The sequence below is a fragment of the Monodon monoceros genome, unplaced genomic scaffold (assembly GCF_005190385.1).
Source record: "Monodon monoceros isolate NGI ecotype Baffin Bay Population unplaced genomic scaffold, NGI_Narwhal_1 Super_Scaffold_21, whole genome shotgun sequence".
NCBI lineage: Eukaryota > Metazoa > Chordata > Mammalia > Artiodactyla > Monodontidae > Monodon > Monodon monoceros.
In genome coordinates this window covers 20125124-20269302 of record NW_021703778.1, presented here as the reverse complement: position 1 = coordinate 20269302, position 144179 = coordinate 20125124, and the positions used below count along the sequence as shown (strand labels likewise).

General features: G+C 46.8%; 2 protein-coding genes and 1 long non-coding RNA gene across 4 annotated transcripts; 2 read left to right on the top strand and 1 right to left on the bottom strand.

Moving 5' to 3' along the window:
• The first annotated feature begins 28168 nt into the window (after nucleotides 1–28168).
• Nucleotides 28169–48399, top strand: ECHDC3 (enoyl-CoA hydratase domain containing 3). Its single transcript, XM_029238012.1, is given in 7 exon segments — nucleotides 28169–28497; nucleotides 32473–32529; nucleotides 32531–32592; nucleotides 34215–34312; nucleotides 39188–39227; nucleotides 39230–39387; nucleotides 44592–48399. Coding segments are annotated over 7 exon segments (885 nt in total). The 5' UTR covers nucleotides 28169–28327; the 3' UTR covers nucleotides 44892–48399.
• A 697-nt stretch (nucleotides 48400–49096) lies between these two features.
• On the bottom strand, nucleotides 49097–84701 carry LOC114904284. The gene is made up of 3 exons (XR_003795920.1): nucleotides 84103–84701; nucleotides 81468–81522; nucleotides 49097–49945 (listed from the first exon to the last, which is right to left on the bottom strand). It is a non-coding gene; the product is annotated as an uncharacterized LOC114904284 (long non-coding RNA).
• Nucleotides 84702–85625: 924 nt separating this feature from the next.
• Nucleotides 85626–126326, top strand: PROSER2 (proline and serine rich 2). 2 transcript variants are annotated; one of them, XM_029238531.1, is made up of 4 exons: nucleotides 85626–85943; nucleotides 104903–105122; nucleotides 121471–121723; nucleotides 123431–126326. In XM_029238531.1, the coding sequence occupies exons 2-4, from the start codon at nucleotides 104985–104987 to the stop codon at nucleotides 124402–124404; spliced, it is 1365 nt and encodes a 454-aa protein (XP_029094364.1). In that variant the 5' UTR covers nucleotides 85626–85943; nucleotides 104903–104984; the 3' UTR covers nucleotides 124405–126326. The 2 variants fall into 2 exon arrangements, with proteins under 2 accessions (XP_029094364.1, XP_029094363.1); XM_029238530.1 differs by lacking the exons at nucleotides 85626–85943; nucleotides 104903–105122 and having other exon boundaries at nucleotides 119553–121723.
• The last annotated feature ends 17853 nt before the right edge of the window (nucleotides 126327–144179 follow it).

Below are 144179 nucleotides of genomic sequence, written 5' to 3'. Positions count from 1 at the left end.
AACGTCTATTCTCTGGTGACTCACCCCCTGCTCTGGTGCCCCATCCACCTCAGAGGACACAGGGCATGTGGCTCTGTCCCAGGGCTACACATGCCAGGCCCTGCCCAGCACGTCACTCACATTAATCAGGTACCGGCCTTTCCTTCCCTCTTCAGTGTCACCCCCTCTGGTGCATTTGGGCAGGCGTGACAGCAGAAGGAGGTAGGTTGCCCGCGCGGGGTCCAGAGCCCCCTGTCTGACCACTGCCTCTCCAGCTGGGCATTCCTCCTGCTCTGCCAGGGCCACTCCTCACCCCACTGTTGACTACAACTCAGAGGGACCCATGGCTGCAGTCCCTGCGGTGTGGTGGAGGGAGGAAAAACCCAGGAGACCCCACCTCTCTTGGTGGCCCCATCCGTTACTCCAATCTGTAAAATCACCATATTGTTTAAAAAGTTCTGTCTGTTGGGGTACTTTTGGTGGCAAGTAAGAGCCAATCTAACTCAAAGTGGTTTTAACAATAAGAACTTATTGGTTCGCATAAATGAAAAGCCCAAATGTGGAGTGGGCTTCAGGCAGGGGTTGATCCAGCAGTTCAACAATGCCACCAAAAACCCATATTTCTTTTAATTTCTTGTCCCTGTTTGTCTTCCTGGTATTGGTTTCAACCAAGGGCTCTGTCCTCTTTGGTTACAAGATGGTCACGAGCAGCTCCTGGGATAAACTGCCTCCATCCCATAGAGCAAGAAGAGAATACCTTCCCCCAACTGGATCAGAGATCCTAAGCATCCTTCTGATATGGACCACATGCCCATCTCTGAACTAATCAGTGTGCCTGGGGGTAGGGTGGGACTACCTTAGAAAACAAGGACCCATTTCTGGAGCTGGAGGGGGGTGGTAGAATAGCCACTCCACCCAAACCATGCACTGCTTTGCAAGAATTGAGCCACAGAGGCAGGCTGACATAGATGATTTGGGATCAGCTTTACCATCCACTGCATCCACAAGTTGGATGTGGATTGTGCTGAAGAGCAGAGAAAACAAAACATATTACAGCATGTGTTGCAGGTGAAATTGTATGTATGTAAAACACACCTTGACCTCTGATCCAGGGGGAAAGTCTTTAAGGAATACCCTTGTTGTAGGCAGAATTATGGCACCCCAAGAGATTCCACGCACTAATTCCTGAGATTATGAATATGCTATCTTGTCCATGAATGTGTTACCGTACATGACAAAGGGACTTTGCAGATGTGATCAGCTGACCTTAAAATAGATTATCCTGGATGATCTGGGTGGGCCCGATATAACCACATAAGCCCTTAAGATGAGGGGCAGAAGAGGAAGTCTCAGAATTGCAAAGCACAAGAATGAGTCAATGCACTCATTGACTCAACCCGCTCCAGAGACGCCCTGGACTGACAGTAAACCCAGAACAGGGACTTCCGTCCTACAGTTGCAGGGAACCAAATTCTGCCAACAATCTGAGTAAGCCTGGAAGTGGATTCACCCCCAGAGCCTCCAGATAACAGTCTTGATTCCAGCCTATGAGCCCCTAAGCAGAGGGTCCCACTGAGCCTGCCTGACTTCTGACCTGCAGGATTATGACTGGGTGTCACTACCTTTGTGGTCATTTGTCATACAGCAAGAAAACACAATGAGTACAGTGAGGAAGGTAATCGTATTAGTCAGAGTTCTCCAGAGAAACACAACCAATAGGTGATAGATAGATAGATAGACAGATATCATGAGGGATTGGCTCACTTGATGATGGAGGCTGAGAAGTCCTACAACCTGCTCTCTGCAAGCTGGAGACCCAGGAACACCCATGGTGTGGTTCCAGTTCAACCCTGAAGACCCGAGAATCAGGGGACAGATGGTGTAAGTCCTAGTCCAAGTCCAAAGGCCCAAGAACCAGAAGCCCCAATGTCCCAGGGCAGGAGCAGATGGACAGCCTAGCTCAAGGAGGGAGAGTGAACTCGCCCGTCCTCTGCCTGCTTACTCCGTTCAGACTTCAGCAGCTTGAGTGAGGCCCCCCTGCATGGGTGAAGGCGATCTTCTCTACTCAGTCTACCTATTCAAGTGCTAATCTTTTCCCCAAACACCCTTACATACACACCAGAAACAAAGTTTTACCAGCTCTCTGGTCAACCGTTGGCCCAGTCAAATTGACACATAAAATTAACCATCACAGAATTATTATTTCTCTGTTTTACAAATGAAGAAACCAAGGCACAGAGAAGTTAAGTGACTTGCAAAAGGTGGCACAACTAGGAGATGATGGTACTGGCCCCTTGAAACCAGGCAGTCTCCAGACCCTGTGCTTGTAACCATTATGCCATCCTGGTGTAACCATTATACCTCCAATTTTGGAGATGAGGGGCAGGTTTCTTTGAGGCGAGAAGTCATCAGGCAGCGGATTTCTAAAACAGGTTTTCAGAGCACACCTTGCAGATCTCACGTGCCAACACTGGGTGCTACATTTGGAGAGGCTCCATCTTCATTTCCAGAACTGACAGTCTCTGAGGTCTCTGGGATAGACTTTCTCCTTGTTGCCTTATAGCACATGTGGCTTGCAGAAATGAGTTAAATCGGATTTTGCCATCTGAAGCAGGAAGAGGATTATAATAGTAACCAGTATCCACTCTGCCCTCTCTACATACCAGCTACCCTGCCTTTTGCAAACATTTTTTCCTTCGATCCAGTCAGGGGCCCTCTGGGATGGACAAGGAAGTTTCTCAATGCAGATGTGTGTAAACTCAGCCTCAGAGAGGCCCAGGGATCAACCAGTCAATAAGCAGGAGAGCTGGGCCCCAAAGTCCCAAACCCAAGTCACACCATCCACCCACCAGTAGGAGAGGATGATGGCCATCAAAGTGGGCTTGGCAGCCTCCAGATGTGACAAGGGTGGAAAATTAAAGAGGGTGTGTGGTGACATGTGAGTGGGGCCTGGTCCTGCAGTAGAGACTTAGGAAAAGCTAGATAGAAAAGAAAGTCATTTCTTTGCAGCTTGAGGTGGTGGGTACAACACCATCATAAGCCCTCAGTAAGCGAAGTGCTGAGTTCATGGTATGAAATCTGGGAGGGTTTATGGGAAGAGGGGGCACATCACACTTATCCCAGGGGGCTGTGAAAACACAGAGTCCTGAACTCTACCCCAGTTCTATCAAATTAGAATCTGTGGGGCTGTCACTAGCACTTCCATTTTTTTGTTTTTTTTCTTTTCTTTTCTTTTCTCTTTGGCCACACCACGCAGCATGCAGGATCTTAGTTCCCCGACCGAGGATTGAACCCACATTCGCCTCATTGGAAGCTGCATTGGAAGCACAGAATCTTAAACACTGGACCACCAGGGAAGTCCTGGCAATCCAATTTTTAATAAGCCCCCAGGGAAGCCATAGGTACACTGAAGTTTAAGACTTACTGGCTGTTGGGCTTCCCTGGTGGCGCAGTGGTTAAGAATCCGCCTGCCAATGCAGGGGACACAGGTTCGAGCCCCGGGTCAGGGAAGATCCCACATGCTGCGGAGCATCAAAGCCCATGCGCCACAACTACTGAGCCTGTGCTCTAGAGCGAGCCACAACTACTGAGCCCGCACGCCTACAGCCCGTGCTCTGCAACAAGAGAAGCCACCACAGCGAGAAGCCCGCACACCACAACGAAGAGTAGCCCCCGTTCGCCACAACTAGAGAAAGCCCACGCACAGCAACAAAGACCCAACGCAGCCAAAAGTAAATAAATAAGTTAATTAATTAAAAAAAAAAAACATACTGGCTGTTATGGGTTGAATTGTATCTCCTGCAAATTCATATGTTGGAGTCCCAACTCCCAGTACCTTTCTTGGAGATAAGGTCTTCAAAGAGGTAATCAAGTCAAAACGAGGTCATTAGGGTGGGCCCTAGTCCTATGTGACTGGTGGCCTTATAAGAAAGGGAAATGTGGACACAGACACGCACATGGAAAATGATATGAAGAGACACAGAGAAGACGGCCGTGGACAAGCTAAGAAGAGAGCCTGGAAAAGACACTTCCTTCACCGCCCCCAAAAGGAACTAACCCTGCTGTTACCTTGAGCTCAGACTTGCAGGCTCCAGAACCGTGAAACCATAGCTGTCTGGTGTGTAAGCCACAGAGTATGTGGTACTTTGTGACAGAGGCCCTAGTAAATGAACACGCCGGCCCCACGGAGAAAGGGACCTTTGCAGGACGTGTATCTGCCGTGGGCCTGGGGCAGGGTGGGTGTGGGCACCCAGAATGTTCCCAGCCACAGCTCAAAGATAAGACTAGTGCTCTACTTCCCTCTAAGCAGGGAGAAAGCTTTTCACACCAAGTTCTTGCAGTGAAGAAATCTGAGAGCAGCAGCAAAGCCAGTGTCTGTTTTCTGGGACAGGGAGGAAGGATGGAACGAAGCATCTGACTCCGAGAAGCAGAAAAATGTGGAGGGGCGGGGTGGGGGAGGGGGGAGAGAGAGATTGAAAGTGGAAAAAGAGAGAAACAGGGATCCTGGGAGATCATGGTTTTCATTCCTTATTTGTTCTTAACTTCTAGGCTGGTGCTACGGAGGGCATCTTCTTTTCTGACCTGCAGGAGTTCAAAAATAGGACTGGGTTGGCATTCGGAGCACGTCTCTTACTCTGTAAAATAAATGCTCCTCTGAAAGTCTCCTGCTGGGTTCTCCCGGATTCTGGGTCACTGTTCCCACCCCAGGGTCTCCCAGAATGGGGGCTGGGCTGGCAGGAAAAGATGCCAGTCTCTCCTGGGCAGCCCTCTGGCCTGTCCAGTGTCCATCAGAGTCCTTTGTCCCCAGTAGAGCCCTTGAGGCTTCATGTCCCTGGCAATCCTGCCTTTGAAGGAAGAAAGCACGTGGGGTGAGGACACCCCTTCCAGGTTGCCCTCTGGACTCACAGCAAGGCCCTGCATGCCCCAGAGCACTTGGTAAGTAGCAGCTCTTCGATGAATGATAAAAGCACAGTGAGGCCCCAGTGACTACAGAACTCCTGACTGGGTCACCGCAGGCCTTAGGATGGTCACCATGCTGCATTTTTCTATCTCACCCTCCACAGTACTGAAGGATTTCCCTCCTAGCCTCAAAGTTCCCCTGTTTAATATGAGCTCGACTGCCCTTCTCTCTCTACCCTAAGGAAATGAGGCGCATTCCCAAGATACCACAGCACACCACAGCTGGAAGGGATCTTCAGAATCACGTTGTCCACCCCTGAATTTATTGGCAAGAAACACAAGGCTCAGCGAAGTTAGGGCACCTCTGCCAATTACTGACTGGTGGCAACCGCAGCCCGAGCCTCCCGAACCCCCTGCTAGGGATCCTTCTATAAAACCAAAGCCAAGTGCCGGTCCCACAACACACGGGAGGGTGGAAAGCAGTGTAGAGGGAGGAGTTCCCTGATTTGAGATCTGATTTGTTTTCAAAACAAGGCCTAGACGCCCAGCCCTTTCCTACTCAAGACATTTGCATAAACCGCCCTCCTGTGTAAAAGTCTTTGCACCCAGACTGCTTCCTCCCGGTCCACAGCCTTTCCTTCTTCAGGTCTTATCTTGAACGTCATTTCCCCAGAAAAGGCGCTCCAGGATTCCCCAGACCGATTAGGACCTAGAGATAAGCACCCTCACAACAGCGGGCTTTTCTCCTTTATAGTGCTTATCGGTCACCACAACCGCATTCTCAGTGGAGAGGTAGTCATTTCCTGTTTAGCTGCTACTGGCATGTAAGCTTCATATCAACCTTCTCATCCCCAGGTTTCCAGCACCTCCTACGACATCATACACACAGTGGGTGGTAGAGAGGTATATACTGACTCAATGGCTGATTTAGCAAATTAAGGACTCTGAGAAGTTCTGCAATAAAGCAGCCTATATAACTTTGCTTTCACTTAGCATTTCCCAGACCTAGTGGAGCCTGGAACCCTCTTCTTGAGAGATGGCCCTCTGAGGAGCTAGACTGTCCAGATAACAAGGGCACACCTGCGGAGACAACTGTGCCATGCTGCTGCACACAGACTGCCCCAAGTTTAAAAGGTTCTGATGCCTCCTGCAGCCCTGTCTCAGAGAGAACAGAACATGGTTTCTTTATGAGAGATAAAAAGAAATTTGACTCACGGTCCCTTCTGCCATCAGAGAAATAAATATATTGCCATCATCCCCAAGCCTTCATTCTCAGGTCAGATAGATCTTCAGAATCTAGGACTCTTGGAAATCAGAAGCACCATCATTTGGCTTCTACAGTAGTGAAGGTGCCTCTTCCCAGGAAGCAGAAAATTTTTCCGAAGAAAGTGAAATCAGCATCCACTGTGAATTCTAGTCCAGGGCAGGGCCTGACTCTCAATCAAGGTGGAGGAGAAAGGCAGATATTCCAGTCTGAAGCTTACTTTTCTGTATCAACTTGACTGGGCCAAGGGATGCTCAGATATCTGGTTATTTCTGGGTGTATCTGTGAGGGCGTTTCCAGAACAGATTAGCATTTGAATTGGTGGCCTGAGTAAAGAAGATCCCCCCTCCCCAATGCAGTGGGCTTCATCCAATCAATTGAAGTCCTGAATAGAACAAAAAGGCAAGGGAAAATTCACACTGCCCGATTGAATTGGGATTACAGTCTTCTCCTGCCCTTGGACATCAACACTCCTGGTTCTATCTCTGAGCCTTCAGACTTGGACAGGAACAACCATTGGCTTTCCTGGGTCTCCAGCTTGAAGAGAGTAAATTGTGGGACTTCTCGTCCTCTGTAATTGCATAAGCCAATCCCACATAATAAATCTTTTGATAGATAGATAGATAGATAGATCCTATTGGTTCTGTTTCTCTGGAGAACCCTGACTAATACACCAAGTGGTAACTATTGCTTGAGGAATCCAAGTACCCATTAAGGGACAACATCAAGGGTAACAGACCCTCTTGCCTGGGAAGATTCAGTTTTGCACAAGATCTAGAACACAGCAGAGGGAACGGGACTCAGTGGTGGGGCCAGCTCACATCCACGTGAAACCAGGAGCAAGAAGGGCAGACACCATGGGACTTACCTGGTGGTCCAGTCTTAAGAATCTGCCTTCCAATGCAGGGGATGTGGGTTTGATCCCTGGTCAGGGAACTAAGATCCCACATGCCGTGGGGCAACTAAGCCGCATGCTTGAGAGCCCGTGTGCCGCAACTACTAAGCCCCGTGTGCTCTGGAGCCCATGCACTGCAACTACTGAGCCCATGCGCCACAACTAGAGAGAAGCCCACATGCCACAACGAAAGACCCTGCATGCTGCTACTAAGATACCGTGTGCCACAACTGAGACCCAACACAGCCAAATAAATAAATGAATAAATACATATATTTTTTTTAAAAAGGATATGCCCTTTAAAAAAAAAAAAAGAAGGGCAGACACCAGGCAGAGGGAGAAGAATCAGAACAAATGAACATCTCCTGGCTGGAGGGCTGTGGGCATGCAGGGCAACAGCGGCTGCACCCTGGCCCTCAAGGCAACGACTTCTCATGCAGAAAGAGCAGAAGGAAACTGAAAGGACCACAGCTGAGAGAGGAGAAAGCTCATCAGAAGAGAGAGGACAAGCTAGAGTAGGTCAAGTGTAACACAAAGCTCAGAGAGAGAGACATGGAGAGAGACCTTTGGCTCCTTAAATAAAGGTGGCGTCCGGGACCATCAGGAAGAGAAGCCTAGTGCCGGCAAGGGAAGGACATTGGGGCCCTAGCAGGGGAGGATGTAGAGGAGACCAACACGGCTGGTGTCAGCCGCTCCATCTAAGAGTCTGCAGGGAAATAAGACACGTGTGGAAGCCAGTGGGGCGGCAGGTTGGGTTCAGACTATTGTAATAGCAGAAGGAACATCAGTGTTCTCCAGCCACACGATCGTGGACCCGTCATGTCTCCGTAGGCCCTGCTCTTCCAGCCAAATGCAGGATGGTGGGCGAGGGGGCCCAAAAATGAGCGTAAGCTTTATTAACAATACTGCTTAAGTCATATTTAAAATCTGAAGTTGCCTAAAAGTGTTCTCTCTATAAAGGAGAAAATAAATGCTGGGAACTGACAATGTAGATAGGCCTAGCACCTACCTGAGTATTCCATATCCAGTTCATTCAGCAAAGATTTCCTGCTGAAAGGTTTACCAGGAAGGTTTACTAGTCGAGGCTCCTGGGATACAGCACAAAAATAGGTAAAAAACAGGTGCCCCCATGAAGTTCATATTCTAGTGGTTTGTGTTACTTAGGGTTCCAAGAGGAAAGAGCTGTCACGTGGCCCAGAAGGGTGATTAGGGTTTGATCGCTAAAGGATTAGCTCAAAGGTGTGATTGGGGGCCAGGGAGAAGAGTTACAGTGGCGACCGCACAGAGGAGGGAGGGACTTCATGCCGGACTCCAGGAAGAGAGGCTCGGAGGGGCAGTGACCTCTGGCCAAGTGACCTCGTGGGAGGAGAGCCAAGCAGGCGGATAAGCCTGCTGACCTCACCTGCCTCACCCCCACCTGGAAGCCAGGGGACAGGAGAGCCTGTGGATCCGTTCATACAGGTCAGCCCCCTGCAGCAGAGAGTAGGGTAGGGAAGGCCGGGGCTGCAGGAGAGCTGTGACCAGCCCCTCACTTACCTGGCCTTCTTCCCTGTGTTTCCATTTTTGTGGATCTCAGTCCTCCTCTCCCTGCTCTTATAGGGACATCAGTCATTAGACTCAGGGCCCAACCCAAAATGCAAGATGATCTCAACCCGAGATCCATAACTTGATGACATCTGCAAAGACCCTACAAGGGTCTTTATTTCCAAGTAAGGTCACATTTGCAGGTTAGGGCTTGGACACAGCTTTTTGGGAGACATTATTCAGCCCACTACACTAGCTATGTGGCCCCAAGCAATCGCTTAATTGCTTTGAGGCTCCATTTTCTCACCTGTGAAGCATGGAACCCCAACTGGAAGGGTTGCTATAGAGGTTTAGAAAAGATCAGGGCACAGGCTACAACATGAACGACCCTGAGGACATTATGCAAAGTGAAACAAGCCAGACACAAAAGGACAAATACTGAGTGATTTCACTTATATGACGAACCAAGAGCCATCGAATTCATAGGGACAGAAAGCAGACAGTTGATAGGGGCTGGAGGGAGGGGCAAAGGAGAGTTCTTGTTTAATGGGTAGAGTTTCAGTTTTGCAAAGTGAAAAAGTTCTGGAGATCAGTTTCACAACAACACCTACGGAATTGTACCCTTAAAAATGGTGAAGATGGTAAATTGTGTTATGTGTCCTTTACCACAATGTTTAAAATGCATAAAGAAAAGATTAGGTGATCTAATCGGAACTGAACGCACTCTGTAAACTGTAAAGCGCCATGCACGAGTCGGGTTTTATGACAGGCATCTCCCCAGAGAACAGTGCCCAGTATAACCAGGTGCTTGTAAACATTCACTGACTGAGTGAATAACCTTAATGATCATCGTTGTTATTCATAGGGGGAGAAAAGGCCATTAGAGGGAGGAAAAGAAGCAGCAGGACCTTGCCCTGCTGAACAGATATGGAGCGTCTAGAAAGAGGACTCCTTGATCACCCAAAGCCATGCCAGCTGGGAGGAAAACTGTTCACTGTGTAAGAAAGTGTTGGGAGTATGGCTGATTCCTAACAGAGACCCTCTGGAATTCTGCAGTCACACCCTCTCTTCCACCCACTTTTCTGCGGGGATGAGGAATGATAATGAGGGGGCATTCTGACCTCCAAAAAGGAAAGGCAGGTGCAGGGAGAGGGGGCTGCTGTGGAACCTCACACCCACTCTGGATCACCTGGCTGCATTTTGAACCACAGCTGGAGAGAGAACCTCGGGAACATCTTAGGGAGATCTCTGAACAGAAACAACTAGAATCCAGCCTCGACTGTCTTCTCTGCATTCGGCCCCTGTCCCTTTCCAGGTACCCGGCGCTGCTCCAGCAGAATAAAAAGCACACGAGCGTCCTCCCTCCTCAAGGGAAAGCATTAACTCTCTTCAGTACCTGCTGGCCTTGCCTCAGCAGCCCATCACTTCCTCCCCACCTTGCATCCTTCCAAGGACGTACGGGACCCGCCATGCCTGTATTTTTTCACTTTGCATGGAAGTATCTCTGTCATCGAATCAGTAGAAACATCAACTTATGTTTTCTTTCCTGATGAAAAGTCCCCTTTAAAACATCACTCCATCCTTGCTTTATTTGTTTGAGAAATAGCTGCTATTTGGGGCATCCACAGACACCCAGCTGCTCTGGGAAGCCTGCTGTGGTGTAGGTGTCTGTGTTTCCGGAACACAGGGCATTATACAAAAGCCAGACGAGGCACCGCGCTGGCGTGACATCTCGAGGAGCAAACGAGACATCTGTATGAAGTCTCGGCCAGGAGTGAGTCTGTTTGTCCTCCTACCCAAATGCTAGTGGGAGGAAGGCCTGAGTGGGCCTGGCAATCCAGACAAAAGGCTGCCCACACGTTGACACACACCAACGTCCACTCACACGCCGAGAAGAATCCGCCAGGCTGCGATCACGCCTGAGGAAAAGGAAGCCTAGGAAAGTTCAACTGAGAGGATGCTATCCGGGCGGTTTGCCGTGGACCGAGGCTAGGGCACCCCACGCTGCTCCTTTACCTTCTGGATCTTCCATATACCCTCATTCAGCACTTGCGTGAGGTCACAGAATCCATTACACATCGACTGCTGGATGCAGTGGAGGGAGAACTTATAGATGCTTTCGATAAACTTTAAGATCTTGGTTGGAAAAACTTCCTACTGGGGTTTGAACTTAGGAAGGAGGAGTTTTAGGAAGTAAAGAGGCAAAACCATTGCTACCACAGTGGCCTGCGTCCCAGTACCTGAACGGCCTGGGACATTATGACGTATGGTCCGGAAAATCTGGGACGCCTTCTGGCATCTCTGTTTGGCCCCCAAAGAGAGGGGCAAAAAGGCTGGCCCTAGCCTGACACCCACCTCCAGGTCCGAGTAGGGATGTCAACTGAAGGAACAAACGTAGCCAGAAACCCAGGCTCCATCCCCCCTCCCCCAGCAAACTTGCCTTAAAATTCACCCCAGACCACAGGGTGATTACCTGGTCCCACAGTCATGGCCTGGTCTGGGGAGCCAGGATGGGTGGAGTGGAGGCTACTTGGCCCCAAATGAAGAAGTCCTTTCATAAACGGAGCTGGCATGACTGGACGTGAGGGGACAGAGGCCCCGCTGGCGCTGGGAACAAGGGGGGAACGTCTGTGCTCCAGGCACCCCCCGTCCAGCCGTCTGAGGGGCCACCTCTCTACCCGGCGTTCCCACCCCTGCCCCTCAGAGCACTGGCCCAGCGCCAGGGACCGGTAGGGGCCAAAGGAAAAGGCTTCCCAGGGCCTTGACCTAAGCACCTCCACAGCAGACATGCCCTCTCTCCTTTTTGACACAAAAGAGGCATCAAGGCCTCCGCCTGACACAGCGCGCCCAACCTCAGAGAGAGAGCGCGCAAGGAGGTGGGAAAGGATGGCCAGAAAAGGAAAAGAATGCTAAGAACTTTCATTTTCTCCCACTGATTGGGAAAGGGGTGGTTGGAACCAACAAATGGTGACTGGAGAGCAATGCTAACAGGGTGAGAGGTTGTTTTACAGGAACTACTGCTTATCCTTTGGTTGGAATGTGTGGTGTTTTTGTTGCTGTTGTATTTGTGAGTTGTTTATTCTTAGTGGGGTAGGATGTGGGGAAAGGAGAGGCTGTGAAAGCCACCAGGTTGTCCAAGATTGAAGACTCAGAAGGGGTTGGGTTTGGGCCACTGCATCCCCTTGGTGGCCACTGGGCAAGACCCTGGCCCCCCATGAGTAAGGGGTGGGCACACTCACTGCCCATCACCCTGGAAGCAGCCCAGAAGGAGGGAGGGAGAGCTGGAGAAACAGCTTCCTCCTTCGGGTCCCTTGAAGGAGAGAGCTGGGCCCAGACCAGGGGGTCGGGATTGGTTCAAGGGTAGGTTGGATTCTGCCTCACAGGCTGTGAGCATAATTCATTTATTCCACCAATATCTACTCCGCGCCCTGTGCCTGTCACCATCCCGATATTACTCTCTGTGTTATACTCTCTTAAAAATAGAGTCTTGCCAAAGTGACAACCTGACTCGAGCTGTCACTTTGGCGGAAGGGGGCAAGGGAAGAGTTCGTGCGCACCTTGGGTGGAAGGCGGAGGGAATTCCTTGTTCTAGAAACCCGCACAGGAAGAGGAGGCAACCGTGGTGGCAGTGGCTGGGACCCACCTCAGAGTCCTGCACGAGGCCCGGGGGAGGTGGGCAAGCCAGCACAGATCCTTGGAAAGGCCCAGAAATGCTCAGGGGGAAAACCTAGGGAAGAAGTTCTTCTAGAAAAGCAAGATAAAAGCACAGCCATACTGCAGTATAAGCATGAATGTGTTATGAGGCTGACCCTTTGGTGACGTTTGGGGCATACCGGTTGCGATAAAACATTCAAACATAATCTTTAAAAAATTTGCTACGCTCTGACAAAAGTTCACAAAATCAAAAACTTTCTATCAGGATCGATCACACACAACAACCACTCTTGGACCCTGTAAAATGGGAAAGGGTTCTGTACCCATGGGTGACTCAAATGATAACTCACATTGGGCCCCTTTTTACCAGTCACCTCTACTGAGGAAGTTCATCTGGGTAAGACCACACGAAGGAAAGGATGTGACAGATACCATTACAGTCAAGGCCAGATGGCTGAGAGCTCCGGGGCAAATCCAGCCACGGTCCTATTTTTTCCTGGCATATGTTCTTCTGTTTTGTTCTGTGTGTTTTAGGATCATGACCTCGAATGTGGAAGGATGTGCTTTCTATACGTTTCCATAGCATCATTTCTGTCTTCATAGCGGAAACTGATCTAGTCAATTCCAGGCGACCTGAGTCAATTCAATAACTTCCCAGTCGCTCTGGGTCAGTCACATCGGGGTTTTCCTGCTCCTGCTTCTCTCCACAGGGGAGGTCCTTAAGCCAGAAGATGTAGGGGGATAGAGAAGGGGCCACCTTCTGTCCTATGAGCCTCTGCAGAGATGTCACTTGCTTTAGTAAAGGTGACTTCTCTCCAAGGCTTGTAGCCTCCTTGGGCTTTTATAGAAAATCAAGACACAAGCCCTTTCTGTCTGAGATCCTCCCAAACTTATCTTGGTTTTTTTTATCCCATATGTTGAATTTTTTCTTAAGTTGTGCTGAAATACATGTAACATAAAATTGACTATCTTAAAGCATTTCTAAGTGTGCAGTCCAGTGGCATTAAGTACGATCATATTGTGATACCATCCATCTCCAGAACTCTTCTCATCTTGAAAAACTGAAACTTGACACCCTTTAAACAACAACTTTCCACCCACCCCCCTTCCCCCAGCCCTTGGCAACCCTCATTCTACTTTCTGTCTCTATGAATCTGACTCCTCTTGGTACCTCATGTAAGTGGAATTGTGCAGTATCTGTCTTCTAGGGACTGGCTTATTTCACTTTGCATAATGTCCTCCGTATTGTACATCCATATTGTACCATGTGTCAGGATTTTTCCTTTTTAAGTCTGAATAATATTGCACCATGTGTATACATCACATTTTGCTTATCCATTCATCTGTCAATGGACACTTGGTTTGTTACCACCTTTTGGCTATTGTGAATAATGCTGCTATGAACATGGTGTACAAATATCTCTTCAAGACTCTGCTTATCATTCTTTTGGCTGCATTCCCAGAAGTCCAACTGCTGAATCACAGGGTAGTTCTATTTTTAACTTTTTGAGGAACCGCCATACTGTTTTCCACACTGGCTGCACCAGTTTACATTCCCACCAACAGTCCACAAGGGTTCCAATTTCTCCACATCCTCAGGAACACTTTTTTTTTTTTTTTTTTTTGCGGTACGCGGGCCTCTCACTGCTGTGGCCTCTCCCATTGTGGAGCACAGGCTCCGGACACGCAGGCTCAGCGGCTGTGGCTCACGGGCCCAGCCGCTCCGCGGCATGTGGGATCTTCCCGGACCAGGGCACGAACCCGCGTCCCCTGCATCGGCAGGCGGACTCTCAACCACTGCGCCACCAGGGAAGCCCAACACTTTTTATTTTGTTTTTTTTTTTTTTAAGCAACCACCTTAATGGGTGTGAGGTGGTGCCCCCTCTCCCCGCCTCCCCGTGGTCCTATCCTGAATTTTAAAAAATTTACTTCCAGTCCCCTCAAAACTCCCCCAGGAAAAGCCCTGTCCAGGGTATCCACATCAGAGTCTCAGTCTATTCTTTGCTGTCTAGATGTTAGTTTTGTCTTTTTTTTTAATGGGAAGTGTCACGGTCACATCACTGCGATTGTCCCCAACTCTTGTTTATCTGGCAGAGCTTCCTGATGGTGGGCTGTTACCAGGATGGGTGTGTTGACTGAGAGAGAAATGCGCAATGTAAAAGTGGTGAGTTAAGTTTTGCCTGGGGACCTTAAACTGAGGACTATAGCCCTGGGGACAGCCTCTCAGACAGCTCTGAGGAACTGCTTTGAAGAGGTAGAGGAGGAGTCAGGATATGTACAAATTTTTTTGGCTGGAAATACATATAGTCGAACATACATCTTGGTAAAAGATTCCTGCTAATCACACACAAAAAAACCCCAGATACCTCAAGTTAATGATTTTAGTGCTTTTCTATATTCAGGAAGACGCAACAATCCAAGGGCATCAAAAATTTTCCTTAGATATGCATCTTAACTCTCTAGGGGCCATGTCATCAAAGCACAGAATGCTTCCCGGGTTTCTACATCCTGAAATCCTCCCAGGGCGCACTGCATTGGCTAATGGCTTGATCCTTGTAGAACTGGAATGGCAGGCAACATTCTTTTCTTTACAGGTGGGACAGGATGTTGATCCCTTCTGCCTCTCGGTGGCCAGGTGGAGCTCGAGGTGGACTGTCACCCTGAGTTGGTGGCCAGTTGCATTGCCCAGTATACTCTACAAACACGGTATTATATAGTTTTCTATGTGTGCCACAAAATGGAAACATTTAGGAAGCTCTTATGGTATAACCCTTGTTCTTTGAGTTCTTTGGGCTTTGCCTCTTCATTAAAAGTTAAACTTTTGGAAGTCTAGAATCCTTTCCCTTTAAAAACAAAACAAAAACTCAGCTCTTGCAGATGAAATGGGCCCGGGCTTTCAAGTCATGAATGATGATGACGAGTTTAAATGTTATTTGAGACTCAGTCAACAGCTAGGTTGTGTCCAGGTTATTCCATGATGTCCTTGTGTTGCAGCCCATGACTGTCCCCATGGCAATGAAAGATGAGGTCAGGGTGGGGCAACGTGGCCAAACCTCACTGACCATCTCCTCCTTTTACTCAGCCACACAGGAGAGGTGTCATCGCTCTCCCAGAGCTCTAGAAGGTGCATCTTTCAGCTCTGAGTCCCGCCTTTCAAGCCCAGAGGCTGCCTCCTTGGCCACTGTGGCCAAACTGTGATTGGCTGGTTTCCCAGTGGAAGAAAATAAAATGAGAGAAGACTCCGGGTTCCATCAAGAGAAAAGAGAAATGAGTCTCTCCACAGCAGGGTGGCATTTAGCAGGAAGGGAACTGGTTTGGGGAAGCGCCAGCCCTGATTCACTCACCCTCCACCCCGAGAAACAATCCGTGCTATTTGAGGTCAGTTGTTCATCCCTTCTGTGTCCCAGTTTCCTCTTCTGCAGAACAGGCGCTAAATCATACTACGGCATGCGCTGTGGAAATGGATGAATGATCAGGGCCTCCCGCAGAGGACGGACGCCCTAAAATGCAAGTCAGGAGCAACGATGAACACTTATCCCTGGGAAGCGAGAGAGTTTCGGTGCTGGCTGTGTAAATGTGCTTCAGAAGGGTCTGTCCTTGATGCGTGTGACAGAAGGAAGGGGCAGACTGAGCATCGTGAGTTTCTGTAATTCATAAAAAGCCTCTCTCCCTTTCATGCAAAGTTCCCTGGGATGTCTGTTAGGAAGAAAAGTAAGTACTTAGCTTGCTGGAGGCTGACTCCAAATCCTATGTGTCTGCAAGGGTCTTCACACATCTAGATTAATGCTCTTCATTCTACTGACTTAATTAAGGAATTGTGGCTAGAGCCCAGTATATCACACAGGTACGAGTGGAACTGCGGGGCTGGGCGAGAGGCTAGGGCTGTCTGCTCTGGCCTTCGGCTCCACTCTCTTACAACCCACAGTCCCAAGGCCTCTCCTCAGAACCCCTGGGGCTTCTCAAGACAGTTTGAAAAAACATCCGGACAAAGATCCCTCCTTGCTTAAACTCTACCCAGGCTCCCCTGAGCTTTTCCAGGCTTCAACTTTAGGACTTCCATCTTCATCTCTGCATTGTCCAGTTTTAGCAAGAATCCTGATAATTTGGTTTAGCTAGAATCCCCCGCCCTCCATATCTGATCATCCTCGATATCTGACCAGGATCCTCATCCTTCACCAGCCCCCAGGCAATATCTGATCACCCCGGCCTGCCCTTGGCAAGAATCCCGTTAAGATGGGTTAGCCAGCATCCCCCCGCCAACCCCTGATGTTTTTTCTTAGGAATCTTCCATCCACCAACCCACACCCACTCCTGGGCTGTAAATTCCCACTTGCTCACGCTGGACTTGGAATTGAGCCTGGTTCCGCACTCAGGTCTTTCCCCTGTTGCAATAGTCCTCAGTAAAATGTGGTTTTGCTGCTTTAACCACATTCAGTCCAGCTCTGGAGTTTCTCTAACAACCCCAATTAGCTTCATGCTACCGTTTGATAGACGAATAGACAAGTATCACTAGAACCTGGATGTCTTGATTCCAGACTCAGTTCGTTTTCTTTTATCAATACACCGGGCTGAGAATGGTGAGAGCCATTGCTAATGGGGTGATGGAAGTGGAGATGGCAGAGTCACCACGGGGAAGCGGGAAGGAGGACAGAAGGCAACAGATGGGTATGAGCAACGTTTTTACAAAAAAGAAAAAAATCAAGGGGGCATATCTTACTGCAGAAGGTCAGAGGCATTTCCTTCGTATATAAAAGACAGTGCATGGGCTTCCCTGGTGGCGCAGTGGTTGAGAGTCCGCCTGCCGATGCACGGGACGCGGGTTCATGCCCCGGTCTGGGAAGATCCCACATGCCGTGGAGCGGCTGGGCCCGTGACCCATGGCCGCTGAGCCTGTGCGTCCGGAGCCTGTGCTCCGCAACGGAAGAGGCCACAACAGTGAGAGGCCCACGTACCACAAAAAAAAAAAAAAAAAAAAAAGACAGTGCAGACAAAGGGAAAGAGATCCCTTTCCCATGAGTTGAGGACAGAGGAGAGGATGCTATGTGGGCCAGGAGGACCACACGGCCTGTGTTCCAAAGGGGTGTAACTTACTGAGATTGCCTACTTACTGAAATAAGCATTTTGTAAACTTGTTTCTTAAATCAAAGATAATGTAACCTCAAAGTTTTAACATTTGGGTCTTTCTCTGAAGTTTTTGCTAATCAACCTGTGAACTGTCTGGAATCATGGAACGATATAGTAAAGTAACAATGATTCTAAGATCTCCCTGTGCACACCCTGCCTATCCCCATCTCGGCCACATTTCCCTTCGCTGTGATGAATGCAGAGGAGGTCTTTAAAATACCCAAGAAACTGTTCAACCCACGAGGCTGGATGTACATGTACAAGGTAGGGCATCCAGTGGGTGTTTTTATCTCTGCAGAGCAAATGAACTATATCAATAGGTGATTACCAAGTCTGATCCTATAGGTCAAATACATTTTCTCTTTAAAAAACTTGAGACTAGAAGAACCATACTTCTGGAGGACAATTTTGCAACAAGTACCAGAGGCCATCAAATACATTCTTATCCTTTGATCCAGCAACTCTGCTTCTAGGAATTCATCCTAGAGAAACACCAGAGATGTGCAGAGAGATTTATGCAAAAGGTTGCTCACTGTGGTATTACTTTCATACTAAAAATTAGGAAGAATTTAAATGTCTGTCAAGAGCGATTGGTTAAATAAGTTACAGTAAAGCGGTATTATAAATAGCATGCTGCTGTTCAAGTCACTTGTAGAATATTCAGTGTCATGGAAGTATTTATCATTTATTAGGGGAAAAAGCAGGTTTTAAAATATTACACTGTATTATTCTAAGTTTATATTACACGTTACAAAATACATACATTTAGAAAAGATCTGTGACTTAGCTATAAACTGGGCCCTCTTTACTTCTTAAGATCTAGTGATAATCCGTTCAGTACCCCCTCACCAACTCCATGCGTGCGGAAGTTCAAAGAATTCCCTGAGGTTCCTGCCTTTTCCAAGGAGAAGGATGAGGAAGAAGACGCTTATGTTATCACAGCTACACTATATTGACCCAGATGTGAAACTCAGCCCCATCTGTATGCAGAGTACAGACACCCACACATAGAGAGGCATAGAGACACCCACACATAGAGAGGCAGGACAGCCCGTTTGGGAAGGTGGACGGAGCTGGAAGGTGGGCTGGAGGATGGAAAGGAGGAGTTTCTATTTCAGCTTGTAAACCACCTTATTTGTCTGTTTGTTTGTTGGCTGCACCTCGCAGCATGCAGAACTTCCCCAACCAGGGCTCGAACCCGTGCCCCCTGCATTAGAAGCGTGAAGTCTTACTTAAACACTGGCCCACCAGGGAAGTCCATAAACCACCTTAATTTTAAATTGCGCCTTTGAATTCTACCAATATATTCAGCTTATTCAAATTCAGTTTATCCAAATAAATAAACATGCAAATTAAAAACTGTAAAGTCCTTACAGTAGCACAGCATAGTGAGGAGGGATCAGGAAAGCGATGGTTTGACACATGTAAATCCAGGCATGCCGAAGTATTCTATGGCTATTGTTGTATAGACATCCCTGGATTAATTATAATTAATGCTTTGCACATTTAGACCAATAGTGAAAAAAATAAATAAATTTAGCCCAGGTGACAGAGCTCTCGGAGCCCATTTCCCACATAATGTCCCAACATTAAGAATGGAAAGAATTACATTCAAAAATAGAAATAAAATTCTGGTCCAAACAAACAAATGAAAGAGATTTGCCACCAACACGCCCATTATGAAAGAAAAAGCTAACGGTGCTCCTTTATTACGCGTATGATAGGTCTTCAAAACACCACGTATACTTTAAGAAAACAAAATCAGAAGATCTGATAGGGGATTGAAATCCCGTTGTTTATTCCTGATTTATGTTTCAGCATTTTCTTATCTAAATATCGATCTTTCCTTGACAGGAAAGAGGGTTTGAAAGGCAGCGCCTCCCATTCACACAGCCCATCTGAATCAGCTCGGGATGCCCAACAAAAGTCTAGAGACTGGGTGCTTTAAACAACAGAGACTTATTTGCTTACAGTTCTTGAGGCTGGAAGTTGGAGATCAGGGTGCCAGCATGGCCAGGTTTTGGGGGAGGGCCCTCTCCCTGGCTTGTAGACAGCCACCTTCTCACTGTGTCCAGACATGGCAGAGAGAGAGCTCTGGCCTCTCTTCTTATAAGAACACTAATCCCACCATGGGGCCCCTCCTTCATGACCTCAAGTAAACCTAAGCACCTCCAATGTCCCCATTTCCAAATACCACCCCCATTGCGGGTTAGGGCTCCAACATATGAATTTTGAGAGGGCACAATTTGTTCCATGACACAGCCCCCAGCCCTTCTTTATTTGGAGGCCCACGATATCAATATTATATCCACAGTCTGCGATCACAGGGCCCCTCATTCAGAGAAAGCAGGCGTTGTGTTTCGCCTTGTCTCTCTGACCAGATGCAATCTTTGTTTTTAATTTATTAACTCTCTTGCGTTACCCGCTAAATCGTCTCTTACATTTCTTTCCTGTCATCCACAGCTGGTCAATATGATGATCAGTGAGACAGAATTCAGAAGGGACCCCATCATCTTTAAAATAGTTTAGAAATGCAGACTCATGGATATAGAGAACAGACTTGTTATCAAGAGGTAGGGGGGTGGGGGAGGGGTGGATTGGGAGTTTGGGATTAGCAGATGCAAACTATTATATACAGGATGGATGAACAAGGTCCTACTGTATAGCACAGGGAACTATATTCAATATCCTGTGATAAACCATAATGGAAAAGAATATTTTAAAAAAAGAATGTATATACATATGTATAACTGAATCACTTTGCTCTACAGCAGAAATTAACACAACCTTGTAAATCAACAATACTTCAATTTCAAAATAAATATTAAAGAATAAATAGAAAATAGTTTAGAAACGAATCCACCGAGAGCAGTCCGTGTCGTTTCGCTTGGTTAGGGCGCCTCCATGTGTCTCTAGAGGGAACTACCATTTAAGTGCTTTGAAGAATCGTAATCACTTTGAATCAATAACCCGTAACAATTTTTTTTACCTCACTTACGCTGAAGCATCGCGCGGTGGCATTTACAGAGGTGATGAGAACATGGATCGTGCCCTCAAGAAACTCGTGGTTTCGTAGAGAAACTCAGACACGCAGAAAGAAACGTGAAAAAAAGAGGTAAAACGTGACAAATGCCTTCAGTGGTTACAGAGAAAACGCTATGAAAGCCAGAGAGCAGGCGAAATTAATTCCAGCTGGGGCTATCGTTTACGCTTCATGGCAGGTACGGCCCATTTGATACGGGCCTTGAAGACTGGGTATGATTTAGGACCAGTCCTTCATTCCTTCGTTTACGAAATATTTTAAGTAGTGGCATAATAAAACCATCAAGGCAGAAAAGTGCAGGAGCTGTGGGAAGAAGAGCGAGGAGTTTTGCATTCCTGGAGCACGGACGTGTGAAGAGTAATGATGGGAATTAAGGTCCAACAAACTTGGACTTCCCTGGGTGATACAGTGGAGCCAGAGAAGGGACGCTCGTTTATTCCTTGATCTACTCAACAGTCTTGTTCAACAGCTATCAGTGTGCCTGTCTGTGCCTGGTACACGGCGTTGGGAAAAACACACACGGGCCCAGCTCTTACAGAGCTTATAGAGGGGAGAGGTGATAAAGAAGAATTCATACATATCAATACCTGATTAAAGGTGATGATAAGGCAGATGAAGAACACGGTCCTATAAAGAATAATGAGGGGCTGGGGACTTCACTGAGTTTGGGGGTCAGAGACGTGCCCTTTGAGACAATGACCTTAGAACTGAAGGAGAGGTGGGTGGTGGCCAGGTGAAGCTTCGGGAAATGAACCTTCCATGCTTGTGTGACGGCTCTAAAGAAAAAAATGATTTTGCTGAGCTCAAGAGGCTGGAAAAGAGGCTGGAAAAAAGGCTGATGTGGTTGAAAGATAGGGGCAAGGGAGGCGGGTGGCCAGAGATGGCATAGAGGGAATGGACACTCGTCCATGCTGGCCTTACAGGTCACGGCAGTGAGCCTGCACTTTAAGTGCCAAGGAGAGTTGGGGGGAATGTGACCACACATACAGCTGAAAAACATCACTTGGGTCCAGTGTGAAGAATGCACTAGGAGTGGGTATGGGCAGGTCAGAGACACCAGTTGCAAGGCTTCTGCAATTGCCAGGTGAGACAGTGGGGACTGCACTGAGGCAGGTGTCAATGGGGATGGAGAGAAGGGCTCCAGGAAGGCTAATCTGGCTCCAGGATGGATTTCAAGGGGAAAGGCTAGAGGCAGGGAGGCCAGATTCAGAGGCCATTGCAATTGTCTTAATGGGGGTATAGGAGTGAACCACAAGAGGGAAAGGTGGTCAGGATGTAGTTTGGGGTGGGGAACCCTCAGTCTAGGGAACAAGCAAGGAGACACTCCAGGCCTTCAAGGAGACATGAAAGCTTTGAGTCTGCGTAGGAACAAAAGGAAGAAGTGTGATCGAGTGAGGGCAGAGCATGAGTTTGGACTGGGGCCTATCAGCTTTGGGAAGCAAGGATGATACCCAGTTGGAGACGTCCGGGAAGGAGTGAGAAATGAGGCCAGAAGCTGTGGGTTCATGAGAGACTGTGATTCTCTAACCTCTGACCAAGCTGTCTCACTTGGGGAACGGGAGAGATGGAGATGATGCCCTTATTTGGGGGTGGGGGGCAAGTCAAATCCTGCCACTCACTCCCCTGCTTAAACCTCCTATGGGTCCCCACCTTGCTCAGCGTGAAAAAGCCAAGGGGTTGCTGCCACCTAAATAAAAGGCCAGTATCAGCTGGCCCCGCCACCTCTCCTACCCACACTCTGCTCCCACAGCCACCACCTGGAAGCCCTCCTGCCCCAGCACCCTGCTGGGCTTTCCCCACACTTCCGGTTCTCTGCTCCAACACCATCCCATCAAAGAGGCCCTGACCCACCCCACCCTTACAATGGAATAACACCCCTCCCTCTGCTTTATCCTTCTCCAGGGTGTCCATCACCATCCGACACACTTCCCACGAATCTATTTGCCACTTCCCTCCCTAGAGCCCAAGCCCTCTGTGAGTAAAGACATAGTTGTGAGCACTGCTGTCTCCCCAGTGCCTAGAGCAATACCTGGCACGAGACGTCTTCAAGGAACGGATTATGCAAATTATTTAAATTATTCCCCCCATTTTACAGATGAGGGAACAAGGCTCAGAGGTCACTGGCTGAGGTCATCAATTAGTAATCTAATAACTACAAGAGCTAAACCTTCCCCCTCCCTCCTTCCCAGAAACCAAGTAGGAAATCACCTCCCACTTCTGGTCAAGCAAACCCCCCTCGTTCCTTCCTCCCCTCCAACACTCCCTTAACTCCCTGCTGCTGAGGCTCTCTGGAATATTCCAGCAGTAGACCACACTGCATGGTGGAATGTTCCATTTGGCTGAAGGTTAACCTGTTCCATGCCAGGATGCCCATTGCTTTTCCTTTCTTTTTAAAGTACTGACCTCATGACTTCCCTGGTGGCGCAGTGGTTAAGAATCCGCCTGCCAATGCAGGGGACACGGGTTCGAGACCTGGTCTGGGAAGATCCCACATGCTGTGGAGCAACTAAGCCCGTGCACCACAACTACTGAGCCTGCGCTCTAGAGCCTGTGAGCCACAACTACTGAGCCCATGTGCCACAACTACTGAAGCCCGCGTGCCTAGGACCCGTGCTCTGCAACAAGAGAAGCCACCGCAATGAGAAGCCCGCGCACCGCAACAAAGAGTAGCCCCCGCTCACCGCAGCTAGAGAAAGCCCGCAGCAACAAAGACCCAAAGCAGCCAAAAATAAACAAATAAATGAATTTTAAAATAAATAAGTAAATAAATAAAGTACTGACTTCCTCTTAACCTCCTCTGCTGTTGCAGGATTATAATCATGGTGAGGTGTGATGCAGCTGCAGGAGGTGGAAAAGACAGGAACCAGTGGGTTCCCGCCCCTGCGGTGCTCATTCAGAGACCACGAACAGTGTTGAGCTGCATGGCTGTCTCTGTCTTGCACCATTTAATGGATCAAACATTCAACATGCCTCTCCTGAATGACCTCTTGCCCTCCAACAGTCTATCAACTCCACTAACAGGACACTTTAACTTTGCAAACTCATTCAAAACGTTGTCCATACACACCCCTTGTCATCTGTTTGTACCACTTTTCCATATCCTTTACCTGATGTTACTGAATTCATTGGGTTTAAGGCATATGAGCAAACTCAAGAATTTGTGCTAAGTGGGGATAAAGGAAGTTCATTTCATCCATGCACCCTGCTCCCCACCCCATTTCGTTTCTAAATTAATTTTCACCCACCTTGAGGCATGGGTCTTTCTGAAGAAGTTTTAGGTTTGCAAAAGGCATTTGGATAATGACTGGTGGATTATAAATAAAATACAAAATAAAATTGGGGCATTGAACAGCATCTGCAGCTGTGTAAAACAATGAACGTGTGGGGCTTCCCTGGTGGCACAGTGGTTGAGAGTCCGCCTGCCGATGCAGGGGACATGGGTTCATGCCCCGGTCCGGGAAGATCCCACATGCCGCGGAGTGGCTGGACCCGTGAGCCATGGCCACTGAGCCTGCGCGTCCGGAGCCTGTGCTCCGCAACGGGAGAGACCACAACAGTGAGAGGTCTGCGTACCGAAAAAAAAAAAAAAAATGAACGTCTGAAACGTTCTGGTGTGTAGGCGCTTGATCCTCCTATGACTTTTCTGGGGGTGGCGGTGGTGAGGAGAAGGGACAGACGTGGGGAGAATGAGGGTGGAAAGCCAGAACAGGAGAATCAGCCGGATGCCAGAGGAATCTCTGCTGAAACTAAGCCCCCAGATCTTTCACATTGTACTCTGAACCGTGTCATTACGTGCCTGTCTTCGAAGGGCCCGAAATCAATAAAAAGAAGTTCAAAAACTGCTCCATAAGCAGCTGAAAATCTGCCTTTCACTTTTCTTTCTCTGCACCCTGAGGAGTTCTAAATCTTCCTTCATTCCAACATCAAGCCTGAGATGCCAGGCTCCCTAGAACTGTCTTTTATTCTGCATTATTTCTGCAACGTCCTGCCAAGCATCGGTGGGTCTTTAAAGAAACTGAGAAAAGGTAGCGAAGACACATCCATATGGCAAAGACATGAGGCACAGGGAAGGCGCACATAAATCAAAGCCAGAGAGAAGCCTGCTAGCAACCTGGAAATCAAATTGTGTCGGGGCTTACGTGGAAAAAGAGATTAGAAGGGCACTGAACAAGAGAGAAGAAAGACAAGCAGCCCCTACCAAAATTAATGAGAGGCAGAGGAGGCCTGGAGAAACAGCCCGAATGAAAAGACTCTCGCACTGCTTAAGGATGGATGAGCGTTTCAGCAAGCGATATCGACTCCCGCCTGGATAACGCAATGGCTGTCCATCTCCACTTCCGTCTTTGTGTGTTTCTCCACTCTCAAACCAGGGCTAGAGGCACAGAAAGATATGAGGGGAGGAAGGAGACGTGAAAGGGATGGGAGAGCAAGTGTAGGAATTTAGATGAGCATGGAAACCTCCATCGCAGCCCATCCTTCAGGTGACCCCCAGCGCCCAGTCCCAACTTTGTAACTGCTGTGCTGAGCGCGAGTGGGGCTGGCAAAGCCTCTCTGAACTAGGTTAATGGTACCTGTCTCACAAGTTATCCTGAGCTGGCATAAGTAATGCGCTAAGTGCAGGCACTGCCACAGAGTGGGCGTCTTCATAAAGAGCGACTGTTATTAAATTAAAATTTTTGTTTTTACAATTTTCAAAGTGCTTTTTTAAAAAATTGAAGTATAGTTGATTTACAATGTTGTGTTAGTTTCCGGTGTATGGCAAAGTGATTCCGTTATACACATACGTACCTATTCTTTTTCAGATTCTCTTCCCTTGTAGCTTATTACAAAATATTGAGTATAGTTCCCTATTAAATAAAGTTTAGAAGCAGGTGGAAGTTGTCTCTGAAACCTTCCATTTTCATCTGTGACGTTCACGCTCCGAGTGCCCTCCTCGTTCCTTCTCCCAAAACCCTCTACTCCAGGTCTTTCCTCTACTCCAGCTCCTAGGCTGGGAGGGAGCAGTCTCTTTATCTCTTCCCAGTCAAACCTCCCATCCTGCCAATGACACTTCATCTTGGTAAGAAGGTGGAAAAGGTCCTCCGGTGGTGGACTTTGGCCCATGATGATCACCTTGGTCAGAGTTTTTGATCCTGCATGACTCAGCCTCAGGGAACATGTTCTGTCTCTTCTGCAGCACTTGGCATGACTGGGAGGATGGACACAAATCCCAGTGTGCAAACTCGAGTGTTCTTAAGGATTTAACTTCCTTTTATTTCTCAGCTTATTTCTATTTCAAATCTCCATTCTGCCTGGTGGCAGAAACTAAGCCAATTTGGAATTCTATTCCCGATCCCTGAGTAATAAGCATTTGTTCATTTATAACACCAAGGCTCTGTGCTTGGGCAGTTGTGGCCATCATTAAGCAATCATTGCTCAAAAAGACTTGCTAAAAAAAAGAAAAAAAAAGACTTGCTTCTTCCAAACACATGGGAGGGTTGTACTTTCCTGCACATCTGAAGGTAAGTGCGGTGGTGTGACTTGCTTTGGCAAATGAATCATGAGACCAAGTGCCAGTTCATGCTTCTCCCATCCATTCCTTTTTTTTTTTAATTTTACAAATGTATTTATTTATTTTTGGCTGCATTGGGTCTTCGTTGCTGCGCGCAGGCTTTCTCTACTTGCAGCGAGCAGGGGCTACTCTTTGTTGTGGTGCGCGGGCTTCTCATTGCCGTGGCTTCTCTTGCTGTGGAGCACGGGCTCTAGGCACACGGGCTTCAGTAGTTGTGGCACGTGGGCTTAGTTGCTCCATAGCATGTGGGATCTTCCCAGACCGGGGCTCGAACCCATGTCCCCTGCAGTGGCAGGCGGATTCTTAACCACTGTACCACAAGGGAAATCCTCTCCCATCCTTTCTTTTTCCTCTGCCCCAGAGACTGGCAACTTTCCAGATAGAGGCTGCTCCACTGGGTCCCGAGGCAAAGACAGGGCTGACTCAGCACAGAGTTTTCAGCTGATCTGCAGTAGAACAGTAGTGTGAGGGAGAAATGAGGCTTGGTTTTTTGGGGCACATAGACTTGTTTTTGTTGTAGTTGTTTTTGTCACCTCAGCATATTCCAGTCTACCAGAAGGGTACAGGTGACAGCATCCACCCGAGATGTCCTCGTCCCCACCTTGTCTTCAACTTGTCAGTCCACACCTGCTGAGTCATCTCTGTTCCCCACCTCAGGGCCTCCTCAGGTCCAGACCTTTCTCAGCTGTTTCCAATCCCCTCTCAGAGGACAGGGACAAGTTTGTTGTCACAGCACCGCACTGGACCATGGGAAATTCTATGAGGTGTTTAGGTCCATCTGCCCAGACATTCCGTGCCACCCAGAGTCTCATGAGTGACCTGGAGTTCTACCAAGGAAAGGAGCAATCCTTCCCACTATTCCCACTTCTCCTCCAGGAGGCTTTGGCACACCCTTTTTCCCAAATCCCACTCTCTTCTGGCTTTTCCTGAAGCCCTACTTGCCCTATCCTTGCCCTCAAACCTGGGGGACCTTAATCTGGCCTCAGGTTAGAGGCCTTGTTCCTATTCATCAACTGCTCCCAAATCTATTATGTCTGCATGGTGTTCTTTCCAATCCCAAGGCTGGGCTTTTACAAATTGAAAGCCAGGAATTGCCCCTGTGTGTCTCAGAGTTCTGCCCCACCTGCCTGAATGGAACGAGGACCAAGGAAATGGAGTGAGTGGTGGTGTTGGTAGAGATGTCAATTGATATTTCAAAATATTATTCTGTACATAAGTGATCTGTCCAATTATGAAGCTGAGAATTAAAGGGGGCCTCACTCAAAGGAATCCAGTGTGTGACTATTTTAAGCCACTGTGCAACCTCAATGGTCCTGCCTGTAGATGCCTTTGTATAATTGTTATCCTTGCAAAATTTCTCAGTGTCAAAGCCCGAGGAGGGTCCTGGGCATGGTGTCAACCCTACAGACTGGAAGATCTTTGAGGGCCCAGACCCTTCCTTCCAAGTATCCTGCAAATCTCCAGACTTTAGGAAGTTAACGAATACAGGAAGCAGTTAACTAGCAAATGACAATGAGGATATTCTCATCACACTTCAGCTCTCAGCCGCAGGATGTGCCCTGTCTCGTGCCAGCCACTTAGATCCTGAAAAGGGCCTCCCTTTCCCTCCTTGGTGCATTGGGAAAACGCAAGATATAAACGTAGATCCCACGGGTTCTCCATAAGAGAAGACACAAAGCATTTAAAAGCCAATACCTGAGTGGGATAAAGCTCAAGTAATGACCTGGGATCACATGAGAGGCCTGGGATAGGATGGGTAGGATAAAGCAATCTGTAAAAAGGTGACGTCCCTAGCTCACATCATTCGCTACTTGCCGACACTTCATTTTTCTCCTAATCTAGGCAAACCACTATGTTCTTGGTGTTGTAACAAAAAGGAGCAAGCTACACCACTCCTCGCCTCCTTCAAACCCTTTCATCTGGCCTTGCAAGGGAAAAAACCCTCAGAGCGCGCCTGAAGGTTTAGAGTCCTTCACCCCAGAACCAACCCCTCCGCTCCTCCCGGGAAGGGCGCCAAGGACCCGGGGGCGGGGCGGCGCGGGGGAAGGGGCGGGGCGGGGGGAGGGATCAGAGGCGGTGTAGGGATATCGGGGGCGGGGCTCGGGGGTGGAGCAAGGGGGGTTGGGGCGCCAGGGGAGGGGTTACGGGGGGCGGAGCGTCGGGGCGGGGCGGCAGGGACCCGGGGGCGAGGTGGCGGGAGCGGGGCTGGGTCCGGCCTGGGAGAAGAGTCCGGTCGAAACCTGGGCCTGCGATCCCCGACTCGGTTTTGCCCGCTGCCCGGAGCGGTCGAAGCGCAGCGGCCCGGCTCGCTCCCGCGCCCCTCGGAGCGCCCAGAGCCCGCGGTCCTTGGCGTCGAGCTCAGCGGTGTCCGACCCCGGCGCGTCTCTGGCCGCCATGGCCGCCGCCGCGGGCCTGCGGGCCTTGGGGGCGAAGGGGTCGGGCTGGCTCCGGCGCGGCCCGTGGCCTCCGCTCACCGCCGGCTTCTGCAGCGGGGGACCGGCCGGGGTCGGGCGGCCGGAGCCGGGGTCGCGACCCACCAGCACGCGGCAGCGGGACGGCATCAGGTCAGCGGCCCGCGGGCGTGCGGGGCTGTTCCCAGGGAGCGTGGCCGGCGGGACCCGGGAAGAGAGAGGGGCGGAGAAGGCCGGGCCGCAGACCGCGCCACCCCACGCGGAGTACAGCGAGGCTCGGTCAGTGGTCAGCTCCGCCCGCAAGGAGCCCAGTTTATCCATCACAGCGGATCGGTCCGGCGGAGAAGTCCGACGTGGAGGGAATCCGCGGATGCTGCGTTTACAGACGTCCCTTGCCTGGGCCCAGTGGCCTTCGCGACCCTGCAGGACGCACACGGAGGATTTAAGTGGGGCTACCTGGGAGGCCTCCAGCACTGCCTTTAAACCCAGGCCAAGTCGACAGTGCAGTTGGGCTCAGCGTGGGCAGCCTTGTGGGAGGCTCCACCGCTGCTGTACCTTTGAGAAAGCCCTTCAGTAAAGGGTTCTGTGCCTCACAAACTTGACCTGGCTCCGAGGCGAGGTCAGGCATAGCCGAGCTGCTCCTTGGCCATCATCTAGCAGTGCCCACGTGAGGGCAGGTAAATAAATAGGCTAAAGGACACAGGGTACTGAGCTCTGCCCTTTGGCTCAACAAGCCTAAAACCCTTTTACAAAAACATACCAGGGCACAAACTTGAAAGTGGACGGTGGCGTGATAAAGGTAGAAGGCGCCAGCCCCATCCAGGCCTCACTCTGACGTTTGCCTGGCCAGGGCAGGAGTGCAGAGGGAGGCCTAGGTAGCGTGTCTGAGTATTTAGACCTTACAAATCAAGCTGTGAAATATGTTTTCTTCTCCTCCCCTCACAAGTAGGCCGTCATAAGACCTGGAAGGCTGTGTTTGAATTTACAATCCCCAGGCTCCTAGGAACTCCCCCAAAGCAGGGGAGAGCCTGCAGCTTTGTTCTTTCCTTCTCCATCTCTCCCTCCTGCTGCTCTGCCAGGGCCTTGGCACACAGGTCTGCAGACACCCCGTGCAGCATGCCCACAATCTGTCTAATCCTTCACCCCCTACAGACAGCCGCTCACAGCCACCCTCTGGGCCTAAGGGTTCCCACTGCAGAGCCAGGGAATTCCAGGGTTTCAGGTGACTGGGGCGGGGTGTGGAAGAGGGTGGTGATTTCCAGGTGGGCACATCCCAACTTCCCAGTGGACTCCTTGCTCACCTGGAGGGGCACCGCTAGAAGAGGGCCCGGGCAGGGGCCCTTCTTGCCCATTTTCAAGGGCACTTCTGTTTTTGCAAATCTGGCCCATTTGGCACGGCAGCCAGGCAACAGAAGATCTCATTGATTCTCCAGAGTTAAACATGAATCAGAAGAGGGGATGGTGGGAACAATCTATCATACATGCTGGGAATGGTTTAGTAGCAAGGAAGCCCGGAGGCCAGCGCTAAAGCAGAACTATGTCAGGCACTAAGTGGGTGAGCTGGAGCAGCTCACTCAAGTGTCCCTTTTCAAAGCTGCTTCTCTCGGTGACAGTACTGCTGTGTAGTGAGGGCCAGCTCAGAGTTGGGTACTGTGCTCGGCGCTACACCTTATCCCAGCCCTTACTACAGCCCACTAGGTAGATAACGCCACTTGACAGGGTTCAGAGAGGTAACAGCCTGTTCGAGCTCACATGGCCAGGAGGTAGGGTTGCCAGGAGTCAGAGAAAGGCCCATCTGCCTCCAAACTTGTCCTCACTCTTGCCGTGCCATCTCAGGGTACTTGCCACTTAGGTTTAAAAGAGATGCCAAAAAACTAGACGAGGTTAAAATCCACAGCAGTGGTGGAACTGGCCGTGAAAAACAGAAATGCTCTTTTTGGTCATGAATTCAGTCAACAGATACATGTCGAGTGTTGCCCCTGTGTGGGAATCTGGCAGTGTCTTGCCTCCTGGACCTTCTGGTGGTTTATGCCGATAGGATGGCCTTCCGACAGCTCACTGTGGCAGCTACAGGGACCATCTCTTGCCCCGTGAATGGAAAGTTTACATTTTTTAAAAATAAATTCATTTATTTTTTGGCTGCATTGGGTCTTCGTTGCTGCGCGTGGGCTTTCTCTAGTTGTGGCGAGCGGGGGCTACTCTTCGTTGTGGTGCATGGGCTTCGCATTGCGGTGGCTTGTTGCAGAGCATGGGCTCTAGGTGTGCGGGCTTCAGTAGTTGTGGCACTGAAATTGTGGCTCAGTAGTTGTGGCTTGCGGGCTCTAGAGTGCAGGCTCAGTAGTTGTGGTGCACGGGCTTAGTTGCTCCGCGGCATGTGGGATCTTCCCGGACCAGGGCTCGAACCCGTGTCCCCTGCATTGGCAGGTGGATTCTTAACCACTGTGCCACCAGGGAAGCCCTGGAAAGTTTACACTTTTATCAACTGCCCTGGTGGTGACCTCACTCTTAAAGAGATCCTCTCTCAAGAGGGGTGGTGCTAAAGCTCCAGATGCAAGACATCCCATGTTCTGAACCAAGGTAGCCACTGGGGGAATTCAGACACGTGAGATTCTGAGGAGGTATTATCCACGGGGTTTGATATCCTGTGGAATGAGGAACGGAGCCATTGGGCAATCCAGGATGGCTTTCTGAGATAAGCGAAGGGGGAGGGGCTGCTGAGGTCACTGGGGGAAGACGCCCAAGGGGCGCCTCAGTGGAGGAGTCCAGGAAGCAGGCCGGTGAACTTGTGGGTCTGGAGCTCAGAGAGAGGTTTGAAGTGGAGCAAAGACTGGGCGTGGTCAGCACAGAGGTGGTAGCTGATGCCAAGGCCACGGTGAAGTGGCCCGGGAGGAGTGTATGGAACAAGAAGAGGGCAAAAGAGGGGACTCTGAGGGTCGTGGCATTTGGGGCTGAGAAGAAGGCTAGGAGCCTGTCACGGAAGTAGAGAAGGAGCAGCAAGAGAAGCACCAGAAAAACGGGGGAGGAGAGTGTTTCCAGAAGGCGAGCAGGACCACGGCGGCCACTGGGTTTGGTTCTGGCAATCGGGAGAGTCTTGGCAGCAACAGCTTCTGTGGAGTGGCAGGCACAGAAGCCCAGTGACCCTGAGTTGACACACAGCAGTGGAAATATCAGATTCAAAAAAGAATGAGGGACTTCCCCGGTGGCACAGTGGTTAAGAATCCGCCTGCCAATGAAGGGGACACGGGTTCGAGCCCTGGTTGGGGAAGATCCCACATGCTGCGGAGTAACTAAGTGCGTGCGCCACAACTACTGAGCCTGTGCCCTAGAGCCCACGAGCCACAACGACTAAGCACATGTGCCACAACTACTGAAGCCCGTGCGCCTAGAGCCCATGCTCTGCAACGAGAAGCCACCGCAGTGAGAAGCCCGCGCACTGCAGTGAAGAGTAGCCCCCGCTCGCCTCAACTAGAGAAAGCCCACGCGCAGCAATGAAGACCCAACACAGTCAAAAATAAATAAACTTATATTAAATAAAAAACACTTATTAAAAAAAAAAGAATGAGGAAGGCAGAAAACGTGGGCGGAGATGGATGGGAAACAGATTTCACGTATCACCCCTTTCTCAAACAGGAACGATTTTGCTGAATTACAGGATGTCGCTACAGAGGAGGTGAGACAGTGTTGTCAGATACGCATATTGGCATCTGCACCTCAGCTGCCTCTTCTGTGGGGTGGGTGGGAGGAGATTTGGGGCCATATTTTCTCTCCGGACCCTGCCGCTGTCTCACAGACCTCGCAGCCACTCAGTCTGGGCGGCGATGATTTTGGAACTGCTGCGTCTTGCCCTTTCTGTGGAGGTGGCAGTAATGGTTCTGAGAGCAAACTTGGAGAAAAAGGGAAACAACTCAAGGGAAGAGAGAGAGCCCCACGTGCATCTCAGGTGGTCTCCTTGTCTTGACTTGGCTGTCACTCCCGAGAGTTGACAAACCCTCTCAATGGCCTCTGAGCGCCCACAGCTCTCTTTTCTGGGGTTTTTAAAATAGCTCCCAAATTAGAAAGGAATTGCAAGGGGTCCTTACTTGTTTTGACTTGGCACATGACCCGGTAATTATAAATTGTTCTTCGCAGGAGCGTTGTCTTAAGTGATCCAAAGAGAAGAAACGCGCTGTCACTGGCGACGCTGAGATCTCCAAAACGACATTCTTCACGAAGCCGAAAGCCAAGATCTGAAGGTCATTATTATTTCAGGTATTGGTCAGGTGTCCATCCTCAGTGTTCTGCAGAACCCAGAAGAGGTGTCTCAAAATTCTTTGGTTAACTAGGGCATTCCCTCATTTAATGGGAGAATTATTTTGAAGCTCAGAAGCTCCTAAACTTGTGTACGGTGGGAACCTTGGTGCTGACACTACTAACTGTGGAAATTATGGCAAAGATTACTGTGCAGTGAAAATATGTCTTTTCCTTTCTGTTGGATACTAAACACTGCCACTCGTGGCTATGCTGGTCTTCCCATCAAAAGCAGAGCACTGATTTCCTCGTGGACCTTATATGATGGGTTTAATCGCCAATCCTTTTGGTAGACTGCCTAGTCGGCTAGGACCAGGCTGCTAGGACACTCGATCGGTTTGTCTTTCAGTTCTTACCAGGCTCTCAACTGAGATGAGCAGTCTTCTTCAACGGTGCCAGAAAGGGTGCCATATTTTGCCCAGTTCTTTCCTTGCTCTTCTTCCAGTAAGAATATTTACCAAATTATCTGGTGATGATGGCAGTGGTATAAATAATAGCAATGTCAGTATTTTTAAAGCATCCACAGACAAGTAATATGGATGATGCTCTGTGATGCTTTTTTTTAAAAAAAATTAAGGATCAGGGCTTCCCTGGTGGCGCAGTGGTTGAGAGTCCGCCTGCCGATGCAGGGGACACGGGATCGTGCCCCGGCCCGGGAGGATCCCACATGACGCGGAGCGGCTGGGCCCGTGAGCCATGGCCGCTGAGCCTGTGCGTCCGGAGCCTGTGCTCTGCAACGGTAGAGGCCACAGCAGTGAGAGGCCCGCGTACCACACACACACACACACACACAAAAATTAAGGATCAGTGTTTCTGGAGAATGTGACCTTCTTATCGGTGGTTTAATATACATTTTCAACTGTTTTATGTGGTGAAGAGAAAAGAAATAGAGCTGTTTGAGGTTAGCAGTCGGGGGCATAACCCGGATGCAGCGAAGGCAGCTCACTTCCAGATGGCACCATTTCCTCCCTTGCTGCCTGTCAGAACCGCCAGGACAAGAGGAAATATGAAGAAGTGTTACCGGCTTATCAGTGGAATTACATTTTGTTGTGGTGGTTAATGACAACAATGACAATAAAACCACCTCCTCAGGTCCCTTGTTTATAAAATAAAGGGATTCTCTTCACACTTTGACCTTCCTGACTCCAGCCCTAGGGGTGTCCCGCTGTCTACAGGCTAAATGACAGGGGCACTGCTGAAGGCCTGGTGGATTTATGAGGCCCTGGGTCAGTTGGTATACTCAGGCCAGACCAAGTCCCAAAACAAAATTGTGGGACCAAAGGGACGACTCTGAAAAGAGTACCGTCGCCTTGGTCCCTGAGTCTTCTCCTTTTTGTAATTGTGTGTCTTCATTGGTTTCCACCAGGGACCTTTTAGAAAACAGATGCCTCACCCTGCACTGTCATCATAAAATACTGGCTGCAGCTTTTCAGGCTATCTGGAATTATTCTTATCAAAATCGGGCCATTAACTTTCTCTAAGTGTCCACAGCATCGATACGCTCGCTCCCTGAAGTTATTCACAGCCCCAGCTCTGGCTGTTTACATCTCTGTCTTTTCTTTGCTCAACTGGAAACATTGCAGCTGAGGGGCCTGTATTTTCTTCTGGGCGTGATTGAAAGGAACTGACGGATGAGCACGGCCCAGATTATCACGCTGAAGTGTTCCGAACCTGCTCTGAGGTAAGCCAGGGTGACAGTTGACTTCGCAAGCCTGAGAGTGATAACCGTATTAAATATTGAAGTAGCCTTCTAGTTTACAGATAAGGTCTTAAGCTATGAGACGTCACCACTGCAGAACTACTGAAACCTCTGTGGTCATTGGCGAACCCTTCACCCAAGCAACTATTTGGTGTAGATTTTTCAGAAGTGACCATGGTTGGCTTTTGACCTTGCCATAGGCCAAAGAAAGGAAAACATAAGCCGAGGCTCAGAGTTGCCATCTCTGCCTTAAGGGGGTATGTCTTGGTATCCATGTCTTAAGTAAGAGGTAAAGGGTAGAAATGTACATCTTTAGAGAGGAAGAACCTAAGATTATTAAAAGTTTTAAAATTTTAAACTAAAACAATTCTGTTACTGGCAAAGAGAGCATTCATAACAATAATGATTATTATTTTTTTATTTTTATTTTTTTTGCGGTACGCGGGCCTCTCACTGTTGTGGCCTCTCCCGTTGTGGAGCACAGGCTACGGACGCGCAGGCTCAGCGGCCATGGTTCACGGGCCCAGCCGCTCCGTGGCATGTGGGATCTTCCCGGACCGGGGCACAAACCCGTGTCCCCTGCATCGGCAGGCGGACTCTCAACCACTGCGCCACCAGGGAAGCCCTTAACAATAATTATTTTTAAAATTATTTTCAAACGCTTCTTTCAACTAACCTTTATAATCACTGCCTCCAAGTAGGAAAATAACCTTCTTCATTTTCACCTCCGTCTTCTGTCTCTTTAACCACATTAAGGAGGGAAATTGACAACAGATGCAGGGGAGGAAGGACAAAAGTTGGGGGTGACTTACAAATGCATCAAATCAACCCAGATAACCAAAAATATAGAATACAACTTTAACACATTGTTCATTTAATGAGCATCTATTGAGCACCTGCTATATGCATACTTGCAAGATACTGAGGGAAACAGAAGGAAAAAAGAGTTTCCAGCCGACCTGAAACTGGAAATCTAGTTGAGAAGGAAGACGTATAAAGCAGTTTCATAACCTAACCCTAAGATTACTTCACCTAATTTCTCCTTTGTACATTGACTTAGTCATTCATCTCTTTGGTTATCAATGTTTATTAATGATTCAACAAATATTTAGCTATACCTTCACTGTAGACCAGACAGAAGTGAGCATCAGAGAGGGGAAGGGGAAGGTGATTGGGATACATTCTCGTTTTCCTTGCCCTTCCAGAAACCCCTTCAGAGATCACATTACAGTTTCTCATTTCGTGGAGGGACAAACCGGAAAAGGGATTGACTTGACTTCATGGAGATGGGAGCAAGTCAGAGCCAAGACTTCAGTCTTTTGTTTCACATTAATGATGCTTATGGGACATTCCGCTGTTGTGTTTGCCAGGACTTGGTGCTTTAAAAGTTATTTTTCTACTAATCTGGTATGTTTGGTCGAAATAGAAAATCATTGTAGAGAACCAGTGGAGCCCTTCCATCCTCCCTAAAGGGCCTGTTTTGCTCACTTTTCTGTGGTATCTTCATGAACTGAGATCTGAACAGCAAAGGGCCACAGGGGAGCTGAGATTCTCCCCCGGACAAAGGCCAGATCTTCTGGAAGCTTCCACCCCACGGGTGCCTCCAACTCACTGAAAAAAGACGCCTACAGGACCTCACCCCGATGTAGTAAAATAGGACCTGAAAGTACACTGACTTCTCTAATACTTTTTCGAAGAAAATCACATTGCCCTGGATAAATCTGAACACCGTGACCTTGTGTGAGATTTCAGCTTGCAAGTGTAGTCAGCATGCAGACGGGAACAGAATGAGCGAGGTAGTTCCCCGTTCAGTTTATGCGCGAGAACGGGGATGGAAGAAAGGAAGAAATATCTGGATTGTCTCCGCACCTAAGTTCTGTAGCAGATTTGTCACAGACCACAAGCGCCGCATGATGGTTAGTTATTTACAAATCAGAAATGGGGCAAACTGAAAATGAGAAGAAACACCTGGTCAGGGAAGAGCGAACATCACCTCCCTCGGGCAGATGTGGGGGGCTTTCGCTGGAGGCCCGTCCTGGTCTTTTCTTTCGTCCCGTTCAAGTTTGAAGGTGGAAACCCTGGTCCAGGAAGAGTCTTCCCTCCTCCTCACACCCACCACTGATGTGACAAAGGGACAGGGCCACTTGCGTTGGGAACGAGCGTAGAACCCTCCATGATGCTGTTCAGTGAGGCTGGGGCAGAGTTAAATTTATGTCCCATTTTGGAGTAGGCAGGACCAAAACAAGTACTGAATTCAGGAGGCAAAATAGGAGGACTAATCATTCTTGACAATCAAGGGATTGGTTACCCAGCTGGTGTATTAGCTAGGTTCCCTCTGTCTTCCCTGAATTGCTCTCTAACTTTATTTAAAATATTTTTTAATTATAAAAGTAATAGAGGGCTTCCCTGGTGGTGCAGTGGTTGAGAGTCCGCCTGCCGATGTAGGGGACGCAGGTTCGTGCCCCAGTCCGGGAGGATCCCACATGCCGCGGAGCGGCTGGGCCCGTGAGCCATGGCCGCTGAGCCTGCGCGTCCAGAGCCTGTGCTCCGTAATGGGAGAGGCCACAGCAGTGAGAAGCCCGTGTACCGCAAAAAAAAAAAAAAAAAGTAATAGATACTTCTTATAGAAAATTTGGAAAATCTAGAAGAACAAAAGGAAGAAAAATAAATTACTGATACTACACCCATGATCATACCACCCAGAGAGAACTGTAATTAATATTTTGCTGTATTTCTTTTTCATCCTTTCCCATGTGTACCCATTTGTTTGAATGATCATACATGGGTGTGATTATACAGTATAATTGTGTAATATCATCACAGCATTGAATGCTTACTATGTGCCAGGTGATACTTTGAGAACTTTAGACATGTTAACTTACATAATCTTCCTGTTCTGTAAGGTTGTTACTATAATTATACCCATTTTACAGATGTGAAGACTGAGGGATAGGAAGAAAGTAAGTGATAGCCGGGGTGTCGGCCCCCAGCAGCCTCACTGCAGACCACCATGCTGATATTTCTCTCAGAAAATTTCATTGTAATGAGAATGTAGCTTTCCATTGCATTGGAATATATTTTAGTTTATATAGCCATTTACTTATTTTTGTATATTTATATGATTTATAGTTTTTACTATTATAAAGTAATGATTTGGTGAACATCTTGGTCCAGACAGCTTTTTGCCCTATTTCAGATTATTTCTTAGAATTCCTAGATCGAGGGTAGGATATTTTTAATGTTGGTGATCTACTGGATTGCCTAAGTATTTCCCATCAGCTTGTGTGGAATCTCAGCCCTTCCTAGACGACAGGCAGGAGACAGACTGTGCCACCCAAGTCACAGCCAACTGACTCTTCCTACCTTCAGCTGATCAGGTGACGGATGACACTCAGAGCTGAAACAGTCTTTTCTGCCTCTGCAGTCAGACCTTACATGCTCTTGTGCAGCCTGCTTGCTACTGTGTCCCCTGAGAAGCAGCGCTGCCCCTCACCCTCCCCATCCTCACGTATGTGCACGAACCCCCTGTACCCACCAGCAGTTTGGGGTGCTGGTACATATATGTGCATTCCTCTGGAGGAGGGTCATTAGCATTTACCAGATTCTCAAAAGGCGAACCCCCAATTCCTGATATCAGGAATATGATATCATATCCCTAAATATATAATTGGTCATTTTATAATAAAGCTGACAAGTACCAAATGTTCATGAACACAAAAGGTAAGTTCCTTAGGCAAAACCTTGGAATCCGTGAAGGTCGTTTTCCTTGGAGCGGCTCCGTGGGAAGCAAGGCCAGGTCCCCGCCTCCCCTCCCTCCTGCCGGGGTCGAAGGGCAAACACTTATACACTGACGTCACCATAGTAACACAATCTGTTTAGAGTGTCATGGAAAAAAATGGAGAAATTAGCCAAGTTATTTCATAAGCTGCAAAACTAAGTTAAAGTTCTGGAGATTTTGGGGGGGAGGGGTCTCACCTGAGCCAGTTTCCAGCTACCCTCTCTGTGCCAATGCATTTTGGAATTCTGTTTATTTTATTTAATTTATGTATTTATTTATTTTCCGGTATGCGGGCCTCTCACTTTTGTGGCCTCTCCTGTTGCGGAGCACAGGCTCCGGACGCGCAGGCTCAGCGGCCATGGCTCATGGGCCTAGCCGCTCATGTGGGATCCTCCCGGACCGGGGCACGAACCCATGTCCCCTGCATCGGCAGGCGGACTCTCAACCACTGCGCCACCAGGGAAGCCCTGGAATTTTGTTTATTTTGATGACAGCAGGGTGTTCCCCACCATCTTAATAGAATTGAGAGAGTATCATGGTGGTAATTGGAGAAGTAATTACTAAGGAAATTACTTCCCAGGCCCTTTCCCACCTGTTTCAGACTTTTAACACAAGAGCTCCACGCAGGCACCTTTGGGACAGAACTGCTTGTTCCCCAGAGGTCAAAGTCAGCCCTCTTCTGCAGCGGGTTGCTAGGGGAGCGGTTGAGGGGATAGCATCCTCACAGAAATCATGCTTAGGGACAGACCAGGGGCCTGGAGTCAGACAGAGGTGGCTCAGACCCCATAGCCCCCCTCGCAGATCTGGTGGCCTTAGGGGGTTACTTCCCCCGTGAGCCTTGGTGTCCTGGTTCCTTCCTTCTGGATCTCAGGAAGACCAAATCACACAGTCTGGCTCACCGTCGATATTTAATGAAAGTTATTCTCTTTGTGACTTCCCCTACCCTTTTTGTCATAGAATCTGATACACTGATAGCATATGAAAAGGGCTCTGAAAACAGTAAAGTCACATAAAATCCTGAGTGTTACTGTCGCACCTCACTCTTGGATGGAAGCGAAGCAGGTGTGTTTGCTCTTCAGGTCATGATGCTGATCCAGACCCACCCGGTCCCCATCATCGCGTGGTGAATGGCCTGGCCACTGCCGCCGGGTGTCAGCTGGTTGCCAGCTGTGACATTGCTGTGGCGAGTGACAAGTCCTCCTTTGCCATGCCGGGCGTGAACATCGGGCTCTTCTGCTCCACCCCCGGGGTGGCCTTGGGGAGAGCGGTGCTGAGAAAGGTAACTGAACTCCCTGCACCTCCTTGCTAACTGTGATCCTCCAGTGCCTGTGAGGGTGAGTTCCAGAACTTTCTTGTTGAAAGTACCGTTTGATTCAGGACATTCTGCCCAAAGCAGAGCTGGCTGAATGTACTAATGTCTCGTGTTGGGAGGTTATCCCAGTGGCTGTCAGTTTGTAAGTCACTGCTTTTCATTCTTGCCTATGTACCTCAATACAGCTGGTTAGGTTTTTAGATATGCTTTGTTTTCATAAAGGTGAACATTTTTTGCACTCCTATTTGAAATGCAATTCAGACACAGTTTTGTTGCACGGAAAGGTTGCCCATGAGCTATAATAGCATGGTGACATATGCCAGTATAAGAGGCTAGGACATTCTGTCGCTGGCTTCCTGTTTGCCAGCAATCTGTCTCATTCCAGAACGGACTGAAAGTAGCTGATACACTGAGTGTGTCAGGTTTGCAGTGGTTGCAGGAATGTCCTGTACATGGTGTGTCGAATCTGCCCCAGAAGGAGCTGCACTGCCAGAGTTGTTCTGTTGTTGCTAACCCTTGTGAAGTCCACTTTCTTCACAAAGCTTTCCTCCTTCCTCTAACGTCATAAAGAATGTTTACTGAACAGCTCTTAAGTGGAAACCGGTGGTTTCCTTGTTTTCCTTGTAAGGAAAAATACATCCTTATTCTCAACTGGAAATCTGTTTTTAAAGGGGGTGCCAGAGTCGTAGCAAGTAGGGAATCTAAATTGCTTTCTAGAATATATTAACCATTTTAGCATCAACTAGGAAAATTAGCAGTTGCTCATATGCCGGAGGCACAAAAGAAATGAGCCCCAAGGGAAATCAAGCCGCAGGACCAAGAGGTTCAGGGGAGCACACCTGCCTTTCATGCACCTCATTAGCTTTTACAGAAATGTGTGTTTGTGAGAAAATTCTGGTGACAGATACCTACAAACACATACACTTCTGAAAACCAGCTGGACATGGGCTCCACATTGGAAAAGGTGACCCTCAGAACACAACAGCTTGCTCCAGTGTCCTCAGACTCGGGGGTGTGTCTGGATCCCACCAGGATACACATTTACCTTAAATGTTATATATTAATTCAATAAATACTTCTTAAGTCCCTGCTTGGTGCCAGCACATTAAATTAAAATGCATCACAAAGTTATCGTCAGAGCTTATGAACGAAGTATCTTGTAATTGTGCAAATCAAATCTCCAGGCCTTTTGCACATTAAAGGTGGTTGCTTGGCCAACCTGCTGCTGTTCAGCTTTGACACCTAACATTCTGGAAGGTTCCATGTGAAAGCATTTGAAAACTTTAAATCAGCCCTACTTTCCAGATAAGAATCTATTCTTTCTCAAAACAAACTTTAGGACTTCCCTGGTGGCGCAGTGGTTAAGAATCTGCCTGCCAATGCAGGGGAGTGCGTTCAAGCCCTGGTCAGGGAAGATCCCACATGCCGCGGAGCAACTAAGCCCGTGTGCCATAACTACTGAGCCTGCGCTCTAGAGCCCGTGCTCTGCAACGAGAAGCCGCCATAAAGAGAAGCCCGAGCACCACAACGAAGAGTAGTCCCCGCTCGCCGCAACTAGAGAAAGGCCACGCACAGCAACGAAGACCCAACACAGACAAAAATTAAAAATAAATTCTCATTTAAAAAAAATATTAAAAACAAACTTTAAAAATCAAGGCTTATACTTGAGTCCCAGAAACTTACAAATTGATCATATGTGTCAAATTTTAAATTCGTTTTTGAGAAGAAAGAAGGAAAAAAATTTTTGTCAAAGACAGGCCTTAAATTCCCAGGAAGCCCAGTTCTCAGGACCATGTTGCATAAATCTCACCTGCGTGGCCCGCCCCAGGAGGAAAACTAGGGATTCACAAAAATCTAAAACCGACCAAAACACACCTGCCTGTCGTCAGTGCTTGGCTGCACCCACAGGGACGCATCCATACACGGGCCGCCACCTGCGTGGGTGACATGCCAGCGTTCCCGTGCACATCCGCCGGGAAGCAAAACTAGCAGGTGCCTTTGCAAAGTGGCCCAGTCGGGAAGCTCCGCTCCTTTCAACACGGCTGAGGCGGCAGGTGTGGGTCGCCAGTGCCCTCTGCTGGTCACCCTAGGGAACTGCCCAGCGTGCGGAGGACGCTGCCTTTTGTCCTGCAGAAACCGTGGCCAGGAGCCCTCGGGTTACAGCCAGACTGAGCCTGGGCGTGAATCATTTACCACGTGTGCAAAGTGTCCCCCTCCCCCAGCTTGAGTTAAATATGCATCTTCGTTGCACGTATAGACGACCTGCCTGGTGCAGCTGCTCCCTCCCGCAGTCAGAGTTGGTCTCGCCCAGCCCCTAAAGCAGTGGGTACCACGGGCAGGTGGAGCACGTGAAAGACCAGAGCCCCGGCTTCCCAAACCAGTCAGGTCTCCGCGGGAACACTTGCTTCCTCCAGTTTACCCACAGTAACTCTGCATCTGCGGGATCTGAATTCCTAATTGATTAGATCAGAGTAGAACTTGCAAGATGGAGAGGATGTTAAGTGAAAGCCTTGCTACCCAGCCCGCGTGCGGATCACCAGAGAGCCTGGGAACCGGGGGTCTCAGGCCCCCCCCCCCGACCCACCGCTTCAGAATCTGCATGTTAACGGTGACGCTGTGGCCACCACAGGCGTATGTTCAACAGCCCACCTCACGGAAGGGCTGGGGTCTCAGTGACTCACCGGAGGTCTCCCGGCTGATGAAGTTAACCCATGATCCCCTGTCAGGTCCTTCCCTTCCGGTCCTGCCGAATCGCAGCCCTAACGCTGACGCACCACCAGCTAGTTCTTCTCCTACACGTGCCTTGAGGAACCCCAGAGACCCCTCTGCTTTAAATAATCAGGGGCCTTGATACCTAAAGCCAACACTGGAGATTCATACAAATTTACAGGAGGAAGAAGCCTGTTAATAACAGGCACTGCATTTACTAGGGGCCTCCTGGGTGCCCCGCACTGTAGTATAAGTTTTACACAGCTTTCTCCAATCTTCACAATTCTGCAGGAGAATGGGAATCCTTACTCCCATTTTTTCAGATGAGGGAACAGACTCAGAGGGTTAAACTGCCCCCTTAAGTTTGTGTGGTTGGTAAGTGGGATTGGAACTTGGGGACATCAGACACCAGGGGTCAGCCTTGAAGGTCAGCCTTGGCTTCAAGTGCTTTTTGTTGCTTTTAATACAGATACTCTGGGAAGAGGAAGTATAAAATCACCACCTTGTTAGGGGGACCCTAACAAGGGTTGATAACAGAAAAGGGTGAGAGGAGGTATTTTCTTCTCTCATCTGAAGTTTCAGGGGAAACAGTAAGTAAAGATTGTGCTAATTTGCCATAAAATGGGCTTTCTTTTTCTCAGGGAATGCCACTCTATTATCTGACCCGTGTGGGTACAACCCCTATAAATCAATGTGGTGCTAAATAGCGTTACCCCACCAGGCAGGTAAGGACACTGATGCCAGAGAGGGCCATGAACTAGGCAGGACCAGGTAGGAAGCTGAAGGCAGGCCAGGAGCATGAGTGCCCGGGACAGGGGGGACTCTCATGTTCTCTTGCGCCTTCCCCAGATCGGACCCCCTGGCCTCTGCCCTTCACTGGGACTCGCTGGGTGTCTTCAGGGGCGTCTTACTTAGCAGCCCTGGATCAGCAGGACCGGTTTTTAGCTCCACATTCAAACAGGCACTTCAGACACGCTTTGCAGTGACAATGCTGTTCCTCTTCAACTATGAAATAGTCTCTGTAGCTCCTGCTGCCTCCAGCATGTCATCATGAAATTTCCAAAATTGGACAACATTGGGATTTAGTCCTCTCCCCTAACTGCAGAGGAGAAAATGGGGCCAACATCGCCTTGTCCCTGGTGGCCAACCCAGTCCACTGTGTGCTCCATCTGCACCTATGATGGCATCTGTACCCACCTTCTGGCCTCTCCTCTTCCACCAAAGCCCAATCCCCCAGTGATACGATCTAGTCTCATGATTCAAAAAACCACCTTAATCGGTGGTTCTAATCTGGGAGCAGTATTGGTGCCAGGGGCCGTTTGGCAGTGCCTTGATTGTCACAAGTTGGGACAGGGGTACTGCTGCCCGGTAGATAGAGGCCAGGGATGCCACAAACATCCTACAATGCCCAAGACCGCCCCACACAACAAAAAAATTATCTGGTCCAAAACATACAATAGCCCTGAGGCTGAAAAACCATGACCTAGCTGATGATAGCGCAAGCTAGTCCAATGATCTATAACAAACCACCCTCAACTCAGTGGCTCCAAACAATAGTAATTTGTTTAGCTCGTGAATCTGCAACTTGGACAGGGCTCAGAGAGGAAGGCTTATCTCTGCACCACAGTGTCCGTGGCCTCAGCTGGGAAGATTTGGAAGGGGAGCATGACAGCTGGGGGCAGTGGTCTGAGGGCCCGCCCGCTCCCACATCTGGCTGTTGAGGCTGCCTCTCAGCTGAGACCTCGGCTGGGCTGGTCAGGGGCGCACAGGCTGTGTCTCAGCCTCAGAGTGGCTCGGGCTTCCTCACGGCGTGGCAGCTGGGCTCCAAGGCTGAACAGCCGGAGAGAAAGAACCAGTGGAAGCCGTTGTCACCTTCTGACCTGTCCTCTGCAGGACTGTGCCATCACCTCTCCTGTACTGTGTTTGCCTCCATCCATCCACTCCTTAAATCACTCACCAGTAAATATCCTGGAGGCTGCCTACTATGTGCAAGGTACTCTTCTGGTGCTGGCGATACAGAAATAAACAGAAGAGTAAAAAAAAAAAAAAAAGTCTCTGATCTAGTGAAGTTTATGTGCCAACAAAGGAGATAATACAATAAACAAAATGAATGTGTAAAATATATAGTAAATGGTGAAAGTGCAAAGGAAGACAATGCAGCCCGAAGGGGGGATGGTGCTGGGGTGTGAGCTGTGATTTCAATAGAGTGGTGACATGTGACCTGAAGGAGATGAGGAGGGTCCCCCCCTCTCCTGGGTGCTCATGGATCCCGTCCCTGGCAGGAGTCTGGGGATGGAAGACCTCAGAGGTGATGGGGACAAGGTGTTTGAGGAGCAGGTAACTGGCCCGAGCGTCACGGTACAAACAGTCTCTGCAGAGTGAAGCAGGGCGGGTGGGGCCTGGGCGGCACTGGGTCGCAGGATGGCCGGTGCCTAAGTAACGGCCCCTGTCCCCTCCCACAGGTGGCCTTGGAGGTGCTCTTCACTGGGGAGCCCGTTTCTGCGCGGGAGGCCCTGCTCCACGGGCTGCTGAGCAGGGTGGTGCCAGAGGACGAGACCACGCAGATGGCGAAGAAGGTGGCCTCGCCGGACCAGCCCGTGCTGTCGCTGGGCAAAGCCACCCTCTACGGGCAGCTGGCTCGGGACCTCAGGACCGCCTGCCACCTCACCTCCCAGGTGATGGTGGACAACCTGGGCCTGCCGGATGCCCAGGAGGGGGTCAAGGCCTTCCTCCAGAAGAGGAAGCCCGTCTGGTCACACTGAGCAGCCTCATCAGAGGAACCGGGGGCCGTGAGCCCAGTGGGCAGCGCTCAGGGATCCCCCCCACCGGCCCCACCCGTGACCTTCTGACCCCCAGACACCACCGCTGCCTCGTGACTGTAGCAGAGCCAGCCAGCTTTTCCAGCATCAGTCACGTCTCAGTGCACGGGGTCTGGGTTACGAGTCAGCGCTCCCTGGGGAAGGGGTGACCTGGAGAGTCGGGTGCTAACATGAGCGGAAGGGCTGTGAGCACACAAGAAAGCCCATGTGTGATGCTCCTTCCCAGGACCTTAGATGAGGGGATGCCCCCCCCCCAGGGGAGAAGGTGAAGATAAAACTAAGGCGAGAAGGAAGGATTTCAGCCCGACTCTGTGACCAGAAAGGTGGAGGTGGTGCCAGTTGCCTACGACAGAAACATTGCAGATCTTCACGAGATGCTCTCCCCTCTGGAAATCTTCCTGATTCTATTGAGAAATAATCATGCCTCTGGCTTTGGGATAATCTTATGGGGTCTTTTAAAGATTACCTATTTAGAGAGACTGGTAATTTTAACTCCCCAACCAGACTGTAAGCTGGTTGAGAGAAGAAAATCAAAGAACTCTGTCTTTGATGCCTGTGCTGATGGACGTCTGGTAGGTGCCTGGTGCTTCTGTAATGAAGGTCCCTGCCACCAGGATACTGGGAACCTGGACCCTGGGCTAAACCTGAGGATAAAAGCATCAGGGAGAGAAAGGAGGGACGCAGAACACACATTGTCCCCACGAAAGATCACTTCCCCTGGAAGCATTTCCAAACTCTGCTCAGCTTCTGGTGAAGAATCCCGACTAGCCTCGAGCACTTGAGTTCCCCAAAGGTGGTTCAGGACCTAAACGTCTTACCTCCTGGCTTCTGGTCCACTTAGGCCCCGGAAGTGGCCCAGACCGCGCCTCCGCCAGCTCACACCTGGGGCTGATCACGTTTGTTAAGGGCCAGTTTTTTTTTAACCTATGATTAGAGTGGCCGTAAATGTAATTCGTACCACAGACAGAGACCCGTGAGGCTCTACCCGGTGGTTCTCATTCTAATCACGGGGGCAAGCAGCCCCTGGAAGGGAGGTCCCCTAGTGGGTTTCTATTGAGATTGGCCTTTTTTTTTTTTTTTTCTTTGCCAGAGTTTAGAAAGGTGAAAAAGAGTGTTTTCTTGGAGGGCTTCCCTGGTGGCGCAGTGGTTAAGAATCCACCTGCCAGTGCAGGGGACACAGGTTTGAGCTCTGGTCGGGGAAGATCCTACATGCCGTGGAGCAACTAAGCCCGTGCACCACAACTGCTGAACCTGCGCTCTAGAGCCTGTGAGCCACAACTACTGAAGCCCGCGCGCCTAGAGCCCGTGCTCCACAAGAGAAGCCGCTGCAATGAGAAGCCCGCGCACTGCAACGAAGAGCAGCCCCTGCTCGCCGCAACTAGAAAAAGCCCGCACGCAGCAACGAAGACCCAACGCAGACAAAAATAAATAAAATAAATTAAAAAAGAATGTTTTCTTGGAAAGGAGGAGCTTGTTACTGAGAATGTTCCTCAGAAGAAGAAAGATCATCAGAGCCACCAGTCCCTGGAGCCCAGTACACACCAGCACCCCCTGTACATCCTCATTCAGTCACCACCAGAATCCAGCAGAGCGGGGCCACCATCACCTCCAGCTTACAGATGGGTGGTGGAGACCGGGCAGAGGGAGGGTCCCAGATTCTGTCTGCTGATAAAGACGTGGGTGCCCTCCCCCCCTCCCCCCCACCGCCGGCTGCCCACCTTGTCGGGGAGCCTGGGCTGGAGGGAGGCCGACCTGAAGACCTGACCCCTGCCCCTCAGCTTTCCAGAACCCAGGGCTGGACTAAGCGCGCCCCCTGGAGGACTTTGCCGGTGCACCGGGGACGTGGGATTTGACTATTGGCAAATCACCAGTGGAGTTTTACCACGAATCTGATAAACAACTGTCTGAAATTTCAACCCAGGCTGTGAAGGACTGGCCGTCATGATCTGCTCAAAAATAATCCGCCGGTGGGGCCCCTGCGGGTTGCCCCCCGTGGGAGTTGCTGTGTGGCTGCTGATAGATCCCACAGTGAGGAGAGGGTGTTATAAACTCCGGGCTTTGGAGAAAGTTAGCGAAGCCTTCTCACACGTTCCAAGGAAAACCAAGTTGCCTTTCCAGTTTCTGGATGAGCGGCACCATAGCCTCCAACCAGGAAATCCTCTGGCCTCTAGGCTGGCTTCCCAACCTGTGAGCTGAGGTGCCTCAGGGACTCGCTATAAATCTTAATAATCGCCGGAGCAGAAAATAATCCAGAAGGAAAATCTGCTACCCAAACACCAGTGTCACATAATTCACCCCCACGGCAAATACAAATTGGGGGTGAATTTGCATCTCTGCTTCCTTCCACTGGGATATTGAATGAAAACGTTCTGATCACCACCACAGACGACTGCTTTTGGAAAGCCTCGTGTGTTCATCTTTCCCTCTGTACCATTTACTGCTCAGGGAGCTTTGCTGAGCTCAGCCCAGACCAGCAGATTCAGGGGCTAGAAAGTCAGCGAAAGGGGCCTTTGATTCTGCACGGCCTGGGGGAGAGAGCATTCCCAAGGCCGGCCTCAGCCCGCCAAAAAAACAAACATGGCGCAAATGACTAATTTTACACCAACAAATGGGGGGGCCTGCCAGGAGATTTATTGAGCCGAAACTCTTGCCAGGCAGCCCTCGGAAGGAGCTCTCTCTGCTCCCCGGTATGTGCATTGGCCACAGTTGAGCCAGCATCTATATGACTCTGAATCCCGTGCCTCTGTCACCACACCGCAGTCCTCCCAATGTACCGAAAAGATCACAGTTCCAGCCTGGAGAGACGGACGACCAATGCACTCAAAGGAAACCAATCAGAAATGGCAGAGCCAAGGCAACACAGCTTTGCTTACCGAGGGGATGCAGGAGAAGCACAGATTCAACCTCGAAGAACACCGAGTTCAAGTCCGAGGATTGCCACCATCTAGCTGTGTGACGGTGCAGGTGACGGAGCCTCTTTCAGCGCCCAGGTCCCCTTCTGGGACCCTCGTGTCCTCCCGGTTCTGACACTGCAGATTCTACAGCAATGGAAACTTGCTGTGAAACCTGAAACAGGTCGCTTTGCTCAGAGAAAATGCTCTTTTACAAAAGGAGAAGATGGGCCTCTTTCTCTAGAAGCGGTGCACAGTGAAAACACCTGATTGCATTGGAGAACGAGAACTCCATTATGGAGGCTCAGAGCCCGGGGGCCACACCTGAACCTTTTAAAAATGTCCGGCCGGGAAGCACCTACAGAGTGAAATCGGCAATCATCCTAATTTTGTCTAGGGGCCCCCTTTCCTCTCTCCGTCCTCTGAAAACCCACTGCACTAAGCTTTTCAATTGTTTTAAAATATTTGACCAATGAATGATTATTCTTCCCTGGCAGTCATCAAGAGGCCAGAGTTCAAATCAGCCTTACTGAAGCTCACCTGTTACCGTTAATAAACTTAATGAAATTTCAGTCTTGCAAGGGTTTTTCTTTCATGTTCTGGAGCCCAGAATGTATTTTTCAGGTCCCAAACAGAGGCCCCCCCCCCCCACCCCCCCCCCCCAGAAGCTGGCAGGCCATCCTGGGCCTGCAGGATGGGAGGGCCCAGCCCCCTCTGGCTCCCTGGGGGAGGGGAGGCCGCTGTCCCACAGGAAAGGGGGAGGGAAGGCTGGGGCCGGGTGAGTCCAGTGTTGTTGTGGGGTTTATGCTCCTCTGACGTCCTCGCTGATTTTCATAACGATGTTTCCTTCCAAGCTGCCTTTCCTGCCCGGGAATGTCTCAGCTCTGACCCAATTTGCAAGTATTTGTTCACAGATTTAAGAAATCTTTCCCATTTCTGTTGTATGTTTTCAATATTTACCTTACCTAACTCTGTATTGAGATGGCACTGGCCACGTTTAGAAATTTCTAGGAATCTAGAAACAGGAAAAAATGTTGATCAAAGTGGAGTGTGAAAAAAAAAAAAAAAAAGTGGAGTGTGATTTAAAGCTTATCAATGCTGCGACTGATGTCGTGGTTGCTCTGTGCCGGGCACTGTTTAAGCATTTTCTGGATGTTAATACGTGAAGCCTCATAAAGTCTCTATGCACTAGGCTTTATGAACCCCATTCTACGGAGAAGAAACTAAAACACAAAGATACTGTGACTTGCCTGTCATCACACAGCCGGTAGGGGGCAGAGCTAGGTCTGAAATCCAGGGGGTCGGGTTCTGAGCACGGACTCTATCCCAGGCCACCCTGCTGGCCCTCTTACTGGCTTTGAGGCGACAGCGACATTCCATCACTTTGTAGACACTTCTGTTGTGCAGGAAACACACTGAATTATTCTTTTTTTTTTTTTTTTTTTTTGCGGTACGCGGGCCTCTCACTGTTGTGGCCTCTCCCATTGCGGAGCACAGGCTCCGGACGCGCAGGCTCAGCGTCCGTGGCTCACGCCCAGCCGCTCCTCGGCATGTGGGATCTTCCCGGACAGGGGCACGAACCCGTGTCCCCTGCATCGGCAGGCAGACTCTCAACCACTGCGCCACCAGGGAAGCCCTGAATTATTCTTTTTAATCACAGTCTAGTGTATCACGCTCCCTGCCCCCAAACAAGAGTGTGCGTTCCTACAGGGCCACATCAGTCTCTGTTGTTTATTTCTCAGCGCCTGGACACTGCCCGGCACAGCGTAGACCTCCCATGAGACTTTCCGGGTCCAGGTGAATGCAGCCAGGGTGCAGTTTCCCCACACACCCTCACCCCGTCCTGGCTTGTGACACAGACATGAGAAATTTCTTAAAATTCTCACACCACATTTTTCTAAATCAGTTTTGCAAAGTTGAATAGCTCAGCAAAACGTGAATTAAATCCATGTTTTCTCTGTAGGTCCATGGAAGTTGATGGTGTCTCTGTGTAGGTCGGTATTCAGGAGTTACTTTGGATGAAATCAGATCCAGGGTTCCAAAAAGCCCATTTTCTTTCTTTAAAGCACAGCTGAAGCATGTTTTGGCCTCCAAATGCTTACACTTCTGGTGATAGAACAGAGAGAAAATATATGGTTGGTTGGCAAGGTGAGAAGACAGCTAATAGATTTGCTCTTGACAGACTCTATTGAAATGGTTAATATGCCTATTTAAACCAAAATTGGCTCATTTGTTACTGCTGTCAAAGTTATTATGCTGATCCTTTGATAATTATCCCTTAAGTTACCCAGTCAGTCTGTCCAGTTTTCACACATGAAGTTTCTTCAAGGCCCTAGTCCCATATCAGCAACCCCACCCGGTCCCTAAAGGATGATGGACAGTTGCCAGGGTCACTCACTGTGCCCCTCACCCCACCCAGCCCACCCACCCCAGGGACCCCTCACACCTGTCCTCCTGCCAGTCTAGTGGTGAACCGCACACACACAAGTTACCATGTTCCTGTAAAAGCAGATTTAATTTCCTTTGTTTCAGTTGCATGGATTTTTTTCCCCCAGGTCTATTTCCAAAAGAAACAGTTGAAAGGATTTTAAAACATCACTGCATGTATTTATTGAGTCTAAACTGCAGAGCGCCGTGCAAGGCACCATGCGATGGTTTTTTTAAGACAATTCCGACTCTCCAGGAACTTAGTCTAGTAGATAAGTCATGACCACGTTAAAACTCAAATACAAAATAGCTGCCATGCACGGGAGTCAGGTAGTTGGGCTGCCTCTGAGCCCACGCCCTGTGACTTGCTGTGTGATGTGGGGGCTCGTCGTCTAACCTCTTCGAGCCTCAGGTTCCTCACGGTTAGAAGGGGGATGATAGTGATACCTGGCTCCTAAGTGGTTCGAGGATTAACGTAGATGAGACTTGATGACCGCCCCCCCATGTCCCCGTGACCCACCTCCATATCATGTGCAGCTGTGGTGGGCACTTTCCACAGATAACAGCTTCCCCCGTTATGAAATGAGCTGTGTTCCCACAAAGTTCATATGCTGAACTACCCTTGTCCCCCAATGGGACTGTATCTGGAACTAGGGCCTATAAGGAGGTAGTAAGGTTAAATGAGGTCAGAAGGATGGATCCCTAATCTAGAAGGATTAGTGTCCTTATAAGCAGAAGGAGAGACACCAGGGATATTTATGCACAGAGGAAAGGCTGTCCACAAGCCAAGGAAAGAGGCCTCGGGAGAAACCAAACCTGCCCACTCCTTGACCTTGGACTTCCAGCCTCCAGAACTGGGAGAAAATACATTTGTTTTTTTTTGTTTTGTTTTTGGTTTTTTTGCGGTACGCGGGCCTCTCACTGCTGTGGCCTCTCCCGTTACGGACGGAGCACAGGCTCTGGACGCGCAGGCTCAGTGGCCATGGCTCACAGGCCCAGCCACTCCGCGGCATGGGATCTTCCCGGACCGGAGCATGAACCCATGTCCCCCGCATCGGCAGGCGGACTCTCAACCACTGTGCCACCAGGGAAGCCCAATACATTTATTTTTAAGTCCTCCAGTCCTCCAGGTGTTCTGTTACAGCAAGCAGACTAAGACCCGCCCCCAAGCACTTTGTCTCCGCCTCTGCGGTGGTGCTGGCCCTCCAGTAACGGGCTCAGCCTTCAACACAAACCCCAAAGTGGCGGGGAGGTAAGGCCTCCAGGGACACCCCTCAACACAGCAGGTGGGGTGTGTGGATAACCGCCCCGGGCCCTGGCCGTCGGTGGGAGAAGCTCTCAGGTGCGGGGCTGTGTCTTCTCAGGCGGGACCGGCAGGGCTGAGCCCACCATAGCGCTGACCTGCTCATTAACGCAAACTTCGTCAGCTTTTCTCCTTCCTGCCTCACCTGGTCCCACGCCCTCACCTGTGCTTCCTAGGATGACCTTCCAAATAAACCGCCTTCACACGGGCCCTTGATTCGGGGTCCGCCTTTGGGGAACCCAAACTGAGTCAAGGGATAGATTCACATCAGTCACTCAGGGAGCACCCCCCATCCCTCACAAAAAAGTGGAAACAAGATTTAGCCACGGAAGGCACGTTACAGTGGGGCCATCCGACCGGTTGCTAAATGAACACCACAGGAAATAAGTATTACAGGAACCAAGCGGAAGGGATCTCAGCGCCCAGTTACCTTACAAACTGTGACATCACACAGACAAGGTCTGGCTGACTAAAAAGATAACAGACCTAGCCAGCCCTGGTACTCAACGCAGGATGTTCTGACCAGAAGCTGGGGTGCCCTTCCTGGTGACATCCCCTCGAGACTGTCAGGGTGAGCAGCCCCATAAACAATCCAAGCTTTCTGGAAGTTTCCTTACCAACGTTCAGGAAAAAGGCTGAGCAAGTGCGTGGTCCCCTAACTCCCCTCCAGTGGCCCCTGGAGAAGGAATTTATGAGCTGCTGCATCTCTAGTCCCTTCCTTGGCATTTACTGGCTTTTTGATGAAGGTTAGAGCAATTTTCTGTCAACAGCTTCTCATTAGGGGCCTGGTGATGTTCTTTGGACCATTATTTTACTCGGCATCATGCCTGGTCACTGTGAGAAGAGGTTCCACTTAGAAAGCATCCGTCTTTGCAGCAGCAAAGAGCTCAGGTAATCCCACTGAAATATTCCTCCGGGCCGACAGCGCCCCGAGGCTTGTGTACTGAACTCAGACAACAAGCCAGCCTTTCGTGAACCACTCAGCTTCTGGCGTGGTGCCTCCCCATCTCTTTTTAAAGACATATTTCAGGTTTAATTCTCTGTTTCTTTTAAAAATGAATTATGGAGAACTTGTTGGTGAAATAATCACTAGGACTTACTTCTCAGAGACCACAGGTTCTCACCACGAATGACAAGTCTGCCTTGGAAAAGCCTGGAACCAGCAGGTGTTGGAGGAAGGTGTCCGGTTCCCCTGACGGACTGTTTATCTCGCCCCTGAAATGCACTGTCTGCACACGGTGATGCTTTAGGAAAGCATCTGGAGACGTCTGAGGCTCCTGTCATTCATCCATACACCCTCCTCCGCCTTCCCTACCACCGTGAATCTAGCCTGGAATGGCTCGTGGCCCAGCTTTCACAGTCCTCAGTGGATAGTTTATCAATCTTGTGTCACCTGTCCCATCCCCACTCCCCTCCGGTCCCCACCCAGACTCTTCTGAAGTGGATCCCAGAGTCACCTCCTCAGAACAGAAAGACACTGCTCTCACCCAGGAAATTCCAAGGGATTTGGGAGCTCTGTGTAGGGAACCACGGTCAAGGAGCAAATATTAGGACAAAAGATGTTCCTGGTGCGCTCATCACTCAGGAAGTGACAAGGGTCTCAGGAGCCCTGCGCCAGGACCTGGGGACAGAGACCAGCATATACATGTTCTCTTATCTCACAACAACCCCTTGGATGTCTTTCCCTCCTGTTCCCAGGGATCATTTTCCAAAATAACTGCCTCCATGCAGACCTGGGGCTCAGGCTCTGCTTTCCAGGGGAAACCCAGGCTGAGATGCCAACCAGGGGAGGGGCCAAGGGAGTTCCAAGAATGCCAGCAAAGGGAGTCTCAGGGTGACCACCAGGCACCAGACCCTTGTTTTATTAGAATCTCTGGTTCTCAGCGCTTGAAGCTGCAGTTCCAAACTTCTCCAGCAGAGGGCAGTGGTAGCTTAGCTCTAGATGGACATCTCCACGGCCTAACTGTTGCCAGGTTACCTGGACTAGAAAATCACATTTGCTTTTTAGTCCTGAGAATAAAAGAAACATATTTAGCAGAGTCAATACTAGTAAAGTTAGTTAGATGTCAGTTCATCTGAGGCAGTGGAGAGGAAGAAGCTCATAAATATAATTGTTTGTTTTTCTTTTTTTTTTAAATAATAGAGTCAGCTGACCTCATGGTGTGCTATAAAGATTGCTCCCTCCATTTTTATTCCTGGGTGGTCATCAGAGGAAAGGCTCCATATCAGGGTTTCTCAGGCTCAGCACTGTGGACATTTGGGGCCAGACAATCCTTTGTTGTGGGATTGTCTGGGCATTGCAGGATGTTTAGCAGCATCCCTGGCTTCTTTCTACCCATGAGATGCCAGTATACCCTCCCCCACCCCTTGTGACAACCAAAATTGTCTCCAGATTTTGCCAAATGTCCTCAAGGGGGTGGAGGGACAAAATCACCCCAGTTAAGAACCACTGCCCTGGATGATTATCTGGGCCAGTTAGTTTATCAGCGAAACAAAGTATTGATGCTGCAAAATGAGGCCAGAACCATGTTTTCAAGCCTGCCTTGGGCTGTTAGTATCAAAGGGCAGCGTTTACTGAGAGCTTTTCGGGCCCTGGGCTAAGAGCTTCTGTTCTAGACCCAGGCCCACCTCGGAGCAGAACTCAGCACCCTCCACTCTCCCCAAATAGATTCAACTCTCAGAAAGCATTAAAGGAAAATGGGGATATTCCTGAAGATGACCTGAGGAGACAAAGACAAGCCTCTTCCTAAGACTCTTCCTTTGATGTTTCTGTCCTTGACCCCAAAATTCCTCTGCCAGGTCTGGTGGGTAGAGAGGAAAATTCTGCTGTCTTCAGCTCCAGCTCACCCTGCACCCCTCACAAAACCATTACTCCTCCAGCACACCCCATCCCAAGACTCTTATCAAAGTACCCCCCCATCAAAGAAGTTTCTTGCTAACATGGAAGATTTTTCTCCATATTTTTACACCTCCATTCACCTCATTTTTTTAGATGAGGATGCCGAGGGATTGTCCCCAAAATCATACAGCCAAAAAGTGATGGAAGCAGGACTTGGACTCCAGACAGAGAAGGAACATCTGTCAGGGCGCATGATACTTTCACGGGCTCGGAAAAGTGTTCTCGTGTTCACTTCTTTTAAAATCAGAAGAATGTCATTATAAAATATAATTTAAAATTTTTTCATGGAGGAAGAAGCGCATCAAGGCAAAAGTGCCTGGGGTCCCATAAAGTTATCCTGCACCCCGACATTGTGCTCCATTTTTGGTGAGGGTGTAACTGACACACACCTGCTTGATACAGAGCCAGTCTTGGTCCAACTAAGACTGACCTCAATACTGGGGGAAAAAGGTAAAAGTACAGGTCTTAGCTATTATGGGGTCAGTGGTATCATTTTCATGGATTCATATATTCACTCAACAAACATTTCAAATGGCCTGCTATAAATGAAAAAATTAAAATTTTAAATATTATTAAACTTTTGCTTTAAATACTATTCAATACATTAGTTCTAAGTTATGAAAAATAGAGGTTTTTTTTTTATTTGACACTAAATCCTGAGGGACCTTGATCTCATTGGATATTTTTCCAACACTAGACTTGGGGATGGGGGGGAGTCATGATCCTTCACCATTTTACTGCACCATCTCTGTGCCAACTAGAGGTGGGGTGATGTCTTAGTTTGCTTGGGCAGCCATGGACTGGGCAACTTAAACAACAGAAATTAATTTTCTTACAGTTCTGGAGGCTGGAAGTCCAAGACCATGCCAATCAAGGTGCTGGCATGGTCCCGTCCTGGTGAGGGCTCTTCTTCCTGACTTGCAGATGGCTGCCTTATCAGTGGGTCCTCACATGGCAGAGAGAGATCTCTGGTATCTCTTCCTCTTCTTATAAGGGCACCAGTCCCATTGGATCAGGGCTCCATCCTTATGACCTCGTTTAACCTCAATCACCACCTTGAAGGCCCCCATCTCCAATTCAGTCACATGAGGGGGTTTGGACTTCAACATATGAATTTGGGGGTGACAGTCCAGTCCACAGCTGGTGAGTTGGTCAAACAATTTATAGCTGGTATATTTTTAGTATTTAATTGCAAGGCTGCTCTAAACAATCAAGGAGGAAGGGTGTAGTTCTTTGAGCATTATTCCCAAAAACCTCACCTCTTCTCTGCTCCTTTGCTCCAATTAAAGCGGAATATAATGACATCATACCCTGATGGCAATCTCTTCTTTTATGGCTGGAGCTGGTGGGTAATAGGGGTTATTTCTGTTTGGGATGACGTGGGATGTTTTGGGTTAGGTTTGGGTTTCTTCTTCTTTTCTACTCTGAGAATAAGAAAAGGCCTGCCTAGGAAGGGTGGCAAATTACTGTGGAAAGAAATTCTATCAGAATTGACCATTCCATTCAGCAGCTAACATTTTTCAGTAGTCTCTGTTTTCTGCTAAGCTCCACTTCTCCACAGTTGACTCTGATTCTGAATAGTCCATTTTAATGGATATACGAAAAAGAGAAATAAGATTTTTTGAAAATGTATTTAGTGGGGGTACAAAATTATACCATTAATTGCGCTTTGTTTGGTCTGATCTTACATTCCCTGAGCGCATAGTCCTGCTTGGCTGAATGTCCTCTTTCTATTTGCATAATAATTTCTTGACATTCACATGATTCTCAGATGTTTAGTCTTCCCTAACCACCCAATCTAAAGTCCTCTGGTCACACCATCCATCACCTCCCTTTAATTCCCTTCTCAGCGCCTACAACTCTGATTTTCTTTCTTTTCTCTCTTTTCTTTTCCCTCCCTCTCTTATTTTTTTGCACGAGAATATAAGCTGCATGAGGGCAGGGACCCTGACTGTCTTCTTCATCTCTGTACCTCTCATTTCAAGGACATGCCTGTCATAAAGTAGGCACTCAACCATTATTTGTGGAATGCACAAATGAATGAATGAATGAATGAATAAGATCTCAGCAAGGAGGAGAAGCCTTTTTATCTTGGTTCAGCAGTTTCTAGCTTTGCTTGGAGAGCTCTTTACAACCACTGAGAGGATTGCAAAAAGAATCAAGGCCAAGGGGAAAGAATTCTTAACAGTGAAAGAGAGAGAATATAGAAGCAAAGAAGCAAGGATGAAGCAAGGGAACTCAAGAATTCCCCTCAAAGGTGAAAAACCTGCACCATGAAAACTATAAGACACTGGTAAAAGAAACTGAAGATGGTACAAATAAATGGAAGGATATTCCATGCTCATGGATTAGAAGAATTAATATTGTTAATATGGCCATACTACCCAAAGCCACCTTGAGATTCAATGCAATCCCTATCAAAATTCCAATGGCATTTTTCACAGAAATAGAACAAATAATCCTAAAATCTGTGTGGAACCACAAAAGACCCCGAATAGCCAAAGTAATCTTGAGAAAGAAGAACAAAGCTGGGGGCATCATGCTTCTTGATTTCAAACTATACTACAAGCTACAGCAATCAAAACAGGATGGTACTGGCATAAAAACAGACACTTAGATCAATGGAACAGAATAGAGAGCCCAGAAATAAATCCATGCATATATGGTCCATTTACAACAGAGGAGCCAACAACATACAATGGGGAGAAGACAGTCTCTTCCATAAATGGTGTTGGGAAAACTAGACTGCTATATGCAAAAGGTATTGGGTTACAATATGTTTAAAGCTGGCATTATATAACATAATGCTGTATAACAAAGATAATGTTTTTTTTATTAGAGAACTACTATGCAGTCACCCAAAAAAATTTTGTAGAAAGAGGCACTGCAGGAAATAAAAAGAAGTATACACAAGGGTCCTACTTGTTCGAGTTTCGAAGAGTGGACTTAAAGCTATCTTCACTTCGGTAGCTCAGATGCAATTGTCAATGATTGTCATAATTTCCTCCTAGGGCCATGCACGTTAGAACCACCTGGAATGTTTCATGCCAGACCTGTTGAAGCAGAATCTCTGGGTTTGGAAGAATGCAGGTATTTGCAATTTTAACAAGTTCCTCTGTTGATCCTTATACATTATATCAAGAGGAAGAGAGAAAGACCAAGTAGAAAATTTTCCGGTACAGAACACACAAGTTCACATTTAATAACCCTCCTCCACTCCTGTGTTTGTTTTGTCTAGTCCTAAAGTTGCTTTTATTAAGGGAGTTGAGATACTCACCCATGAAGCTTATTTGTTTGTTTTTTAAATGCTGCTTTGATTTCTCAGTCAGGCTGGGTTTACATTGCCCTTGGCATCCTCCCAGAGAATTTTAGTGCCATTGAGAAAATGAGTCTGCTGCCCGCTTTACTTATCCCTTCCACTTTTTGAGCACGATGTCGTAGGAGGTCCCCAACTTTAGACATCTGAAACTCAGTGTCCTGTATAGAGGCACGAGTGTGGACCCTGGCTAGACTTCAAGAGCAACAGAAGAAAAGCAAAAGGAAAACTCCAGGGAGAGTGGACCTTCCCCAAGGGCACTGAGGATGCTGGCAGGCTGCCAAAGTCAATTTCAATAACAGTGACAAACTAGTTGCGGTTCTTTCCAGATGATGTGTTGTATTAATGGCCATTACCTCCCTGCTTAAACTCCTGAACAGGCAGGGATTTGAAATGAGGATCTTGGAAGAAATGGACATACCTTGAAGATGAGTTCTATTCTTATAAGTTGTATAGAGCACCCCAAGTAAGATAATAACAACAGTAGGGACTTCCTTGGTGGCGCAGTGGTTAAGAATCTGCCTGCCGATGCAGGAGACACGGGTTCAATCCCTGGTCCCACATGCCTTGGAGCAACTAAGCCAATGCACCACAACTACTGAGCCCACATGCTGCAACTACTGAGCCCGTGCTCCACAAGAGAAGCCACTGCAATGAGAAGTCCGCACACTGCAATGAAGAGTAGCCCCACTCACCGCAACTAGAGAAAGCCTGCACACAGCAACGAAGACCCAATACAGCCTAAAATAAATAAATTTATTTTTAAAAATTAAATAAAAAGTAATAAATAAATAAAGGTCATGGCGTTAAAAAAAAATAACAACAGTAGTTTAAGTTCTGCTCAGTTCCAATGAGTTTTTGGTGTGTGACAGAAGTTGTCAACCAATCAAGTACACAAGTGCCCACCTTCCCCCCAGAGGGGAAGTCAATAACAAGAGACACGCTGAGGGCCCACCTCCAGCTCTGCCAGCGCCTTCTGACTACTCAGCACTGCCCAGCAGGTCCCAAAACACCAAAGAAGCTCCACTCTCACCTGCTTGACACTGGGCTTCTGCACGTGATTTCAACTAATAAAACCATCCTGCTCCTTGAAATTTTCTAGTGAATGTTTGAAAATGATTGTGTATCACACTCCCTAATGTAAAGAACTTGAGGTCGGAAAAGAGGAATTACCCACCCAAGAGTCAAGTAGCTCCATCAATGGCAGGTGTAGGACGTATTCATTTCTTCTCGCTGCTGTAACAAGTGACCACAAACTTAGAGGCTTAAAACAACTCAGATATATTACCTCACTGTTCTGCAGGTCAGAAGTCCAAAATGGCTTTCACTGGACTAAGACCAGGGTGTCAGCAGGATCGCGTTGCTCCTGGAAGCTCTGGACAGAACCAGTCTCCTTGTCTTGCCCAACTTCTACAGGCTGCCCACGTTCTCTGTCTCGTGACTTCCACCAGCGATCACATCACCCCAACCCCTACCCCTGGCGTTACATCTTCTCTGGCTCTGACCCACCCGCCTCCCTGTTATAAAGAGGCTTGTGATTATACTGGACCCACCTGATAGTCCAGGAATCTCTACCCACCTCACAATCCTTAACTTCATCACATATGCAGAGTCCCTTTTGCCACGTAAGGTAACATATTCACTGGTTTAGGACACGGACATTTGGGGGACCATTATTCTGCCTGCTACAGAGGACCAGAACCCAGGTTCCTTGACTCCCAGCCCAGGTATCCCTATGGCTCTCAGGCCCTCACTACCCCTTGGGCTCCTCAGAGTTCAAGGTCATCTCTGAGGTTCAGAGACAGAAGCTGGGTTGCACGGCAGCAGAGGGTTTCCTCTTAAAGTGGCGGTTTACCATTGTGCACACCCCGTATACCCCTGCTACCCCATAACCACCCCTACATTACATCACTCCTCAGAAGGATGGGGCTGGCCCCTTAGGTTCAGGAAGCATCTTGGTGGCTCACTGAAAAGGGCTGGGGGTATAAAGATAGTGTTGCTGACTATCCTGGGGGTACCTCTCAGGAATCTGAGTGTGGTAGGATGAAGCACCTTGATATCTGCAAGGCCCTGGGAGCAACCCGAGGGCTGGTACAAATGCCCACCAGCCATGCTGAGAAGCCAGCAAAGAAGGGAATCAGGATGAGGAGAGTAGGGAAGAGAGAAGCAGGCTGAGCTGTGGTGTCAGTAGGTCTGTGTGAGGCCAGGACAAAGGAGCCTGTGCCCAGGGAACAGCGAAGGGCTGGCCACCCAGCACTGCCAGCTGAGTCACCTCCACCGACCACTCAGAACCCCCTCAGCCAAGAAAGGTTGGCTGGAGAAGAAACAGAAGAGGACTCCGCCCGGAAAACATGCACCAGCAATCCTGCCAGCCTCATTGCCATGGAAACGATAAAATTCCAAAGGTGTTCCCACTTTTCTACCACCACAGGCAGAGTCCGGGAAGGCTGGGGGCCTCAGAGAGGAGGAGCCGGGTGGGAGGAGAGTGACAGAGGGGTGTCAGCTATGACCAGGGAACCAAGCCCCATCCGCATCCCCAGTGCTGAGCAGACAAACAGGAATATCTGGAGCCAGAGGCGGGTTTTCCTTTCTCTTGGGAAAGCCAGCTGAGAATGCATCCATGGTACCTAGGGATGAGGGATGGAGAGTCTGCAAGTGAAGACAAGGTATCAGCTGCTCATCTAGAGAGGGATAATAATTAACCAGGAGGGTCCCCTTCAGTCCAATGACCCCAGGAGACAAGTGGCAGGGTCAGAGGGTTGGCCTCACGTGTGTGTGACCTGGGCAGCCCCCCAGGGCCCCCACCCAGAAGGATCTCACGGTTGGGTTCAAGCTTGGCTGTCACCATCTTAAACTTGTTCATCACTTTGAAACCGAACAGGACCCTGCGAGACTTTCCCCGGGGCAGACCCCTATGTCCTCCACCTCTTGTTTGTAGAAAAGTTTTAGCCTCCTAGGCCTTCCCCAAGTTCCAGAGAGCAAATTTAATCAGAGAAGTGAGAAAATGCAGAAACAAGGGAAAGCAGTCGAGCAAGCAAGACAAAATAAAAATAGTTTAGCCATAAAACAAAGTCAAGGACCCTTAGTTCCTCCTCAGGGGCTACAGATAATATCCTGAGTCGTGTCCTTGAGTTGTTTTGCAGATACTGAAACCTCCACCAGGTGGAAACTGCCGACCAGGTGGACCCCAGACCGGTTGGAACCAGAAGGTTGATGACGTTAACTCCCGAAATACCACCCTGTTACGTCACCACCAACCAGTCAGAAGGACGTACACAAGCTGATCATGCACCTGGGGACCCTCTCCCTCACGTTGCCCTTAAAATCCCTTCCCCGAAAGCCATCAGGGAGTTCGGGCCTTTTGAGCATGAGCTGCCTGGACTCCCTGCTTGGAGCCGGCAATGAACGCTGCACTCTCCTTCCCCGCAGCCCGGTGTCGGTGGGTTGGCTTTGCTGCGCGTCAGGCAAGCGGATCCAAGTTTAGTTCAGCAACAATTTTTGAACAAGAGACCCCCTCATTTTCACTTTTCACTGGCCCCCTCAAACCATGTAGCTGGTCTCCGGGTGTATCATGCAGGATACGTTGTGTCTGTGTAGGACAAAGGGTGAAGAAGGAATAAAATGCTCAGCGTCTCATTTAAGAGGTAGATCTCTTATCTATTCATTCAGTCAGACAAAATTCAGCAGAAAATTTTCTCCCACCCTCCTCCCAACACCCCCGTGAAGGTACACACATGTACAATCCCAGGCTTACCCCTCACACAACTGACCACAGCAAACTGCAGTCCCCTGATGTCCAGGTGGGATCAGGCCAGCGTTTAGGGATGCTGAAGGGTATTTCATTGCTTTTCAGGGAAATAATCTAATGCTCAGTTGATAGGCTCATGTACATTTCTGCCAGGGCTCAGATGATCCAAGAGAAGAGCTGAACGTCAAAACGAGTTTGAACATTTGGAATTTAAGTTTTTTCACAGATTCAACCACCACCATCAGAATAAGATTTTAAAAACAAAGACGAAGGAAGGTAACACTATTTTTTAAAAGGTGAAGAATAATTTCCTTATAAGATGGTTGCGAAATCTCATTAAACTGCACCTAGGATATTGCCTGTGTGTGTAGAGGCTAAATAAACAAATGTTAATTCCCTTATTCCCTTCAAAGCCCCTCTTTGTACACTCTTTCTTCTTTTCTTCCAATCTTGCTGAGTAAGTTACAGCCTTAAGCTGCCCCTGCCCCTGCCCCTCGGTTACCTAACGTGATGGGCTGAATCATAACAAAACTCCTATGCTGAAGACCTACCCTCAGTACCTCGGAATGTGACTGTATTTGGCATTGAGCCTTTAAAGAGGTGGTTATGATAAAGTAAGGCTGTATAGGTGGGCCTTAATCCAACAGGACTGGCATCCTGACATAAGAGGAGATTAGGACACAGACAGGTACAGAGGGACGACCACGTGAGGACACAGGGAGAAGACAGCCATCTACAAGCCAAGGAGAGAGGCCTCAGGAGAAGCCAACCCTGCCCACACCTTGATCTGGGACACTGAGTCTACAAATGTGAGATGATAAAAGTCCATTGTTTAAGCCACCCAGCCTGTGGTACTTTGTTGTGGCAGCCTGAGCTGACTAATACACCTAACATCATCTGAGTTATGGTTCTTGGAGAGGAGCAAGCCTACACTGCTAAGAACGATGAAAACTCTCTTATCAGGCAACACCCTGAAGGAGGGAGCACTGCTCTTCAGGAATCTAGCTGGGTGCTTTCCACCAGGTATTCGCTGGGTGTCTTTTCTCCTGGGAGTTCATTGCCTCCTTGTAAATAGAAGCCACTGTCCCCTGAGGAGGGAAGTGGGGGGTGTATTTGGGGTCATCAGTCACTCATGCCAGCCCAACCTACCCAAATGTTCACATACTCCTGGGCCCTGTTCCAACCTCAAGAGAAGCCCTTTCTTGGTCTTACAAGCCCTGAGCAGCAAAGCACACATGGAGCCAGTCTTCTGCCCAAGGACCAGGCTGAATGAGCCCACAAATTCTGAATAAACTTCTGGTCTAATGGGCTTTACTTGTGTTCCCCAAGGAAGTTACAGACCAAGAGTTGGAAATGGAGGAGGTGTCTTAACATGTGGGTCTTTATCATTCCTGGCAAAATTATTTGGAGCCATGAAATCTGGATCAAGGCAGGAAAGTCCAGAAGACCTTATTATACCATTCCTAAAGACAAACACTTCCACTGAGTTTTCTCATTACCAACACTGTGTTAAGCACTTCACGTACACTTTTTTCTCCCAAGCAAGATTTCAACACAAAGGAGCCAGCCTGCATTTAGAAAAGTACCAAGAGTAACGCCTGTGTATTTAGGGTGTCAGGGAAAGAGCTTTTGCAGGGGAGCAAATGCTTTGTTCATTACCATGTCCATTGCTTCTCCCTGGATTTGCTCCCATGTACCTGGATTCTCAGGTATTTAATGGCTCCTTTCTCCTGAGCCCTCTCCCAACATATATTATTTAATAATAATATCAGTTTTTAATGTGTTTACTTATACCCTGTCTTGTTCTGAAAAGCACTTAAGGCAACTCATAGACAGATATACTGCATATGGCGACTAGCATTCATCGATTCAACATAAACAGAGCACTTCCTATATTCCAGGCACTGTGCTAGGTCCTGGAGAAAGAGCATTCACGTTCTACCGGGCTCTCCTGGGTCTCTCCTGCACATGTGCATAGTTTCCCAGCCAGCAGGGATGTGTGGAGAGCCCATCTCAACCCTCTGGCTCTCCCATTCCAAGATTTTCTGTTAAATACGTAGCTGGTTCACCACTTACCCCAATCAGGAGCACATTCTCGCACTTGCAGAGATGTGAGTTTTCCCCATCTGTTTCCTGCCAAGTTCTCTGTTGCTGTCAGTGCTGTAGGTTTTCACCCTCTGCTCAAAATTTATTTGACCCCATTGGCAGTAAACTTGATATTTTTTTCTTGTCAGCCCCTTGCTGATAAAACAGTGGACAAAACTGGGAAGAGGGCTGGGATGGAAACAGACCAGACAAAAAGGCTGCAGACCCGTTCTTGCCTGAAGCTCTATCCATTTTTCATGAGTAAATGCTTCTCAGTTTGTTATCTGCCTTTGGCCAATTTCCAAAGCACAGAAATGGTTGGTTCTGACAATATTGTCCAGTTTCATACTGTCTGGGGAGGAGAGGATTTACTGACCTTTTCATGTCATGATAGCTGGAAGTTTGGCCTCTGAAGTTTGCTTTCTTTTTAATTTTTAATTTTGATGGGGCACTAATTTCCCAGTTTTCTGCTGTTTCCACTGTCCCTATGGCCCTACACTTGTTCTGCTTCATTACCTGCCTCACCCTTGAAGGCACTGAGCTTAGGAATTATGATCCACAGTGGTGACACCTAGACCAATGTCCTTAAAGTGCAATGGAATGTACAAATAGTGCTCGGGCCTGTGTGCTAGATTCTCTGGAATATAAAAGCATTCAAGAGAAAGTTCTTGTCTTCAAGGCCCCGAAAATCCCGGGGGAGATGCCGAGCATGGATACAAAGAGATAACTAACAATGCAATGGCTGGAGTCCACGATAGGCACAGGGATGGACTTCCCTGGGGGTCCAATGGTTAAGATTCTGCGCTTCCACTGCAGGGGGTGGGGGTTCCATCCCTGGTCGGGGAACTAAGATCCTGTATGCCGCGTGGTGTGGCCAAAAAATAAAACACAGGGATGTCCTCTGTAGGCTGGGAAGGACAAGAAATGATTTCTCAGGTTTATGACATACAGACCCTTTATATGATTTGTCAGGTTTCTTGTCAATTACTAAATATTACTTTGGTACTTGGAATGAAATTGTTTTCATTGGAAGGAATAAACTAGTTTACCTTAATAAAGATAGAAGAGTTTGGGAAGTGGAATACTAGGGAGTGCTAGATGTCACCTTGCTGCTGGTGGAACGTGGATAGTAAACAGAATACCACGTCCCAGCTCTGCCACTCCCGTGCTGTGAGATTTGAGAAATTCATTTCTGCGTCTGTGCAATGAAGGAGGGGTGGGGAAGTGGTAATCATTTTTGGTTCAAATGCCCTGTGGTTCTAAGAGAGGAGAGAACCTTTTTCCTACAATCTCTAGAAGATATGATTATGTTTGTTCCCATGTATCACAAGGATTAGTCACTAGATTTGCCCAAAGCAATGATTCCCAGAATGGTTAAGCAGGGTTTCTGAATGTTTTAAAATTTATTTTAGTAAGAATATTTTGAAAACCTGATGAAGTTATGACATCTTTTCTAGGCGAAATAAACCACATCTTCCTAAACATACAAAACGTTGCCTAGAATCACAGGGAACTGACACCCTCAGGTTAAGGACTCGAGAGAAAAAGAGACCATGATGAGCTTCAAAGCCCTGGATTCAGCTCTGGCTGTTGTAGGCTTCTCATTCTTTTTAAAATAGTCAAAGAAAAACCAAAGTGAAGGTCTGAATTAAAAACTAACCTAGAGGGGGCTTCCCTTCCCTGGTGGCGCAGTGGTTGAGAGTCCGCCTGCCAATGCAGGGGACACAGGTTCGTGCCCCGGTCCGGGAAGATCCCACACGCCGCGGAGCGGCTGGGCCCGTGAGCCAGGGCTGCCACAACAGTGAGAGGCCCGCGTGCCGCAAAAAAAAAAAAAAAAAAAAAAAAAAAAAAACTAACCTAGGAAGATCTGTTGTAGAAAATGAAAATTGTACATCGCTGAGAAAGGCAGCCTAAAAAACAAGAAAATCTCACTCTTCACAGAATCCCAGGCCGAAGGGAGGAATGAAAAATTAAAGGCATTAATATTTATCACAGCCAGAGAAGGAAAACCCACAGGAAATGATGAGCAAGGCTGCAGCGGCAATTATAACCAAAGACAGGAAACTAAAACAGGAGGCTTATCTCATTAGTTAATTTCAATGCAACACTACAGAGGGGTATTTTGGGCAGATGCCTCAAAAGAACCCTTAATCCTTCCGCAGGAGTATTCAGAGATCATCTGGAGAGTTATTAATGCCCTCTCAACCTCTTCTCTTTGCCCTCTCCCTTTTGGAAAGTAGAGAAGGAATCTAGCTAGGTTAAACGAGCATTTTTTTTTTTTGGCCATGCTGCGCCGCATGTGGGATCTTAGTTCCCCGACTAGGGATCAAACCCATGCCCTCCGCGGTGGAAGCTCAGAGTCCTAACCGCTGGACCGCCAGGGAAGTCCCTAAGTGAGCATTTTTAATTTCAACTCCTAGAACATTATATTGTGTTCATTTTGAAATCATCTTACAGAGAATCAGCCCACGGGCTGAGGTATAGATGTGTCTGACGGAAGAGAAGAAGCAGAGTCCAGGGGTCCAGCAGGGCCATGGGTTTCGGACTCACTGCTGCTTCTGCTGCCCGGGGCTGCCTCCCAGGTCAGAGGTCAGAGGTCAGAGGTTATCAAACACCCAGGGCAGGGACTCCCACGTTCTGCAGAGTCCCAGGCACCGCTGTCGTCATCTGCTTCCAGCACTCCGGCTGTATTTACAGGCTCCCTAGTCACTCGGGGAGCACGGCATCCTGCAGGAGGACAGGACCCACAGTGCAGGAGGACTCTGGGGGCAAAAATAAAATGCAATAACTTGTGCGTTGTTCTCTTTCAGGTCAGTGCTTTTTTGCTATTTAGAATTCTGCCGAGAGACACCCCTGGCAGTGCAGGGGTTAGGAGTCCCGGCTTCCACTCCAGGGGGTGCAGGTTCCATCCCTGGTCAGGGAACTAGTATCCCACAAGCTGCTCTGCACAGCCAAAAAAAAAAAAAAAAAAAGAAGTCTGCTGAAGCGAGCAACATCAAAGCACCCCACGTCCTTAGTCTCTACAGACTGTTCTCCACACCCAACAGCGATTTTTTTGAATACTGAGTCAGATCCTAATACGCCTTCAGAATCCTCCAGACAGACCCCACCTCTCTCGGAAGGTAATCAGAGTCCCTGACGTGGTATATGAGGCTGTGCTCCTGGCTGTCTTTCTGACACCCGCTCCCCCAGTCCCTGCACTCCAGCCCACTGGCCTCTGTGCTATGTCCAGAGCGCTCCAAGCCCACTCATACCTCAGGACCTCTGCACACACTGTTCCCATGTCTGGAGAGCTCCTTCTGAAAGGCTCACCCTCACTTCTTTCAGGTCTCTGCTCACATGTCACCTCATCAGAGAGGCCTTCCCAGCCATGCTGCCTAAAATAACAGCCCTCGTTCATCCTTCCCTTAACCTTCTTCACTTTTTCCATAGCACACATCGTTACCTGGCATTCCTATAGATCCTCTGTGTTTTTAAATTGTATCCTTTTGAATGGGGATTTTTTTCTTGTTCCCCAACTATATCCCTAAGACCCAGAATGTGTCTGACAAATAACAGACATTCAATAAATATTTTTGAATGAATGCTACTGGTTAGTCTGCCTAGATGGGTGTATAATGGTATTAACTATTTTCTTTTTAATACTGAAATATCATAATACAACAGTGCCTACAATGCGTATGTACTCTTTAAAGAATAAGTGCGCACCCACGTATTACCACAAAGTGTACCAATGATATATTCTGAGGTACCAAAATAGATCTTCGATCAAGTCCAAGTACTAAATTATTTCCCGTTATCAGTCAATTAGAACTCTCTTTGATGTAGATAGCAGAAAAGCTGACTCAAAGTGGCTTACACAATAAGGAAATTTATCATATAAAGTCTCATTTTAAAAATCCATAGGCAGATACATGCCCCCCATGTTCATAGCAGCACTGCTCACAATAGCAAGACATGGAAGCAACCTCAATGTCCATCGACAGCTGAATGGATAAAGAAGATGTGGTACATATGCACAATGGAATATTACTCAGCCATAAAAAGGAACAAAATAATGCCATTTGCAGCAACCTCGATGGACCTAGAGATTATCATACTAAGTGAAGTAAGTCAGACAGAGAAAGACAAATACCACATGATATCACTTATATGTGGAATCTAAAATATGACACAAATGAACCTATCTACAAAGCAGAAACAAACAGACATAGAAAACAGACTTGTGGTTGCCAAAGGGGAGTGAGGTGGGGAGGGATGGACTGGGAGTTTGGGGTTAATAGATGCAAACTATTACATATAGAATGAATGGACAAAAAGGTTCTACTGCATAGAGCACAAGGAACTATATTCAATGTCCTGAGATAAACCATAATGGAAAAGAATATAAAAAAGAGTGTATATATGTAACTGAGTCACTTTGCCGTACAGCAGAAATTAACACAACACTGTAAATCAACTATACTTCAGTTTTTAAAAATTCGTAAGTAGAAGGAGCTTTAAGCAATGGTTGCTTCAGGGGTTAGGGGGTGTCACCAAAGTATTGTTTTGATTCTTCTCTCCATTCTGCCTTCCTTGGTATCAGCGTCGTCCTAAAGCTGACTCACTAATGGTGGCAAGATGACTGCCCATAGATGCAGGCTGTATGCTTCGTCTTTCATGTCCAAGAAAGAGCATCATGAGCTAAAGATGCTGAGAGCACTCCGATTAGACTTGCGTGGGTCCATTGCTCACCTCTGGGCCAACCACATGCCTAGGGGGATGCAATGTGCTCATTGGCTTAGCTGAGCTCAAGTGCTCCAACCTTGGATCCCCAGGTGGAAACACACGAATCCCTGAATAGAAACCAGGGACTGTCGGGAATAGAGAACAGAGTCGTGGTTGCCAAGGGCGAGGGGGGTGAGGGAGGGATGGATTGGGAGTTTGGGATTAGCAGATGCAAACTGTTATATACAGAACAGATAAACAACAAGGTCATACCATAATAGCTCAGGGAACTCTATTCAATATCCTGTGATAAACCATAATGGAAAAGAATATGGAAAAGAATATGAAAGAGAATATATATATGTACACTGAATCACTTTGCTATACAGTGAAAATTAACACAACGTTGTAAATCAACTATACTTCAACAAAATAAGTTAAAAAAAAAGAAATCAGGGACGATTGGAAAGGTGTAATGCAAGCTGGGATGGCATTCACAAATGTCCACTGTACCTTTTTTCACCAAAGAGTAGTTCAGAGCCGATTTTATCCAGCTATAGACATATTCTAGCAAGCTTCATATCTGCTCTCCCAGTCCACAGCAAGTGGACAGCACTCGAAGCAGATAGATTGACAAAAACAGGCAATGGCACCAAGCAGACACAAGATTCAATTTAAAAACATGATCATTCAGCCACAGGGCAAAAAGACCAACACAGCAGCTCAGTGATGACACCCTCATTACACCTCAGTGTGACAGGAATGGTATGATGACCCTGAGGAATAAAACCTTTAAGCTGTATCCAGTGGACAATGTTTAGGAAGATAAAAGGATGTTCAATGGATTTTGAAGAGATTCTATCAAAATGTTAACCATTACAATGAAGACACTCAAAGAAATGTTTCAGTTCTCCCAAATGATGCCAACTAAATGAATGGCTGTTAGCTATAATTATCAAAATTATAGTGAGATGAGAAGCCATACTTTCCACAATTTGGGGGAATTTCTACCTATTACAGACCTATTATTAAAAAGAAAATTATAACAATTTAATGAGCAAAATGAATGGGGTTTTTTTCATAAAAAGCAATAAGTAGTTCCCTCCAACCTCAAAAGTTAAAAAGGGGAACTTAAGTCTCAGGTCACTGTATTTCCCACTTCTAGTAAGTATGCTGGAGCTGCCAATTTAACAAATACTTACTGGGAACCTGAATATTTTTTTCAACTTGAATGTTCCTGATGGTTTTTTGAGCAAGGAGGCAATGGCTAGCACGACCCACAGTTTTGCACATGGAAAATCAAGACTCTAAGTAGTGAAATAACTCACTTTTGGGGGAGCATTGAGTCCACTCAACAGGAAAACTTCCAATATTGTCCCTGTGTTGGGCCATTGATTGTTTTAAGGTACTAAAGACAAAAACGAGAGGAATCAAGATCTGAGATTGAGTAGGACACAGGGCTCCGTCGGGGGATGCCACACTGAAGATTCTGTTCAATTTTTCAACTCAGTTTTGCATCCCATGGTCCATAATTTTTTTCTTTTCAATCTTTTCCTCTTTAACCAGGGAAGCCTTAATGGCCAGCAGTCCCCAAAGTGATATAATCTGAGGGCTACCTAGGAAAGGCCTTTACTCCAAATGTTTTCTTCACCACTATTGTGAAATTCCACCAACGGAGAGCACTGGGGGAGGGACACGTATTCTGCCAACTTCAGGGGTCCCCTAATATATTGCATATATTCCTGGGAGATATAACAAGACCCTGGCGGTCAAGGCCCTGACCAATGAGAAACAAGTTGGGCGGCTGGGCAAGGGGCAGGTGAGCATGTGAGCTGAAGCTGGGAGCAGAGGTTAGATGAGCTGATTGCTATTGTCTTAACCCAGCCTGACCTACAACTGTCTGTACTTCTCCACCCCCTGAGGCTTCCGCCCTAACCTAGAATAGTCCACTTTAGCTCTTGTCATTTCAGAGCAGTCCCTCAGGCTCCAGGCTGTGCCTCCCTCTCCTGGGCCTTGTGCCCCGCTCCCCTATAACAGTATAACACCTGTATCGGTCTGCTCAGGAGGTCTGCCCTGAGAGAGTAGCACAGCCTGGGGGCTTCAAGAGCAGACATTTATTGTCTTATTGTCTTGGAGGCTGAAGGCTGAGATCAAGGGGTGGGCAGGGTTGGTTTCTGCTGAGGCCTCTCTTGGCTTGTGGACGGCTGTCCTCTCCCCACATCTTCATGGGGTCTTCCCTCTGTGTCTGTGTTCAAATTTCCTCTTCTTATAAGGACAGCAGTCCTATTGGATTAGGGCCTACCTTAGTGATCTCATTTTAACTTACCCCTTTAGAGGGCTTATCTCCAAATACTGTCACATTCTGAGGTGTTGGGGGTTAAGATTTCAACATGTGAATTTGGGGGGTCGTAACTCAGCCCACAACAATACCTGACTTTGAAGAGTCCCCTCAAAGGCCCTTGACTCCCATCCTGAAACACTGCCCCTACATCCATTTCAAATTTATCAGAGCAGGTTTCCTAGATCCAGGATTTTCTAGTCTGAAGTTCTCCTGGAGAACATTAGGCAGGACACAGTGCCTTTACATTGGGAGACCAACCCTGCCGGCAATTCACGGGTTTCTTTATTTGGTCAGAATTAGAAGTGGGTTCTGCAAGGGTATCTTGAATTTTACCCACAAGATGACTTCTAGTCTGGATTGGGCATCTTTGGTGATGGACACCCTGTGACTTTCTGAGAAGCGGTAGACCCAGGTGAAGACTATCAATTAAAGCATTTCAGAATTAAAAGGAGAAATTGCACCACCATGGAAATAAAATCAAAAGTCCTTGTTCCCTCTGTTGGTTGAATCCTAGGGATTACGGAAATCCGATGCTGGCAGCATTAGCCCAGATCTTTGGTTGGGGCCACCCCTCCGGCTCTATTTCACGTTTCGTTACCTGAGTTGCATACCTTTCAAAGAATGGCCTTTAGTCAGGGTTTGCAGCTCTTTGCCCCCCAGGCTGTAGGAATGGCATCACTCTGAGGCCCCTCATGAAAAGCAACTCCAGGTCTTTCAGCCCTCCCTTTCTGGGCTGTGTGACTCCACCTGATTCTGGGAAAGAGCCTCGCATCCCCCCATCCTGACCCCACGCCTCATCCCACCACCCTCGCTGCTGGGCTGGTCTCAGAGTCCAGAGAGCAGGAGGTAAGTTCTATACGTAGTGACATCACTCAGTGGCTCCAGCAAACGGCAGTGTCCCCTCCACTTCCCAACTCCCGGAGCACCCAGGACCAGACAGCAGCCTGACACACCCTCCTTGAATCAGGACCTCACAAAACACTATCCAGGCAGCCTCGAGACGTTCACCGACACGGCCTCAATTAACCCAGGAAAGAAAGCTTCCCATGCTCTTTCCATTCCCCGCGAAAAAGGGAACGAGATCCCCTCTCCTGGGAATCCTTAAAAATAGGCGAGAGGTTCATCTGTTGTAGCTGGAGGACGCGTGAGGCTGAGTGGAATGTCTCCTGGGGCCTGGGGGATCCTCTGATCCAGAACCCAGCCGTGTGGTTTAAACAGCCCTGGTCACCTCCACAGGGAACCCCTGGGATGGACCATGAACCGTCTCCTCTGTCGTGATTGCCCTGGACGCTGTGATCTTTCCCCTCCTCATAACCGGCACTCTTACCGTTCAGCTATTCCAAGAACACTGACCATGCATTTTGTTTGTTATAGTGCACTCCCTGAAGACATGATGCTCTGAGAGGCTAGCGCTCTGGCCGTTCCCCAAGCTCCTGTGAGCCCTCATGAGGAGCAACACGCATCAGTGACACAGGGCTTAGCCCGTCTCTCTCTGCAACCTCCCACTGCATCCTCTCCTCACACTGGTTCCATCACACTTGCTGACGAGCGGCACTCAACCCTGCTGCCCTCTGAGCGGTCGTCTTATTGCTCCCTTCCTTTGGCCGCCAACCTTCTGCCTCCGCCTCTTGACCCCTTGTCTCTTCCTTAACCCCCTTCAATTCGGTTTCCATCTACTCCAAATAAGCGTAATTTTCAAAATGGTGTGTTCCGTGCGCCAGGGGCTCAGGGGGAAGAAGGCATGGGCCTGGCTCCTAAGAGATCAAAGATCGTCCGACCCACTGGTGGATGCTCAGTTAGATAGGGGTAGAGACAACCACGCCGCCAAGCAGAATGTTTCAAGTGCTATAGAAAGAGAAAGAAAGATGGAGCTTCCTTAAACATACTAAAAATAGAGCTACCATATGATCCAGCAATCCCACTCCTGGGCAAATATCCGGAAAAGATGGAGATTCTAATTTGAAAAGATACACGCACCCCAGTGTTCACAGTAGCATTATGTACAATAGCCAAAACATGGAAACAACCTGCGTCCACTGACAGGTGAATGGATAAAGAAGATGTGACATATATACACAATGGAATATTACTCAGCCATAAAAAAGAATGAAATAATGCATTTGCAGCAACATGGATGGACCCAGAGATTATCATACTAAGTGAAGTAAGTCAGACAGAGAAAGACAAATATCGTATGATATCACTTACATATGGAATCTAAAATATGATACAAATGAACTTATTTACAACACAGAAACAGACTCACAGACATAGAAAATAAACTGATGGTTACCAAAGAGGAAAGGGGGGCGAGGGATAAATTTGGAGGTTGGGATTAACATACACACACTACTACATATAAAATAGGTAAACAAGGACCTATTGTGTAGCACAGGGAACTGTGTTCAGTAACTTGTAATAACCTATAATGTAAAAGAATCTGAAAAAGAATATGTATACGCATACACACATATATATAACTGAATCAGTTAGCTGTACACCAGAAACTAACACAATATTGTAAATCAACTATACTTTGATTTAAAAAAAAAGAAATATAGGCGTGGCCGCGACTGTCTGTCGGGGCCCTGACCATTTGTCTGCTGCTGGGAGGGACAGAGTTTACAGCCTTGGGGCCTCCACGTGTGCGCTCCCCAGGGCCTGTGCACCCAAGTGGACCCTCGGAGTTAGCAACCCGTGTTTTCAAAGGTAACCAACTGCCCACACACACAAAAATATTCCAAGCAAAAGCACCAACCTGTTTGCTGTGGTCCAAGAAGGGAGTTCTCTAATTTTCCTGCTTCACCCTTTCTGTATTGTCTACTTGTCTGTGGGGAGCATGGATGGCTGTTGTCATATCATGTAAGGCATTTTTAGAAAGTCAAAGAAACTTTGGGGAATTCCCTGGCGGTCCAGTGGTTAGGACGCTGTGCTTCCACTTCAGGGGGCGAAGGTTCAGTCCCTGGGACTAAGATCATGCATGCATGAATGCGTAACATAAATAAATAAACTCTTCCCCTTTAAAAATAAATAAATAAATAAATAAAAAGAAATATATATTTACGGCAAAAAAAGAGAGAGAGAGAGAGAGAGAGAAAAAGGAGTAGGTGGAGATTTTGGGGGGACGTGCAAGCCACACTCAAGCTGAGCTTCAAAAGGACCAGCAAGATCTTTAAAGGTACAGAATGAGAGCCACTCGGGCTGATCAGGGTGCAGGTTCAGGAAGCATTCAGGCCACAGAGGCAGCAGGGGTCTGAGTGAGGAGGGAATTTGGGGGCCAAACAGAGGAATGCAGCGCTGAGGAGTCTGGGCTGAGCTTGGCGTGTGTGAGCAGGCCTCTGCTTGAGGGGCCTTTAGCGGGCAGCATTCACACATCACAAACTGGGGCTTCGCTCCAACTTGTCCACTTATTAGCAACAAAGGAATTGAGTCATTATTACAATAGATCCCCAGGTTCTGTTATGCCACGCCCCATGGTCCTGTCCCACTTGTGAAAAAACAAAAGGAGAGAGTTCAGTGGCCTCCTAGTGAGTAATTGACTTCAGCTTCTTAACAAGGGCAGGGTCAGAAGCCTCCATTCTGAGAGTGGGATTGACATCCATACACTAATATGTATAAAATGGATAACTAATAAGAACCTGCTGTATAAAAAATAAATAAAATTAAAAAAGAAAAAGAAGTCTCCATTCTGATCTCCCACGAAAGATGTATGGGCTTGTGCCCAAGTGAGCAAAGCCTGGGGAGAGGGGCGGGTCTCTGAAGTTCAGGGGCTGCTCCAGCAGGATTGGAGGAGCCCCGTGCCTTCCTACCTCCACCTGACATCCACGGTTTCCTCCCAGTTTGTCTCCTAAGAGAACTGGGTCATCACTTCACAATCTGGAAATGGCTGCCAAGAAGGCTCTGTCCCCAGAGGACGGTATTCACTGGTGAAATGGAAGGCCTTCAGAGAGCAGACAGTGGCCAGGAGATAGTGATCAGACCCCAGGGCGGTGGTCAGCCCACACCTGGCACTGACATGCCACACAGACTTGGCTCCCGCGGATGCTACAGTTCCAGTTACTAGATACTTTTTCACTTATTTAAAGATGTCCGGCCAATGCCACCCTACAGGTATGTCTTCGCTGGGCTAGAGGACAAAGGCTATCTATTTAAAAAATATATTTAAATAGCTTTTTATTTCCCTAATCCAATGTTTATGGCTTTCTTCAATTGTCTGAAAACTATTTTGCCAAAAATTACAGTGTGTTATTCTATTACCACCTTATTGTAATAATACCCTCCTTTTATAACCACTCCACCTGTTGGGCAGTGTCCCTGAATTTGCAAAGGCCTTTTACTGAAGAAAGCCACAGATGGGGGAGCAAGAACCATGTCCTTCTGCAGGTTCTCTTGGAGCCTCAGTTTCTCCTCCTGAAAATGGGATATATAATGTCATCTAGTTAACGAATTAGTATCTGAAAAATATTTTGAGATTGAGGTGTGAAAACTGCTATAGGATCAGGGCTATGGATGTAGCTTTTAAGCCACAGAAGTGGTCTTGTGTGTAATCTGAATATTCTTAACACACAAAAGGAGCTTACAGTTTAAAGGCATCTTTTAGTAAATGCATTTATGAAATGAAAAATTATGTGGCCCTCTTAGAAATGTCTCAAACATTTGGAATTTCTTAACACAACATTTTAACGCAATGTTAAGTCAGAATGGCTTGTTATTTGTTCTGCCCTCTTCTGATTAGATCAGATGAATTTAGCTCTAGAGTCAGACCTCAATGGCTTCAACTATTCAATTTATGAATCTAAGCAGGCCTGTTCCTCTTCAGTGCTCATAAGCACTTCTTCCCAGGAGAGGAAGGGGAAGGGAAAGCCAATGAAAATTAATTAATTTTGCTATTTTTAGTGAATGTGGGAAATGGGCTGATGGGAGACAAAACTCAAAACCTATTATGGAGCTGTTTGGATATCAATTACCGCTGTTCCCCTCAAATGGATGCTGGAAAATGGGCATATTTAGATACTCTGTTGGGCGTAATTATTCTCCCACCATAATACAGGTTTTGCAGGCATAGGCCATCTGTCCTGCCCAGGAGAGTCAGCGTGAAGCAGACTGCACCCCTTCCCCAGCCAGCTCTGCCCCTCACCTGCAGGGTCTTGCATCTATTTTTGTCACCTCTGTCAGCCTGGCTAAAGGGTTCCAAATAAAACCGAAGGAAGACATGAAGATGGCCAAAAAAATGAAGTCTGCGCAGCACGAGCCTGTAGCCTTACCTTTCTGTAGCTTCTGTGGTCTTGCCTGAATGAAGGGCTTTACTCTGTGTTGGAGGAGGTGATGCTTTAGGTAGGTTAGCCTTACTCGTGGAATTATTGTTTGGATTTCTTTGGTACATGGAAGCACAGAATCTTTTCACAAGTTAAAAGTACTAACTTTGCATTTGGCATTCAGTAATTCTTTATGGAACACTTCGGGGAAATGTTGTGGCACGTCCCACCGAAATAATGGATTTTTATGTAGTTCTCAACCTTTAGCTGAGACACAGCTTCTATTTTGTTGTCATCCCTGTAGGCTTCCCTCTCAGTAACTCCTCAGCTGACTCCACTCAGATGAACATTTTATAAGACAAGATTTCCACATTTCTCATGTTTATGACTATTCCTAAAACTCTCATAAAGTTTGTACTTTCCCCCAATACTAATTTAATAACCTTGAAAATAGTCAACAGTATGAGCACAAATTCCTTAATTGGCTTTACAGAGAGAAAATGCATGAAATAGTACTGCTATACCCGGTCAACACAGACTCAGGAATGGCAGCTCTGGTCAAAAGCAGAGAGCAATGGATTAGAACAACCACTTTGTCACTTACTACACAAGTGAGATTGAGCAAAGTCACTGAACACTTCTGAACCTCAGTTTCATCTGTAAAATGGGAATAATCACTGTCAAGAGGATTAAATGTGTGTGAATATGTTTTGTCAACCATGAAATGGTATAAAGATGTAACGGTTGTTATTATTTATACCCCTGAAATGTGAGCAACAGGCCGTGCCATGCAGCTTGCGGGATCTTAGTTCCCAGGCCCCTGGCAGCGGAAGCACGGAGTCCTAACCACTGGAAATTCCCTCCAGGCCTTGAAAAGAGCTTAAGAAAGAAGGTCGGGATCTGACAGAGAAGATTATGAGCCCAAAAGGTGAGGGCCAAACACTTAGCATGAAAAACACATGTCACCGGTCCCATAAGGATGTTAACATGTATGAAGAACAGGCACCTGGTGCCCCAGGTCAAGTCTTGTTCGTGAAGATTCTATAATCCAGGCAACTCCCTGGCCTCCAACTTCCTGAGGTCACTGTTTCACTTAATATCAAAATGAAATGTGGTCATTAACAGCTGAATCTAGAATACTCTCATCTATTTCTCTAACATGAGTTTGCCTTCTCATCCACACTGTCACCGATTTCCCTGCTTTCCTCTGACTCCAAACCATTACTCCCAGCCCCGCTTTAACCGTCCTTGCTTTCCTGAAATCATGGGATATGACCCTTTCCGTTCCCCCAAAGCACTGCCGGCATTACATGGTTTGGGAGCAGCAGGGAGAGTTACCACACGGTGTGCAGACACTTCAAATCCAACGTCAGACATCGCTGCGCTCTCCAAGTCCCATCGCTTTCGACATAGAGAATGTTTTATATCCACATCTCTCCACAGGCCCTGGTTTTCTTCCATGTTTCTAGCTAGCCCTCCCCACCCCCATTCCTCTAGACTCTTCCATTTCCTTCTTCAGGATCCCAACCCCCTTCTTGAGATACCAGTGGATTACTCCTGTTTCTGTATCATGCAGAATGATTTAACATTTGTGTGTGTGTGTCTATACTTCTCCCAACTCAAGCGTCCTAAGCAGACAGCCTCACCTTTCACAACCCAACAGGGATGATGGATGGATGAATGAATTTAAATTTAATGAGATGCCCAGCAGACAATTTAAAACCAGGTTCCTGACCACAGTGAGGGGAGGCACTCAGCTTGTTAAACGAAATGAATAATGCCCACAGGTGAAGATTGTTCAGGTCATGGTCACAGAAGTCATATTTGAGAGCAGGGTGATGAATGTCTTTGCCCAAGGAGAGCAGAGTGAACTCTGCTATAAGACTCAACTTCGGGAATTAAATACTTCTATTTAATGGACAGTCCAAGCTCCTAGATGCCTGTAAGCTGGGACGAGAACTCAGAGAAGACAGCTTCAGAACAGTCGTGGGAATAGAACCCGGACAGCCAGGGTTTAGGAAGTGAATGGAGGTGGAATGAAGAAGGCAGTAAATGTATTTAGGCTGCTGCGCTCTTACGTGAATCATTTACAAAGCCAGTAAGCATTTTAAGGAAAAGAACTCTATTCCTGTAACTGGTTTACAGAGGATTCTCACCTTGCTGGGGATGTAAGCACGGGATGGTTTCATTGCTGCCAGCAGCTGCTCTCTGCTGAGTCCCCGTTTCCCACCAGCGATCAGACTGGCCAGATTTAATAACCTGCCTAAGATTTTGGGGTTATTAGACCAGTCTCATTTTTGTACTTAAGATTCAATTCTAATCATTCAACGACGACCACAAAGAAAATAGCAAGTGTTGATGAAGATGTGGAGAAATTGGAACCCGCATACAGGCGTTGCAGGTGGGGTGCAGCCACTGTGGAAAACAGTATGGTGGGTCCTCAAAAAGGTAAACATGGAATCATCATACGATTCATCAGTTCTACCTCTGGGTATGACCCAAAATCACCGAAAGCAGGGACTTGAACAGATTTTTGTGCCCCCACATTCACTGTAGCATTATTCACAACAGCCAAAACATGGAAACAACATAAGGGTCCACCACAGAAGAATGGACTTAAAAAGCATGGTCTATACATAAAAAGGATTATTAGTGAACTATAAAAACGATGGAAATTCTAATACATATTATGACATGGATGAACTTGAAAACATACTAAGTGAAAGACGTCGTCACAAAAGGACAGATACTGTGTGATTCCATTTATATGAGGTCCGTAGAGTCGTCGAAATCATAGAGACAGAAGGTAGAACGGTGGTGCCAGGGGTGTGGGCTGGGGAATGGGAGTGAGGATTTAACGGGGACAGACGTTCAGTTTGGGATAATGGAAAAGTACTGCAGATGGATAATGCCGATGGTTGTGCAACACTGTGAGTGCACTTAATAACACTGAACCGTACACTTAAAAATGGTTAAACTGGTAAATTTTATGCTATGTATATTTTACCACAATTAAAAAAAAATTTTTTTTAAGGTTCAGTCCTAGGCATTCCATCTCAAACTCAGTCGCCTGGCCCATCGGCCCCCCAGCAGCTTGCTTGTTCTGCCCTTGGGGTAATGTATATTCCCGCACCTAGAGCCCCAAGAACTGGAGGGTCCCCTTCCACACGCTTGGACGGACTTGGAGAGTGGGGTGGGTGGAGCTGCCCCATCTTCCCGCAAGGCTCACTGAGCTTGTAGCCCTTCCAGCCCAAGGGAAGGGACTGCTCTGAAATCTCCAGCCTGGCAGGTCACAAGCCTTTCAAGTCTGTCCCCAAACCTCAGTGGGAAGGACACACTGTGCCATGCTCCTCGGCTCCCAGAATGCTCACTGTGACCTTCTTACCCCTCTCAGCTCCTCGTGGCCTGGGGGTAACTACGAGGTCACCCTAGCAAGAGTCTAATTCCCTGTTTTGCTGAACCCCAATCTTTATGAGTGATTGTCTTAGGACTCTCGCCCTGACTTGGCTGTGGGGATTAAAGGAACCCCTTCCCCTCTGTGGCAGGCAGAATTCTAAGCTGGCCCCCAAGATTCCAGCCCCCTAAGTGTGAGTGGAGCCTGCAGATATGATGGGATGTCACCTCTGTGATTATGTCACATTATGTGGCAAAAGGGATTCTGTGGATGTAAAGTCCCTAATCAGGGACTTCCCCGGTGGTCCAGCGGTTAAGATTCCACACTCCCAGTGCAGGGGGCCCGGGTTTCAATCCCTGGTCAGGGAACTAGATCCCGCATGCCACAAGGAAGAAGACACGCTGCAGCCTAAATAAATAAATAAATATTTTAAAACAATAAAATTAAGTCCCTAATCAGTTGACTTGGAGATGGTTAGAAAGGAGATTGTCCTGGGTGGATAGAAAGGGAACACAGCCCCGCTCCAGTCTCCTGTTACAGCCTCCCACCATGAATACTAACTGCATCTCCACAAAGCTTAGGAACTGCAAGCCTCTTCTTAGTTTGGAAATGGGACTGGGGGTGTAGCTGGCAGTAGAGCCAGCTCAGAAGTGTTGACCATCAGGAAGTCCTGAGAAGCTGGTTAGTTCCTGGTGACTTCCTGAATGGGGAATGTAAGAGGTAGGTATTTTGGTCCTCAGGGCAATTTTAGTACAAGAGGGAAAAAATATCCCACATTTTATTACTCCCAGTGAACGGTAGCATTCGGTGTGATTTCTTTTCCTATTGTGATTCTCTGTAGGAAGAGGGTTTTTTTTTTTCATCCTATTTAACAATTTAGAAATTGAAATAAAACATTTTAAGCTTATCAAAGAATTGCCAGTTTCATTTTCCCCATCCTTTCCTCCACCAGTATTGCAACTTGGAAATACAGTTGAGACCCACTGTCTGAGCACCTGGTGGCATCCAGGTGGCACTGACGGGAACAGAGTTATTGAATCTGTAAGCTGGGGACAGACCTGGACTCCACGGTCCCACTAAGTGGTTAACGACCCTGCCCAGTGATTCCTCCGTCTCTCTGACTGTAACACTAGGTACATTTTGCTCCCTCAAGATCAGGGAATTAACATCCTTAAGTTCAGGGTCACATCAAAGAAGAAGTTATGTCTTGGGTCACAACAGAATTGTATAAAAAACAAAGTCAGCCCTCAAACGTAGAAATCTGGCATAATGAAATCTTTTACCTGAAATGGGTTTAGAAGAATTCAACTTAGCAGAAGGTAACACAAACTACAAATGTTAAGTATTCCAACACACTGCACTCATCTCTCCTTCCAAATGTCTGTGACACAAACAGGACTGGGTCTCATTGGGTCCCAGCTCTTACCTAAGACCCACCTGAGGCCAGTTCCAGCCCATATTCAAATCTCCTGAGAATAAGGTTCACTCCAAAAGCACTCGTGAGGAGTGGAGGCCTTAGTGAAGTTTGTGGGAAGACGGACAGGGTTAAAAGACACTTGCACAGAAAACTTCCCAAGGCTCTCCTGTCCCCGGCTCCCCAGACACCGCAGGTTCCTGGAGCCATTTCCAAGACCCTGTCGGCTTTGCATCCTCCATCTGTAAACCGAAAGCTAGCCAGAGAACAGCGAAAGCGAAGCAAGTTATCCTCAGACAAATTTCAACAACCCCTGAGTCCTCAGGCTTATCTCTGGGGGGATATGGTTCACCTCACCATTGTTTTATTTACAGAATCACTTCTATTTCATCTAGGGATTAATAGATGGTTGGTGACTAACCAGTTTATCATTTGAGTCTTGTCTGCATCCCACCAAGCCCTCCTGGACCATAAATTCCCTGTAGACAGGGAACTTATCCATACTGTTCACTGTTGCATCTCCCGGACTTTACCCCTAGTAACACCTGGCACAGAAGAAACCACAAGCAATCTCTGGATGAAAAATGAATGGGCTCCATACATTCTCTCTTCCTGTTTGGACGTCAGTCACTTGGCAGGTCCTAAAGCGTGAATGAACAGCACTTCTTCATCAGGGATCTTTTTAGAACCTAGCTTCTCTTTCAGACTCTTATCATTGAGTTCAGATAAAATTATTTACCATTTTCTTCCACATTTGTTTCTTCCAACATGTAGTTCTCCTTCAGAATATGGACCTGGAATACAGACAAGGTAGCATGTTATCTACTTGCTTTCAGGAAGTATGGAACCACTTTATTATCATCTTTTAAAGTTTTTCTTGAAATTTGTCACCAAAAAACCTCCAGGCTGTAATTTCCTCATTTGTAGAATAATTATTTCTTTTTTTAAATCAAGAAATTTCAATAGCAAGTCATCCTTGAAGTGCATCAATCTCCTTCTCTTCCCTCCTTCTATTATCTACCAAATATTTATGGAATGTTTGATATAAGCCAGACTCTATGCTATGCACATTGGCATTTATTGTATCAAAAAATTTGTATTAGTCTGTATTGATTTATAACAGTAAATATAGAACCACAACAGAAAATTTGGGACATATACAATACTGTAAATAAGAATCACATAATCACAGCCAGAAAGAGTAACTGTCATCCTTTTGATATATTTCCGTCTAGTTTTTGAATATATACATGCATTTTTCCATAGCTGAAGCAATAGTTTACACACAATTCTGTAATGTTCTTTTTTCCCCTTTAACAATATATTTAGGTATTTTCTTGTGTTCATGAAAAATACCTCATTTTTAATAGCTGCATAATAGTTCACTTAAACTTCCCCCTAATTTTGGATTTTTTGGTTGTTTCTAATTTTCTGACATTATGAAAAAGGAGACAGTGCACAAATATTTTTCCCCTTTTCTGATTATTTCTGTTGAATCCCTAGATATGGAATTGTAGGCCAAAGTATATAAACATTTTTAAGGGTCTTGAAATATTTCACAAAATCACTTTCCAGTAAAGTTATATCAACTTATGCTCCCACTATAATATATAAAATTGCCCATTTCATTGCACTCCTGCCAGTACTGAATGTTAGAATTTTAAAACGTTTTTCTAATTTAATAGATGAAAATATTGCTTACTATTTTAATTTTTTCAATTACTGGGTAATCCAAACACTTTAAAATATAATTACATATACACACTAATCGTTTTTATTTTTTCTTTGAGGAAATTTTCTCATTGAGTTATTAGAGTTTTCTTATCAATGTGTGTGTACTCTTGTATTGAGGACAAAATGAACTGTCAGGGCTTCCCTGGTGGCACAGTGGTTAAGAATCCGCCTGCCAATGCAGGGGACATGGGTTCGAGCCCTGGTCCGGGAAGATCCCACATGCCGCAGAGCAATTAAGCCCATGCACCACAACTACTGAGCCTGTGCTCTAGAGCCCGCGAGCCACAACTACTGAGTCTACGTGCCACAACTACTGAAGCCTCCGTGCCTAGAGCCCGTGCTCCGCAACAAGAGAAGCCACCGCAATGAAGCCTGCGCACCGCAACAAAGAGTAGTCCTCACTCGCCGCAACTAGAGAAAGCCCGCACACAGCAACGAAGACCCAGTGCAGCCCAAAATAAATTAACAAATAAATTTTTTTTAAAAAATGAACTGTCAGATTTGTTCTGTTTTCTATTTTGTTCACAATATTTTTAGTTGTCACAATTTTAAAATTCTTATGTAATCTAGTCTACTGGTGATTTCCTTTATGATTTTTCGATTTCTTTTCTTCCCCCATCTTGAGGTTACATAAATATTTGCCTAAATTTTCTCCTAGTTTTAAAGTTCTTTAATGTAGCTGAAATTTCTTTTAGCACATAATGAAATGTATGAGCTCAACTTGATTTTTTTTTTCAAATTACTAGCTTTCTCAAGTCCATTTTATTGAGAATCTGTCCCTTTTTCATTTATTTTAGATGACTCCATCACATATTAAAATCTACAGTATATCAACACTGTCTTTTTCTGGGTTATCCTATTTTATTATCTATATCATTCAATATCTACTAATATTCTATTTTGATACTTTAAATTATTATTTTATACTGTTTAACTAACAAACAGGGAAATTTCCCATCTGTTTCTTCATTTTCATAATCTTCTTAACCCTTCTTATCTGCTACTTGTTCAAGTAAACTTTAAAATAATTTTGTTTTAGCCTCCCAAGGTAGGTGTTAATAGCTTCATTGTACAGTTGAGGAACTGAGTCTCAAAAAGAATAAACAGCTCAAGATTACACATATTCTAAGTGGAAGAGGCATAAAGCAAAATCATGTCTTTTGACATGTCCTCTTTCAGCTCTAAAATGCTATAATTTTTAGTAAACTCAGGAAGCTTACTCACTAACCACTTTCTCCTTTCCTGTCTACCTCCCTCTAGTGGTCATTATAAATATTGCAGTTTCTCAAGCCAATTTTACACAGTAATTATTTTTATACAATAAAAATTATATGTTTAGCTTAAAGTTTACTTTAAAATTTTTAACTTACACAGAGTTAATAAGAATAATTGTCTAATATTTTGAGCCATGTATCACCGGCATTTTCTTAGCAAAGAACAGCCTCAGAAGAATTTAGTAAAAAGTCGAGTGAAAAGAAAGTAAAATTTTGTCAATTTCATGGATTTTTAAAGTAGTAACAACAGCAGGTCCAAAAACCCTCCAGATGTTTCTTCGTTCTTTTCTCCATTGACGTTATCTAAGTACTTTTAGGAATAACAATCTTTAAATTCCCCCTCTAAGCCATTCCTTGTTTTCTTACCTCACTTTATGTCCTTTCTCACCTTCTAGTGCCTTTGAGTAGGTTCAGTTGGCACAGAGGTGCCTGGGCAGGGGTGCAGGGGGTACTGGAAGGCAGCCTGAGCTCAGGTACTCACGCTGCGCCGGCCCCGCGGAAGGGCCACCTGTTCGCAATTCCCACAAAGATCAGGTACGAGCTAGCAGGGCTGGCCTCCTCCCCCTACCGCCTTGGTTGAAACCTCAGTCTCATTTTCTTCCCTGTTCATTTCCTGTCCGCCACACCCTCCCACCCTTTTTTTCTTTTTGTGCGTTTTTCTTTCCCCTTTCTTCCTTCCTAATCCCATCATCCTTCAATTTCTTCTTCCCTATCTCCTCTTCACCTGGAAGAAAAGATACCGTGTAAAATTTAATTCATACACACAAGGTAATGTGTACATTAAAAATTTTTAAGCTAAAAAACTAAGCTACACATATGTTTATACATCATAAAAGCTTAACCAAGCGAAAAGAACACTACTAAAAAGGAAAAATAATTCTGGGAAGCACTTATAATGTCTTTTTTTCTTTATCTGAATTTGTGAAAAACAGGGGCTGCCTATATTACTCTCGCCTGTGGCTATTTAATACTATTTAACTTTTACTAAGCCAATTCACGATACATGCATTAGTGTTTACATGGAACAAAATTTAAGAGAAAAAAGAACATGAACAGAAAGCTTAGGTCCATTATTCAATGAGGATTAAGGACTGACAGAATTGAGACTCTCTCCTGGATTTGGTTCAGAAAGAGGGGGATAATAATACTTGCCTAATTAACTAGTAAGTGCGGTAGATTAAAGTGCTTTGTAAACATTAATTAAAGATGCAGGGAGTTAGATGAGGCCAATATGTTATTAGTGAAAAAGTTTTCTTCCCTTTAATCAGGTATCTCCTCCTGGGGAGAGCAAAGAAATGATATAAGGACTAAGGAATTGGGGCTCAGCCCCGAGTGCCACCAGTGACTCAGTCATCCTGTGCCACCAACCACTTCCTTAATTTTCTGTAAAATGGGGATAAGCACCAACAGCACTTTGCAATACGGGTTTATGTCTGCCATTTGAGTATATATCAAACACTATAATTAATAAAACCCTATAACTCTTGTTTTCTCCTTTCCTACAGAGTTGTCCCACCCCATGGAAACACCGGTAACATTAACTTCCACCAACTTACAGAAGCCTTCCACAACCAGCTATTAACCTCAGTGGATATTTCCATGGTGATAAAGAAGAAATGGCACCAAGGAATGGGGTCAAAACCTCTTGGACGAGTTTCCTCTCCTTTCTGAACCTCAGTTTTCCTCCTCTGTAAAATGGGGATAAGAAATTGGGGGTTCTAAGGATGGAATGAAATAATGTGTGTGTGTTAAATGCCTTGTCCAAGGGTAATAAGAATTCGATACGTGGTAGTTATTATTGTCATTAAATGTAAAATAACCTCTCAAAACTGACCAAGGAGGGGAAAAAAATGTCCCGTCTTATTCAGAGCTTCGAATGCAAATCCCTATTTCTCCTCCGAGTGTTTAACTCAGATATGGGGCTGGAGTTTCCTCAGATCGTCCCCAATTCAAACCTCGCACCAACACCGAGAGGCGGCTGCGGGGCAGCGCCGGCGCGGGGGCCTGTCCCTTTAAATGCCCCGGGCGCGCGCCGTGTGAGTTTGAGGAGGGAGCAGCCGAGACCCCGACGGGAGCGCGCACGAGCGCGCGCGGCGGGGCGGCCCTGGAAGGTCTGCGAGGCGCGCGCGGGCGGACAGGCGAACGGGCGGCGCTAGGGCTCGGCTCCCGCTTGCGGTGCGGGTGGGCTCCTGCGGGACTCCTGCGAGGTGAGTGCGGGCTTCTCGATCCCGGACAGGGTCGGAGGGCGGGAGGGCGTCCTGGCAGCCGATCCCCTTGTCCAGCACGTCGGTGAGTGGGGCGACGTTTGCAGCCGGTCGGGGGAGATCGGGGCTCTGGTGGGGTCCAGGGCGGGAAGGGCGAGCCCCTTTGCTAGTGAGCCGGCTGCCTGCGCTTCCCGCGCGTCCCTGCGGGTTCCCTCCCAGGGGGGATCTCTTCTGCTTGCTCTCCCGCTCCTCCGCATCGCGTCCCTTGGAAGTTAGGAAAGGCTCTGGCGCCGTCCGAGGGGCCGTCGTCGACCCGGTGGCCTCCCACCCGGGAAACCCGGGGCCTCATTCGGGATCACGGGGGGTCCGCGTGCGTCCGGCTCGGGGGCGGTGGGGAGGACGCGAGGCTTTCCGACTCCGAGGCTGTCCTGGCGGCGGGCGAAGGTGGTCCATGGCACGATTCTTGCTTTACGCGCAGAGAGGTCCGGGTTGTCCCAACACCCCTGCCCTGTCCCCACCGCCCTCCCCGGAGCACCAATTGCCGCCGCAGCCGTCGAATTCCCAGGGCGCTGTGTCCCATCCCCCGCGGAGAGGAGGGCGGGAGCCTCATATTGGCAGGAGGTGGCCGAAGCCACCTGTTGAACTTGGGTCCTGCGCAAAGTGACCAGTAGGTTTTCGTCCCCAACCCCGCTCCCCAACCCCTGACCCCCAACAGGTAACTGAATCACGCGGGAACGTGTAGGATCAGCCGGTGAGCAGGGGGGAGAGGGATTATAAAAAGAGAAGGCGATGTGGCCGATGTGATGCAAATAAAATAAACTCCAGAATTTCTCCAAAGCTTTGAAAGTTTCCCAGTATTGTTTTACGGAGTCTAAATTTAAGCACCTAGCCTTTTATATTTTTATTTTTTTCTTAAACCGCAGGAACTAACATCAGAAAACATTTAACTCTTTGCCAGGACCTACTTGGTGCAAAGCGAAAACTTAAAGGAAAATGATTTTTGTGTCTTTTCCCCCTAAACACAGTAGAACACTCAGGTCTGCTTCTGGAGACCGTACAAAGAAGGTTTCTCTGGCTCCAATTTTCATGCAGAACGATTTTTTTTAAAATCTATATTTCTGAAAGATATAGAAACACCAAATCAGATATAAGTGTAAACGTGAGGAAAATGCTCACAGGAGAACCTAAGTTTATTAAAGATGCTTTTCTACTCTTTTTTTTAAGCACTACATTCTTACTGCTCTAGCATGCAATGAAAAGTCTGCCCTCAAAGCTCAGTGTCTGAATGTTACAGATTGTTTTTCTAGGTGGAGGAGGTATTTTGGTTCATGAAGCCAATGTGGAAATACAAACAAATGCCCTGTTTACTTGGGATTGGGTGGGAAGGGTGGAAGTTGTCTAAAATCTCTCTTGCCAAACTTGACAGTGTATGTATGGAATCTTGTGTATTTTCTTGCTCAGACCAGTAATAGCCATTTTTAAGGGACGGGGTATATGCCTTGGTAACCGCACTTCAGAGCTTTTTTTACATTTTGGGGGGGGGAATTTTGGATGCTGATAATTTAAAAGTAACACATTTTCTCCATTACTAGAAATCAGAAAGCCAAAATCAGATAATTTAGAGAAGGCTGGAAAGAGGAGAGATGCTTTTAAGAAAACATGCGGGTGTTTGACACCACGATGGCTCCCTTTGTGGCGGAGGGCGGGATTTGCTTGTTTTCGTGCAGGCCCTGCGTGTTCATTAATTCATTCAGCAGTATTTTCAGGCCTGTTTGACCACCTACAATGTGCTGAGTGCTGAACTAGTCATGGGACATACAGACACATCTAGATAACAGCCACACGGCCCAAACAGATTAAAACCAGATCGAGTAAGCCTTCATCAGGAGCTGAAGATACACCTGGCCCTGGTTCCAAAGTTCTCAGACACCTTAGGAGCCTGTGGTTGGCACCCTGTGTTGATTGTCAAGATCATCTCAAGTAACTACAGGAGAGAGAGCTGAGCCTTGAAGCCTGGGGGGAGAGAGGGGAAAGGCTTGAGTGGAGCAGAACTGAGAACAGGGCATCCTCTGGAACAAGAGTTCAAGTGCGTCTTATCCGCCTGGTTGTGGATGGCCGCCAGTAGTGCCGTGGCATCCTAGAAGCATCCCAGAACCTGAGCCGCTGCCATCACTGGCGGAGGGCGGCTTTTTGTTTCAGTTTCCACTGCCCTCTCTGGTGGCAGTGTTGGTGGCTTCCCCGCTGCCTGTGTGTTCTCAGGAGGATGGGCTGGGCAGCTCTACCCCTGGGACGTTGCAGCCTTCCCCTCTTGAATCTGAGTGGGTCCAGCATCTGTTCACATTGACACAGTGGCGTCAGTACAGTGCAGTCACTGTAGCCACCTCTGTAGAGAACCACCCTGAAGCTGCACTTCTCAGTAACTCCGTTGTCCCCCTCCCAGACCCGCAGCATTAATCTTGAATCCTGTTTTGAGAAAGTAGGTGCTGGGTTTAAAATCCGTGCAGTCGGGATCGGTAGTAGAGGAATGTGTAGGGCAGAACATTCTGCCTTATTGATTAGGGATGTGATTGCTCCTTACGAACTCGTATCTTCAGACTGGATATTTCCAAAGACGCTACTACTGGAAACACTTGGTTCTCTCTCTCTCTTTTTTTTTTTTGTAGTAAAATACATATAACATTGAATTTATCATTTTAGGGTGTACAAATCAGTGGCATTAAGTATATTCACATTATATGTGTTTGAGAAGAATGTGTTTTCTTTCATTTTGTTCTGTAGAGGTCTACAGATATCCGTTAAATGAACCTTATTAATTGCATCATTCCTCACTAACTTTGTGTCTGCTCAACATGTCAGTAATTGAGAGAGGTATATGAAAGATCCCACTAGAATGGGATCTTTGTCCATATCTCCTTGTATTTGAACTAAAAAATATTCTGAGACTATTTGTATAAACAGCTTTCTATTTTAATATCTAACAGTATGCATTTGTAAATTTATATTGTTAGGCATGCAATGTCTAATAGGAATTGAATTTTTATCATAACATAGTTACTTTTATCACTAGTGAGGATTTTTGCCCTAAAGTCTATTTTGTCTGATGTAGTATAACCAGAAGTGATCTTTTAATTGTTGCTGTTGTTAATATTTGCTTGATATGTCTTTTCCAATTTTTAAAAATTTTCTTTCAAATATCTTTACTAAGGTATAATTGACATTCAATAAACTGCACATATTTAAAGTGTAAAAAAGTACATTTACAATGTTTTGCAACCATCACCATTATCCAGTTCCAGAGCTTTTTCATCACCCCAAAAGGAAACTCCATACCCATTAAACAGTCACTCCCTATTTCCCCTCTGCTCCAGCCTTGGCAACCACTAATCTGCTTTCTGTCTCTATGGATTTGCCTTTCTGGATATTTCATGTTAATAGAATCATACAACATATGTCTGGCTTCTTTCACTTATGATGCTCTCAAGATTTATCCATGTTGTAGCATGAATCAGTACTTCATTCTTTTTCATGGCTGAGTAATATTCCATTGTAGGAATGTATCACAGTTTGCTTATTCACTCATCAGCTCATGGACATTGGGTCATTTCCACCTTTTGGTTATCGTGAGTAGTGAAGTTATGAGGAACCACCAAACTTTTTTCCACGGTAGCTGCACCATTTAACATTCCCACTAGCAATGTTGGAGGTTTCCAGTTTCTCCACATCCTCACCAACACTTGTTATTTTCCATGTTTTTGTTTTTATTGCCACCCCAATGGGCATGAAGTGGTGTCTCATTGAAGTGTTGATTTGCATTTCCCTAATGACTAATAATGATGAGCATCTTTTCATGGGCTTGTTGCCCACTTCCAGATTTTCTTTGGAGACAGGTCTATTCAAGGACTTGATTCTCTTTTGTATTAGCTTTTATATCACCAGCATCTTGCATGTAAGTATAATTATTTTTATAGGACTTGGTTTGTATAGTATGTACCTTCTCCAACCCTCATTCTATTGTTTTGGTTTTGTTTCTTTCTCTTTCTCTTTCCGGCTTCTGCTGCTCCTTCCAGGAGACCGGTTGTCTGACTAGTGCTTTTTAAATATTTAATATTTTACCTATTTTAGTTATTGGTCCAAAGGCCTGGGCTGTTCGTCTCTTCATTCAGCAGTATTTGTAGGCTGTTGGGCCACCTGCCATGTGCTGATCACTGAGTCGTCATTGGAGATATAAACCTACTACTCCTCATACGCTTCTCTTTTGGATGTTTGCAGGTTACATTTTATTTTTTAAAACTAACTGATTCATAGAGCCTGGCATAGGGAAAAAGAGCAGTACTTAACTCTCTCCACCAGAGGTTTCAATACCAAATAGCCGTGTAACCATCGGGTTCACCACTTTACCTTTGTGGACCTCGGTTTCCTGGTCTGTAAAACTGGGGGCAGGACTAAATGACTTCTCAGGCCCTCTCAGACCTTGAAACTGGAGGTTATACATTCATGATTCACCACAGCTCTCCCTTACAAATTAGTGTATGTAAAATAGTTTATTTTGTAAAACTTAAAGGAATTATCTTGTGTGCGGAAAAGAAAAAGATGCCTGTGCTCTTTTATACTAGACACGTGAGTTTGGTCAGGTGCTGTTTTCTAAAATGGCACATTTGACATTTTCTGTGAAGATTCAGAGGGTCTGAAGAGCTTTCATGAACATTTAAGTTCCTTCCGTGCTGGGCACAACTGGGAATACAGAGGTCAATGAGTGTGGTCCCCACCTTCGAGAATCTTGTGATCTAGTAACAGAGATATAGGTGTCAAGTGGGAGTCTATCTCAGAGGCCCACAGGTCTTCAGGGAGTGGAGGATAGAGGTACCCTTTCTTTCAGGAGGATTTAATGGAACCGGGCCAAGAAGGGCAGGATAGTGGGATGTCAGAATGGTAGAACCGTGGCTTTGCTCATCATGCCGAAAAGTTTAGCCTTGAGTTTGGGGGCATGAACCGCTGACGGGTCACGAGTGACCTGTGTTCTGCTGTGGACGAGACGTTTGTACACTGAGGCAATAATCTGAGTTGAGCGGAGGGTTGAGGGTTGAGGGTTGAGGAAGGAAGGAAAGAAAGATGAAGGAGATAAGACAGTACAGACAAGGGGATGGCGCTGAAAATGTCCAATGTTGAATAGAAGTTCTGGTGCAGAAAAAGTCCAAAAAAGCATTCTTCTGGAGTGGAAATCTGAAGCCTAAATCCAACTCTTTCTGACCTCAGTTTCCTCATATAACTTGTCCTCCACACATACTAGAGAACCAATGAATTTGTGGTCTGAGCTCCTGCTGATACAGGCAGCTTCACTTCATCAGTCAGATTGTCTGTAAAGTGTGTGTGAGGTGAACCTGTTGTGTATTTCCCCCCCTATTCATTCATTTGTGATTTCAGAGGTATCATCTGAGGAAAAGCATTTTAGTATCAATGTGTAATAAAGCCATACTGCAACCAAAATTGCATTTCAAGGAACACTTCACTTTTTTACAATGTTAGTTATCAATTCAGTTCCAAAACTGTTTGGTTAACCATAGAAAACTACCTATATTCAACTATTTTTGACCTACACCAATGGCAGCTTCATACAATTCAATTTACTAACTGTGGGCCAGGGGTTTGACCCTTCCCTTCTCAACTGCTAGAAGAATGTTGCCGGGAACTTGAAAATTCACATAAAAATACAGTGTGTTAAATACTGTATTTCCTACCGAATTCTCATGTCAGTCTTGTTTTTCTTTTCCAAAGTGGTGAGGAGCCGGACAGCTTCAGTAGCCAAGGGGTCTTTGTCAAATTTTGAGTAATTTGAGTAATTATCAGATTCCACTGTTGATTCATTTAAGGTGCTGAGCTTTCTCTCAGAGAGGCTGATAGGCCCTTGAAATGCTGACATCAGTATCATCTTAACTGTTGGTTAGCGTCATCCAGTTTTTTCAACATTCGGTTGTCCACATTTCTTTTCTTTTTTTTTTTCCAGTTTTTTTTTTTTTTTTTTTGCAGTACGCGGGCCTCTCACTGTTGTGGCCTCTCCCGTTGCGGAGCACAGGCTCCGGACACGCAGACTCAGCGGCCATGGCTCACGGGCCCAGCCGCTCCGCGGCATGTGGGATCTTCCCGGACCGGGGCACGAACCCGTGTCCCCTGCATTGGCAGGCAGACTCTCAACCACAATTTAACTATATTAAGTTGAAATATAGTTGATTTACAAAGTTGTGTTAGTTTCAGGTATACAGCGAAGTGATTCATATATATATATATATATATGTCTTTTTCAGATTCTTTTCCCTTATAGGTTATTATATAATACTGAGTAGAGATCACTGTCCTATACAGCAGGTGCTTGCTGATTATCTGTTTTATACTGGTTGTCCCCATTTCTTTTTTTTTTTTTCTGGCCACGCCCCACATCTTGTGGGATCTTAGTTCCCTGACCCGCACCCCCTGCATTGGAAGCACGGGGTCTTAACCACTGGACCGCCAGGGAAGTCCCCCATTTCTTTAAAAAGTTCTGAAAGCCCCTTGTCTCTACCCCTCTATTAAAACTGGAGTAGGAGTTTGCACCCAAGGGCCTGGATTTGCAGGGAGGGAGTTGAGTGCTTTGTTCCTGGGTTGCAGGCGTCCAGGAAGAGGAAGGAGAGAGCCTCTGGAGATGCACGGCTGGCAAAGAGATTGGGGAAGACTGGGTTCAAAGTCTGATGCAGTGGGCTGACCCAGCAGGAGGTCTTGCGGGAGCTTTGCCCCACTCAGGTTTGGACTTAAATCTGTTCAGCCTGAGATAAGAAATGTAAATCAGATCTTGGCTTCCAGTCTAACCAGGTGTTGTAAATACCAGCGCAGGATGAACATGCTCTCGGTCAGCTTTATTTTTGCTGTGAGGAGGAATGAAAAACTCAGCTAAGAATTTTTTTGAGCTTCTCAGAAGAAAGAAAAAGCATTATAAAACAATAAGGTATAATTGTTATGACAAGTAAGGAGGTCTACATTTTAGCTCCCCGGAGTAGGGCATAGTGCCTGCTCTGGTGACATTTGCTGAATAAATAAAGAGAGAGCACACAAGCTTGTTTAACGAAACAAGAGCAACTTAACCTGGGACTTTTCCTTTGATTTTTTTTTTTTAATTTGTTAAACAATCCAGAAGTGCAGTATGCATACAGAATGTAAATTTTTTTTAAATGAGCCAAAAATCAAAATTTGAAGTGTCTACCTTTGCAAACATTTCATCAGATGTAACTAGATTTTCCTCCTGTTGATGCTTTTCTGTTTGCTTCTTCCTGGGTTATTACTTTTTGTTATTAGTAACAAAACTCAAATCTGGTCAGGGTTTTTTCGGGTGAGGATTTACGTTGGGAAAATCTGATTTCCGAATCTTCTGTTCAGTGGTAGTACACTGGCGGTAGTACACTGGTGGTGGGAGACTTCTTCCCTTGGGGCCTGTTAACCAGCCTACCTGGCTGAGGCCTCTGCTGTGAAAGTGTTTGCTTATGAGTAGGCGAATCAGTTACTTTCATGTGGCATACGGCCTTAAGTAAATTAATTACTGCCTCCTATTAACAGTTGAAAATATTCACAATTGAGAAGATCTGAAACCAACCTTGATTTTTACATTGTTTCAGTAAGAGCTTTTCCAAAAAAAAAAAAAACCTCTAAATGAAAGCATGCTAATTCTTCTGGAGAAGTAAAACTACAAGCCTTTGAAGTGTTTGTCTTTAATACCTTTGAGTGCCAGTTAAGAGTTTAAGGTCCTAAGTTCTTACAGCAGACATTTTCAGAAGTAAGGGAAAAAACCATTCAGAGAAAAAAGCGAAGGAAAAGGAATGCTAAACCACTGACCATGTCAACCGTTTAAAACGCCAGACAAAATTAAGCCTCCGCCCCCAGCTCTCCCAGCAACAACCAGCCTCTACCTGAAAAAGATTTCCCTTTGATGTTCTGTGCTGGGATCCAGTTCTAGTTTGCTAGTTTGCTTAGTGAGTATTTTTTGGAAGCATTCTTTTCTTTCCAAGGCTTTTGTTTTCTGCACATGGAGAAAGAGCCCATACTAAAGAATAGTTACTACTTATTTATTTTACTTCAGCTGTTTATTTGAGAGGCCCATTTTAGAAGTTAATGTTGGTCATGGTTACACCTGTCGATGTACACGTGTGTGCATTCATCCTGATACTTATCACATGTTAATATCAGGAAGCATTACTGGCTTAGTGTGTCTGATGTTATTGGTGCCAAGTTTTTAACAGATCATTATTTACGTTTAAAGTTACTCCCCTCCTGCTCCACATTTGCCCTTGATTGGAACATAAAGGTTGACTGAGAGTAATTTCTCATAAATTTCAAGGCTTTGGTCTCTGAATATGATAGAAGGATAAAGGACACTTACTGCAACAAGGTTAACATGTCTGAAATGACTCCTACGTGTTCAAACTTTTCTTCTACATCAAAGGTCTGTTTTAAGGATACTCTCATGGTTTTAGAGTTTTAGAATATAAATTTTGTGTTCATAGCAGCACTATTTACAATAGGCAAGACATGGAAGCAACCCAAGTGCCCATCCACAGATGACTGGATTAAAAAAACATGGTATATATGCAATGGAATATTACCCAGCCATAAGAAAGAATGAAATACTGCCATTTGACGTAGTGTGGATGGACATAGAGAGTATTTGCTTAGTGAAATAAGACAGAGAAAAACTAATACTATATGATATCACTTATACATGGAATCTAAAAAATAATACAAATGCATGTATATACAAAATATATACAAAACAGAAACAGACTCACAGACATAGAAAACAAACATGATTACCAAAGGGGAGAGGGAGGAAGGCAAGGACAAATTAGAGGTATGGGATAAACAGATACAAACTACTACACATAAAATAGGTAAGCAACTAGGATATACTGTATAGCACAGGGAATTATAGCCATTATATTACAATAACCTATAATGGAATATAGTCTGCAAAAAATACTGAATCACTATGCTGTACACCTGAAGCTAACACAATATTGTAAAGCAACTGTACTTCCATACAATTTTTTTAAAAAATAAATAAAACATAAATTTTGGTTAAGTAACAAATACTAAGTCAATATTTTGGGATGAATATTTTCCAAAATCCTGTGGCTATAGTTTAAAAAAAAGAGAGAGAGAGCTTTGCCTGCAAGTCTAGTCTAACTGAGGAAAAGGAATTACGAGCATAATGAAATCTGATGTGATGAGTTGTATCGGAGGGACAAAGGTGGCATCATGTGGTTAAAAAGTGGTGGAAAGTAAGCAGTACTGGAGGAGCCAGGCGATGGGCAGCATTCTGAAGGAAGACTAGATGGGGTTTGCCATCGTTCATGAGCCAGGCTTTGAGGATGGACAGGAGAGGGACGGGGAAGCAGTCCAAACGTGGCTCACACCCGAGCAGAGCATGAAGGAGACCCGGCTGGATAAAAGGGTTCCTATTGTGGCAATAAGTGTGAAGAGACAAGGTTAGGCCAGATTCCAGACACACTTTAAAGCCCTATGTTCTTACAGCTCCTTGGCAGGATTGGTTAGGAAAACAAAAACGGTGCCCACTTTGATAGGCCTGTGGTCCCAAAAGGAATCCAGGATTTCAGAAAGGTTAATTAGGTCTTTGCAATTCACTGGTGAATGCTGCACTGAATCTTTTTTTTTAATTATTATTATTTTTTAAATTTTTATTTATTTATTTTTGGCTGCGTTGGGTCTTCGTTGCTGTGCGCGGGCTTTCTCTAGTTGCGGAAGAGGGGGCTACTTACTCTTCATTGCAGTGCACGGGTTTCTCATTGAGGTGGCTTCTCTAGTTGTGGAGCACGGGCTCTAGGCGCGAGGGCTTCAGTAGTTATGGCACACGGGCTCAGTAGTTGTGGCTCACGGGCTCTAGAGTGCAGGCTCAGCAGTTGTGGTGCACGGGTTTAGTTGCTCCGCGGCATATAGGATCTTCCCCGGCCAGGGCTCAAACCCCTGCATTGGCGGCAGGCGGATTCTTAACCACTGCGCCACCAGGGAAGCCCTGTTTTATTTTTAACAAAGTTTTTGAGGGCAGAAAACTTGGAAGAAAATGAACTACAGGACCCCAAACAACTTTTACCTGCCTACCAGGTCAGTTCTTTACATTTGTGTCTAAATGTGCATCTTTGGTACCGAGAGGGATGGGAGGGGCCAGAGACTGTCCTTTATGTGTGAAATGGGAGGTGGGACTGAGAGTTGTGTTGCATTATCAGGTGTGTTGTCATAACTAGAGCACAATCATTTCTATGGAGTTCATCTATAAATTATTTTTAGGGGAAGAAATGAAATGATTAGTCTAAGAATTTTATTCAAGCCGTAATTAAGTTGAATAGTAGAAAAGAAAGAATATCAGGACTCCGTTTCCTTTTAACTTATGGATTAGGTTAATAAAACAGTATAAAAGAGTCTTGGCATCGATTACAGCTTCATTTTCTAGGTAATTTCTCATTATAAAAATTTTTTTTTTTTTTGCGGTACGCGGGCTTCTCACTGCTGTGGCCCCTCGCACTGCGGAGCACAGGCTCCGGAAGCACAGGCTCAGCGGCCATGGCTCACGGGCCTAGCCGCTCTGCGGCATGTGGACCGGGGCACAAACCCGTGTCCCCTGAATCGGCAGGCGGACTCTCAACCACTGCGCCAGCAGGGAAACCCTAAAACTCATTTTTGTTAATGCACATCACTCCCATAAAAACAGGAATGAGCAGAGAACTAGACAGAAAACTATAGAAGCTATAGAAAGCTATAAAATTAGGACCCCTGTCTTCTTTGTTTGTGTAAATCAGAGCAAAGTACATCAGTACATGTTCAGACAAACAAAGGTTGTCAAGAGCGGCCAGCATTAAGGCCAACAATGGCTATTTTGTGTTTTCTGATTCTTTCATCTAAGATTGTATACATTCCATGAAAAATGGCTCTTTCTTTACTTTCGCCCACTGCTTAACCATAGGAAAAGCCCATGAGTGGTAATGAGCTGTGATGACCCAGAAACAGTTCCCACGGGGAAGCTCCTTCATTTTTAATGTCCTTGAAGGTCAAGAAGAACATATCTTTTTGAAAGCGGCTTGGCCGTTAAATCATCATATTGGGATTTCTCAGGATATAGTCTTCAAGGTAATTTCTGTCCTAAGATTCTTTTTCTAGGTTTGGGAACAAATCTTCCCAATGTTCCTATGAATGGAGAATGAGATGATGAAAGAGTGGGATGTAGGTTTGCACATGGGTCTGGCCCTTGTGGATGGCCCAATATGGGAAGGGGGTGTTTTTAAAAAGCTCATTTCTTCTCCTTTCCCAGCTAAGCTGTGCTTCTGCTGACTGTACCGTAGCTGTGGTGGTTCATAGTGGTGTCTAGACAGGAGTCAGGGTCTCTAAGCCTGGATCATAGCCCACAGGGTTCAGAACCCTAAGACCCAACCTTTCTTTTCTTTTGTGAAGCGTTTGCCTTGGCTGTCAGTTGGAGCAGTTCTCTTTCTAAAGTGTAACGCAGACATGCTAAGCAAAATTAGTTCCACATCACTTGGTTAAGGAGGATCATTTTCCCCTTCGTGTTCAGAACTGCAAAGACAATAATCACCCTTGTGATTTTGTTTAGCATGTCTGCAGGGAATCTAAGTCTCAGAAGACGCAATTCCCTTCCCCCCACCAAGTGGGACAAAGCTTAGTAGTTGAATGTAAGGGAACTTATCTATTTGTTCCAGTTTAGATTCTTAGGTAAATTGGATCTGGTCAACCTTTCCCTGGCTAATTTTGAGCTAAATTATGATCCAAGAAAAGTTTAAATTCAGGGTTTCTCCTTCCTAGTTAAGCCAGACCGCCTTCAGCGTTTCCCTCCTAAATTGCCCCAGGGTTTCTAGATTATGGGTGTCTCCTCTGCTTCTCTCTTTAAATCCAAACTCATCTGTCCTGTGTCATCTCCTGAGATCTGGACTTTTCACGGTTTCCCAGGTGATAAAATGATCTGATAAATCATTATTATTCAAACCTGCAGGAAATCTTATTGTTTTTCGGGCAGTAAGAGGTGTGTAAGAAAACAGTGTGGTGGAGCAGACCAGGTGTAGACTATAGTCCAGTCGATGTGTGCCCCGCCCCCATCCACCCATCCGCACCACTGGGATGTGTCCCTGGTTATGGATGTAAAATACAGGGCTGTGTGTGCTTTAAATGTATACACATGGATTGTGCTAAGACTAATTATAACTTCACTCCGTACATTTCAAGATCCATCCACACCATCGTCCAATTGATTGCCTCTGACTGATGAACAGTATTCCATTGTAAAATGTTTACCTTGTTTTTGCTTATTCTTGGAGTTCATCTTTTGTTAAATCTTTTCCCAAGTAATATAATGTATATATACATATATGCATCTTTATTTTATGCTATTTTTAATTAATTAATTAATTAATTATGGCTGCATTGGGTCTTCGTTGCTGCACGTGGGCTTTCTCTAGTTACAGTGAGCAGGGGCTACTCTTCGTTGCGGTGCGGAGGCTTCTCATTGCGGCAGCTTCTCTTGCTGCTGAGCACGGGCTTTAGGCACACGGGCTTCAGTACTTGTGGCATGTGGGCTCAGTAGTTGTGGCTCCCGGGCTGTAGAGCACAGGCTTGGTAGTTGTGGCGCACGGGCTTAGTTGCTCTGCAGCATGTGGGATCTTCCTGGACCAGGGATCAAACCTGCGTCCCCTGCATTGGCAGGCAGATTCTTAACCACTGCACGACCATGAAAGTACAATTTTATGCTTTTTTTTTTTTTTTTTTTGCAGTACGCGGGCCTCTCACTGTTGTGGCCTCTTCTGTTGCGGAGCACAGGCTCCGGACATGCAGGCTTAGCGGCCATGGCTCACGGGCCCAGCCGCTCCGTGGCATGTGGGATCTTCCCGGACCGGGGCATGAACCCGTGTCCCCTGCATCGGCAGGCAGACTCTCAACCACTGCGCCACCAGGGAAGCCCTATGCTATTTTTAATGGTATCTTTTTTAGTTGTTGTTTGTGGCTAGTATATAGAAATTGATTTTTTTTTTATATTGGCTTATCCCCAGTGACTTTGTTAAACTCTTACTGATTCTAATAATTTGACAGAATTTTGGAGTTTTCTACAAAGACTGTAATTATATGTGAATAATAACATCTTCCTTTTCAATCCCTATTCATTTTTTTCTTGCCTTATATGTGGGTTATGACTTAATATACAATATAGAATAGAGGATGGGATGGTGGTAATGGGAGTGGTTTTAATATTTTGCCATCAAATATGATGTTTGCTATAATTTTTATGGATATCTTTTATTGGATTAAAAAAGTTCTCTTCATAATTTGTGAAGTTTATTTTTAAATTATGCATAATATTAAATTCATCCAATGCTTTTTGTCATCTATTGAAATGACTGTATGACTTTTCTCCTTTAATCAATTAATGTTGTACTGTATGTTGGAAAATCAACGTTATTCCAACCTTGCATTTTTAGGATTAAGTCATCTTGGTCATTATTTGCTTTCTAGATCCAGCTTACTAATAATTTTGTTTAGGACTTTTTGTATCTGTGTTCATGAATGACAGAAGCCTATAATTTTTTCTTCTTTATACATTCTTGGGTTTTGGCATCAAGGTTTTAATAGCCTCAAAATGAGATGAGTTTGTTTCTACTTTTTCTCTTCTCTGCAGAAGTTTGTGTAAACTTAGAGTTATTTGTTCCTTGAATGTTTCATAAAACTCTCTAGTAAAACTTTCTGGATGTGCTGTTTTCTTTGTTGTAAGATTTTTATATAATGATTTATTTTCTTTAATGATTATATTACTATTCAGATTTTTTCTTTTATTCGTGGTGTTAGTTTTAAGGAGATCTTCTCTTAGGAATTTGTTCATTTCATCTATCTTTTCAAATCTACTAGCATAAAATTGTTTATAATACCCCCTTTCAATACCTGTGGCATCTATACTTATGTTTCCCTTTTCATTCTGATATTGTTTGTCTATTTTTTCTTGATTAGTTCTGCCAAAAGTTTGTCAATTTTATTAGCATTTTCAAAACAATAAATTTTGAAATTTAGTTCTCTATTGTATGTTTTTCTATCTATCTAATTTCACATTCTTTTTTTTACCCTGTCTATTCTGTGTTTATTCTTTTGGTTTTTTTTCTAATTTAAACGTTACTTGCTTGGTTCATTAAATTCCAGCCTTGTTTTCTAACACTGTAAGCATTTAAGTGATGTTTTAGCTACATCCCACAGGTTTCAATATGCAGTATTTTTATTATAATGTAGTTCTAAATACTTTCTACTTTCTAATAATATTTCTAAGAGTTACTTAGAAATATAAATTCCTAACGACATGGATTCTTCTGATTATCTTTAGATCACTGATTTCTAATTTAATTGCTTTGTAGTAAAATAATGTGTTTTCTGATACCACCAGTCTTCTGAAATTTGCTGAGACTTGATTTCTGGCCCAGGATGCCATCAGTTTTCACAAGTATTCTATGTGAACATGAAAAAATATGTATTAAGAAGTTGCTTCGGACTTCCCTGGTGGCGCAGTGGTTTAGAGTCCGCCTGCCGATGCAGGGGACACGGTTCATGCCGCGGTCCGGGAAGATCCCACATGCCGCAGAGCGGCTGGGCCCGTGAGCCATGGCCACTGAGCCTGCGCGTCCGGAGCCTGTGCTCCACAACAGGAGAGGCCACAACAGTGAGAGGCCCGCGTACCGCAAAAAAGAAAAAAAAGAAAAAAAAGAAAAAGAAGTTGCTTCACTTAGTATGTTGTAAATGTCGCTTAGATCAAACTTGTTAATTGTGTTGTTTAAATCTTCTTTATTCCCAGTCTGCTGGATTTATCTATTGTTAAGAGTGGTGTGCAGAAATCTCCCACTATAATGGTGGGTTTATTAACTCATGTTATTTATATTTGAGGTACATGCAGGTAAATCGAAATTTTTATCATTTTGAAGTACTCCTCTTTGTTTCTAGTAATTCACTTTTCCCTTCTTTTCCTTTGTCTGATTTTACTGTAATGATTCCAGCTACTTCCTATCCATCCATTTCTCCCTCCCCACAGGCAGCCTTTGTTGGAATTTTTCTCGTGTATCCTTCCAGAAAGATTCTAGGCACATCAAAGCATAAACAGAGATATTTTTCATTTTTTTCCCTATACACATGGAAGTATACTAGACTCTGTTCTGTCCTTTAGCTCTTTCCACACTCTAAAATGTGTCCCGGAGAACACTGAGCAGCCTCCTCCTTCTTTTAAATCGCTTGTCCTGATTGCTTTTAGGTTCTCCCCCTGGTGCTGTCACCCTCCCAACTGTTGCCAGAGTCATCTTTCTAACCTATAAATGTGATGCTGCCTCTCTCCAGGGCTCCCCACCACCTGTGGGTGAAGTTCAAGATTCAAGTCCCTCTTCGCTTGGGTCCACTTCTCTGTGTGCCTCTATTTGCACTTTCTCCCTTTTCCAGCTCATTCTGTGCTGTGCTTTAGCTCATTTCAGGGCTTCACCCCAGCCACTCACGACTTTTCAAATAGGCCATGTGTTGCTTACTCTCCTTCTGTGTTTGGAATGCCCAGCATGGTTTGTTTAAACCTGAAATCTCAAACATCTCTTACTGCTGGCCTTTCTGAAAGTCTCTGAGCCCTCCTGGGGAGTATGGGCACCTTCCCCCTGCTCCCATGTGCCCTGTCTTGGCGCTGAACACGGTGATGCATCCGTCCTCCATGTGGCAGAATTACTTGTGGAACTTGATAAAAATGCACATGCTCAGCTGTTACCCCCACGGATGTATTCAGTAGATCTGGTTCTGACCCGTTGCTGGATTAAGTTCCTCTGGGGAGGAGATGCCTCTTACCCATCGGTCTTTCTCTAGTACCTGGAATCTGCCCCATATGAAGTAGGAGAACAGTAAACATCAGAAGAACATGCTAAGACTAGAAAGGAATATAGGGTTCCAAGTGAAGCAAGGATTGATTGATTGGACGAACTTTGATTCTGCAGCCTGTGGGGAGTGGGTTGAAGGTGATTGCTTTTAGGAGAGTGGTGACATCACAGTGGTGTTTCAAGATTAATCCAGCAGAAGAATACAGCAAAAGGATGGCCAAAATGGAAAAAGCAAGAACAGTCAGATGATGTGGTAAAAATGGTCCTGAACTCGGGAGGGGGACCAGAAAGGAAGCGGATCCAACTGACATTGGGCAGGAAAAATCAACAGGGCTGGGCAGCTGGTTGGTTGTGAGTGGCAGGGACAGGGAGGTGTCAAAGATGTCCCCAAAGCTGTTTGTGTGACGAGGCTGAAAGCCACTGTGCCTCAGGACGGGTCTTTGACAAGATGACTCATCTCTGGGGGTTGGTGAATAGTGGAAGGACCTAGCTTCTTGGGCTGCTCTGCAGACCTGACTGTGGCCATCTGGAACTTTGACGGAGTGGGGTGATAGTGGGAGGAGGGCTGGATGCCTTCCATCCAGGCCATTCTAGGTCTTTCTGGAATGTACAGGGGAGAATGAAGAGGAGGAGCTTCCTTCCTCTCTGGCTCCAGTGCACTCACTTTGGAGGTTCACTTGCCCCACTAGCTCCACCAGTTCCACGAGCACCATCAACTTGGATGGCTGCTGCGCCCTGACCGGCCATGCTCGGCAGACAGAGATTTACCAAGACTGTAGATCACTTGTGACCTTCAACCTTACCAGAAAAGGCTGTTACTAGTAAATACCGAGCAACAAACACAGGAAGCCCAAGAGAATAAACAGAAACACACACACACGGCTCTAGTTTCCCTTTGTGGTGCTAGCTTGTGGCGCCCCCGCAGTGAGCCTGCTCTGCGCCCTCTGGGAGAAGTCTGTTTCTTCATCTATGGAGCCCTCTTAGTCTGACCCTGGCCTCCCTTTTCTAAAGTGCACTGTTAGCAAACACAAAAAGTGAGCCCTTGTTTGGGAAAGGAGACTAGATACCGTGAGGTGGTCATGACCTCACAGACTCACGGCTCTGGCCGCTCTGTCAGACGGATCTGCTCCTGCTTCTTTATCTCACGCTCTCCCCTTTCCAGTGCAGACCTTGCCCCCCGCTCAGAAATCCACGCCCCATAGTGGCTCACCCATGGAATTCTATATTTTTGGCTCCTGGGGAACTAGGACCAGGGAGCCCCTGGTTCTCAATTCCTTAAGAGATGAAAGAAGACTGACAGCTCGAGCCTGTGAAGGATATTGAACCAAGGTTTCCACTTTCTCCCCAACAGACTCTGCCTTCTGGAGAATTCTGATTAGCTTCCTCATCTTCTTTCAAGGGAACAATTTGTAGAAGTCTAAACACTACAGTGTTACAGCATCAGAATAGCTTTTAAAACGCTAGTAGCACAGGAGAAAGGCGTGCTCTCGGATGGTATAGTCAGTTACCACCCTCCGCCCCACGGAGGGTCCCATGTGCTGTCTCATTGCACAGATCCGGAGCCAAGTCCCAGGTCCTGCCCCACTGAGCACACGGTCCCCCAGGTCCCTCATTGGAGGTGAATCAGTACCTCGCTTCCCGTCTTTCCTCCGTTGTCAGGGGAAGATTCACTGCCCGCCCCCGCCCCCACCAGATGGCACCTATGGTGGTTTTAGCTCACGTGCCCCTCGGGATTCTTTAGGGGCTCGTAAGGCCACCTGGTGGTGCTTTCAGTGTAGGGAGGGGTGAGCATCTATTTCCTCACTTGCCGTAACATCAGGTCATATGTAATGGACAGGAGGCATATTCCCTTATTCCCTACTAGCCTTCTTTAGTCTTCTGGAAGGTTTTGTTGAACTCAGTTGTCTGTTGTTCAGGGGCTGAGCTGAATTTCCTGCTGGAACAGTCAGAGGACTGTATGAGACTAGGGCTCGGGGGGGACAGTTTCAGTGTCCTTGTTCCTGAAAGTGGGAACATGAACTTCCCGATGGTATTAACTGATGGGACCTTAGCATTTTATGTAGAAACTGCAGTAGTATCACGGCCTCCAAAGAGTCTGGAATTTCGGAGATGTCAACCAAACTTCCATTAGTAATTTGTTAGCTCTTGTCACTTTACCTCAACTCTGAACTGTAACGAGGCTGGAAAAGGAACCATGATGTTGTGGTGTCTGAGGCAGAAAAGAATAGAATTTATAAGCAGTACAGGGAAAGCCTGAGTCCGAGTGTGACGGAGCGTGAAAGTACAGACCCGAAGAGCAGAGGACGGCGCCAGAACATTATTTCATCAAATTTTCAGCACGAAAGAAATTTTTAGTACACCCATCTTTCCTTAAAAATAATTCTTACTGCTACTCAACCATAAAAAAGAATGAAATAACGCCATTTGCAGCAACATGGATGGACCTAGAAATGATCATACAGTCAGACAAAGACAAATATCATATGATATCACCTATATGTGGAATCTAAAATATGAACTTATCTACGAAACAGAAATAGACTCACAGATGTAGAGAACAGACTTGTGGTTGCTAAGGAGGAGAAGGGTGGGGGAGGGATGGATTGGGAGCTTGGGGTTAGCAGATGGCAACTATTATATCTAGGAGGGATAAACAACAAGGTCCTACTGTACAGCATGGGGAAATATTGATATATTCAATATCCTGTGATAAACCATAATGGAAATGAATATAAAATGAAATATATATGTATGTATAACTGAATCACTTTGCTTGTACAGCAGAACTTAACACAACATTGTAAATCAACTGTACTTCAATAAAAAATAAAATAAAAATAATTCTTACGTCTTCATAATGGAGAAGGAGATAAAGGAGAAATGGAAATGAGCATCACCAAACAAGTTGACTTCGGGGGTCCTGATCACCTTAGTCCTAACGGTCGAGGCTGTGGACCAGCCGACTGTATCTCGTGATGCCTGTTCGTCCTGGGGGAATGAGGCCTTCGCTGTCTGAGCTCACTAACCCTTGTCACCTTGTGCTTACTCCGCCAGAGGTGACCCACTACTTGGGCATGGGACACCGGCCCCTTCCCCACTTCCTGTGATTGAGCCAGCGGCCGGGGTTACTGTGGGGATGCCTGTCCATCACCAGAAGTCAGACTCTTGGGAGATGGACCCTGACTTGTTGCCCGGCTGCAGGCTCAGTGGCCTGAGCAGAGGGGGCAGTCTGGAGAGTCGGGCCAGCAGCTCTCGTTCCAGAAGTCTCACTCGGGTGAGTCCCTGTTTCTCCGGTGCTCTGTGTGCTTGAATGTTGGCTGATTTTGCCCCCCTATCAGGAGTATCTTACAACATCCTTTTGGGGTAACTAGCTTGACGTCTTGGAATACTCGCTCTCTGAAGCGGCATTTCAGTGTGAATCGTATTGAGTTTTGCACAAAATCCAGAGCAGTGATAACTTGGCTGCTAAGACCCAGAGCACGCTGTGCCTGAAGGTGGCCACCAGCCCAGGCCAGGGCGCCTGCCTTTCAGGTCCAATGTCTGGAAGAAGGGAAACACCTCACAGGATAACATCAAATTCACTTTAAAACAGATGTTTAAGTCCTTTACAAATATAAATGCTTTCCTATCCCTTTCTCTCGGCATTCAGACCTTTACGTAAGTGTCAACAAGCTTTGGGAACTTTCACAAAAAGTCTGTAAAGTTAAGAGAAGATCTTTTGGCCCTCCCCACCCCTCAGGGTATTCACCTTTCAGGATGGAGACCTTCATATTCATAGACGGAAGGACAGGAGAGAGTCCACCTTGGATCTCAATTAAAAATGGTCCATTGTTCATCTCAGCCCATCTTCAATGGGAGCACAAATTTTCTAAAGATACACCAATCCCTAAAATTAACCCCAGCTATGCTGAACATAAGAAAGAAGTGTACAGAGGGCAGTTAATAGTAACAATAGAATTTTATAGGCTCCTACTTGCATATTTTCTTTTTTTCAATCACCATGGTAAGTATGTAATAAATATTATTTGATTCGCCAAAGGAAAAATATATTACAAATTACTCTCTGAATATCTGAGAATCTATAAATCCTTAAGAATAGAGAATTTGGGACTAATTTTTTAATTTAAAAACTGTATTTAAAGAATATGTTAAAAGAATAGGTAGAAAGACATACAGATTATTACTCCAGTCATTAGTGGAGTCTGTTCTCCAAAGCACAGTTAGGAAGCAGCTCTGCTCTGATGTAGAGGGTATTTCTAAAACATGGCGTGGATAACTTAGGAACCATAGTCTAAAGGGCTGCCCTGTGTGTGTGGGGCGGGAATAAAGTCGAGAATGGTCGTCAGATGACCTCGGTCTCTGAGGAAATGGGTATAGTGCGTTATGAGTCAGTGCTCGAATTATTTGCTTGCCTTTCACTTTCATTTTCTTACTGAACTTGAGGCAAATCTCTTAACATCCTTTGTACCATGGCCTCTTTTGATAGAAAGCTGAAGCAATACCTGTTCTCTGTCTCTTCCTGGGAGAGTCCATAACCCCAGGTGTGTCACGTGCACTGAATTTTGGGCAGGAAAGTCGCTACTTTTCTGTCTCCACTGTAGTCATATAGGGTCCGTTCTTCACATGCACCAACTCATACCCACCCTCACCACATCCTCTGCGGTGGGTCAAACTCATACTCCAAAGACAGAAAGGACTTGATTGAGCTCTGCAAACCCGTCCATGGAGGACTGCCTTCCGTCTGTTCTATGTAGGTGATTTATCCCTTTGCTCAAATACTGAAGCACTGTTCTCGGAGGTGAGGACAGAGGCAGAGCTTGCAGTCTGGTGGCTGTGGTTCACCCTGACAGAGTTGGCTGCAGATTTGCTTCCCAGGCAGCAGACTCTGAGATGGACAACGTTACAGCACAGGAGGCTTATTAGGGCTGTTCCTGGGCTCAACATCTGGAAGGAAGAGGAAGCAGGGTTTGGGCAGAGAGAGAAGCTGGGCTGTGAGGCAGACCCAACAGAGGCCTTAGCTGTTCCTCAGGAGGCCCTGGCGCTGCTGGGCCAAGAGTGGAGCCTGGATACCCACTCTGCCATCAGCCCTGGGATGAGGACATCCCTGGAGGGAGGCACGACCTTGACAAGACAGTTCCTTTCAGTTGGAGACAGTCCCCAAAGGGGACTGACAGCTGAGGGCCGCCTGCCAGCAGCATTCCCAACAGATGGGGGCAGGTCCTTCATCCCCAGGGTGACCTGGGGGGCGCATCACACTCCCTACCACGAAGGTGTAGGAGAAAAGGAACAGAGCCTTTTAGAGGGACCGAAGGCACCAGAACAGCTATAAGATGTCTGAACTAGAAGAAGCAAGACTGTGAAATGAATTCGGGGAGTTTACAAGAGACCACCGTATAAATACAGCTCTTCACAGAGTGTCTGTCTAGGCAGGTGGGGTGTCCATTCCATCACCTGGCAGATTTGGAGAATATGCATCATTTTGACTCTTTGTCAGGATGTCAGACCCAGGAATTCATCTTCAGAGGCAAAAGCTCTTCTTTGAAAGGAGGTCTACTAAGTTTCAGCTCCGGAGTCACAAGGAGAAATGGTTTATTATAAAACTTTTTATCACGGACGTATTTTTTGGTAAGATATGAGAATTATCTTTAGGTTCAAAGACAGAAAAGACTATAAATGTCTGACATTTGTAAATTTCAGGAGGTCAAGACGGGCGAGGTGGGCACAGCGTTATGCCTGTGAGCCGCCTGTGCTAGAAGGGCTTCGTGAGCCTTAGTGCTGCGCTAAGCGGGTTCCACAGTGGAGTCGAGTACAGATCAGAAGGACGCTCCCCAAGATGTTTATAATTTCCCTTAAGTCCTCCCAGAAATCCATATGCATTTTTCAAGTTGCTTTATTTAGTGATACTAATCAGTATCCTGACAATTGGCTCAGGAGAGTAATAAACACAGGATACTGGAGACATGCCCGGTTCAAATTCAGATGTGCCTCCCTCTGGAACCTGGGAAAAGTAACTAAATTTGGGGAGGGTCTTTATGTTTTTATTCTAAATCCTCAGTCTTTTTATGACTTGTCTCTAAAGAACGACAGTCAACTGTAGTAGTTTCCCTACTCCCTGTTCTTTATTCCCTGACCTCATAAAAGGTTTGTCAGGAACAGTGTTTTTAGGCCTCCAGATTGTATGGGATTAAATGCATCCCTTGGAGGGCTCTTTACATAAAAGATAGTTCCAATTTATAGAAGTGTGTATTTCTTTTAAGCAACGGTTATTTTTAAAAAGAAGATAAAACATTAATGCCTAAAGTTAAATGAGAGTATTGTAAAGTTTTTAAACACTAGTTGAAGTGTGGCCTGGAAGATGACAGATCTTTGCTTTTTAGAAACCTTTCTCCTGAGGCAGTACAAGTTAAAAATTAAAATAGCTGCTTAGGTAGGATTGTTGTGGCTATCCACATGGCCACCGTCATGACCCAGGCTGTTCTAGGAGGATGAAGTATGTGAACTTTTTATCGCTCAAGAGGCTAGTTGTGGCTGTGTACATGTATTGTTTTTCTTGTAAGGAATTCTTCCTCTGAACATTTTCTAGCAAAATGTATAGCTAGAACTAGAATAAACTGGCCAGGACTTCCCTGGTGGTGCAGTGGTTAAGAATCCGCCTGCCAATGTAGGGGACACGGGTTCGATCCCTGGTCCGGGAAGATCCACATGCTGCAGAGCAACTAAGCCTGTGCGCCGCAACTACTGAGCCTGGGCTCTAGAGCCCGTGAGCCACACCTACTGAGCCCACACACCACAACTACTGAGCCCACATGCCGCAACTACTGAGCCTGCGTGCCTCGAGCCCGTGCTCCGCGACAAGAGACGCCACCGCAATAAGAAGCTGCGACGAAGAGTAGCCCCCGCTCACCGCAACTAGAGAAAGCCCACACGCAGCAATGAAGACCCAACACAGCCATAAATAAATAAATAAATAAATAAATTTTTTTTAAAAGAGCAAACTGGCCAAATCCTTGTATACTTGACTAAGAGGGTCTCTTTTTCCTTTGAACTGTAAGAAGGACACCTTCAGTACAGTACAGTTGGTAGTGTAGTTCTGAAACTTACCACCTCGAGAGGTGATGGGGATTCAAAATGAAAGGTTCAGGAAGGATTTAGAGACATTCATAAATGATAGCTCTTTAAGGGGACAAAGGAAGCTTTGGGTATAAGGTGACATGTTCTTAAGCTCTTAAGGCCAATATCTCAGACACACATCTCATCAAACATCCGGGGTGCACTTCCAGGGACCAGTACTGCCTCATGCCAGGATCCTTAGGTTCTTCTTATGCACATGGTCTGAAGCCTGCTCTGCCCGGCAGGCACCCTGAAGCTTCCTCCAGAAAAGAATATGATTTAACTAGCTGAAAAGAGGGGATGCTCTTAATACCCTTAGGAATTAAGGAATTTCATAATGTGTGTGCCACTTTGAAGGTGGATTGGAAACAGCCCAAGTCCCCAAGCATACTTCCTATTCATTTTTGTCTCTAACTTGGGCAAAACCAATGATCCAAATTCATTGTTTTTGGAGATTTGATATTCAGTGAACTGTCTTGAAACCCTGCCTGGTCCCTCAGCAGACAAATCTTATAGCCCTCAAGTCACATAATAAGCCTGTGATCAGACAGCGGTCGTCAGCTCCTGATCACCCCTTCCTTCTCCAAAGCCTCTGAGGTCGTTTGGCCTCACCCGTCGGTTGTGGAAGAAGAAGGTAAAGCAAGCGGGGGCAAAGCTGTCTCCATGGCTGGCTCCGCCTGAAGTCTAAGCAGGACACTAGGAATCTGACATGCTTGTCGCCAGACAGTTTCAAGGAGAAGACACAGAACAGAGGCGTGGGAAGGAGAAGCAGACTGGTCAGTAGTAACCACATTGTCCTTTCAGCTCTGGCTCCTTCCCCAGATTGAACCCAAAACTTCCTGGACAGAGCAGCTATTTTAAAACAAAGCTAAACTGCTTTGAGGAGAGTTCAATTCAGTAAACATGCAGTAAATGCCTCCCACATACCAGATTGGATAGGTGATGGAATAAAACTCGGTTTTAATCTTTTCGGGAACTCACAGTTTAGTGACACGACCGCCACGTGGAACTCTGGGACGTGTGACAAGCTTATGTGGGGTCTCACGCACGACGCCACGCGCTTAAGGCATTTCCCTCTCAGTCGGGACCGCTTTATGACGTTGCCAGTTCAGGGAAGTTTAAGGCGGCCAGGGAGCCCAGCGTTGTCCTTCAAAGCCATGATTCTTTCCACCTGTAATCAAAACTGCTTGCATATCTCATTCCCCGCGGGCTTGTCTGTGTCTCTTTCCGGCCACAAGTAGAGGTTTACGTTAACCATAGTGAAAAATTACAACAGGGACTAGTTAGAAATAACCCTAATTAAGCCCTTGTAATGAAACCATGGGAAAGGCCACATGCACTTATGGTCTTTCTTATGAGGTTGCCAAAGTAAAGCGTGGCATTCACAGGGGGGTCGGAAGCACAGAAGACACTGATTCCTCTTTTCTTCTCACTGCCCCTACGTTGTGTTTCAGCTCATGGGGGGTGTCTCTCATCACCTTGGGTTTTTAAGTCAATAAAGCCTTGCTCAAGTGTCAGGGAGATCATTTCGGTGTTTGTAGAAAGAGAATGTGACCATCAACTCACATTCTGCCTGAACAAATACCCAAGGCCGCCTACCTGGGAGAGTTGGGGGTTAAGACATCTTGACTCATCTCAAGAAATTATTTTAGCCATCATAATCTTTCTTAAATTTTCTTTCTGGGCTTCCCTGGTGGCACAGTGGTTGAGAATCCGCCTGCCAATGCAGGGGACACGGGTTCGAGCCCTGGTCCGGGAAGATCCCACATGTCACAGAGCAACTAAGCCCATGCACCACAACTACTGAGCCTGTGCTCTAGAGCCGTGAGCCACAACTACTGAGCCCACGAGCCACAACTACTGAGCCTGCATGCTGCAACTACTGAAGCCCGTGTGCCTGGAGCCCATGCTCCACAACAAGAAAGGCCACCACAATGAGAAGCCCGTGCACTGCAATGAAGAGTAGCCCCTGCTTGCCACAATTAGAGAAAGCCCGTGAGCAGCAATGAAGACGTAACACAGCCAAAAATAAATAAATAAAATTAATTTATTAAAAAAATTTTTTTTTCCTTCTTTCTTTTTTTTTTCGTTGAAGATACAGATAAGTTCTGCTGGTTCTTTTTTTTTTTTCCTCCTTCACAAGGAGTTACCACTGTTGTCTTAATCTGCTGTCAAATCCAATTTCTTTGTTTAAAAGAAAAGCAAAACAAAAGGAAAAAAAGCCTAAGAACTGAATTAATTCAGTGGCTTTTTTAGGTGGGGGTTATTTTAGTATGAGTGTTTTAAGCCTTCTTGACTTTTTTGTTCAGCCAAACAAACAAAGGTTTTTTTCCTCTCTGCCATTTGCCTAAAAACAAATCTCCTGTCACACATTTGTACTCCCATAGGTATGTCTAGGATCACTGACTTTTATCATTGCTGGTCGCATTTGTTATAAGAGTTGGTCATCCAGCCAGGACCATGTTCCTCTCAGAGCTCCACCGGGACTAGAGGGACAATTTTGCTGTCATCTTTGCAGGAGAGGATAGATGGCACCAGTCTGGGACTCTGTCCTCCTCCTCATGGGAGACCTGTTCAGTGTGCATTCCAGTTACAGCAGTAGATTTGGCGTTTTGAATTTTCTGGTTTGAATACATTAGAAATTATTTCTTCACCATCATAATACATAGATTAGGGTAAAAATGTATGTACTCCCAAGTTCTTGAAGCAAAACAGTGTTTCCCTGAGAGGCTTGTAGACATCACCTGCAGTCAGCATGGTAGGTGGGGTAGTACAGGTGAGGGATGGTTCTCTAGACCGTTCTTTTAGCATCAGGAGATTTGTAGCCTTAAAGAACTTCCCTTTATTCCACATCCCAAATTGGCGCATTAAAAACTTCATTGATAGAAAGAAATTTAAAAATTTTTTTTCTGCTGTCAGCCTACTACCTTCCAAATAATAGGGACAAATGTTTGTTCTCTTCCATTCACCCCGTTCCAAGAAAGCTGCTATGTTTTCTTATCCTCATTTCCTCTCTGCTTAGTTCTTTGGGAACTGAGTTAGTAATTCTCTCATCCAATAGCGCCAGTGATCAAGCAGGGGCCACCCCGGCCACGGTGCCAGCTCTCTTCCCTCCTCACATGGGGCCACTGGGCCACTGCCTTGCTTTTTTTTCTTAAATGTATTGTAACAGCTTTATTGAGATGTAACTCACATACCCTGTGGCTCACCCATTACAGTATGCCCTTCAGTGGTTTTTAGTAGATTCACAGAGATGTGCAACCATCATCACAACCAAATTTAGAATATCTTTATCACCCAAAAGAAACCCGTGCCCACTAGCAGTCACTCCCCGCTTCCCTCCAACTGCCCTAGGCCCTGGGCAACCTCTCATCTGCTTCCTGGCTCCATAGATGTGCCTGTGCTCGCTGCCTTGCCCTTCAGGCTCTGCCTCTTCCCCGAGGCCCACGTCTTCCTCTTTAACGTCCCTGCCTGAGAGAGGCAGCAGCAGCATCTCCTGGGAATAGAGGTGTAGACAGAACTCTCTCAGCCAAGGGCCACGTGCCCCTTTTCTGGCCCTGAATTCCTGGCTCACCAGCCCTTGGCACTGCAGCTTTTCTCTGTTTCTGCTTCCTTTCCTCTCCTAGGTACAGGCAGAGTCCAGGTTCGTTTGGAGGGCAGCTTATTGTTTGGGGAATTAGGCAACAGAGTCCACGGCGTGGTTAGCCCTGCCCCTTAGGTCAAGACTCAAGGCCAGGCTGATCACGAACAAGTCACCCAGCCTGTCCTCCAGCCTCTAACGCTTGAGAGATAACTTGGATAGTTGACGACGCAAGAATCTGAGTCTGCCAGGACCTGGGGCTCTGATCGCTGACCAGCCTGGTTAAAACTGATTTATGGGGATGTCCCTGGTGGAGCAGTGGTTAAGAATCCGTCAGCCAATGCAGGGGACACGGGTTCAAGCCCTTGTCTGGGAAGATCCCTCATGCCGCGGAGCAACTAAGCCTGTGCACCACAACTGCTGAGCCTGCGGTCTAGAGCCTGCGTGCCACAGCTGCTGAAGCCCGCGGGCCTAGAGCCCGTGCTCCACGACAAGAGGGGCCACTGCAGTGAGAAGCCCGCGCACCGCAATGAAGAGTAGAAGCCCCCGCTCGCCGCAACTAGAGAAAGCCCACGCACAGCAATGAAGACCCAATGCAGCCCAAAATAAATAAATAAATTTATAAAAAGAAAGGGAAATAAGTAGAACAGAACAGAAAGCAAGCAGAGAACTGGTTCTGGCCTTGGCTGCTCTACAAAATAGTTGTGCGACCCTTGGAAAGTCATTACATTGCCTCTGCACCTGGTTTTCACACCTTCAGGTGAGGGAGCTGGACTGACTGATCTCCGCGTTGCATCTGTCAGCCCGTGAGTCCTGTAGTTTGTCACACAACATAAAATGGTTGAATAGGAGCTTCCCTTTCTAAGCTTATTTTCCAAATGAAATATTATGTTGGGACTCCTTGCTTTGATTGGACGTGCGGGGTTTATATATCCCATTCTCACTTTTGCCGCTCACTTAATTGGGAAATGGGAGTGTGTCTTAAGCTGACGGCGTGTTACAGGTCAGTTGCCTATTTAATTCTACTGTCTGTCTAACCAAAGAGAAATCATTATACCCAGCCAAAGTATCAATAGATTATCTAAACTCTTGGGAATAACCCTATTGAAACACTGAGTTGGGAAGGTCAAAGTAGGAGGAAAAGGGTAGAGAGCATTAATTTATTTCCCCAAGACGTTTAATTCAACAAATAGTTGGGGCTAAGACTTTTTTGGTTCCGGTTGTTACCATTACCACGTCACCCTAACAACATCCATGGTGGTTGTAATTATTAACTAGAGGGATCTTTGTCATGCTAAGAGCCCTACTCATTTTAGACTTGCAGGGTTTTTCGTCGTGGTGGTGGCTGAATCACCAAGCTGAACTTCTCTGCATGGAGAGAAGAAAAATGCGAAATGTCTTAGGGTGACTCTGGGAGGAGCAGGGTTGGTGTGGTATGTGCTGAATGATGGGCGTGGGGTAATCTAGCAAGACTCAGGCTAGATTAAGAGGAAAGAGGAGGCAGGATGCTCTGTGCCACCTGCCAACCCGCAATAAGTCTAGAAAAATCACGAAACGAGTAGCATTGCTGAATTTTTTATGGAAGTTTCGTGTGCTGGTGGCCAGAGGGCCAAGACAGACCTACATGGTGAGGAGGCAGCTGACACTGCGGTTACAGTGACTGCATCCTGGACACGAGACAAACTCTCAGCTCTGTGCAGAGTTCACAGATGCCTCAGACATGGCTCTTTCCTCTACATATAAAGTCCAGCAAAGGTGAAGTGCATGGGTGATGAACAACTACAGTAAAAAATAGAATTTTATACGAAGAGTCGATTGTTCCTGTTAAATAACCCTCAACTTATCTGCTTCTCTCTGTTCCCATCACCATGGCTCTACCTTAGGTGACTTTTAACTTTTGTCTAAATTGTTTCCGTATTCAGTTGTCCACACTGTTTCCTATTTTCCATACTATTGCCAATGTGACCTCTCCAAAATACGTATCTAACTACCCCTGGTCCCTTTTTGTTGAACTCTCGCCCACTTCTTTCAGATTATTGACAATCATTTCACCTCCAGAGTTTTTCCATATCGGAACCCCTGCCCCAAAAGTGTGAATTGACACCCATACTATGTTTCCCTAACTCGCCATAGTCACCTTGTCATAGCCACTTTGTCTGCTTTCTTGTCTGAAGCCCTCATTAGATGAACTAAACCAGACAGCAAGAACATTATTTACACCCTCGTATATACATTGCCCAATGCTTACTAGATGCTCAAATATTTGAATGCATGATTCAATGGGTGCTATGGGGGTAGGCTGGAGGTGTGGTGACATTTAAATTGGACCAGGAAGGACAGGTGAGATGTGGCTGTACAGTCATGGGCATTGCTGACAGAGAAACAGGTCTAGGAAATAGCAAGTGATTTGATTTGATTATAGGGCAAGAATTAGCAAACCCGACTCTGTGGACTAAATGTGGCCCCCCGCCTGTTTTTGTAAATAAAGTTTTATTGTAACAAAGCTAATAAGCTCATTCATTTACATATCACCTGTAACTTTCACACTGCGTTGACAGAGTTGAATAGTTGCCACCATTAAGACTGCAAAGCCCCAAATATTTACTATCTGGCCCTTTACAGAAAAAGTTTACCAGCCCTGCTATAGAGTATAAAGGGGAGAGGAGTAGGAGTGACATTTAAAAGGTAAGTAGGGTGGCCCCCGCTCGCCGCAACTAGAGAAAGCCTGTGCGCAGCAACGAGGACCCAACACAGCCAAAAGTAAGTAAATAAATAAATAAATTTAAAAGGTAGGTAGGGCCAGATCCTGGAGTTCTCAGAATTAAGTGTAAACCCATTAGTCATATATTCTGTAGACACGAAGGACTTACAAGATTTTAACCCTGGTTCTTTTGTTAAAACCTATTCCTCTCTTCTTTGGTTCAGTGCTCAATAAAAAGTATTAAATAAGGAACGCCTGGTGCCCATTTTCCCCTGTAGTATCCTGCTACTCTTCTAATGTGCCTTCACATGGATCCTCTTATTAGAGGGAAAAATTGAAGTTCTTAAGGGCTACACAACTGCTAGATATGTAAACTGATAAACTTACAGAGATCTAGTTAATACAAAACTGTTACAATTTGAACTGGAGACAATTTTTCCTTAAAATCACTCTGTTCCCCCCCACCCAATCTCAAAAGAAGTGGAACAGAAAGATATGCCATGAACTAAAATCTAAGGGCACACTGTTTCCTAAGTTCAAACTTAAAAAAGGAAATCCATACAAAATCTGATTATAATGAAAGGAAAATTATAATCTGTCTTGTGGATATATATGCAAAAATTCTAAACAAAATGTTAGCAAATCAGATTCAGTGTTGTATAAAAAGGCTAATAACATCACAACCAAGTTGGACTTATTCCAAGAATGTAAGGTTGGTTTAATAGTTGAAAATCAATCACCATACTTCAGTACATTAACAGAATAAATGAGAAAATTGTGACAACTACAATTGTCTCCAGACATTGCCAAATGCCCCAGGGAGGGTAAAATCATCCCCAGCTGAGAACCACTGCAATAAATGAAGAAAAAGCCTTTGACAGAGTTCAAAACCCATTCATTATTTTAAAGACAAACACACTTAGCAAACTAGGAATAGAAGACAGCTTTCTTAATCTGATGAAGATAATCTTTTAAAAACCTACAGCAAACACTGTACTTAATGGTGGAATATTGAAAGCTTTCTCCCCAACATTGGGAACAAGATGAAGATGCCACTTCTGTTCAGCTAACTGGAGGACCCTGGTGGTACGATAAGGCAGAATGAAGAAAATGAAAGGCATGAGGAATGGAAAGGAGGAAATAAAAACCTCTCATTTATAGACACCACTGTTTATGTAGAAAACTGAAAAGCACCTACAGATAAACTGTTAGTACTGTGCAGCAAATTTGTTAAATTTGCTTATTTCAAGGTCAGTATATCTTGTATTTCTATAGACCAGAAACATTTAGAAAATGTTCACAGTGATGCCATTTCTAATAGCATCACAAAACATCAAATACCTAAGAGGAGAGATAACAAAATCTGTAAAATCTCTACACTGGAAATTACAAGATATTATTGAGAGAAAATAAAGAACTGGATCAAAGCATATCAAACGTTAGTTCATCAGTATTACCCAGAGGGTCTGTTGAAAGAGACTGAAGGCCCAACCCCTTAAAGTTTCTGATTCAGTAGATCTGAGATGGGGCCCAAGAATTTGTATTTCTAACAAGTTCGCGGGTGCTGCTGCCACTGCTGGGTGAAGAACCACACTTTAAGAGCCACTAATCTAAATAAGTATACCATGTGGATAGAAAAAATATTGTGAGACATCAGTTCTACTCAATTTGAAGAACTTCCATGAAGTCCAATCAAAATCCCAGCATGGGTGTGTGTGTATATTTATGTGTATATGGAAACTGACCAGCTGATACTGGATATAAAAAGGGCCAGCACAGACTTAAAGAACAGCAAAACAGGAGGGCTTCAAACTCGGGACACACTATAATGTTATAATTAAAACAGTGTTTTATCATTGTACAAACAGACAAGTAGACAAATGAACAGAAAAGAGAATCTAGAAACAGATGGACTCATGACCTGTCACCTGATTTACAACCAAGGGGACCTGCAGTGGGGAAACGATAGTCTTTTTTTTTTATTTGGCTGCATTGGGTCTTCGTTGCTGCGCACGGGCTTTTCTCTAGTTGCGGCGAGCAGGGGCTACTCTTTGTTGCAGTGCGCGGGCTTCTCATTGTGGTGGCTTCTCTTGTTGTGGAGCATGGGCTCTAGGCGCGTGGGCTTCAGTAGTTGTGGCACATGGGCTCAGTAGTTGTGCTTCGTGGGCTCTAGAGTGCAGGCTCAGTAGCTGTGGCGCACAGGCTTAGCTGCCCTGAGGCATGTGGGATCTTCCTGGACCAGGGCTCGAACCTGTCTCCCCTGCATTGACAGGCAGATTCTTAACCACTGTGCCACCAGGGAAGTCCCGAAACGATAGTCTTTTCAAGCAGTTTTGCTGGAACAGTTGGGTATCAGTGTAGGAAACAGCAAATTGTGACCTCACACCATACACAAAAGTTCATTCCGATGAATTGCAGCACAAATATGGAAGTTTAAAAACAACCATGCTTTTAGAATAAATAAAAGCAGGTGAACATCTTCATGACCATGGAGTAGGTAGTGGTGTCTTAAATAGGACACAAAAAGCTCTAAAGAAAAGACTGATACATTGTACTACACTAAAATTAAGGACTAGTCACCAGAAGACCCCCATTAACAGAGAGAAAAAGCAAGCCACTGGGTAGGAAAAAATATTTGCAATAAAAACACCCACAAAGGATTTGTATCAAGTATGCATAAAAGAACTCCTACAAATTATTTCTTTAAAGATAACTTGATAGAAAAATAGGCAAAAGACTTGAACAGGCACTTCATAAGAGGATCTCCAAACAGCCAGTTAAGTATTATGAGGAAAAAAATCTCAACACTGCTGTCTTCTTGGGAATACACTGAATATCAGAAGGAGATGCTACCACATGCAGGGCCATGCACCAACCAGTATGTGTTGGTCCAGCCGCTTGGGAGAACTGTTAGGCTATGTCTACCAAAGCAGACACGTATCTTATGACCCAGCAGTTGTATATAGGTATGTATTGCTTCTCTCCCCAGCAATATTCTGTTATTCCTATTTACTGAACCCATGCCGTGGACAGTCCCCTTTTCCTGAGTGGACTTCCTTCAGGATTCAGCTAACATGGCCAAGCTAGTTTGAGAAATCTGCATGTGTTCTTGTGCTAATCATCCCCCAAACAAGTATATACTGTGCCTGAAACTAAAGAAAAGTCTCTAAACCTCTGGACACTGCAGGCTCTGTGATGGGCCTGGATAGGTGGGCATTTGAAGACCTCTCAGATCACGGTATGAAGTGCATTATTCTATACCACATGGACCAACTCATAGTCACCTTTGCTTCCACTATATTTTTTCCTGTTGTTTTATCAAAATTTAGTTTCTTCGTAGAGACTCAAATACTTTTATAAGGTTTATAAAAAGCATTAGTCTTACTTGAACCCCTCCTCCCATTTCCGACTCACTGGAGGCAACGACTTTTAACTCATTCCTGTTTGTTATTTACCTTCATTTTCCCCCACTATTGACATTTTATCCTTTCAGTACTTTTTGTATTTGTGGATGTATGAAGTATGCATATATTGATATTTAAATCAAGGCAACTCTTGCTTATCTGCATTTTTTTTCACTTAACATTATATTCTTTTGAAAACACCATTTAAAATGGCTGTATAATATTCCATCTGTGAATGTGCCCTGATTTGTTCAACCATACCTTTATTGTTGGACATTTTAGGTGGTTTCTCATTTTCTTGCTACCATAAATACTGATATAATTAGTATACCTGTGGGTGTGGGGGCGTGTGTTGCTATAGAGGAATTGACTCACAGATACATGCTTTGTCTCATAACTTTAGTTTTTCCTGTGGTTGATAATTGCTTTGGTTTTATTTGCTTTCTTTGTTCATGTTCTGTGTGGCCCCATGGCTTGCTCTGAACTAGGTTGGTTGTTCACTGCACAGCTGACATCCTGGGGACAGCACTGTTTTCCTGGGGTTCCCTCCACTTTCTCTCATTCTCTCCTATATTCTGGCTCCCAGGTTTTTCTTCTTGGCTCCTCCCTTGTCTAGGGGAACAGCCCTACCTCCACCCCCCTGCAGTAGCTTCCTGAGAAAGGCATGCATGGGAGATCTGCTGGTTAGACCTTGTGTGTCTTAAAAACACCATTATTGGGACTTCCCTTGTGGTGCAGTGGTTAAGAATCCACCTGCCAATAATGCAGGGGACACAAGTTCGAGCCCTGGTCCAGGAAGATCCCAATGCCGCAGAGCAACTGAGCCCATGCACCACAACTACTGAAGCCCACGCGCCTAGAGCCCGTGCTCTGCAACAAGAGAAACCACCGTTAATGAGAAGACCGCACACTGCGACGAAGAGTAGGCCCCGCTCGCCACAACTAGAGAAAGCAGCAACGAGGACCCAACGCAGAGAAAAATTAATTAATTAATTAATTAATTGAAAAAAACCCCACCATTATTCTACTCTAACTTTAACTTGATTATGTACGAATTCTAGTCCTGAATTCATCTGGAATTTTAAAGGAATCACAACATTGTCTTCTGGCTTCCAAAGCTGCTGCTGAGAAGTCTGTTGCTGTTCTGACTCCTGATGTTTTGTTATGTGACCCGTTTTCCACTCTGGGAAGCTTTTAGTATCTTGCCTCGTCTCCCATGGCTGAAATTTCAATGGATGGGCCTTGCCATAGGTCTGTTTTATTCCTGTTCATCAGGTTATTCTCACGACCCTTTGATCTGGAAACTCACATCCTTCTGTTTAAGGACATTTCCTTGAATAATTTTACTTGTTTACTTTGATCATTTCTTCCCCTCTATTTGTCCTCATTCCTCTTTCTGGAACACATTATTCAGATGTTGGCCCTCCCACTCGTATTCTCTAGTTTTCTGTTTAAAAAAATTTTTTTGACTTTTTGTTGTACTTTTCCGGTTTCTCTACTTTATCTCTAGGCTTGTATTTCATTTTTTTTCTGTCATAGTTTTAATTTCTAAGAGCTCTTTTCTGTCTTCTAGTTTTTAAAAATAGCATCAGATTCTTGTTTATGGTTTCAGCCTCTCCTCTGATCCCTCTGAGGACGTTCATGATCATCTTTTTGGAATTTTCACCACTCTGCATAGTTTGTTTCTTGCAAGTTGCCTTTTTTTCCTTCTTATCTTGTTTTGATGTGTCTTTCATGTTAGAGGTTTTTCTCAGCTGCCTGGTGATCATTAGCTGTATGAACACACTTAAGAGCAGAATGTTAAGAAACTGATTAAGAATTCTGTGCTGGGGTTTGTTGACGGTGATTTCACTGGTAGAGTGATCTTGCTGAGCTGTTTCCCTGGGGAGCCCAAGGTGTCCACCTCTTAGCTCTTGGACCATTCACTTCCTCAGAGAAGACCCTTCCAATCCTCTGTCCAGAGGGTCAGTTTGATTCCCTGACTCCCAGTTTTCAGAACGGTTCTTTACCATGAACTTGGCTTGATGCCCCCCGGCTTTACCTTCTTTAAGAATAAACATCTAGTTTTCTGCCTGGGTGACCTGATTGCTTCTGAAAGAGACTCTCGTCCAGTTCTGCTCTTTTCAATGTCATCTTAGGCAGACTTCCAGAACTGCCCAGCACCTCCCTGACGCTGTGCTGAGCCTTGTGAGGGCTCTCCATGCCACCGCAGGTTGATTCCGGCCCCACCCCCAGCTGCTGACTAAGATTCACCTTTCTTGGATTCTCTGAGTCAGTCACCACCTGTCCTTCTGCTGTCTGCCTTCCCTCATGTTGTTGCTATCACCTCATTTCCTATGATATTTGTTTTTGTGATGTGTATCTTTAAAAACAGATAAAGCCCATTTTTGTTTTAGTGAGGTTTCTGGAGGGAGAGGAGATAAATATATGAGTTCACTCCACTGTCTTTAACTGAAGATCCCCCCATTGCTATTACGGGGAAACCAAGCACATCTGTTACCAGTAAGTTGAAAAGACCTCTTCCAAGGAGGTACTGAAGAATTGCTTTCTTGTCATTGACTCATGAGGAACAAAAGTGTCTAAGATCCGTAATCTGCTACACCTTTTGGACAAACTTCTTTCTCATGCAAGTCGAATGGTGAGGGACACACAGGCAGAGGTGCGCCAGCAGGGTTGCCTGGATGGTGCACTCTCCCCAGACGGGAAATTGGAGGATGCCATGAATTCCACCCCAGGCTCTGTATTGATCCCTACATTGTTGTGGGGTGTTTTCCCTTCAGTGAAACCACTGTTGCTTTCATTCCTCATGTCCAAACCTTTTGTACAGGATGATGAGAGCCTGAAGTACCTCACACATGAGGAAAAGGACGTCCTCCTGTTTTTTGAAGAGACGATTGATTCCCTGGAAGACGACTTTGAGGAACAGGTGCTGTGTGATGGTGATGCTCAGTGCCACTCTCCGCGGTCTCTGGAAGAGAGCACTTCTGGTCCCTCCGAGCCAGAGGACGTAGTGGACTTAGTGCAGCTGGGCCCTGGAGCCGGGGAACCCGAGAGCCTTCAGGATGTGACGGAGGCAGCAGGTGAGGACCAGAGAACAGGTCCCCCACCTCTGACGTGGCTTGTCGTGTGGTACAAGACACAGAGGCCCTCCTTTCTGTCGTGTTCTCTGTGTCTCCAGCCAGTATAGTAGTTCGTGGGGCTGATCAGATTTTTGTAGGGTAGAAGCATCCTCTTGGTAGTCTGATTGTCCAACTAAATAGGTGCTTTCATGGTATATTAGGATGAAAACACATGGAAGGGAAATTTCAAAAGGGCGAGAATAAAGAATGAGACTAATTGGGCAAACAAACATTGCATACATGGGTAAAAGAAAAAAGAAAACTGGAAATGGCTTCAGGAAACAATCCCATTCTACAAAGAAAATATACAAAGGACTTGTACTTTAGCCTTTGAGGTTCAATCTCAATTCTTGTGCAAGGTTATACCCCTATTCCAAGGTGGGAGTGTTTGAACTGAAAAGTCAGCTGGTTCAGGAAAACAAAAATGATCAGAACAGAAATTCAGCTCAGCATCTGCTTTGTAAAGTTTGCTTGATTCAGGGTGGCATCAGAGGAGAGGTATGCTTTTTGCCCCTTGAGTTCTGTGATAGAACCAGAGGGACATGGACAAGGAGAAAACGTTCTTCCAATTTTTTTTTTCCTGGTTGGAAAAGATATTGGAAATGTGGACAAGGGGATAAGGATTGGAAAAGATGAGGGAAAAATAGGATGGAAAATATCTTTGCTCTGTTGACTACAAAATACTTCCATTTGTCACAAGCCTGTAGAAATATATCCCCACCCCTTTATTTTTTGTAAGCAAGGCTGTGTATTACACAGAATTTCATGTACTATTGGTTATATGTTCCAAATATGGGGCTGAGTTTGCAGCCATCTCTTCAAAGAAGAGACTTAATATGAACTTCCCCTTTTTATCACTTCTTCTTTGAAGTTTAGTTCCTAAAATTAATTTGAACCACTGATCCCTTAAAAATGTCAGATCATATAATTGTGCCAAGGAAAACATTTCTTTGAAAGTAAGCCACTTGCCCATCAGTTCTCTAACATGATGTTTTCATAACAACTTTAAGTGCCCACTCTGTGGCAGGCATTGTGTGAGATTCTGAGGATACAAAGATAAATATAATACATAGCTCCCAATTTTGCAGCAGACACGGGTGTATAAACACTAGTGCAGAAAAGCGTTAGGTGATCTGTGATCACATATGTTAGGATATAGTAAAGAATCATAGGCTGGTGTATTAAACTGTACTGGAGGCTGTCAGGAAACATTTCTGTTTCAAGAGGAAAGTGACACATCCAATTATCCTTCATCTAGAGAGACCTGAGGGAGGGGTTGGTGGGTACCACAAACTTCCCAGCCTCCATTTCCCCTCTGTAAAATCCCCCATAAGGTAAGCTGTTGTTTCCTCCTGTTACATGTCTCAGGATGATGGCTCCTTAGAAACTTGCATTTACCATATGCTTCCCAGGTACTGACTGTTTCTGGCTTGCACATCTTTCACCACTGCTAATTCATTCTTTCTCGTCAGGTGATTATGAGAATCATATGCTATGTTCTCTTTCGCTAGTCCAGGGAATAGGGTAGAGGGAGTTTAGCTTACAAGAGGTACTGTTGAAATTGGTATTGAATCCCTTTGAGACCTTTGTAAATTCAGTGAAAAGGAAACGTGATGCATTTATTTCTGCATATGGTGGTAGCTTATGAGGATCCTTGCTACTTTTCAGGGGCTGGTGCTGTTGGAAAGGAAGACACTCCTGTCCTCAGGAAAGAGGATGCTGAGAAGTCTCCCCCTCCAGACCCCCCAGGTCCCGAGGCCCTGGCCCTGCCGCCTCCCAGCCCTGTCCCCGCAGCAGCCCCGGCCCACCCCGGGAGAGAGCCCCCTCCTACTCCAGCAGAGCACCCCAAACTGGCCCGCTCGGTCCCCACTCCGCTCGTCATCGCCCAGAAGATGTCTGAGAAGCTGGCAGGGAACGAAGGGCTCTCGCCCACATCCCCGTCCAAAGAGGGCAGGCCTGCAGGATGGAGGACGCTGACTTCCGTGGCCCCTCGACACGGAGACCACTCGCTGTGGCACAGGCACGCCGCACAGCCGGCGCCCAAGATCCACCGCTTCCCGAGCAACATCAGCGTGACCAACAGCGCGGGGAAGGACTTCAATAAGACAATCTCCAAGGCCGCGGTCAACGTGCAGGAGCGCAAAGCCCAGGTCCTGGCCAACATCAATGGGGTCTCCTTCCTCTCCATGGGGGAGACGGAGGACCGGGCCCAGAGGAGCGAGCCCACCGAGCAGAGGAGAAGCATCTCCCCGGAGCAGAGCCAGCCGGGCCCGGCCCGGGAGGCTGTTCCCGCGCGGGCAGGGGCGCACGGCGGCCAGCAGTCCAGAGGCGTGCAGACGGAACAGCCCCTGCCGATGGCCAACGGCTTCCAGAGCCTCCACGACATCCTCAAGAGCCATCCCGGGCCCTTTGTCTCTACAGGGAAGACGGTCACCTTCCGTCCGGACCCGGCCCTCCCCAGCAAACTTGCACCCCGGCAGCCGGACTGCGGCCAGGACGCCAGGAAGCGGTCGGGCTCGCTCCCCCGGGCTGTGGGGTTCAGACCCCAGGGCATCACTGTCCAGTTCTCGGGCCGGGGCTCCACGGAGGAGGCCCGTCGGGAGGCCCTGCGGAAGCTCGGCCTCCTGAAGGAGAACTTGTGACGGAGAGTGGGCGGCGCTGGGGGAGTTAGGGTGACCAGGTACGTGTGGCCGATCATAGATGTGTGCATGCGCACAGCACAGTAGCAAAGCCCGGACTGCGGAACCCCGTGGAGGACCAGCGATGGGGGCCCGGGAGTCAGCCGACTGTCTGCCCCGCTCTGGCCCGCATCCGAGCTGGGACATCCTTCCGAACGAGAGCATCCCGCACCACATCTTCCCGTTTCCAAGAGCTCGGAGAATAACCTTGAACACCTACAGGTTTCAATGATTTGTAAATGCCATATGTTTTTTGGATCTAGGAGGAGGGGGATTGGGTCTGAATTTTCTGTTATTGAGTGTCTAATCTAACCTTTTATCCGAAGTGCATGACATGAAAGCCAGTTTAGATCTCTCATACTCGTTTCTCTAAGAAAGGGACCGTCCCCTCCTTTCCAAGAAAATAAAGAAGTGCTTGTTCAATTTTCATAGTGTCTTAAAATACTGTTTTGGTTTTTTGTTTGTTTTTGAAAGGTGAAAGACAGTATGTTAGCCTAAATATGCCTTTGTTTCTTGGTCTAATTTGGTTTGCCCAGATTTTTTTTAATTGAAAATTGAAGCCTTTAGAGTATGATTTACTGTAACGTTGAGTTATGGAAGTGGAATGGAAAGGTTGAGTTTGGAAAAGGTGGTAGTTTTAAGAAAGTAAGTCTCATCAGACTACAGAGTCTGTGTTACTGGGAGATATATATATGAGTGTGTACTGCGTATATACATGTACATAATATGTGTTTATAGGTACATATATGTTATATACAGATATAGATGATGTGCACACACACATTCATTATTACATATATATATAAACTTCTTAAAACCCTATTACATAACTACAGGATGCAAGCACTTCCTATTCTTTTGATACACAAGCCATCTCAGTATTGAGATAATGACATAGAAATTGTTACTTCCTAATAAGGAAGTCTTTTAAGGACACATCTCCATAACTTTTCGTTAAACCAAAGTGCTTTTTCCTCAACGTGTTCTGTTCCCAATTAAATAGTCCGAATAAGCTTCCAACTAAGCAAGAGAGTTCCTTTGTTAGTGAAGTATGCTTTTAAAGATGTCATTTATCACCTAATTTTAATTTATCACCTAATTTTAGTTTTGCATGTTCCAAGGTGGCTGGTAAACAGAAGGAAACAAAAGATTCTTAACATCCCCCATGTTCTGTGAGCAAGATCTCAGGATTAATTTAAAAGGGAAAAAACAGCTAACTAAGTTACACAGCATGAAAAGAACTGGTTTTGTCCCAGACAATGTCTTACATGCTGAGTTGTAGCCACAAGCATTATTATCAAAACTATTTCAGGCTGGAGTCTAAAACCTCTTAAAATAGACCCGGAAGGACCACACTTGAAAGTCACACCCTTTTATTGTATGTCTCAGCCACTGTCACAGAATCTGTTTCTTTTCTGTTGAGTATTATTTAAACTCAAACTTCTAAATGTGCTGTGAAGGACGTTTTTCATAGTATTAATTTGCCTTGTAAGTTACATAAAATGATTGTAATGTTTTCCTTAGAACGACAGTATTTAGTGTCTCGCCCAGGCCTTGTCCTCCTGAAATAATCTCATAGATTCTTGATGGTCTTCATTTAAATGGGTGCTTTGATTTTACAGCTTCTTAAAAATAGTCTTTACTTTACTCCTGTTTATGTTGGATTTGTTTAAAGGATTCTTGAGCCCTGTTATTTCCTTTTTATATAGCGAGATGCCATGTTACAGTGTTTAAAAATAGAGGATCTTGATATGGCTAACATTTTAAATATCCCTTGTATTTGAGGATTCTTTCTTTTTTTCTTATCCTATGACTTCGTTGTGATTAAGGTGAACTTGACTATATGTTAGTATATTTGTTCTCATAATGGCATTTTTGAAAAATAAATTTAGAGATCTATCTTAAGTATAAGCAACTTTGTTTTTGCATTTTATACTTATTCTCAGGTATTTTCTTTTAAATGGTTATATCCTTTCCTTCTGTTTATTCATAATCTTTTCTACCTACTTATTCATAATTATACTGACTGTTACTCTGGCCATTTCTTGTGCCCAAAACCCTAGTAATTAAAGCCATATATTTTGTACAAGGTTCAAATTATAGCTGCTAATGAACTAACCTATTTTTGTATGTATCACCTTAACAAAAAAAATTCATTTTCTGAGGGGCATTTGTTTCCTTGCAATAACTCTGTGATAGGACGTTCTTAAAGGGTCATCTTCAAGGGAATCTTAAGGACCATATTTCAAAGCAAACTTGTAACGAAAAGGAAAGATGAATCTTAAGTGCTCAGTTTGTTTTTTTTTTTTCAAGTGATGCTTGTAAATCAGTCCATTTTAGTCTCCATTAAGATAAAGATGAAACTCTTTACCTTAATACTTAAAATCAGGAAAAAAAATTCTCCTCTGCTTTTAGGCAGGTATGTTCAAATGGCCAAACCACAGTCTCATCTGCAAAAGGTAATGCCCTGCAGTTACCAGGGTAACAGAGTCTGGTCCAGTGCCCTCCTCCTACTCTATTTGGCTAGCGTGCGTGCTTATCTTCACAAAATTGGTAGAAATGTTGATCTTTGCTTTTCTCTCCCCAGGGTCATTCTCCTCTTATAAGGCTTGTGGGGGAGAAAAGGCAGAGGTGCAGGTGTCCCTCCAGCGTCTCTGAGTCTCTCAAGAGTCTCTCAAGACGCAGAGGGCTCCCCCAGAGCTGCGTTCTTGCTCTCTTCCCCCCACCCCCCGACTTCAACAATACAGGATTCTTTACTCAGAGTTCCTGATGGGTAGCTCCCAGGGTGGGCTCCCCATCTGAAACAAGTTTTTGCGAAGAGCTTCATGGAGTTGATAAGTCAGGCCTTATGGAACCCTGAGGATTGATTGACCTTTTTATTTGTAAAAAAAAAAAAAAAAAATCAGAACTGTATTCTCTGAAATAATGCCATTTGCAGCAACATGGATGGACTTAGAGATTATGATACTAAGTGAAGTAAGTCAGACAAAGACATATACCATATGATATCACTTAGATGTGGAATCTGAAATATGAAACAAATGAATTCATCTGTGAAATAGAAACAGACTCACAGAGAACAGATTTGTGGTTGCCCAGGGGGAGGTGGGGTAGGGGAGGGATGGATTGGGAGTTTGCAATTAGCAGATGCAAACTAGTATATACGGAATGGATAAACACCAAGATCCTACTGTACAGCACAGGGAACTATATTCAATATCCTGTAATAAACCATAATGGAAAAGAAAAATACAAAGAATGGTATTCTTTTTTTTTTTTTTTTTTGCGGTACGCGGGCCTCTCACTGTTGTGGCCTCTCCCGTTGCGGAGCACAGGCTCCGGATGCGCAGGCTCAGCGGCCATGGCTCACGGGCCCAGCCGCTCCGCGGCATGTGGGATCTTGCCGGACTGGGGCACGAACCCGTGTCCCCTGCACCGGCAGGCGGACTCTCAACCACTGAGCCACCAGGGAAGCCCAAGAATGGTATTCTTTTTTTACTGAATTCCCACAGTCTGGCTGTGAGGAACTTGACCTTTCAGGGGATTTGATGGTTATGTTTTTTATGCAGATGATCTAAGAAATCAGTTCTTTCTGTTTATTCAAGAGGAATGAAGAGAGAAAAACAAGATAAATATGAAAACAATTTACTCTTATCAAGAAACTTTTTCTGAAACGTTTGTCACCAAGTCAACACGTCCTCTGAAGGAGCAAAGGTAGTTTTTCAGTGTTTTCTTCCCCTCCACCTGTGATCCAGGAGGAAGGGGAGGCGCGTGGGGAATGCTCACCTGTGAGAGGTTTGTGTTTTCATTGAAATGACAAGTCACCAAACAGGTTTTGTTTCTTCTCTTCACAACAAGGCTCTTTTTCCCCGCTTCAAAGTATGGGGAACAAGTTCCCATATCCTTTCCTAATCTACTCGCTGGAAAGGCCCTGCTTTCAATATCTGAGAAAAGAGAAGGCAGGGCTGTCAGCTGCCGAGGCCTGGGAAAGTCGGAGCCCTGCTTGGACCCTGCCAGGGAAAGCCCCGTGCCTCCTGCTCGCTGACCACGTCCTCTCCGGCGCCTGCTGGCCCTCCCCGGCCAGAAGCACCCTCTTCTCTAGAAGAAAAAAAATGCTGTTGGGGAACAAATCCACCTGTTTGCATGAGAAAAGGCTGGGCGACAGGATGATGGCCAAAGGGCACCTCCCATCCTGCTCTTTTCAGCATAAAAACCTTTGAGAGTGATGGTTGCAGTCCTTCTAAAATGTCTGTTGACTCAAAAAAATATAATAAAACTCTTTCCTACACATTCCAAATTCGTAAGACTTCAGAAACGCCAGTCACTGCCGTCACCAGCAGGCTCCCTCTCCCTCCTGCTTATTGTCCTAGTGGGGACACGGATGACCCCCGGAGCCCAGTGAGGCTGCCCCACCAGGTACAAACCTGGCTCTTAATGATGTACTTCAGCCTCGCGTCTTATCCTCTAAACTGCGTGAGCGTACTATTCAACAACAAGGTAAGAGAGGGGTAACGTGGTGGTTTCCAGAAACAACCTGCAGAGCCTGAACGCCAGACAAACCCAGTATTCTCTGACCTGGGTGGGGAGAACCATAAGTCGCCCTAAGGAGCGGGGGGTGCCCAGGGAGTCCTGCGATCCTGGGATGCCCTCTGCCTCCTGATTCCGTGGCAACCCCCTGGATCTGTCTGCCATAGGCCCCCACCAGCCCTCCTGCTTTGGGGGGCACACTAGGGTCTAGGAAGCCACCCTGTCTCCTGGTTGAGTTCAGGGTAGGCGTTGCTGATTCTCACTGCTTCTTCAGGATCCTCGAGGCCAGCTCTTTCCCCAGCTGAGCAGGACTTCTGAAGTTCAGGGAACGTTTTGTAAACCCATCCTCGTTTTGAGGAGCCCCCGGGTTTACTTTCTGGGTGCGGGAGCCCCTAGCTTGGTGGCTTAGGCTCAGGATTCTGTGATGCCCCCCCACCCACGTCTGCCCCACTGCCCGCCCCCAGTAAAGGCGGCCACTGCGATGGCCCGACCAGGGCCAGAGGTAAGAATTCACATTTGGAAGCTGAGGTTAATGGAACTTAGTCATTGATAAACAGGTCACATTTCATAAACTTCAACCTCCGAGTATTTGTGCGTGAAGCAGAGCTGCCAAGGGCAGTAGTAACCTAAGTTCTGGAAATGCCTTTAAGAGGTGGGGCTGAGTCAACAGGGACTCCGTGTGTCCAGGGAGCTGGCAGCTCTGAGCACGTGTGTGCCCGAGGGTTTCTCAGTGGCTGGCTGGCTTCTGCCCTTGGCATACTCTGACGCTTTTGTGCGGCTAGACTCCCTTTGAGTATTGGGACATGCCTAAGAGGCCTGCCCTTGTTACTAAAGATGCTTTCGGGCCTCTGTGGCCTTTAAAGATATTACATAATTCCTCATGGAACCACATCCCTGACAAGTCGCCGTGATGGCTGTGCTACAAGGGTCTCTTCGGCTTCTAACTAGTTCTACTGTGCAACCGTTTCCTGGACCATTTATTCAGTGTCTAAGCATTTTGAATTTGGGAGAAATAACCTCTGTCTTGTGAAGACAAGTTCAAACAGCAGGAAGGTGCAGGGAGGACTGTCCACGCAGGTAACGTGGTAGCAGCCGAGGTGCCTCACCTTCCCCGGGCTTGGTTTCCAAACCCAGAGCTCAGGCCACACGTGACCGTGGTCTTCCCAGCTCACGGTCCATGTGTTTGTGAAACTCTGTAAAGCTCTTTGTTTTGTCAGTGCCATCTTAATGGCCAAATGAACTGAATGAAAGTGCTTATAAATGTGAAACAAGTTACCTGAAACTCGTTTTCTTTTTTTGTGAAGCTTAGGAGGTGTCCCAAGTGGTACTGAATGTGACAGACACTGCGGGAGGTGCTAAATATCATCATTTAGTCCTTGTGACCACGGGCCCCTCTCCCCTTCACAAGGGCCTTGTGGGGGCCACGGGGGCTGCCCTAGTTGTGTGGGCTGCAAACCCCCTGCTTCTCGCACCTTCTGTGAAGCCACCCAAGCTGTGCCGGCCAACGCCGTCCACACGCCCAGCCCCCACCTTCCCTTCTCCCGAACACCGGCCTCTTTCGCTCCTTCGGCGCTTCTCCCCTCACTCCCTGGCCTGCCCTCGTGTGTCCGGCTCTCACGATGCTCATCCTGATTTGTACTCTCGTTATGTTTCAGCCCATAGGGCCGGGGCTTGTCTCTGGGGATGAAAGGAGAGATAGGTAAAGCCTGTGTTGTTTGGAAGTCAGGCTTGGTGGAAAGAGCATGCCAGTGGGCTGCGCAGGACTGGAAGGAGGAAAGTAAGGCAGGTGGCGTCCCTGGGCCTCCCGGCCTCCCTGCCAGCCGGGCAGGGGTGCCTTGAATCACCACGTGTGACCTCTGCCTTGGGGGATCAAGTTCAAAGCAGGTCCTTTGGCTGCATCCCTCCTCCTTCTCCCTCCCTCGGGACTTGGTTCTGGAGCCCAGAATTGCCAGGGGTGGTTTCCAACACCCCCGGGCGCAAGACTCCCACGCATGCGGCTGAGTGAGTTCACTGGCGAAACTGCCCATCTGCTCCCTGGCAGTCCTTTGAAGTCATGCTTGTTACTGGAAAGGCAACCAGGCTTCAGGGAAAGTCCAGGACCTGGCTCCACGGGGCTCTGGGCAGGGCGGCTGCCCACACCGGCCTTGGCCTCGCCCCCACAAGAGGCCACGAGCTCAGAGTGGGGAAGCCTCGGTGCCGCTGGGGTTGGACTATTTCACCACCGTAAATTCCCAGCCACACTGCAGTTGGGACACAGCTGCAGCGCGAACTGGTGGTCTCTCTCCAATCGTGTCATAAGTTATGACACTTCTGCCAATACTTGTAAATGGCATTCTTGAAGTTTTTGTCTACATTTTACTGGGATGTGCCTGCTTTCAGAGAATTGAGCATCTCCTTGCCTTGGGAGGGTCTACACTTCATTTAATAATGTTGCTATTGTTTGTTTTTTGTCAATTTCTTCTAGGAATAAATCCTTTTAGTGACAGTTTGGGCCAGATTTTATAATTGCTCAATTCGATCTTTTAAACCAAAAGTTTTTCTCATCTCAATCATCCACCTCACAGAGTCTTGATTCCTAAAGACCATTGGCTGTTTCTAGAAATCAGATCCACCTTCAAAGGTATATTTTGCTCTAAGTATACCATTCAGATTCCACACTGACTCCAGCCATGTTTTACAAGGGGCAGAGACAGCTGACAGGGCTGAGTGTGTAAAACCCACAAATAGAAGGGACTAGAGAGCCCGTGAGAGCGACCCTAGAAGCTAAGATCTGTCACAGTAGATAGTTCTGTGTGGCCACAGAGATCACACCACGAGAGATTTCCACTCAACACGGGGAATTCATAGCATTAGGAGCCGACTGAAAACGGAAAGAGTGGTTGGTTCACAGAAGCATGAGCGCCCACCTCCGCGGAGGTGCGCAGACATGGGGCAAGTGCCCTGCAGAGGAAAGCGACCAGAACTGCACTCAGCGGCACTCCTTCCAATTCTGAGATTTCATGACGGATTCACACAGAGCAGGCTTTGTCATTATCCTGACCTGACCCAGCCCTGCAATTGCTGTAAGACTTAACCTCCCTCTCTGAGCCTCACTTTCTTCATCGGAGAAAATGGGGTGAACCGTAGTCACCTCATAGGGTTGTTGTAAGGAGTGAATGAGACCACATATGTTAAGTACCACACACCACCATCATAACCATCACCATCACTATCGTCATCACCATCATCACCATCAAAACCACCACCACAAAGGCGGAACGGGAATTCCTATAGAGCTTCCAGAATGGCTCTGATCAAGCCCAGCAGCATGGAGGGGTGAGCAGGTCCTGGCCTCACAGCCTGGTTCAGAATCTACCATTCACTATGGTCCCATTCCTACATGCAATCCAGTGGTTACTTCAGTAAAGGAGCTAGTTTTAGATTTAAATTCCACTGCCTATTGAGAAACAGGGTTTTGCCACTTTCTAAAAATAGGTCTCCAGTTTATTTTCCTTCTCCAGGGCTGGGCAGGTCTGGCTTCCTGCTTAGATACACATGGGAGGACTCCCCATCCAAGCTCACACTTTTCCACGTCTTCTCTCCTCTACCCGCAGAGCTCCTCTCAGAGCTGGACTCCCCGACCGCCCCCCGGGGCCTCCTCCCAGAGGAGGAAGTGCCCGGCCCAGCCCAGCGCATGAAAGGCTCCAGGGAATACTGGGGGATTGTGTGGCCAGGGCCCCTTGGCTGCCACAAGGCTGCCGAGGAGGAAGTGCTTTTTCTGAGTCGCTGGGCTGGCTGGGCCCTCGGACTTTCCGTCCTGCCCAGCACACTCCCAGCCAGTCCCCAAGGAGGGCAGTGGCCTGCCTCGCCAGCCAGAGCTTCCAGAGAAGCCTCCACAAGGCAGGTGGAATGATCCAGGCCCCAATTAAACCTGCCTCAGGTCAGGAGGCTCCCAGGGTGTCCCCCTCTTCCTCTGCAGCATCACCTCCACCCTCCTCCATGTTCTAGGTGGATGGGCCCAGTAGCTCTTCCTCAAGCAGCTCTCAGCCCATATTGCCCCCAGTCAGTCTCCTTCCAGAATGGAATGGTAGACCCTCTCTCCCTCCCAGAAATGTCCTCCTGGGGCCTTCCCCTGCAAACTCAACCCCTGCTTCCTCCAGCCAGACCCATCACTACCTTCTCAGGACTCCTAAGGCGGTGGGGATCTTCGGATGCCACCTGGTACCTCTAAGTGAGGGCAGCGTTCCATAGGAAGACCTGGGCTTACGATTCAACTTCAGCTCTCACCAGCTGTATGCACTTAAGGTACTCAGGTAAGAGATTTTGAAAGACTAAATGATATAATGGGTGTGCAAAACGTCCAAAAACTGTAAGAGCAGTATAGTCTACGGCAGTGATTCTCGAAGTGTGGTCCCCTGACTGGCAGAATCAACATCACCAGGAAATATGTTAGAAAGGCAAATTAGCAGAGTCACCTCAGATCTACTGAATGAGGAACTCTGGAGGTGGGACCCAGGAGTCCGGTTTGAACAAGCCTTCCATGTGATTCAGAGGCCTGGGCTAATACACAGAAAACAGGCTCCGTCTTCCAAGTGCACAGATGGGAGAGTGAGCAGAGATGCAGAAGAGGTGCTGGACTGTGATATCATGGCTGGTAGGGACCATCCCCAGTGCCTAGTGTGGCATCTGGCACATGGTGGGTGTTCAGTTAACAGCTCTCACACTGAACAGGTGTTTGAACATTAAAAGACCGGAGGAGCTCTGAAGTCTTCCAGTGAGTATATGTTACTTTTAAATTTTAGAAAGCAGGTAAACCTGTTTGAGGGAGAGAGACAGAAAGAATAGTAGACTTGGGCCATTCTCTTGGTCCTGCCCAGGGCGGCCACGGGGGAGGTGATCCACAGGAACCCTCACCTAGACGAGGGGCCAGGCCACACTTCCTGCATCCTTGCCACGCGGCTTTGGGGTCTCCCTTGAGTGTATCAAGTAGTTACATGTTGGTCGTGATCACCATCCATTGATTCACCCTACGAGTATTTGAGCACCTACTACATGCTGTCCCAGGGGCTGAGGAGACAGCCGTGAGCAGGGCACACCTGGTGCCATCTTCCCCAGCTGGCAGTCCAGGGAGGAGACAGACAAGTAAGCAAGGTAACTGCAAGAAGGCAGTATTGTAAAGTGGAAATCTGGGGGCCAGGGGCAGAGGAGAGGGCAGCAGTCAGGGAAGGTGGCCAAGCTGAGACCTGAAGGGCACGCAGGGCTCACGGGACTACAAGGGGAGCAGTGTTCTAGGCCAAGGGCACTGCCGGTGCAAAGACCCAGAGGCAAGTTGGGACTAAAGCAGTTAGGTGGGGAGGGCACCGTGAGGGGCTGTGGGTCTCCTCCACAGTGACTGGGATGAAACCTCGTGTGAGGTGGGGCCTCAGAGCAGAGGAGGCAGTCCCTGCCCATGTGGCCTAGTGTTCTAGCAGTCATTGAACAAACACAGGGCACCTTTCCAGGCACTGGGGACACAACCGCACAGAAACAAAGCACAACACACACCCTGCTCCTGAGGAGACAGAAACCACACAAAGCCAAGGACGGTGCTTGGAAGAGAGGTAAGCACAAGGCATGGGCAGAACGCCTAACAAGGAGGATGGGTACGGCCGAGGAATGTGAAGGCGCTGTCATCACCAGGCAGGAACGCGCTCAGCCCTCACATCATCCCAGCCACTCAGGGCTCTGTCTTCAACCAGATGGTTCCAGAATCCCGCTTTGCAATCAAAGAAAGAGGAAATTGCCAAGCCCTCACAGGAGGAACAAGACAAAAAGAGTACTATGCTCTGCTATGCTAATACTCTCTTCTAGGGCACGTATTCTACTACACTATCTATACTATACATAGGATGCTATGCTGTAATAATACCATACTAATACTAAACATATTCTATTATACTATACATGTTATATTATACACGCTCACTCTACTATCTAAATAGCCTAATGCCTGACACACAATCCACACTTAATAAATGTTTGTGGAAGCTAACGCCTCTCCACCTAACAACAGGGAGTCCTGTTTCTTCTGCTTGGCCTTCAGGGACTGTGAGATAAGAAGAAATATATATATTGGTTTCTGCCCCCAATTCCTGGCACAGAGTTCCTAAAACACTTGGGATTTCCTGGGTGATGGCAGTGTCCTTTGTTCCAATGAGGTGGCTCTGGGTGGGCGCCTGGATGGGGCCAGGCACCAGAAGGACCCAGCCATGATTAGAAGCTTGGGATTTCCAGCCCCGCCCTGCAACCCGCCACCCCCCATTCTCCAGGGAGCGGAGAGGGGCTGGAAACGGAGTTAATAATCGATCATGCCTACGTGAGAAGCCTCCACAAAATCCCACTGGGCGGCTGGTGAGTTTCCAAGCAGATAACCACAACCACATCCTGGGAGGGTGACACACCCCAACTCCACGGGGACAGAAGCTCATGCACTCGGGACCCTCCCAGACCTCACCCTCCGTGTCTCCTTATCAGACGGTTCATCTGTATCCTTTATCATAAAATAAACTGGTAGAGGAAGTGCTCCCCTGAGTTCTGTGAGCTGTTCTAGTAAGTAATCTAATCCAAGGGGGAAGCGGTCATGGGAACCTCCAGTTTGTAGCCAAATCAGACAGAAGTCGTGGGTAACCTGGGGACCTACTACTTCTGATTGGCATGTATAGAGGAGAAGGGGGCCTCATGGGACTGAGCCCTTACCCTGTGGGATCTGACACCCTCTCCAGGTAGACGGTGTCAGAATTGAGTTAAATTGCAGGACACCCAGCTGGCGACACAGAGAATTGCCTGGTGGGGGAACCCCCTGCCACATCTGGTTTCAGAAGTGCTGAGTGTGGTAGCAGTGTGCAAGTAAAGGGGGGAACAAAGGACGAAAGAAATGAGGTTTTTCCCAATACAGGGCCCAAGTTCTATGCCCTGAGAAAGCCACTTTTAAAGCTCGTTCTCTCTCCATCCAAGTACCAGATCTGTCCAGATAATTCAGAGGGAAGTGGTAAATCACAGGCCGGGGACAGATGCTTTGGGTGAAACATCAGCCAGGCTAATGACAGTTAATGGAGACTGAAGCCTGGACACCAGCCATACAGGCTGATCCTCTAATGAACAAGCAGGCCTGGTGGGCGTGCCTGTTGGGCTGGCGGCTGCCTCTGGGGGCCTCACTGTGAGTGGGTCCCAACCAGTCATCCTCTGAAACAGGACTTTGAACAAAACCCACCTCGGATTCACACTATTTCTGAAAAAGCGTTTGGGAGGGGAGAAAAGCCTTGCAGGGGGTGGGAACAGTATGTATAGTGAAAATGAAAATGGCGCTTTGTCCAGCCCTGCCACTAGCACGCTATTCAACCCGGCCCGAGTCACCTCCCACATCTCCATTTCCTCATTGTATTAGTCAGGATAGATTAGGCTGTGCTGTGGTAACAAATAAACCCCATGATCTCAGTGGCTTAACAAAAGTTTTTTTACTCAAAGTCACTTTGTGGGCCAGGCATCCCTCCTTGTCACATGGCTACAAAGTCAGGAACACTTGGTCTCCAGGAGCCCCGGGCAGGGAAGGAAGAGACATCTGGAGGGTCTTGTCTGAAAGTGGCTGACATCACTCCGCCGCATCACCGACTGGACCCATCACGGGCCGCACCCCACTGCGGAGGCCAGGAATGCAGCCCCTCCCGAGGAGGGGGAAGCGCACAGAGGGTGCCTTCACTGCTCAACCATTAAATCCACGGATTCAGTCATCACATTTCGGGAGGGGCCCCTAATATGTGCCAGGCATTGCATCAAGTGTGGAGCTACAGAGATTTCCCTGTCCTTGTGAAGTTCAGAAGGCAAGACGCACAAAAGGATGCAGTGCTACAGTCCCACACAGGTTACTGTGGGGTGAGCAAAGAGGCACCTGGCCCAGCCTGGGCAAGGGGTGGGCAGCTGGTGCAGGCGAGGGTTCCAGGCCAACTCTGAAAAACCGTGTTTGCTGACATATACATATTTGTGTCTGTTACAAATTTAAGTGATGTAAAGGATATATTAGCACATGATTTACAAATAATGCTTAAAATACACAACACAGGCTCACCTCGGAGATATCGCGGGTTTGGTTCCGGACCCCCAAAATAAAGCGCATGTGCCAATAAAGTGAGTCACACGATATTTTCGGTTTCCAAAAAATATAGCACAGATAAAAGTTATGTTTACACTATAATGTAATCTACTAAGTGTGCAATAGTGTTATGTCTTTAAAAAAATGCACATACCTTAATTAAAAAATACTGTATTGCTAGAAAGTGCTAACCATTATCTGAGACTTCAGTGAGTCGTAATCCTTCTGCAATAGTGACATCAAAGATCACTGATCGCAGGCCACCAGAACAGATATAATAATAATGAAAACGCTTGAAATACCGCAAGAATTACCAAAATGTGACACAGAGACAGGAAGTGAGCAAATGCTGTTGGAAAAATGGCACCGATAGACTTGCTCGATGCCGGGTTGCCCCAAACCTTTATTCTGTAAAAAAATGCAATATCTGCAAAGCACAATAAAATGAGGTCTGCCTGTGCCCCACACTGTGAAGTCCACACAGCCAGATGGTTCTCACAGGACGCACCCACTGATTTTTGCCAAGCCCTTGCATTCAACCATGGTTCGACAAATGGAATTGCATCCCCATCAGCTCTCTCCCCAATAAATTTATGGTCCTCAAATCTGATATGTGATCTGGTAAACAACTTCTCACTTTCATATGAATTATATTTATTAAACTGAAACCTTTTTTGATCTGAGTAACTTCTTGGCTGAATCAGATAACTGTTCTCAAATGCTGGGAAACAGTCCCTCCATTTTCTGTGTTATTCAAAAATGTCATGGCTACGGACACAGTAAGCTTTTCTTTTTTAATTAATTAATTGATTGATTTATTCATTATTTATTTATTTCTGGCTGCACAGGGTCTTAGTTGCGGCATGCAGGATCTTCGTTCTGGCATGCGGGATTTTAGTTGCAGCACGTGGACTCTTAGTTGCAGCATGCGGACTCTTAGTTGCAGCATGCGGACTTCTTAGTTGTGGCATGCAAACTCTTAGTTGCAGCATGCATGCGGGATCTAGTTTCCTGACCAGAAATCTAACCCAGGCCCCCTGCATTGGGAGCGTGGAGTCTTACCCACTGGACAACCAGGGAAGTCCCTGGACACAATAAGCTTTTAAGTTTAATCTGCATTGTTAACATTTTCCTTCTTATATCACCTTCTGAAGTAACGACAACCAACAAAACAATAATTCCAGCCCTGGTGTATAGCACTGGCCAATGTGGATGGTGTAATTACTCCCACCGTGGACAATCTCCAGCTACCACCCTGACGTCATTGAAGACACAGTCGGGAGGAAATGAAGGAATCACTGAGCCTGTGGTATTCCCACCAAACAGACAAAGTGGACATAAATATCATCAAAAGCATAGAGAACAGTAATGTAATCAGGGACTGATGAATTTAGAGTATTTGTTACCTTGTTTAATTGTAAATTCATATCATTTCACTTTAAGGTGATGACAGGTGAAGGCTTCCCTGGTGGCGCAGTGGTTAAGAATCCACCTGCATTGGTAGGGGACACAGGTTTGGTCCCTGGTCCGGGAAGATCCCACGTGCCGTGGAGCAACTAAGCCCGTGCGCCACAACTACTGAGCCTGTGCTCTAGAGCCCACGAGCCACAACTACCGAGCCCACGTGCCACAACTATTGAAGCCCACGCACCTAGAGCTTGTGCTCCGCAACGAGACAAGCCACTGCGGTGAGAAGCCTGGGCACCACAACGAAGAGTAGCCCCCACTCACTGCAACTAGAGAAAGCCTGTGCACAGCAACAAAGACCCAACACAGCCATAAATTAATTAATTAATTAATTAAAAAAAAAAAAAGGATGATGACAGGTGACCTGAAAAAATTCCTGAAAATCTAACAGTCAGTCCAGTCAACCAGGAGAAGCTGGCTGTGGCCCACGACCAGGAGCAGGTCAGGGAAGACAGGAGGTCTGCCTGAGCTGAGTGAAAGCAAGTGTTGCTGGTATTCCAGGAGTAAAAGGAAGGAAGACCGTGCAGGCCTGGGGAGGGCATCAGTTGGGTCAGGGTAGTATGAGGTGACGGCACTGGGGCAGGGTGACTCCATAGCCTCACCCACTGGAACCATCTCCTTTTATTTTCAAAAGCGTCTCGTGTGGGATGAAAATAATAACAGGTGAAGACCTGTAGCCCTTTCGGTCCCCATGTAACTGAGTAGGACCTTCTGGGGCCTTCCTGGGACAGACACCCCCACCACCACCACCACCATTCCTCTTGTTTGTAGAAAAACTTTAGCCTCCTAGGCCTTCCCCAAGTTCCAAAGAATAAATTTAATCAGAGAAGTGAGAAAATGCAGAAATAGAGGAAAAGAGTCAAGCAAGACAAAATAATAATAGTTTAGCAAACGTCAAGGACCTTTAGTTTTTCCTCAAGGGCTATAGATAATATTCTGAGCCTTATCCTTTGAGTAATTTTACAGATACTGAAACCCCCACCAGGTGGAAGTTAAATGTATGCTGCCTATAAGCACATAGACCTCAGACCAGATAGAACCAGAAGGTTGATGATGGTGACTCCTGATAACCCCACCACCAACCACTCAGAAGAACGTCCACGAGTTGATCACATACCCGCAACCCTCTCCCTCACCCTGTCTTCAAAAACTGCTCCCCGAAAGCCATCAGGGAGTTCGGGCCTTTTGAGCATGAGCTGCCTGGACTCCCTGCTTGGAGCCGGCAATGAACGCTGCACTCTCCTTCCCCGCAGCCCGGTGTCGGTGGGTTGGCTTTGCTGCGCGTGGGTGATCAGACCGAAGTTTGGTTTGGTAGCACCCAGAACCTCGGTTTGGAGCAGGAGTCAGCAAGGAAGGGCTGGTGGGCAGAGAAGCCAGACTGGAGGAGGAAGCAGGAGGGAAGGAGATGGTGGTGGGGAGAGTGGAGGGCACATGCTGGGGGGCTAGGATGACAAGGGAAGGTGCGGGGCTGGCACCCAGAGACAGTTTCTGTTCGGGAGGGGCTGAGCCCTGAGGCCCCCAGGGCTGGGCAGGCCGGCCTCCCCCAGGGGAACCCGAGCCCGTGTGCCTGTTACTCACTCTTGGTCTCACCAAGCCGGCTGAGAAAGAAGAAGGGTAAATGCAGGTGAAATTCAAGCGTTTGACCCCAAGGTTTCTGACAACAAGGGAGAGGTGAGCAGGACCAGGGGCAAAAGGGGTGAAATGCCCCACATGGTCGATCTCCCGTAGGCAGCTTGGAATTCCCAGGGCAGTGACTCTGAGGCTGCGTTTGCGTTTTTTTCCACAAACCAGTTCATGTCCACCTCACTTTCTTCCCAGCCAGCAACCCTCCCAAGTGCCAAAAACGCTACCCCCTCCCAGGCCCTGCCGTGCTCTCATTTTCTCCTCCGTGAAACAGGGGATGGCTGGCCCTTCCCTGAGCACAGAGCCAGGAGGCAGCACAGAGCCCAGGCTGCAGCCTCCTGCTCCCCACTCCCTACTACACGCCAGCAGTGAGCCCTGCGTGTGGCAGGATGAGGCCAAACTGCTCTCTGGGTGAGCAGTGAAGGACAGATGGTTCCAGAATCGAAATGCTCTGAAACCTTAAGAGTCTTTCAAACCTTCTCTAAATAAGGCAAAGACGTTAGGGAACAATATTTGGCCTTGAAGCAAAAGGGGACGATCAAGGGCCCTTCAGGCTTTGGGACATGTGACTTGTGACTTCCATGGCAGCATTTTATAAAGAGAGCTTAATGGATGGATAATACATTGGAGTGCTGTTTGGGGACTCTCTCTGTGCCCCTCTCTGTGTAGACAGATGATAGAGTAGATAGGTAGATAGATAGATAGACAGATAGATAGATAGATAGATAGACAGATAGATAGTTGTGATGGATGATGGATGGATGGGATGGATAGATAGACAGGCAGAGTTCACAGATACATAGATAGATAGATACATAGATAGATAGATAGATAGGCAGACAGAGTTCATATATGTGGACAAACTTATTTAATCCTCACGTCAGCCCCGTGGGGTGAGGCAGGTACCACTGGAGCACGGCTAGGTAACTTCCGGAATCCCTCAGCTGGTAACTGTCAGAGCTGAGATTCGAGCCCAGGCAGGGTTGTTCTTCATGACACTGACTGCTTTCCTGCCCAGTGTCCTGCGCTGGTCTTTTCTCACCCCCTGGGACTCATAGGAGCTGGAAGTCATGGTGCACGTGGCCTTGGACCCAGGGCGGGCTAGGTGGTGGGGCCCACAGCTTAGACAATCTGGGGGCCCCTCTTTAAGGCAAAGACTACGAAATGGTGATGACTAATCGCACAGGCTTTGAAAGCAGCCATGCCCGGAGGGGCCCTGGGTTTTCAGCTCTGTTGGCCTCGTGTAAACGGACCTCTGCCCTTGTGACCTCTGGGGCTGTCGGTCTCCGATTATCTGTGTGAGGGATTCTGGGATTCTTTCTGTCACTGGCACAGTGTGTGTCTCTCTTCTGGGAAAGAGAAATGATAGTCCAGGAGAGGAAACCACACGGGGGTCTGAGGGAAACCCCCCAATCACCCGGCACCCCCTCAGCCCACTGCTGAGAGGAGTGCCGGAATCCGGGACCCTGGGTGGGGCCCCGTGTGTGGGCCGCTCTGAGCCATGCAGGCCCGAAGCTGCTGGCACCGGCCCGCTTTCAAAAAGCATGAATAGCCAAGGGGAAGATGTGGAAAATTTCCTGCCAGACCTGAAGGTGGTGGAATCATTAAAATGTAACCCTCTCAAGGTCACGCATGTGGCTTGAAGCCCAGAAGGAGGAAAGGACCAGGTTCTCTCCTGAAGGCTGTAAACGACTCTTCCTGTGAAGACGAACAGATGAGGTCACAGGTGATCCAAGCCAGAAAGCCTCAGTCCCCAGGGAGTCCATGTGAGGGGTCATCTTTGGTATCTAAGTCTCAGAAATCGTCACCCTGGCTAGAATGTTCTGTGCTACCAAAGGCTCTCCCTTCCCTCACAATGTCATCCAAGAGCCACAGGGTGGGGCTGAACAAGGCTAGGCGTCTGTGCAGGTAGGGGGCACAAGGCTGGCGAGGAGGAGGGCCAGTGTGGGGTAGGTGGTCCAGCGCAGGGCCTCAGAGCCTGGGGGAAGTCAGGGAGGGGGTGGAAGCCTCAGGGGGGAGCAGTGTTATGATGAGAGGCTGGTCACATAACGAGAGTGACCGAGGAGGTAGCTATGTTAAGGACAGTGGGAGCCAGCTCTCCCCCCATCTGAGAAGGTGCTGAGAAAACCAGAAGGAACCTTTTGGTGTCAGGTCGGAATCGGAGATACTGGTGTGCCCTTGAGGTATTCAAAGTGACGTCGGCAGAAGCAGGAATAAACACAGATGTAACTGCGTGCAGATGCACGTGTGTTTACACACACAAAGGTTCCTGAGCTCAGTCCACGGACACTGCAGTATCCGCGAGTCCACATGGCGCCCAGGCACCATTGGGAAAGAAAGAATGACTCATGACACTTGTTAGAGATAGGAGGTGAGCCACTCGCTCCTACAGTGGGAGATGGTCAGACTCAACTCCACCTCCAACGAGGACCAGTGGGAGCTTATATCCCAGGAGCAGGGTGGGGGTCAGAGGACGGAACATCACTAAGGGGAAACGTCAGGGGTGTTCAGGCTACATCAGCTCAACACAACTCTTGCTGAAGCCAGGCTGGGTGATAGGAAACCAGGTTAGGGATGAGGAATTTGATCACATAGTGAGCATGGCCAGATACCAAGGGGGGCTATTTAGGTAAACTGACCTGGCACGGTTCTTGCTCAAACTGGATTCTCCAAGGACAAAGAGGGAAGCCCAAAGTCGAGCCCAGAGCAGAGGGCTCAGAGGAGCATGATGTAAGTTAGACCAAGGAGAGTCTTTGTCACCATTCATTCTTCACTAAAAAGCGTCAGGGCTCCTGGGAGGAATGGCCAGTTCCAGAGCTTGGGACTGGAAACCACAAGATGCACCTAGAATATATGCTTGTGCCAGAAAGTGAGGAAGTGAGTGCTCAAAGAACGATGGGGACATGTCAAAAAGACACAGAGGTCGGCTTGAACGGGCTCCCGTGGACCAGATCTGGGATGATTTGAGCATCAGGATAAATAATGATAACAATGAGACATAACCCACCAGATGAAATAGGAAACCACAAGTCCACGTGTATGTTAATTGATTAATTACATTAATGAGTTATATTTACCTGTATATTTAGAATTAATTATTAACCATAATTATTTGATAAGTAACTGGTTAGGTTACATAGTTTCGAAGTATTTCCCCACAAAACACTTAACAATTAGAAACGAAAACTAACATCAGTGGAGAAGCTTGGCAGACAGACCTTAATCAGGGGTCGGTTCCATCAGTGATGGAACAAATGGAAAATCATGCAGCGATGAGAACAGGTACCACACTTCCGTTCCTACCAAGATTTAGACGCTGAATCTAAGCATGAGGCAACACCAGAAAACTCAAACTGAGGGACATTCTACAAACAACTGAGTCTGTGATGCTCAAAAGCATTGAGATCACGTAAATCAATCAAAGACTGAGGAAAGCCTCCCAGGCAAGGAAATCAAAGAGATGCGACCACTAAATGGGACACAGGATCCTGTACTGGACCTTTTGCTACAGTGGACATTACTGGGAAGACTGAATGGTAGGAACGGGACAGACTGAGTTCTTCATTTGATGGTGATGGTGGAGGAGAATGTCCTTGTGTGTAGAAAATACACACCAAAGTATTCAGGGGTATGGCCATCATGTCAACAGTTTATTCCCTAATGCTTCTGGAAAAATATCTATACCATACTTGCCACTTTTCTGTAAAAGTGTGAGGTTGTTTCTAATGAATCAGTTTCACAGAACTGCAGGTCTCAGAGATGGCAGGGAACTCAAGAGATCAGACAGTCTTGTCCCTCGCCCGGGGGCTGGAAGGGTTTTTTGCCCCCGTTTCACAGACAAGATGGTTGCGACAGAGCAGGTAGTGCGATGGGCCTTTGGTCGCTCATTCCATGAGTGGGGCTGGAGGAAGAGACAGTGGGGAGAACAGCGCGGGGCGGCCACCCCACACCTTTCCATGGAGCCCCACTTCCACTCTGACCCTGCACTGCACCCTGGAGTCCTTTTCTGACCAGGAAA

What these genes read in the sequence shown, in the direction of transcription:
- PROSER2 (XM_029238530.1), top strand. Translation starts at nt 121,279, where the DNA reads ATGGTGAGGGACACACAGGCAGAGGTGCGCCAGCAGGGTTGCCTGGAT. An exon ending in GGATGTGACGGAGGCAGCAG is followed by an intron (nt 121,724 to 123,430) that starts GTGAGGACCAGA and finishes GCTACTTTTCAG; the next exon opens with GGGCTGGTGCTGTTGGAAAG.